Below are 144,179 nucleotides of genomic sequence, written 5' to 3'. Positions count from 1 at the left end.
GGAACGACTCAATAGGTCATATATTGTCAATGAGTAGTATATTTACCTCTGTCCCTCTGAGGAACGACTCGATGGAACATATCTTATCACTTACTAGTATACTTACCTGTGACCCGCTGAGGAACGACTCGATAGGACATAAATTGTCACTGACTAGTATAATTACATCTGAACCACTGAGGGAGAACTCGATAGGACGTACATTGTCACAGACTAGTATACTTATTTCTGACCCGCTGTGGAAACACCCGATAGGACATACCTTGTCATTGACTAGTATACTTACCTCTGACCCACTGAGGGTGAACACGATAAGACATACATTATCACTGAGTAATATACCTACCTCTGACCCACTGAGGGAGGACTCGATAAGACGTAAATCGTCACTGACTAGTATACTTACCTCTGACACGCTGAGGAACGACTTGATAGGACATACCTAGTCACTCTCTTGTATACTTAACTGTAACACTCTGAGGAACGACTCGATAGGTCATATATTGTCATTGACTAGTATACTTACCTCTTTACCGCTGAGGAAGAACTCGAAAGGACATACCTTGTCATTGACTAGTATACTTACCTCTCACCCACTGAGGGAGAACTCGATAAGACATATATTGTCACTGAGTGGTGTACTTACCTCTGACCCAGGAAGGGAGGACTCGATAGAACGTACCTTGTCACTGATTAATATACTTTTCTCTGATCCAATGAGGGAGGACTCGATAAGACATACCTTGTCACTGACTAGGAAACTTACCTTTTACACGCTGGGGAACGACTTGATAGGACATACCTAGTCACTCACTTGTATACTTACCTCTGAAACGCTATGGAACGACTCGACAGGTCATACCTTGTCACTGAGTAGAATAATTATCTATGGCCCACTGAGAGAGAAATCGATAGAACAACCTTATAACTGACTAGGAAACTTACCTTTGACACGCTGAGGAACGACAGGATAAGACATACATTGTCATTTTATAGTATACTTATCAATCACAGGCTTAGGAACAACTCGATAGAACGTACCTTGTCAAAGATTATTATACTTATCTCTTACCCACTGAGGGAGGACTCGATAGGACATGTCAAGTCATTGAGTAGCATACTTATCTCTGACCCACTCAAGGACGACTCGATAGGTTATACCTTGTCATTGACTAGTATACTTACCACTGATTCACTGAGGGAGAACTCGATGAGACATACATTGTCACTGAGTGGTATACTTACCTCTGACCCACTAAGGGAAGACTGGATATAACGTACCTTGTCACTGACTAGTATACTTACCTCTTTTCCGCTGAGGAAGAACTCGATAGGACATACCTTGTCTTTGACTAGTTTACTTACCTCTGACCCACTGAGGAACGACTCGATAGGTCATACCTTGGCACTGAGTATCATACGTATCTCTAACCAACTGAGGGGGGACTCGATAGAACATACCTTGTCTTTGACTAGTTTACTTACCTCTGACACACCGAGGAACGACTCGATAGGTCATACCTTGGCACCGATTAGTATACTTACCTCTGAACCACTGAGGGAGGACTCGATAGAACAAACCTTGTAACTGACTAGGAAACTTACCTTTGACACGCTGAGGAACGACTCGATAGGATGTATATTGTCATTGAGTAGTATACTTACCTCTGACCCGCTGAGGAACGACTTGGTTAGGACATAAATTGTCACTTACTAGTATACTTACCTCTGAACCACTGAGGGAGAACTTGATAGGACGTACATTGTCACTGACTAGTATACCTATTCCTGACCCGCTGTGGAATAACTCGATAGGACATACCTTGTCATTGACTAGTATACTTAACTCTGACCCACTGAGGGAGAACTCGATATAACAAACCTTGTCACTGACTAGTATACTTACCTCTGAACCACTGAGGGTGAACTGGATAAGACATAAATTGTCACTGAATAATATACCTACCACTGACCCACCAAGGGAGGACTCGATAGAATTTACCTTGTCACTGACTAGTATACTTATCTCTGACTCACTGAGGGAGAACTCGATAGGATACACATTGTCACTTACTACTATACTAACCTCTGACCCACTGAGGGAGGACTCGATATAACAACCCTTGTCACTGACTAGTATACTTACCTCTGACCCGCTGAGGAACGACTCGATAGGACATACATTGTCACTGACTAGTATACCTTTCTTTGCCACACTCAGGGAGCACTCGATAGGACATAAATTGTCACTGATTAGTATACTTACCTCTGAACCACTGAGGGAGAACTGTATAAAACATTCATTGTCACTGAGTAGTATTATTACCTCTGACCCACAGAGGGAGGACTCCATGGAACATACCTTCTCAGTGACTATTATACTGATCTCTGACCCACAGAGGGAAAACTAAATAAGACATGCCTTGTCACTGACAAGTATACTTATCTCTGAATCACTGAGGGAGGAATCGATGGTCACACATTGTCACTGACTAATATACATACCTTTGACCCACTGACAGAGGACTCAATAAAATATACCTTGTCACTGAGTAGCATAGTTATCTCTGACCCACTGAGGGATGACTCTATAGAACATATCTTGTCACTGAGTAGCATACTTATCTCTGACCAACAGAGGGAGAACTCGATAAGACATACCTTCTCATTGACTAGTATACTTACCTCTGTTTCGCTGAGGAAGAACTCGATAGGTTATACCTTCTCATTGAGTTGTATACTTACATCTGACCAACTGAGGAAGAACTCGATAAGACATACATTGTCATTGAATGGTATACTTATCTCTCCCACGCCTGGAACGACTCGATAAAACGTACCTTATCACTGACTAGTATACTTACCTCTTAACCACTGAGGGTGAACTCTATAAAACATACATTGTCACTGACTAGTATACATACCTCTGACACACTGAGGGAAGACTCGATAAAACATACATCGTCACCGACTAGTATTCTTACCTCTGACACGCTGAGGAACGACTTGATGGGACATAAGTTGTCATTGAGTATCATACTTACCTCTGACCCACTGAGAGAGAACTCGATAAGACATACATTGTCACTGAGTGGTATACTTATTTCTGACCCAGGAAGGGAGGCCTCGATAGAACGTACCTTGTCACTGATTAATATACTTTTCTCTGATCCAATGAGGGAGGACTCGATAGGACATACCTTGTCACTGAATAGGAAACTTACATTTGACACGCTGAGGAACGACTTGATAGGACATACCTTGTCACTGAGTAGCATACTTATCTCTAACGCACTGAGAGAGCACTCGATAGAACATACCTTGTCTTTAACTAGTTTACTTACCTCTGACCCACTGAGGAACGACTCGATAGGACGTATATTTTCATTGACGAGTATACTTACCTCTCACCTGCTGAGGAACTACTCGATAGAACATACCTTGTCACTAATTAGGAAACTTATTTCTCACACGCTGAGGAATGACTCGATAGGATGTACATTGTCATTGAGTAGTATATTTACCTCTGACCCACTGAGGAACGACTCGATACGACTTACATTGTCTCTGAGTAGTATACTTACCTCTGACACGCTGTGGGAGAACTCGATATAACAAACCTTGTCACTGACTAGTAAACTTACCTCTGACCCACTGAGGGTGAACTGGATAAGACATAAATTGTCACTGAAAAATATATATACCACTGACCCAGCAAGGCAGGACTCGATAGAACTTACCTTGTCACTGACTAGTATATTTATCTCTGACTCACTGAGGGAGAACTCAATAGGATACACATTTTCACTGACTATTATACTAACCTCTGACCCACTGAGGGAGGACTCGATATAACAACCCTTGTCACTGACTACTATACTTATCTCTGACCCGCTGTGGAACGACTCGATAGGACATACATTGTCACTGACTAGTATACCTTTCTTTGGCACACTCAGGAAGCACTCGATAGGGCATAAATTTTCACTGACTAGTATACTTACCTCTGAACCACTGAGGGAAAACTCTATAAAACATACAATGTCACTGAGTAGTATCATTACCTCTGACCCACAGAGGGAGGACTCCATGGAACATACCTTCTCACTGACTATTATACTAATCTCTGACCCACAGAGGGAAAACTAAATAAGACTTGCCTTGTCACTGACAAGTATACTTATCTCTGAACCACTGAGGGAGGAATCGATAGGACATATATACTCATTGACTAGTATACTTACCTCGACACACTGGGGGAGGACTCGATAGGTCATACATTGTCACTGACTAATATACATACCTTTCACCCACTGACGGAGGACTCAATAAAATATACCTTATCACTGAGTAGCATACTTAACTCTGACCAACAGAGGGAGATCTCGGTAAGACATACCTTGTCATTGACTTGTATACTTACATCTGACCAACTGAGGGAGAACTCGATAGGACATACATTGTCACTGACTAGTATACTAACCTCTGACCCACTGAGGTAGGACTCGATAGGACATATCTTGTAACTGAATAGCATACTTTTCTCTGATCCAATGAGGTAGGACTCGATAGGACGTACATTGTCACTGACTAGTATACTTACTTCTGACACACTCAGGAACAACTCGATAGGACATACATTGTTACTAATTAGTATACTTACCTCTGACCCTCTGATGGAGGACTCTATAAAACATACCTTGTCACTGACTAGTATACTCACAACTGACACGCTGATTAAAGACTCGATAGTACATACTATGTCACTGACTAGTATACTAACCTCTGACCTACTGAGGGAGGACTCGATATAACAACCCTTGTCACTGACTAGTATACTTATCTCTGAACCACTGAGGGAGGACTCGATAGGACATATATACTCATTGACTAGTATACTTACCTCTGACACACTGAGGGAGGACTCGATAGGTCATACATTGTCACTGACTAATATACATACCTTTGACCCACTGACGGAGGACTCAATAAAATATACCTTATCACTGAGTAGCATACTTATCTCTGACCCACTGAGGGAGGACTTGGTAGAACAAACCTTGTCATTCACTAGTATACTTATCTCTGACCAACAAAGGGAGAACTCGGGTCAGACATACCTTGTCACTGACTAGTATACTTACCTCTGACCCACTGAGGTAGGACTCGATAGGACATATCTTGTCACTGAATAGCATACTTTTCTCTGATCCAATGAGGTGGGACTCGATAAGACGTACATTGTCACTGACTAGTATACTTACTTCTGACACACTCAGGAACAATTTGATAGGACATACATTGTTACTAATTAGTACACTTACCTCTGACACACTGAGTGATGTCTCGTTAGAACATACCTTGTCACAGAGTAGTATACTTACCTCTGCCCCTCTGATGGAGGACTCTATAAAACATACCTTGTCACAGAGTAGTATACTTACCTCTGAAACGCTGATGGAGGACTAGATAGGACATATCTTTTAACTGTGTAGCATACTTTTCTCTGACCCACTGAGGGAGAATTCGATAGGACATACCTTATCACTGAGAAGCATACTTACCTCTGAACCACTGAGGGAGGGCTCGATAACAAAATATATTGTCACCTACTAGTATACTTACCTGTGACACGCTGAGGAACGACTCGATAGGACATTCATTGTCACTGACTTGTATACTTACCTCTGACCCACTAAGGAAGAACACGAAAAGATGTACATTGTCGATGAATAGTATTCTTTTCTCTGTTCTGCTGAGAAACGATTCGATAGGACATACCTTGTCACTGAGTATCATACTTACCTCTAACCCACTGAGGGAGAACTCGATAAGACATATATTGTCACTGAGTGGTATACTTACCTCTGACCCAGGAAGGGAGGACTCGATAGAACGTACCTTGTCACTGATTAATATACTTTTCTCTTATCCAATGAGGAGGACTCGATAGGACATACCTTGTCACTGACTAGGAAACTTTCTTTTGACACGTTGGGGAACGACTTGATAGGACATACCTAGTCACTCACTTGTATACTTACCTCTGAAACGCTGAGGAACGACTCGATAGGACATACCTTGTCACTGAGTATCATACTTACCTCTGACCCACTGAGAGAGAACTCGATAAGACATATATTGTCACTGAGTGGTATACTTACCTCTGACCGAGGAAGGGAGGACTCGATAGAACGTACCTTGTCACTGACTAGTATACTTACCTATGACCCACTGAGGGAGGACTCGATAGAACAAACCTTGTCACTGACTAGTATACTAACCTCTGACACGCTGAGGAACGACTCGATAGGACATACATTGTCATTGAATAGTATACTTATCTCTCCCACGCTTAGAACGACTCGATGGAATGTACCTAGTCAAAGATTATTATACTTATCTCTGACCCACTGAGGGACGACTCGATATGTTATACCTTGTCATTGACTAGTATACTTACCTCTGACCCACTGAGGGAAGACTCGATAGAACGTACCTTGTCACTGAGTAGTATACTTACCTCTGACCCGCTGAGGAACGACTCGATAGGACATACATTGTCACTGACTAGTATACTTATCTAGGACCATCTGAGGAACGACTCAATACGGCCAAACAATGTCACTGACTAGTATACTCACCTCTAATCCAGTGAGGAACGACTCGATAGGACATAAATTGTCACTGACTAGTATACTTATCTTTGAACTACTGAGGGAGGACTCGATAGGACATACATTGTCACTGACTAGTATACCTTTCTTTGACCCATTAATGGAGGACTCGATCGGATGTACATTGTCACTGACTAGTATACTTATCTATGACCAGCTGAGGAACGACTCGATAGGACATACCTGGTCACTGATTAGCATACTTATCTCTGACACACACTGAGGGAGGACTCCATAGGACGTATATTGTCATTGACTAGTATATTTATCTCTGACCCACAGAGGGAAAACTTGATAAGACATGCCTTGTCACTGACTAATATACTTACCTCTGAACCACTGAGGGAGGACTCGATAGGACATTCATGTCATTGTCTACTATACTTTCCTCTGACTCACTGCGGGAGGACTCGATAGGTCATACATTGTCACTGAGTAGTATACTTACCTCTGACCCACTGAGGGAGGACTCGATAGAACATTCATTGTCATTGACTAGTATACTTACCTCTGACCCACTGAGGGACAACTCGATAAGACATACATTGTCACTGAGTGGTATACTTACCTCTGACGTACTGAAGGAGGACTCGATAGAATGTACTTTGTCATTTACTAGTATACTTATCTCTGACCCTCAGAGGGAGAACTCGATAAGACATACCATGTCACTGACTAGTATACTTACCTCTGAACCACTGAGGGAGGACTCGATAGCACATACATTGTCACTGACTTGTATACTTACCTCTTTCCCGCTGAAGAAGAACTCGATAGGACATACCTTGTCATTGACTAGTATACTTACCTCTGACCCACTGAGAGACAACTCGATAAGACATACATTGTCACTGAGTGGTATACTTACCTCTGACGCACTGAAGGAGGGTTTGATAGAATGTACTTTGTCATTGACTAGTATACTTATCTCTGACCCTCAGAGGGAGAACTCGATAAGACATACCATGTCACTGACTAGTATACTTACCTCTGAACCACTGAGGGAGGACTCGATAGGACATACATTGTCACTGACTTGTATACTTACCTCATTCCCGCTGAAGAAGAACTCAATAGGACATACCTTGTCATTGACTAGTATACTTACTTCTGACCCACTGAGAGACAACTCGATAAGACATACATTGTCACTGAGTGGTATACTCACCTCTGACCCACTAAAGGAGGACTCGATAGAACGTACATTGCAACTGACTTGTATTCTTACATCTGACCCACTGAAGGAGGACTCGATAGATCAAACCTTGTCACTGACTAGTATACTTACCTCTGACCTGCTGAAGAACGACTCGATAGGACATACCTTGTTACTGACTAGTTTTCTTCTCTCAGACCCTCTGAGAAACGACTCGATTGGACATATTTTGTCAATGACTAGTATACTTAACACTGACCCGCTGAGGAACGACTCGATAGTTCATACCTTGTCACTGAGTAGCATACTTATCTCTAACCCACTGAGGGAGGAATCGATAGAACAAACCTTGTCACTGACTAGTATACTTATTCCTGACCCGCTGTGGAACAACTCGATAGGACATACCTTGTCATTGACTAGTATACTTAACTCTGACCCACTGAGGGAGAACTCGATATAACAAACCTTGTCACTGACTAGTATACTTACCTCTAACCCACTGAGGGTGAACTGGATATGACATAAATTGTCACTGAATAATATACTTATCACTGACCCACCAAGGGAGGACTCGAAAGAACTTACCTTGTCATTGACTAGTATACTTACCTCTGACCCATTGAGGGAGAACTCGATAAGACATACATTGCCACTGAGTGGTATACTTTCCTCTGACCCACTAAGGGAAGACTCGATATAACGTACCTTTTCACTGACTGGTATACTTATCTCTGAACCACTGAGGGAGGACTCGATAGGACATACATCGTCACTGACTAGTATACTTACCTCTGACACGCTGAGGAACGACTCGATGGGACAAACCTTGTCACTGAGTATCATACTTACCTCTGACCCACTGATGGAGAACTCGATAAGACATATATTGTCACTGAGTGGTATACTTACCTCTGACCCAGGAAGGGAGGACTCGATAGAACGTACCTTGTCACTGATTAATATACTTTTCTCTGATCCAATGAGGGAGGACTCGATAGGACATACCTTGTCACTGACTAGGAAACTTACCTTTGACACGCTGGGGAACGACTTGATAGGACATACCTAGTCACTCACTTGTATACTTACCTGTGAAACGCTGCGGAACGACTCGATAGGTCATACCTTGTTACTGAGTAGAATAACTATCTATGGCCCACTGAGAGAGAAATCGATAGAACAAACCTTATCACTGACTAGGAAACTTACCTTTGACACGCTGAGGAACGACTGGATAGGACATACATTGTCATTTTATAGTATACTTATCACTCACAGGCTTAGGAACGACTCGATAGAACGTACCTTGTCAAAGATTATTATACTTATCTATCACCCACTGAGGGAGGACTCAATAGGACATGTCTTGTCATTGAGTAGCATACTTATCTCTGACCCACTGAGGGACGACTCGATAGGTTATTCCTTGTCATTGACTAGTATACTTACCTCTGACCCACTGAAGGAGGACTCGATAGTACAAACCTTGTCACTGACTAGGAAACTTACCTTTGACACGCTGAGGAACGACTCGATAGGATGTACATTGTCATTGAGTAGTATACTTACCTCTGACCCGCTGATGAACGACTTGATAGGACATAAATTGTCCTGACTAGTATACTTACCTCTGAACCACTGAGGGAGAACTTGATAGGACGTACATTGTCACTGACTAGTATACTTATTCCTGACCCGCTGTGGAATAACTCGATAGGACATACCTTGTCATTGAGTAGTATATTTACCTCTGACCCACTGAGGAAGAACTCGATAAGACATACATTGTCACTGACTAGTATACTTATTCCTGACCCGCTGTGGAACAACTCGATAGGACATACCTTGTCATTGACTAGTATACTTAACTCTCACTTACTGAGGGAGAACACGATATAACAAATCTTGTCACTGACTAGGATACTTACCTCTGACCCACTGAGGGTGAACTGGATAAGACATAAATTGTCACTGAATAATATACCTACCACTGACCCACCAAGGGAGGACTCGATAGAACTTACCTTGTCACTGACTAGTATACTTATCTCTGACTCAGTGAGGGAGAACTCGATAGGATACACATTGTCACTGAATACTATACTAACCTCTGACCCACTGAGGGAGTACTCGATATAACAACCCTTGTCACTGACTTACCTCTTTTCCGCTGAGGAAGAACTCGATAGGACATACCTTGTCTTTGACTAGTTTACTTAGCTCTGACCCACTGAGTAACGTCTCGATAGGTCATACCTTGGCACTGAGTAGCATACTTATCTCTAACCCACTGAGGGAGGACTCGATAGAAAATACCTTGTCATTGACTAGTTTACTTACCTCTGACCCACTGAGGGAGAACTCGATAGGATACATATTGTCACTGACTACTATACTAACCTCTGACCCACTGAGGGAGGACTCGATATAACAACCTTTGTCACTGACTAGTATACTTACCTCTGACCCGCTGAGGAACGACTCGATAGGACCTACATTGTCACTGACTAGTATACCTTTCTTTGACACACTCAGGGAGCACTCGATAGGATATACATTGTCACTGACTAGTATACTTATCTAGGACCATCTGAGGAACGACTCGATAGGGCCAAACATTGTCACTGACTAGTATACTTACCTCTGACCCGATGAGGAACGACTGGATAGAACATATTATGTCACATACTAGTATTCTTTCCTCTAACCCAGTGAGGAACGACTCGATAGGACATAAATTGTCACTGACTAGTATACTTACCTTTGAACCACTGAGGGAGGACTCGATAGGACATACATTGTCACTGACTAGTATACCTTTCTTTGACCCACTGAGGGAGGACTCGATCGGATGTACATTGTCACTGACTAGTATACTTATCTATGACCAGCTGAGGAACGACTCGATAGGAGATACCTTGTCACTGATTAGCATACTTATCTCTGACACACACTGAGGGAGGACTCCATAGGACGTACATTGTCACTGACTAGTATATTTATCTCTGACCCACAGAGGGAAAACTTGATATGAAATGCCTTGTCACTGAGTAGTATACTTACCTCTGACCCACTGAGGGAGGACTCGAAAGGACATTCATTGTCATTGACTAGTATACTTACATCTGACCCACTGAGGGACAACTCGATAAGACATACATTGTCACTGAATGGTATACTTACCTCTGACGTACTGAAGGAGGACTCGATAGAATGTACTTTGTCATTGACTAGTATACTTACCTCTTTCCCGCTGAAGAAGAACTCGATAGGACATACCTTGTCATTGACTAGTATACTTACCTCTGACCCACTGAGGGACAACTCGATAAGACATACATTGTCACTGAGTGGTATACTTACCTCTGACGCACTGAAGGAGGATTTGATAGAATGTTCTTTGTCATTGACTAGTATACTTATCTCTGACCCTCAGAGGGAGAACTTGATAAGACATACCATGTCACTGACTAGTATACTTACCTCTGAACCACTGAGGGAAAACTCGATAGGACATACATTGTCACTGACTTGTATACTTACCTCTTTCCCGCTGAAGAAAAACTCGATAGGACATACCTTGTCATTGACTAGTATACTTACCTCTGACCCACTGAGGGACAACTCGATAAGACATACATTGTCACTGAGTGGTATACTTATCTCTGACCCACTAAGGGAGGACTCGATAGAACGTACATTGTAACTGACTTGTATTCTTTCATCTGACCCACTGAGGGAGGACTCGATAGATCAACCCTTGTCACTGACTAGTATACTTACCTCTGACCCGCTGAAGAACTACTCGATAGGACATACTTTGTTACTGACTAGTATTCTTCTCTCAGACCCTCTGAGAAACGACTCGATTGGACATATTTTGTCAATGACTAGTATACTTAACACTGACCCGCTGAGGAACGACTCGATAGTTCATACCTTGTCACTGAGTAGCATACTTATCTCTGACCTACTGAGGGAGGACTCGATAGACATACCTTGTCACTGAGTAGCATACTTATCTCTGACCCACTGAGTTAAGGTCAAGTTGCTGCAGTCTTTCAGCGATTGAATCTTCAAACGAGGAAACCTCAAATAAAATCTAGTTGGTGTTAACTTCAATATTGGTCTTTTCAAAAGGTTTAACAGCTTCTCTGTAACAGGAAAAAAAATACACAAAGTTCTGTGTATGAGTAGAAATTACACCAGCCTACTATGTAGCAGGAAAAAAATACACAAAGTTCTGTGTATCAGTAGAAAGTACACCAGCTTCTATGTAACAGGAAAAAAAATACACAAAGTTCTGTGTATCAGTAGAAAGCACACCAGCTTCTGTGTATCAGGAAAAAATACGCAAGGTTATGTGTATCAGTAGAAAGCACACCAGCTTCTGTGTATTAGGAAAAAATACCCAAGGTTCCATGTATCAAGAACAAATACAGAAGTTTTTGTGTGTAAATAAAAAGTACTGAAACCAAAAATATTATAGTATGTATTCTGACTGGTATAAGATCATATCAGACTAGACTCATAATTATCAAAATTTATCAACAAATGTTATCCACACTGAAGACCAGTTTGTTTATAATCAGTTTTGAAATATCAAAGATTATAATCTTTGGTAAGTCATTAAATTCCTGTTTTTTACCTACTCTTTTTTAAAAACAACACAACTTTGAATCAAAAGACATCGTGACCACAATATTAGTGTAATAAGCCCTCGGGCTAAGAACGTAGTTAACTAGATATTTTAAAAAAATATATTTCAGACGAGTGTCACAATGTTGGGCGAAGATGTTTAAAGCAAAGTACGGATGTATTGATTTAAAACTGTAAGAGTCAATATAACAGTCCTATTTTAATTAATATAGTTCCTCACGTGCGACCAATTACGTCGAAGATAATGCATTCTTCACTTCAGTGCCTTATTGTCTGATATACTGTTATATCAGATCAAGATAGTTTGTGTACTGTTATATCAGATCAAGATAGTTTGTGTACTGTTATATCAGATCAAGATACTTTGTGTACTGTTATATCAGATCAAGATAGTTTGTGTACTGTTATATCAGATCAAGATACTTTGTGTACTGTTATATCAGATCAAGATAGTTTGTGTACTGTTATATCAGATCAAGATAATTTGTGTACTGTTATATCAGATAAAGATATTTTGTGTACTGTTATATCAGATCAAGATACTTTGTGTACTGTTATATCAGATCAAGATAGTTTGTGTACTGTTATATCAGATCAAGATAATTTGTGTACTGTTATATCAGATAAAGATACTTTGTGTACTGTTATATCAGATCAAGATACTTTGTGTACTGTTATATCAGATCAAGATACTTTGTTAGCAAGAGAGTAAATTACCTGTATAAACGAACAGAGACTCACTGTTGGTTTGTTTTTCGTGTGTAACAACCAGGACGTTTGAGAACCTTCCAAGGAAACTCTTTATGAGAGATTTCACATTATTACAACATGTAAAAAATAATAAATTTATTTGTATAAAGTTTAATTGATTAAACTATCATTTGAAATACGAATAGGACAAAGGAAAACCGTGCAGTGTAAAGGCTGTAACAAGGTATTTGAAATATAAAGAAAAACGTTACAATGAGTTTAACTGGTGAATCATGTTTGTATCACATTAATAGTAAATTGTTTAAATGGTGAAACCTATGCAAACCGAAGAATTCGTAGATCGTTTAAAAGGTGAAACTTGTATAATGTTTGACCATTGTTTAATTTGGTCAATGTCTGTAATGTTTAATAGAAAAGTAAACATACAACCAACAAGTGTTTGGTTTTTCTGTAGAAACACCCCAACAACTTCTTTAAGTTTAGATTATTAAACATTTCGATCACTTATTTCCTATTTCATCAGTCATATTTCAACTTTAAGTCACATGGTTCATGTTTCTTTTCTTGTAGGTCTCTACTTAATAACGTAGAAGACTTTTGATTCTGAACCTAGTGATGGGAAGAGAAGTCTACCAACATGTGTTAAACACTAGACAACCTAATTCAGTGGTAGTTGTTAAGTTGGAAACTTGAATAGTAATCAAAACGTTTTATTCTACCATCAATTTTACAAACGTTCTCCTTCTTACCAGACATTAACAAAACTTTGAGAAAACACAACAGTCTCTCAGAATATATGAGAAATTGTTCACTACCTGATACTTATCAGAGCTGGAACGAGAGAATGTTTGGTATTATCTAATTATAGACTTGAGTGTCTGATATTCACTCCCTCAAAGTCTCAATGTTAACACCACGCGCTGTGGTTACAACATCAAACTTACATCGAAGTGAATTTAGTTGACGGATTGGTTCTCACCGAAACAGGCGGTACTACCAACTTTTATTGTTTCCTGTTTGACAACGAAAACACATTTCCCACGTTGTATAGTAATATAATAACAACAGGCAGACTGATCTAACACTACTTACATGGTTTTAGTCAAGTGAAAAACATTGTTGTGATATGAAAAACAAATACTTCAATATTCTAGGTATGACAAATACTAAAATAATATTACATATTTCTAGTATAAAACAAATACTTTAATATTCTAAATGAAGTTATTTTCCCTCGAAAAACTGCAAAAAACGCATCCATTTATTGAAATTGTAAAATACATTTTTATCTACTTGTTTTGCTTGTTTAATTATATTAATAGAGAAATTTACATTCTATCAAACACCATACCTATACATTAATTCACTTTCCATCAAACACCACACCTATACATTAATTCACTTTCCATCAAACACCACACCTATACATTAATTCACTTTCCATCAAACACCACACCTATACATTAATTCACTTTCCATCAAACACCATACCTATACATTAATTCACTTTCTATCAAGCACTATACCTATACAGTAATTACAAACACTATACCTATATAGTAATTACAAACACTATACCTATACAGTAATTACAAACACTATATCTATACAGTAATTACAAAAACTATACCTATACAGTAATTTTCTTTCTATCAAACAGTTCCAAATATAATTATTATTATTCACACTATTAATGTTCTGCATATAGTTATTATTGGTCGCATTGGCGATATTCCATTTTTGTTTACTGTTGTTACGCTGTCAATGTTCTAAATATAATTATTATTATTCACACTATTAATGTTCTGCATATAGTTATTATTGGTCGCATTGTCGATATTCCATTTTTGTTTACTGTTGTTACGCTGTCAATGTTCTAAATATAATTATTATTATTATTCACACTATTAATGTTCTGCATATAGTTATTATTGGTCGCATTGTCGATATTCCATTTTTGTTTACTGTTGTTACGCTGTCAATGTTCTAAATATAATTATTATTATTCACACTATTAATGTTCTGCATATAGTTATTATTGGTCGCATTGTCGATATTCCATTTTTTGTTTACTGTTGTTACGCTGTCAATGTTCTAAATATAATTATTATTATTATTCACACTATTAATGTTCTGCATATAGTTATTATTGGTCGCATTGTCGATATTCCATTTTTGTTTACTGTTGTTACGCTGTCAATGTTCTAAATATAATTATTATTATTCACACTATTAATGTTCTGTATATAGTTATTATTGGTCGCATTGTCGATATTCCATTTTTGTTTACTGTTGTTACGCTGTCAATGTTCTAAATATAATTGTTATCTTATTTTCTGTTAAATAGGATGAAATGTTTTACGAACATAGTTTTGACATCATGTAAGCTTTTTAAGAAGCTCCGGTGAGGTTATAATATATTAGGAAAATATCCGAATTTATCTAAATGTAATATATGTTTCAAAGTTAATGTCTTGTTTATCAGAAATATACGTTTTTCTTTTAAATATATTGAGGCGTCTAGTTTAGTGTAAATTATTAAGGAGGTAATAGAAAGGGACCTATCTTCACTTCGTAAGCTAGGACTGAAATTCACAGCTCTTACTGGATAACCAACTACCAGTACGTTCACACTGCTCAAGTTACCTTCTTCAAACAATGTGATATCTTAACTCTGTCTACCACAGATATTGAAATCGGGGTTTCTAGTGTTATAAGCCTTCCAGCTTATGGTTGAACCACTGTGGTTGCGAGAGGCGTATGTGAAAATATATTTGGCGTTCATATATATATACATATAGCAGTGTCGCTAGTTAGCTTTGACTTCAAAAACGTTCATTTGTTTCGGTATGTGTGTGGGAAACGTTAGTTAATATTTACACGTGTAATAGAAACGTTATTGAGTTTGTAAAGTGTAATATACCGAAATTTGTTTGGTTCTTGAACTTTTCTTGGTACTGGCATACCTAACAGAAATATTCATTGGCTCATTAATTTGCGAGTATCATGCACATCGACCAATGGTAGTACGGAGAGTTTGTGTAAAAGAAGAAAAGACAGAAGGTAATTTTGACGTAAGAATTCCATGTACTCGGAGATATATGAATAAAATCAAACTGAATACTTCCTTCTCGAGCTCGTGGAGGTTGCTATTCGCTGATGCACGTGGCTCTACTTGTTTCAAGAGGTATTTATTGGGTAGTTATGAAACGTAACTTTATTTATCTAAAACTAATTTTTCCTGATATATACTGAAATTTTCAGTCACTTCTATGAGTAAAGGGAACAAATTCTTTTCATTGTAATTTTTTTTAGTTTAAATAAAGAGAAACGTGAACTTTTAGATGAAGAAAACTATTTAAATATATTCAAATATGCTTCAATTTCCACAGATGTACAGATACATTACCTAAAGATCATTTCTAACGTAACATTTTATCTTATAGTAACAACACCGTGGTCTTAGTCTACCTCGTCCCTCGACTCCCATTCGTTGGATTTATTCCTTCCACAGACCGCAAGCCGTACGAGCGTTCAGTGTTGAAGCCATCTGCTTCATGAAACCGGCTTTTATTTATCTTGAATTTAGAAACGTGAACAGAACTCCAATAACTTAGTGTACGTGTAATGCGGAGCTTAAAAATGAAATAGAAGCCAGCATCCCCTTTTGTGTGATTTAACTACAGAACTAGTCTTTGGTGTAAGACATTTAGGTATCTCGTGCACGTAACTCGTAAAAGGAGGCTAACAGGGGTGGAATTTTATAATTTAGAATGAAACCTCTTATAACACTATAACCATTTAAGATGTTTTCCTTATCTGAAACTCCGATGACGATGCACTTAGGACCTCTGACTTAATTAAGTTATTAACATATTAGGAGCAGAACCTCAATAGGGACTTTATTATACAATAAATATTCCTATTTTTACTTTGTTTTTTCTATTGTATTTGATTGTTTTTATTGTATGTCAATATTATATTTGAAAATACGTGTATTTAATGTTTTTATTTTCAGGTGTCTTTTCTCTAAATTCGGTATTTTATAGTTTTATGACGGGAAAATGTGTCACTTCAATCAGTTAATAATACGGAAAATGTGTCACCTCAATCAGTTAGTAATTCAGTAAGTGACTAATTAACTACGAACCAACAGCACTTGAAATGTTATCAAAACTAATTTCTTCTAGTTATAAGTTGGATGCCAAATTATTAAGTATTTTTGTTTCTTTGAGGTTTCATAATTACCAATGTTTTTGCTTTTCAAAGAATAAATCGTTGAAGTAAGAGCAGATCGATGAGTTCTTTGAAGTAAGAGCAGACCGATGAGTGCTTTGAAGTAAGAGCAGACCGATGAGTGCTTTGAAGTAATAGCAGACCGATGAGTGCTTTGAAGAAAGAACAGATCGATGAGTGCTTTGAAGTAATAGCAGACCGATGAGTTCTTTGAAGTAATAGCAGATCGATGAGTTATTTGAAGTAAGAGCAGATTGATGAGTTATTTGAAGTAAAAGCAAACCGATGAATTCTTTGAAGTAAGAGCAGACCGATGAGTTCTTTCTTCTCGTGAAAATATAAAATAAATTCTAGCACTGAAATTCTGTTACGTCTTGTCTCGACTTTTATTGCACCTAATATGTCCCAAGTAAATATTATTCAAGATGCCTACACGATATTTAAAGTTACCACAAGGGGACTCATTCAAGATGGATTTCATATATCTATTTCACCTCCAGGTTGTTACTATGGATGGTTTTATTCACAAGAATAAACTACTTTGAGCTCAATGATAAAGGGCATGCCAAGGTCATATGGATATAGTCTATTGAATTAGCTATACGTTCAGAGACCTTTGTCGTCGGAAAATACAACTGTATGTTTTAATAATTATCTTCTTTATTCTAGGTGTTTATCTTCTCTATTAATAATTCCAGATACCCATTCTTGAGGAGAGTTGCATTGATGTATTCTTCTTACGTATTCTTAGGGTTTTTGTTATTACAAATATTATTTGTGCTGAAACTATGATTCATGTCTTTACACAGCTGGAGTAGATTTATTTACAATAAACCCTCCTGTGTTTTGTGTGAGTACCTTAGTAACCATCGCCTGAGGAAAGTTTGTTATATATTTTTTTTTTCTTTTTCAATTGTAAGTTGTTTTTTCAGATGGTTCTTGAATTTTTGGATATTATCTGTTGAGCGTAGCCATTTTAAGAAAGTATCTTCAATGCACCTGGGCCACATCTTGTGGCATATAGTGTCTCTTTGAAAGGTGTTAACTTCGAAATGGTCATTGCAGAAGTTACAGGTGTCATTGATATGTTCATCATAAAACCACCATGTTGTTGATGGTTATTTAACAAGAACGGTGTGTTAATACAAAAGGATCTTTGTCTTGTTTATTTTTATCAAGTTCCTGATGTCAGAGACATTTCCTTTGTTGATAAAGGTGTTGTGTTGTGTTGTGTTGTCATTTTTGACAGTAGAATCTTTTATGCAAACCACTGGATACATCATGACAGGTCAGTATCTGATTGTAGTTCCATTGATCCATTACTTTACCTCTTTTACAAACATCTCCTGTCACCTCAGGACAAACACTCCAAAAGGTTTAAAAAACATCAGTCTCTTGAAATATTTGAGGATTGAAGTTTGTTTTTTTAAACTGCTACACAACCAAGTATTCTGTTCTTGTTGAGTCGTCTTGATACTGTACATCTGGAGCATAAGTCCAACGTCTTCATTGAGTTCACCAAGACAAGGCTCCGGCGAAGAAAATGAATTTTCATTCAAACCCTCACTCTCGAGGACTTTCAACTTTATGTTCACCGATAAATTCTACACTACCAGTGTCTCCCAAATCCAACACAGACATTTTATTCGTTTCCTTTAAGGACATTGCAATGTTATTTAAACCGAAATTTTTTATTTTATTTTAAGGACAACCATGGACCATGTTATCTAAAATTTCTATTGTATCCATTCACAAAAAAAGTAGAATCCTTTTAAGTACTGCTTAACACCTACTAATCAATGTGTGTTGTATCTGTCTTTCAGTTCAGAGCCAAACGACCAAACTCACACAAAGAGCCTTCGACTAATCCTCCATTCGCCTTACGTTGACCAGAAGAACATCAATATTGAACATTGAACCACCATCTGTCAACAAAGTCCCATCAGACTTTACAGACAAGAAGAACTTATACACAACCAAGGCTACAATATCACACATTACTGAGGGTCACAGACAACCAAGACTACAATATCACGAATCACCAAGTGTCACTGACAATCTAGACTACAATATCACACCTACCGTGAGTCACAGACAAACAAAGATCCAACATCACACATTACTGAGTGTCACAGAAAACCCTCTATCACAAAGCCGAGAAACAGAGACACGGATTGCGAAGGAAAACAGAACAATCCAGACCGAAGGCCAACCTGACGACCAGATAGCCCCAGTAACCCTATGCCCAAGAGCTTCTTTTGTTTTGATGGTAATCGTCTCACGAAGGTCTTCCTTGTCTCTCCATAATTTTATCTCTAAAGACGACATCGACTCCAAACACAACCATATTCTTATTTCTACCTCTAAAAACGACATTGACTCCAAATGCAACCAAGTTTTTTCAACCTTGTCCTCGAACTTTTACCCATACAGCTTATTTTAAAACGTCATCAAGTTAATATCAGTAAATCTTATCACGTTTATTTGTCATTTTTTGCTCTTCCTTACAATATGTTACCGGCACTGTTTGTGCTAGCCCTGAAAGTGGGTTTTTTTCGGGGTACTCCCCCACTTACATTGAACCTTTGATCCTTTGATCCTAACCCTAAAAAGAAGAGTTCCCCAAAATCGTTTAGGTCATTGCCACGAAGTGTGAATTATTAATCACTATTCATCGACACCAAGTTTTTCACTTCTCAAACAACAGCAGGCTGAATTATCTGACCTAATCATAATGTCTATCTTTCAGTCGAGAGATCAAACATTCTGTTATTTAAGTTTAAAAACTTTCACCAAGTCATGTTGTACAAGGAACTGGTTACTATCGTTTAAGCCTTGGTTTGGTCTACAATGTCAACCTATCTAGCTTCACAACACCTAAACTGGTTACCATCGGTTTCAGCCTTGGTCTGTACTACATTTTCAACCTACCCAACTTCACAACACCTAAACTGGTTACCATCATTTCAGCCTTGGTCTGTACTACATTTTCAACCTACCCAACTTCACAACAACTAAACTGGTTACCATCGTTTCAGACTTAGTCTGTACTATATTGTCAACTTATACAATTTCATCACACCTAAACTGGTTGCCATCGTTTCAGCCTTGGTCAAGTCTACGTTGTCAACCTATCCAACTTCACCACAACAAAACTGGTTGCCATCGTTTCAGCCTCGGTCGTGTCTACATTGTCAACATCACCAACTTCACCACACCTAAACTTTTTACCATCGTTTCAGCCTTGGTTTGGTCTACGTTGTCAACCTATCAAACTTCATCATACTAAACTTTTTTACCATCGTTTCAGCCTTGGTCTATACCACATTATTAATCTAACCATCTTTAATACACCTAAACTGGTTACCATAGTTTCAGCCTTAGTTTGTGCAACGTTGTAAACCTATCTATCTTCACCACATCTAAACTGGTTGCCATCGTTACAGCCTTTGTCTCTACTACATTGTGAACATATCCAACTTCACCACACCTAATCTGGTTACCATCGTTACAGCCTTTGTCTCTACTACATTGTCAATATATCCAACTTCATAACACCTAAACAGGTTGTAATCGTTTAAGCCTTTTTATGGTCTACGTTGCAACCGATCCAACTTTATAACACCAAAACTGGTTGCCAACCTTTTCAGCCTTAGTCTGGTATACATTGCTAACTTATCCAACTTCACCCCCCTAAACTGTTTACCATCGTTTCAGCCTTGATCTGTTCTACGTGTCAATCTATCTAACTTCACTACACCTAAACTGGTTGCCATCGTTTCAGTCTTGGTCTGTACTACATTGTCAACCTATCTAACTTCACCACAACTAAACTGGGTGCCATCGTTTCAGCCTTGGTCTGTACAACCTTGTCAACATACCTAACTTCACCACACCTAAACTGGTTACCATCGTTTCAGCCTTGGTATGGTCTACATTGTCATCCTATCCAACTTCACCACACCAAAACTGGTTGATATCGTTTCAGCCTTGGGATTTTCTAGGTTGTCAACCAACCCAACTTCAACACACCTACAGTGGTTGCCGTCGTTTTAGCCTTGATCTGGTTTACATTGTCAACTTATCCAACATCTTCACACCTAAACTGATTTCCATCGTATCAGCCTTGTTAAAGTCTACGTTGGAAACATATCCAAGTTCATAACACCTAAACTGGTTACCATTGTTTTACACTTGGTCTGTATTACATTGTCAACCTCTGTATCTTCACCACACCTAAATTGTTTACCATCGTTTCAGTCTTTGTCTATACTACATTATCAGCCTATCCAACTTCACCCCACCTAAACTGGTTGCCATCGTTTCAGCCTTGGTTTGGTTTACATTGTCAACCTATCCAACTTGGAAACACCTAAACAGGTTATTATGGTTTCAGTCTTCGTCTGTACTACGTTATCAACCAATCCAACTTCACCACACCAAAACTGGTTGCCATTGTTTAATCGCTGGTCTGCTCTCCTTTATCAACCTATCCAACTTCACCACACCTAAACTGATTACAATCGTTTAATCCTTGGTCTAGCCTACGTTGTCAACCTTTCCAATTTAACCACATCTAAACTGGTTGCCGCCATTTCAGCTTTGTTCTGGACTACAATGTCAACCTATCAAACTTCATCACACCTAATCTGGTTACCATAGTTTCAGCCTTGGTTTGTACAACGTTGTAAACCTATCTATCTTCACCACACCTAAACTGGTTGCCATCGTTACAGCCTTTGTCTCTACTACATTGTGATTATATCCAACTTCACCACACCTAATCTGGTTACCATCGTTACAGCCTTTGTCTCTACTACATTGTCAACATATCCAACTTCATAACACCTAAACAGGTTGTAATCGTTTAAGTCTTTTTATGGTCTACGTTGCAACCGATCCAACTTCATAACACCAAAACTGGTTGCCAACCTTTTCAGCCTTAGTCTGGTATACATTGCTAACTTATCCAACTTCACCCCCCTAAACTGTTTACCATCGTTTCAGCCTTGATCTGTTCTACGTGTCAATCTATCTAACTTCACTACACCTAAACTGGTTGCCATCGTTTCAGTCTTGGTCTGTACTACATTGTCAACCTATCTAACTTCACCACAACTAAACTGGGTGCCATCGTTTCAGCCTTGGTCTGTACAACCTTGTCAACATACCTAACTTCACCACATCTAAACTGGTTACCATCGTTTCAGCCTTGGTATGGTCTACATTGTCATCCTATCCAACTTCACCACACCAAAACTGGTTGATATCGTTTCAGCCTTGGGATTTTCTAGGTTATCAACCAACCCAACTTCAACACACCTACAGTGGTTGCCGTCGTTTTAGCCTTGATCTGGTTTACATTGTCAACCTATCCAACATCTTCACACCTAAACTGATTTCCATCGTATCAGCCTTGTTAAGGTCTACGTTGGAAACATATCCAAGTTCATAACATCTAAACTGGTTACCATTGTTTCACACTTGGTCTGTATTACATTGTCAACCTCTGTATCTTCACCACACCTAAATTGTTTACCATCGTTTCAGTCTTTGTCTATACTACATTATCAGCCTATCCAACTTCACTCCACCTAAACTGGTTGCCATCGTTTCAGCCTTGGTTTGGTTTACATTGTCAACCTATCCAACTTGGAAACACCTAAACTGGTTTCATGGTTTCAGTCTTCGTCTGTACTACGTTATCAACCAATCCAACTTCACCACACCAAAACTGGTTGCCATTGTTTAATCTCTGGTCTGCTCTCCTTTATCAACCTATCCAACTTCACCACACCTAAACTGATTACAATCGTTTAATCCTTGGTCTAGTCTACGTTGTCAACCTTTCCAATTTAACCACATCTAAACTGGTTGCCGCCATTTCAGCTTTGTTCTGGACTACAATGTCAACCTATCAAACTTCATCACACCTAATCTGGTTGCCATGGTTTCAGCCTTGGTCTGGTCTACGTTGTAAACCTATCCAACGTCATCACACCTAAACTGGTTGCCATAGTTTCAGTCTTGGTGTGGTTTACATTATCAACCTGTCCATCTTGAAAACACCTAAACTGGTTACCATCGTTTCAACCTTGGTCTGGTCTACGATTTGAATATTTCCAACTTCACCACACCTAAACTGTTTACCATCGTTTCATCTTTGGTCTAGTCTACGTTGTCAAACTTTCCAACTTAACCACACCTAATCTGGTTGCCATGGTTTCAGCCTTGGTCTGGTATACGTCTTGAACATATCCAACTTTACCACACCTAAACTTGATACCATCGTTCATCCTTGGTCTGGTCTCCTTTGTCAACCTATCCAATTTCACCAAACTTAAACTGATTACAATCGATTTATCCTTGGTCTAGTCTATGTTGTCAACCTCTCCAACTTAACCACACCTAAACTGGTTGCAATCGTTAAAGCCTTGGTCTGGTCTACGTTGTCAACCAATCCAATATTACCAAACCTAAACTGGTTGCCATCGTTTGAGTCTTAGTCTGTATTACGTTATCAACCTATGTATCTTTACCACACCTAAACTGGATATCGTTGATTCAGCCTTGGTCTGATCTACGTTGTCAACCAATCCAACTTCATCCGACCTAAACTGGTTGAAATCGTTTGAGTCTTGGTTTGGTCTACGTAGTCAATCTCTCCAACTTAACAACACTTAAATTGGTTGCCGTCGTTTCAGCCTTTGTCTGGTTTACAATGTCAACCTGTCCAACTTCATCACACATAATCATGTTGCCATCGTTTTAGCCTTGGTCTGGCCTACGTTTTAAACATATCCAACTTCACCACACCTTAACTGTTTACCATCGTTTCAGCCTTCGTCTATACAACATAATCAACCTATCCAACTTCATTCCACCTAATCTGGTTGCCATCGTTTTATGCTTTGTCTGGTCTACATTTTCAACCTATCTAGCTTCACCTCTCCTAAGCTGTTTATCATCGTTTCAGCCTTGGTCTGATCTACGTTGTCAACCATTCCAATTTTACCACATCTAACGTGGTTGCCATCGTGTCAGTTTTGGTCTGGTCTAAATTGTCAACCTATCCAACTTCAACACACCTAAAATGTTTACAATCGTTTCAGCCTTCGATTGCGTTGCATACCTATCCAACGTCACCACACCTAAACTGGTTGCCATCGTTTAAGCCTTGTACTCGTCTCCTTTCTCAACCTATCCAACTTAACAACACATAAACTGTTTACCATCGTTTCAGCTTTGGTCTGTAGTGCGTTGTCAAACCATCCAATATTAACACACCGTAACTGGTACCGTCGTTTCAGCTTTGGTCTGTTCTAAATTGTCAACCTATGCACTTCACCACACCTAAACTAATTACCATCGTTCTATCCATGGTGTAGTCTACGTTGTAAATGTCTCCAACTTAATCATACCTAAACTGGTTGCCGTCGTTTCAGCTTTGGTTTAATCTACGTTGTCGAGCTATCGAACCTCAGCACACCTAAACTGGTTTCCTTTGTTTCAGCCTTGATCTGGACTACATTTTTAACCTATCCAACTTCACCCCTCCTTAACTGTTTGCAATCGTTTCAGCCATGGTTTACGTTGCAAACCTATCCAACTTTACCCCACCTAAAATGGTTCCATCGTTTCAATTCTTGGTCTGGTCTACATTGTTAACCTATCCATCTTCATCACACCTAAACTGGTTACCATCGTTTGAGTCTTCCTTTGTATTACATTATCAACCAATCCAACTTCACCACACAAAAACTGGTTGCCATTGTTTAATCTCTGGTCTGCTCTCCTTTGTCAACCTATCCAACTTCACCACACCTAAACTGATTACAATCGTTTAATCCTTGGTTTGGTCTACGTTGTCAATCTGTGCAACTTCATCATACCTAAACCTGGTTACCATCGTTTTAGCCTTGGTTTGGTCTATATTTTCAACCTATCCAACTTCACCCCTCCTCAACTGATTACCATCGTTTTAACCTTGGTCTAGTCTACGTTGTCAATCTCACCAACTTAACCACACATAAACTGGATGCCATCGTTTCAGCCTTGGTCTGGTGTACGTTATCAACATATCCAACTTCACTACACCTAAACTGGTTGATATCGTTCCAGCCTTGGGATTTTCTAGGTTGTCAACCTACCCAACTTCAACACACCTACAGTGGTTGCCGTCGTTTTAGCCTTGATCTGGTTTATATTGTCAACCTATCCAACATCTTCACACCTAAACTGATTTCCATCGTATTAGCCTTGTTAAAGTCTACGTTGGAAACATATCCAAATTCATAACACCTAAACTGGTTACCATCGTTTCAGTCTTTGTCTATACTACATTATCAACCTATCCAACTACACCCCACCTAAACTGGTTGCCATCGTTTCAGTCTTGGTTTGGTTTACATTGTCAACCTATCCAACTTGGAAACACCTAAACTGGTTATCATGGTTTCAGTCTTCGTCTGTACTACGTTATCAACCAATCCAACTTCACCACACAAAAACTTGTTGCCATTGTTTAATCTCTGGACTGCTCTCCTTTGTCAACCTATCCAACTTCACCACACCTAAACTGATTACAATCGTTTAATCCTTGGTTTGGTCTACGTTGTCAATCTGTGCAACTTCATCATACCTAAACCTGGTTACCATCGTTTTAGCCTTGGTTTGGTCTATATTTTCAACCTATCCAACTTCACCCCTCCTAAACTGATTACCATCGTTTTAACCTTGGTCTAATCTACGTTGTCAATCTCACCAACTTAACCACACCTAAACTGGATGCCATCGTTTCAGCCTTGGTCTGGTGTACGTTATCAACATATCCAACTTCACTACACCTAAACTGGTTGATATCGTTCCAGCCTTGGGATTTTCTAGGTTGTCAACCTACCCAACTTCAACACACCTACAGTGGTTGCCGTCGTTTTAGCCTTTATCTGGTTTACATTGTCAACCTATCCAACATCTTCACACCTAAACTGATTTCCATCGTATCAGCCTTGTTAAAGTCTACGTTGGAAACATATCCAAATTCATAACACCTAAACTGGTTACCATCGTTTCAGTCTTTGTCTATACTACATTATCAACCTAACCAACTACACCCCACCTAAACTGGTTGCCATCGTTTCAGTCTTGGTTTGGTTTACATTGTCAACCTATCCAACTTGGAAACACCTAAACTGGTTATCATGGTTTCAGTCTTCGTCTGTACTACGTTATCAACCAATCCAACTTCACAACACAAAAACTGGTTGCCATTGTTTAATCTCTGGTCTGCTCTCCTTTGTCAACCTATCCAACTTCACCACACCTAAACTGATTACAATCGTTTAATCTTTGGTTTGGTCTACGTTGTCAATCTGTGCAACTTCATCATACCTAAACCTGGTTACCATCGTTTTAGCCTTGGTCTGGTCTATATTTTCAACCTATCCAACTTCACCCCTCCTAAACTGATTACCATCGTTTTAACCTTGGTCTAGTCTACGTTGTCAATCTCACCAACTTCACCACACCTAAACTGGTTTCCATCGTTTCAGCCTTGTTCTGGTGTACGTTTTGATCCTACCCTACTTCACCACTCCTAAACTGCTTACCATCGTTTTAGCCTTGTTCTGGTCTACATTTTCAACTTGCCCAACTTCATCACACCTTCCGTTTCCCTCTATTCACGCCTCTAACCAATTCCTTGAATTATCTTTTGCTGTGTTCGATGTTCATTGAACAACCATAGTAACAAACACGTTCAAATAACACCCATCTCCAACACCAAACATATCATGTTTTCAGTAATCCGTCCTTAGCCTAAGCATTATTTTGTACTGACTCAGTTTATAGTTGAAAATAATTTTATGAGTAGGGTGGAGATAAACTATTGTTTCTGAGTATCTTTCAGTCTCCTTTGATACTTGAGAACTTAAACCATAAAAACTACCAAGTTCATTCGTACCATATTTTGTTGCTTAAACAACTTGTCTCGTTGAAACGAGAACTATCACTGAACACTACTTCTCGACTACCTTGTCGATCTGACAAGCGAGTTACTTCCTTACTCTCGTGTCGTTCACATACGAGGTATTCCTATAAACTAGCCCTTAAATAGCCAGTATCGTTGAAACGTGAGCTACCTCTTTTCATTAGACATTATCCTGTTTAAAGCTCATTTAATGATTTTTATGGATGTCCTGCAACATTATTTTATATTACATAAAATATGAATCAGATAATGGCGCCTCCCAGTGGCACAAAAAGGAACAAACAGATAACTCATCTTCCTAATACGCCAATTAATATCTTTCTAGTCTTCAAGTGAAAAGACACTACAAGCGTCAGCAAAACAAATTCTTTGTCTAATCTCTAACTGGAATAATTTACATGAAGAAAAAGAAAATATTGAGTGGTTATTTAAACTCTTTATCATTCTATCGTTTTCAGAACAACTTTATGCTTTTACTGCCGTGAGAGAACCATCATATATAATAGGGTCTCAGCTGTGCTCCCATTGGGCTCCGAATAAAAACAAAAGTCAATATACACGTCCGAAATAAATAAGGAACATAGCTACCGTTTCTGTTATCGATTGTTAAGAATGATCCAGTGAAACAAACTTGTACTTTAATCAAATCACGTGAGTTTGTGCTATTGTTATGTCAATTGAACTTTTTCTTTGTTATTGATATGGTCTCGTGAAATGGAGTCGTATAGAAAAGTAAATTTAAGAGTTTTTATTTTTTAAAATGCATAAGAAGTTGTTTTGTATTTAAAGAAGTCCCTTTGTGCCGAAACTTTAAACAAAGAAAAAACAAATTATTCGTACCAGTTTTTTTTTTGTTTGGACTGTAAGTACAGTAAACTTTATAGATTATTTTGTTGTCAAAAATTAGAATAAAAACTAGAAATGACTAAACACGACAATAATCTTTTTATAACTTACTCTGGTGGGAGTTAAAACAAACAATAATACAACCATTAATTGTTCCTTAGTTCAGAATAGCACTGTTCGGTAAATAAAGGATATGAGATTGTGGAATGTGGAACAAAACGAGCAATGTAAACATTAGGAAATTTGAAGAAGTCCCATCTTAGCTTTTTTTGGTATCTCCACTTCCAGACTCGTCCATTACCAGTAAACAATCACCACTGTTTTCTTCCTTTTAAACTGTCAACATTTTCACCACATAATTTCTAGTTGTACCAGAAACACAATAACATTTTTATCATTAACGAATCAGTGTTTAAAATGTCCGTTTGTTTTTCACTACTACGTTATTTTCGTTCTTTTTTGAGTCTGATTTTTATGTGCAAGAAGAATAAAACAAAAAGTAGTAGTCGAGTGTGAAAAGTTTGAGAAAGACTGCAGTGAGGATATTTTACAGCACAGTACCTTGTAAGTGAGATATCTTACAGCACAGTTACCCTGTAAGTGACAAAAACAAGTACGATGAACGAGAACACTAATAAATAAATTGAACACTTAACCTAAACACTGACAATAAACCGTGTCTGACTAATAATGTTAATAAATAATATATAATAAATATAAATATTATTCCAGATAGTGGAATCAGGAAATAGAACCAGAGAAAAAAACTCCAAAAAAACAGTATTTAAAAATATCTTTCAATATTAATAACAATAATAATTTCATCAATAATTCACTAAATGTATCTTCCACTAACTATATCGTGACCCTTTCTCACAATGAAGCTTTTGGCAGTGTATTTATTCAGTGAGTAGGTCACGAGATTACACCGTATGGATCATAAATTTGCATATTCTCTTGCTACGTTAATACGAGTACCTGTACGTCATCGCTAGGAACGCTGATATCTGTTTCATCCTACATATATATGCACTCAAAATGCAAGTGATTAACTACAAAGTGATTTAGCGTTTTAGCTCAACTAATATTTCATAGATAAACAAATCGATAGAAGGAAATAGCAAGTAAACGACAAATATAATAATTAAGACAAACAAAACCAAATTTGGCAACTCACATCTTTTGTGTGATTTTAAATGTACAATGATATCTGGAAGTTGAGATTATTCCAAGTAATGTTTTAAATGTTTAACTCATTCTTTACTTTCTGGAAATTACTTAAACTTTATTTTCTTATGAGAAACTGTTTAATTAACTCTTTACCTCGGGCTTTTCACGATTATCCAGAGAAAAGCAAAGCGTTAATTAAAGAAAGTTGTCTCTTTACCGGAGATAGAAATATATAATTTCTATTTTGTGAATAGTCTAGTGTATTTTTTAGAAATGCACTTAAACTTCTTAAACCTCAAAATAGCTAAAAAACATTTTAATTTGGCCGAAAAACAGAATAAAAATAAGATAAAATTGCTTAAACTCGCCTCCACATCATAGATGGAATGCTGTTACACAAAAGTTACCCATAAAAAACCTAACCCTAATTTTTCAAAATTTCTGGACTAAACAAATACTGATATGTTTTATGGAAATTTCTCTAAGTCTAATCGTTTTAAACTACTGTTGTGTATTGGAGAGTGACGACCAACATACAAAAATTACCGAAAAGGGTTAGATCCTTTGTACTACACAATGGTTTGAAAAAGTTCTATAATTACATGTACTGGGTGTGCCAAAAGAACAGTTAATACCTAATTTATTCATTATTCAAATTCTATACCATTAACGACCATATATACCTAACTTTCACTATAACATCAAAGCCTATTCTTTACTGAAATATGTATAACTGACATTATAAATGTGTTTCTGGAACTCTTAGAACATAATGTTTAATATCTATGAGTCTTCAGGCTTCCAGAACACTCTCTGAACACTCTCCGCAGGTAGAACACTCTCTTCTAGAACACTCTCTGCAGGTAGAACACTCTCTGCAGGTAGAACACTCTCTTCTAGAACACTCTTTGCAGGTAGAACACTATCTGCAGGTAGAACACTCTCTGCAAATAGAACACTCTCTGCAGGTAGAACACTTTCTGCAGGTAGAACACTCTCTGCAGGTAGAACACTTTCTGCAGGTAGAACACTCTCTGCAGGTAGAACACTCTCTGCAGGTAGAACACTCTCTGCAGGTAGAACACTCTCTGCAGGTAGATATGCATTTGTAATCTTATATGTTGACTTTTAGGTGAAAAAAAGGTGTTGTGGTTGCAGCAAAGTGTGGATACAGACAGCACCTTGTGTGTGTAGAGTAGCTTATATAAATACTAGTGTACCAGACAGCACCTTGTGTATGTAGAGTAACTTATATAAATACTAGTATAGCAGACAGCACCTTGTGTATGTAGAGTAACTTATATAAATACTAGTGTAGCAGACAGCAGTTGGTGTTTGTAGAGTATCTTATATAAATACTAGTATAGCAGACAGCACCTTGTGTTTGTAGAGTATCTTATATAAATACTAGTATAGGAGACAGCACCTTGTGTATGTAGAGTAACTTATATAAATACTAGTGTAGCAGACAGCAGTTGGTGTTTGTAGAGTATCTTATATAAATACTAGTATAGCAGACAGCACCTTGTGTTTGTAGAGTATCTTATATAAATACTAGTATAGGAGACAGCACCTTGTGTATGTAGAGTAACTTATATAAATACTAGTATAGCAGATAGCAGTTGGTGTTTGTAGAGTATCTTATATAAAACTAGTGTAGCAGACAGCACCTTGTGTTTGTAGAGTATCTTATATAAATACTAGTGTACCAGACAGCACCTTGTGTATGTAGAGTAACTTATATAAATACTAGTGTACCAGACAGCATCTTGTGTGTGTAGAGTAGCTTATATAAATACTAGTGTACCAGACAGCACCTTGTGTATGTAGAGTAACTTATATAAATACTAGTATAGCAGACAGCACCTTGTGTATGTAGAGTAACATATATAAATACTAGTAAAGCAGACAGCACCTTGTGTATGTAGAGTAACTTATATAAATACTAGTAAAGCAGACAGCAGTTGGTGTGTGTAGAGTAACTTATATAAATACTAGTTTAGCAGACAGCACCTTGTGTATGTAGAGTAACTTATATAAATACTAGTGTACCATACAGCACCTTGTGTGTGTAGAGTAGCTTATATAAATACTAGTATAGCAGACAGCAGTTGATGTATGTAGAGTAGCTTATATAAATACTAGAATAGCAGACAGCAGTTGATGTGTGTAGAGTAGCTTATATAAATACTAGTATAGCAGACAGCAGTTGGTGTGTGTAGAGTAGCTTATATAAATACTAGTATAGCAGACAACACCATGTGTATGTAGAGTAACTTATATAAATACTAGTGTACCAGACAGCACCTTGTGTATGTAGAGTAACTTATATAAATACTAGTATAGCAGACAGCACCTTGAGTGTGTAGAGTAACTTATATAAATACTAGTGTACCAGACAGCACCTTGTGTGTGTAGAGTAGCTTATATAAATACTAGTATAGCAGACAGCACCTTGTGTATGTAGAGTAACTTATATAAATACTAGTATAGCAGACAGCACCTTGTGTGTGTAGAGTAACTTATATAAATACTAGTTTAGCAGACAGCACATTGTGTATGTAGAGTAACTTATATAAATACTAGTGTACCAGACAGCACCTTGTGTATGTAGAGTAACTTATATAAATACTAGTATAGCAGACAGCACCTTGTGTGTGTAGAGTAACTTATATAAATACTAGTTTAGCAGACAGCACATTGTGTATGTAGAGTAACTTATATAAATACTAGTGTACCAGACAGCACCTTGTGTGTGTAGAGTAGCTTATATAAATACTAGTATAGCAGACAGCACCTTGTGTATGTAGAGTAACTTATATAAATACTAGTAAAGCAGACAGCACCTTGTGTATGTAGAGTAACTTATATAAATACTAGTATAGCAGACAGCAGTTGGTGTGTGTAGAGTAACTTATATAAATACTAGTATAGCAGACAACACCTTGTGTATGTAGAGTAACTTATATAAATACTAGTGTACCAGACAGCACCTTGTGTATGTAGAGTAACTTATATAAATACTAGTATAGCAGACAGCACCTTGTGTGTGTAGAGTAACTTATATAAATACTAGTTTAGCAGACAGCACATTGTGTATGTAGAGTAACTTATATAAATACTAGTATAGCAGACAGCAGTTGGTGTGTGTAGAGTAACTTATATAAATACTAGTTTAGCAGACAGCACCTTGTGTATGTAGAGTAACTTATATAAATACTAGTGTACCATACAGCACCTTGTGTGTGTAGAGTAGCTTATATAAATACTAGTATAGCAGACAGCAGTTGGTGTATGTAGAGTAGCTTATATAAATACTAGAATAGCAGACAGCAGTTGATGTGTGTAGAGTAGCTTATATAAATACTAGTATAGCAGACAGCAGTTGGTGTGTGTAGAGTAGCTTATATAAATACTAGTATAGCAGGCAGCAGTTGGTGTGTGTAGAGTAGATTATAAATACTAGTATATCAGACAGCAGTTGGTGTGTGTAGAGTAGCTTATATAAATACTAGTATAGCAGCCAGCAGTTGGTGTATGTAGAGTAGCTTATATAAATACTAGTATATAAATACTAGAATAGCAGACAGCAGTTGGTGTGTGTAGAGTAGCTTATATAAATACTAGTATAGCAGACAGCAGTTGGTGTGTGTAGAGTAGCTTATATAAATACTAGTATAGCAGACAGCAGTTGGTGTGTGTAGAGTAGCAAAAATAAATACTAGTATAGCAGACAGCAGTTGGTGTGTGTAGAGTAGCTTATATAAATACTAGTATAGCAGACAGCAGTTGGTGTATGTAGAGTAACTTATATAAATACTAGTCCACCAGAGAGCACCTTCTGCATGTAGAGTAACTTATATAAATACTTACCAGACAGCACCTTGTGTATGTAGAGTAACTTATATAAATACTAGTGTATCAGACAGTACCTTGTATTTGTAGAGTAACTTATATAAATACTAGTGTACCAGACAGCACCTTGTGTATGTAGAGTAACTTATATAAATACTAGTGTACCAGACAGCACCTTGTGTATGTAGAACAACTTATATAAATACTAGTGTACCAGACAGCACCTTGTGTGTGTAGAGTAGCTTATATAAATACTAGTATAGCAGACAGCACCTTGTGTATGTAGAGTAACTTATATAAATACTAGTAAAGCAGACAGCACCTTGTGTATGTAGAGTAACATATATAAATACTAGTATAGCAGACAGCAGTTGGTGTGTGTAGAGTAACTTATATAAATACTAGTATAGCAGACAACACCTTGTGTATGTAGAGTAACTTATATAAATACTAGTGTACCAGACAGCACCTTGTGTATGTAGAGTAACTTATATAAATACTAGTATAGCAGACAGCACCTTGAGTGTGTAGAGTAACTTATATAAATACTAGTTTAGCAGACAGCACATTGTGTATGTAGAGTAACTTATATAAATACTAGTGTACCAGACAGCACCTTGTGTGTGTAGAGTAGCTTATATAAATACTAGTATAGCAGACAGCACCTTGTGTATGTAGAGTAACTTATATAAATACTAGTAAAGCAGACAGCACCTTGTGTATGTAGAGTAACTTATATAAATACTAGTATAGCAGACAGCACCTTGTGTGTGTAGAGTAACTTATATAAATACTAGTTTAGCAGACAGCACATTGTGTATGTAGAGTAACTTATATAAATACTAGTATAAAGCAGACAGCAGTTGGTGTGTGTAGAGTAACTTATATAAATACTAGTATAGCAGACAACACCTTGTGTATGTAGAGTAACTTATATAAATACTAGTGTACCAGACAGCACCTTGTGTATGTAGAGTAACTTATATAAATACTAGTATAGCAGACAGCACCTTGTGTGTGTAGAGTAACTTATATAAATACTAGTTTAGCAGACAGCACATTGTGTATGTAGAGTAACTTATATAAATACTAGTATAGCAGACAGCAGTTGGTGTGTGTAGAGTAACTTATATAAATACTAGTTTAGCAGACAGCACCTTGTGTATGTAGAGTAACTTATATAAATACTAGTGTACCATACAGCACCTTGTGTGTGTAGAGTAGCTTATATAAATACTAGTATAGCAGACAGCAGTTGGTGTATGTAGAGTAGCTTATATAAATACTAGAATAGCAGACAGCAGTTGATGTGTGTAGAGTAGCTTATATAAATACTAGTATAGCAGACAGCAGTTGGTGTGTGTAGAGTAGCTTATATAAATACTAGTATAGCAGGCAGCAGTTGGTGTGTGTAGAGTAGATTATAAATACTAGTATATCAGACAGCAGTTGGTGTGTGTAGAGTAGCTTATATAAATACTAGTATAGCAGACAGCAGTTGGTGTATGTAGAGTAGCTTATATAAATACTAGTATATAAATACTAGAATAGCAGACAGCAGTTGGTGTGTGTAGAGTAGCTTATATAAATACTAGTATAGCAGACAGCAGTTGGTGTGTGTGCGCAGAGTAGCTTATATAAATACTAGTATAGCAGACAGCAGTTGGTGTGTGTAGAGTAGCAAAAATAAATACTAGTATAGCAGACAGCAGTTGGTGTGTGTAGAGTAGCTTATATAAATACTAGTATAGCAGACAGCAGTTGGTGTATGTAGAGTAACTTATATAAATACTAGTCCACCAGAGAGCACCTTCTGCATGTAGAGTAACTTATATAAATACTTACCAGACAGCACCTTGTGTATGTAGAGTAACTTATATAAATACTAGTGTATCAGACAGTACCTTGTATTTGTAGAGTAACTTATATAAATACTAGTGTACCAGACAGCACCTTGTGTATGTAGAGTAACTTATATAAATACTAGTGTACCAGACAGCACCTTGTGTGTGTAGAGTAGCTTATATAAATACTAGTATAGCAGACAGCACCTTGTGTATGTAGAGTAACTTATATAAATACTAGTAAAGCAGACAGCAGTTGGTGTGTGTAGAGTAACTTATATAAATACTAATGTACCAGACAGCACATTGTGTATGTAGAATAACTTATATAAATACTAGTGTACCAGAGAGCACCTTGTGTGTGTAGAGTAACTTATATAAATAGTAGTGTAGCAGACAGCACCTTGTGTTTGTAGAGTAACTTCTATAAATACTAGTATAGCAGATAGCACCTTGTGTTTGTAGAGTAACTTATATAAATACTAGTATAACAGACAGCAGTTGGTGTTTGTAGAGTATCTTATATAAATACTAGTATAACAGACAGCACCTTGTGTTTGTAGAGTATCTTATATAAATACTAGTATAACAGACAGCAGTTGGTGTTTGTAGAGTATCTTATATAAATACTAGTATAGCAGACAGCACCTTGTGTTTGTAGAGTATCTTATATAAATACTAGTATAGGAGACAGCACCTTGTGTATGTAGAGTAACTTATATAAATACTAGTATAGCAGATAGCAGTTGGTGTTTGTAGAGTATCTTATATAAAACTAGTGTAGCAGACAGCAATTGGTGTATGTGATTAATGAAGTATAAAGGTGTTTTTGTTTAATCAAGTGTTAAGGCGTTGTGTTTTTTAACGGAATATAAATATGCCGTATTTTTCATTAAGTATAAAGGTTTTGTGTTGGTTTATCAAGTATAAGCGTGTTGTGTGTTTTTTGATCAAGTATATCTAACCAAAGTTGTTATTAACACACCACGAAACAGTACTTTCTTAGAGGGATTTTCTATGAAGAAAACATCATCAATGAAGGTTTCGGTTTCAGTTCTGACGTGAAATGATTCGTACTTTTAAGCTGTAGGGTTAATTACTGTATATCATATTCAAAGACTAGACTGGCATTAATTAGAAATAAATTTAAAAATATTTAATTTTAACCAATGTTCTCTCGTGAAGATTAATTACTTGTGGTTGTTCTTTTTTTTTTGCCCAGAACCAGTTTTAGATGAGATATTTAACGTAGTTTCTTAATTCACAGTTGTTCTTGTTTCACTTTGATTTCGTACGGTGTTTGTATTGATTCTTTCACGGTCACAACAACATATTTTTCACTTAGTAACAGAACAGCTGAAGTTAATGAATCACTAGTTTCGTCACTACTTAAATTACTGTCTTTGTGTCTTAAAAATCTGATGTAAATGTAAACCAGCAGTATATACTCCACACACCTAGATACATTTTACAATCCATTTTCAATTTGACATCTTACAAGATGTACGTTGATTTAGTACAGCCGAAAAGCAAGTTACTTATTTGACTTTTTTTTCCAAGAAACAACAAAACTTGTAACAGCTTATGAGGTATTTTTCAATTTCTCGCCACAGTTGTCAATAAAAAAAAAAAAAAGAGAGAGAGAAAGGTCAGGACGAAACTAAAGGCGATAGGTGCTTTCAAAACCACGCATGCGTGAACTAAGGGTGCTTCTTCATCAGAGTGCAGCGCAGGCGGTTAAAAGTTGCTGAACTAAAGGACAGCGAGGTGGCCGACTGGAGCGGTCGTAGTCTCATAAAAGCAAAGAGCGTCTAAACGCACATTTGTCGCGAAGACGAACGGTCTGTTCGCAGTCGAACTTAATATCCGATGTTTGTACGATATCGAACATTGCGGTGTTGATATTTGTACGATGATACAAAGACAGTGGTTCTGATTCACGTTTTTATTGAAGTTTGCGACAAGTTCAGTAAACCAGTTGTTTTACTTAAACGTTCCAAGAACACGATGGTCGGAAGGGCGACATGCACAGGTCTAGTACTCTTTGTAGGACTTGGGGTAGTGTTTGCAGAAGGTAAGTACGTTCGTCTTGAACAAATGACTTAGATAAAGAAATAGTTTATTAATACAATTGAAAATGCACTAGTAAATATCAAATACATTAACTAATCATGTTACACATGTATTGATAGAGGATATGCAACATTACCTAATCATCTTACACATGTATAGATAGAGGATATGTAACATTATCTAATCATGTTACACATATATAGATTACACGGATCTAAAATTAACTAATCATGTTGTACATATATAGATTGCAGATATCTATATATCTGATTTTCGATCGATGATTTCTTTAGCAATAAACGAATTTTTATGACGAAAATATGTACAATAAATACACAGAATCAATCACCACCTGTTTATCTACCAATCAGAAAGTTTAAAAACAATGTGAATATTGAATGTTTTAAGTAATTAGTTACAATTATCCGAGTATTATAATATATCAGTGTGAAGATTTGTGTTAGAACTGCCTGAAATAACCCGGGTCAATAAACAACCCAAAGATGCTTCCTATACATCAATAAATATTCCAGGAAGTAAGTTTTGATGTGTGGAGAAATAACAGAAAATAGAGAGTTACAACATTTACAACTATCAGTTGATACAACATTTACAAATATCAGTTGATACAACATTTACAAATATCAGTTGATACAACATTTACAACGATCAGTTGATAAAGAATACAAATTCACAATGAAAATGACACCAGCTGCAACTTAATAAAACTCGAGCAGTGTTAAAGTAACTCACCTAAACCTGGAACGTTAGTCGAACGTCGTGATATATTATTGGGATTACTGCCGAAACTGTTGTTAACAAAATTGGATACTCAGCTGATGAAACACACAAAAACATAAGCCAAAAACTTCGAACACGTCAAAAAAGTTTTTTCATTGTTTAGTTTTCCAAGAAAGAGTCTGCTTTGAGGGTTGATGGTTTTAAATATATAAATGGTATTTGAAACCATCGGTACTTGGTGAAACTTCCTGATTACAGAATTGAGGCGATTGTACGTTTCACAGATGTATCATTTACTTACGACAACAGTTAAGTCTTTATTGGCGACACACCACGAATAAACGATGTATTTATGAAACTTACAATTATGTTAAAAACAACTTTATCTGATATAACCATCCCCTCAATACCTGCATACATTTTCGTCCTATATTGTATATTTTACTATGAAAAAATATTCCATTTGTTCATCAAGGTCATAAATAAGTCGTTTCGAACCACTTTTTGTTGGGTTTACCAGAACGTGTAGCACGGAAAACGAGCGGTATCGGTCACATTTCCTACCTTGGAAGGACTGGCTTAATATATGCTTTGCTTATTATGTTGTCTTTTTAGATATATTCAGCAACAGTGAGAACTCCTTCCCCAGGGACGGCAACTATACACAATCTGATACTTTGTTGTTAAAACAGTGATCTCCATTATCAGACAGAGAATCAACACTTCACACCTACTGGGAGAGAGTGAATAATAGTTTAAATATTTTGTTTGTTTTTGGAATTTCGCACAAAGCTACTCGAGGGCTATCTGTGCTAGCCGTCCCTAATTTAGCAGTGTAAGACTAGAGGGAAGGCAGCTAGTCATCACCACCCACCGCCAACTCTTGGGCTACTCTTTTACCAACGAATAGTGGGATTGACCGTCACATTATAACGCCCCCACGGCTGGGAGGGCGAGCATGTTTGGCGCGACTCGGGCGCGAACCCGCGAACCTCAGATTACGAAGCGCATGCCTTAATGCGCTAGGCCATGCCGGGCCCACGAGTTTAAATATAATCAGACTCCAAAAACCTAGATGTTCATATAAAATGCCAGTTATCCCAGAATTTAGTGTTAGAATTTGGGAGTATAAAATAATTCGGTTAAGCCTAATTTTAGTTTTGAGTATAAAATAACTCGGTTAAGCCTAACTTTAGTTTTGAGAATTTGCGAGCATAAAATAAGTCGGTTAAGCCTAACTTTAGTTTTGAGAATTTGCGAGCATAAAATAAGTCGGTTCAGCCCAACTGTAGTTTTGAGTATTTGTGAACATAAAATAACTCGCGTAAGCCTAACTTTACTTTTGATTATTTGTGAGCATAAAATAACTCGGCTAAGGCTAACTTTACTTTTGAGTATGTGAGATTAAAATAACTCGGTTAAGACTAACTTTACTTTTGAGTATTTGTGAGATTAAAATAACTCGATTAAGTCTAACTTTAGTTTTGAGTATTTGCGAGCATAAAATAACTCGGTTAAAATTAACTTTAGTTTTGAGTATTTGTGAGTATAAAATAACTCGGTTAAAATTAATTTTAGTTTTGAGTATTTGTGAGTATAAAATAACTCGATTAAGCTTAACTTCAGTTTTGAGAATTTTTTAGTGTAAGGTAATTCGGTTAAGTCCAACTTTATTTTTGAGTATTTGTGAGTATAAAATAACTCGGTTAAGTCTAACTTTAGTTTGAGTATTTGCGAGCATAAGATAACTCGGTTAAGCCTAACTTTACTTTTGAGTATTTGTGAATGTAGAATAAGTCGGTTAAGCCTAACTTTAGGTTTGAGTATTTGTGACATCTTCCTATGGTAAGCCTACTTATACTGTGATGTTAAAATAGTAATTCATTATTTTGTAAACAGAGTTAAAACCAAACTTATAAAACATTCTATATTTTTTAATGAAGTAACTAGATATTGTTCTAATGGAACTGTGTAAAACCGATGTTTATATGTATTCTACATTCATTTATACAAGTTCTGTATATACATATTCTTGTATGCCTTACTAAGATAGTAACAACATAATATTCAGATACACTGTACAAAGCAAAAAAAAAAAATTATAATTATCTACAATATTACAAATTGTAAAAATGTTATACAAAGTATAACATCGAATGGATGGCAACAGAAAAGCAGTTTCATTTACGGCAAAAAAATGTTTCCTCTTCAACTGCTACAACAATATATCTTCAAAGGTAGCCTGAACTTTATGGTGCTGTATAGTGTTGTAACAATACAAATTGACTACTTACTCGTAATTGTTTCAAAAGCTACAACAAAACATTTTCAGTGGTTACATAATCTTTATTTATGTAGTTCTAGCCGAAATAAGACTGTAAGAATGTTTTAAAATTATGGAGTTTATTACGTTGTCACAGACAGTGACAATAAGAGTGTCTTAGAATTGTGGTGTTTATTATATTATATTGTCACAGGCAGTGTTTTTCAAGAATGTTTTAGAACTGTGGTGTTTATAATATTATACTCTGACAGATAGTGGCTATAAGAATGTTTTAGAACTGTAGTGTTTATCATATTATATTCTCATACTAGTGACTGTAAGAATGTTTTAGAACTGTGGTGTTTATAATATTATACTCTGACAGATAGTGGCTATAAGAATGTTTTAGAACTGTAGTGTTTATTATATTATATTCTCATACTAGTGACTGTAAGAATGTTTTCGAACTATGGAGTTTATTATATTATAATATCACAGACAGTGACTGTATGAATGTTTTAGAATTGTGGTGTTTATTAAATTATATTGTCACACTAGTGACAGTAAGGATGTTTTAGAACTAAGGTATTTATTATATTATATTGTCTCAGACAGTGTCTGTAAGAATGTTTTAGTAATGTTGTGTTTATTATATTACACTGTGAGAAACAGTGACTGTAAGAAAGTTTTTATACTATGGTATTTATTATATTATATTCTCACAGACACTGACTGTATAAATGTTTTATAACTATTGTGTTTATTATATTATATTGTCACAGGCAGTGACTCTAAGAATGTTTCAGGACTATTGTGTTTATTATATTATATTGTCACAGGCAGTGACTCTAAGAATGTTTTAAAACTGTGATGTTTATTATACTATAATGGCACAGACAGTGACTGTAAGAAAGTTTTAGAACTGTGGTGTTTATTATATTATATTGTCTCAGACAGTGACTGTAAGAATGTTTTAGTAGTATTGTGTTTATTATATTATGTTGAGAAAGAGAGTGACTGTAAGAAAGCTTTTAAATTATGTGTTTATTATATTATACTGTGAGAGACAGTGACAGTGAGAAAGTTTTAAACTACGGTGTTTATTTTTTTATATTGTGACAGACAGTGACTGTAATAATGTCATAAACCTATTGTAAACAGATTTCTTGTAAGTGATATATTAGATTTTTCTAAACTTTTTTAATTGAAGATATAAACGTCTGAGAATATGTTTCCCCACTTGAATTGTTTCAAACAAAATAGTTGTGGTTTTATATTTCACACACCCCTTTTTTGTACGTAGTTGTTTGGTGTTTTTTTTATTCTGACTACTTCCGGTTTCAATAAATACCACTTCCTGATGACAGTTACTTCAGATTTCTTTGGATTCATTGTACGTAATGCATCTTGTACAAAATATTAATACTCTTGTCAGTGTGTTTTCTTATAGTAAAGCCACACGGGGCTATCTGCTGAGCTCACCGAGGGAATCGAACCCCTGATTTTAGCGTTGTAAATTCGTAGACATACCGCTGTACTAACGGGGAAACTCTTATCAGAAATTTCTGCTTTACTTATAATTACCACGAGAGTATTTCGTTAACAATTTGTAATTTTACTCATTCAGGATTTCTTCTTCCTGGAACTTTCAGCTGTAAACAATTTTTGCATAAAAGTCATAAGAGACTCGTAACTCTTAAGTATTTATAGGTGTTTGTGATCATAAGCACGCTCGTAGGAACTATCAGTTTCCACCACTGTATTAACATACACGTGGGTAATCAGTTTCATTCGTAGCACGTGGCAAGCTTTGATCACTAGTCTAGTTTCCAAGCAATACACGTAGGCTGGGTCCTTGCTGTTTATTTTCTATCCATCAAGTTGTTTCGTGAATTTCTGAAGTATGTTTAGTAGATTATAGATAGCAGGTAACAATTATATGAATTCCTGTATGTTGCTCTAATTTTGTCACTAAACGTGTTTCCGGAAAATTATAAGACAATGAGAATGCTCGTGTGCGTAACGTATTTATTCCTCACAAAGGTTTACTGTTTCTTATAATTATGTAAAGGTGTGGTAGGTAACATGTAACTAATTTTATTAAGACACACAGTGTCATGTAAACAAATCAACCTGCAGGGTACACTGTGTGTTATTAACCGTGGTAGGTAACATGTAACTAATTTTATTAAGACACACAGTGTCATGTAAACAAACCAACCTGCAGGGTACACTGTGTGTTATTAACCGTGGTAGGTAACATGTAACTAATTTTATTAAGACACACAGTTTCATGTAAACAAACCAACCTGCAGGGTACACTGTGTGTTATTAACCGATGTGATGGTTTAGTGATATTCCAAATTCTATATCTCGAACTGTGATAATCCCAATTACAACATATCATCAGCGGATGTTATCTATTAGATCGTTGCTTCACCTGCCAAATTTTGAAGCAAACCATTAAGAAATACACAAAATATTAAATCACAAAATATGTTTGGATTTTCTTCCTTTTTTTTTTTCAAATTGTCATTGCGAGAATGGAAACTTTATTTGATAGAAATATATATTTTACTGTCATGGGTTTTTATTTGAAATTTCGTACGCTGATATATCTTTAAAATCTGCACTGACGAGTTTCATTTGGTGTAAATATATGAAACATGTAAACTCACTCAGCAAAATCCTCTCAAGTTTAATATACTCAGCAAGTCACAAGAGTTATTGGTCTAACACATTTACTACAGCTCCACCTAGTAGTAAAGGTGAGTGGTTTTAGGTTTTGTTATTCGGATTAATGACGATTGAGCAGCAAAAATATAGAATGAAAGCACGTGCAGATACATAAATATTGGTTAGGCCTAGCAAATTATATTAGCAATATCTAGCCCAAGTTTTCTCGAGAAGTATACCTTCAGTCCTTTGTTGGCCGCTCTATGTTTCACATCTAAGATGTTTTTGATTAGATTTATATAACAGTAAGGCGGGTTTAGTTACTTTGTAGACTCGCTAGTCGGACTTATTAGCATGTTAATTTAATATAGATCCAATTGGTGTCATTGTATGTATATAGTTCCTCGATGTACAACAGTAAGTTTCAAAGTTACAGTGTTAAAATGTGTAGCACCAACACACCAGCTAGCCCAAAGTGGCTTTTCTCTCAAACGTATACTTGTATTGGTTAACGTTCAGAAAAACTTCGTTAATCATAATAAAACGCAAGCGATCTATTAGTTTCCTTATTTAAATAGTTTCTCCTTGACTTACCCAAAGTAGAGAGAAAGATTTAGATCAATATTTTCAGGCCCTAGTGTTACGTCTTGTAGGACGGGGGAAGGCAGTGAACGAACAAAACGTTTCTTCGTAGGTGACAAATGACCAGAGAAATTCTGTCCTGCTTCCGATGTCTTCTCTTGTTGAGTGGAAAAATAATGAGATACATTTCGCTGAATAGTTTCTTTCTTTTCTGTTTTCATACATAGATTTTTCTGCGTTTTTTTTTTATCAATTTTCGTGCTATTGAATGCTTCGCGCTTGCAGGTTTTATTAAAAATACTGATGTGAGCAGTTTACGCAAGGAAAAAAAAATACAGGATGAAAAACAAAACAAAGAAAGGACTTCAGTCATAAATAACAAATGTTCTACGTATATTTTCACTACAATTCCTTTAGAATAGAAATGATATCGTTTCTTGAAAATCTCAGAGATTTTTTTCTTAATATAAACATATGATAAAATATTGGATTGGCTTCTGGTTTACGTAATAGCTTTTTCCAATGTTAATCAAACTTACACCTCATTGAAGTAAGACTTTAACATTTGTATAGGGACAGGAAAACTACACAGCTGATCTATTTCAAACTTAGTTTTGAACATTTTGTTTGTTTTTGAATTTCGCGCAAAGCTACACGAGTGTTATCTGCGCTAGCCGTCCATAATTTAGCAGTGTAAGACCAGAGGGAAAGCAGCTAGTCATCACCACCACTGCCAACTCGTGGACTACTCTTTTACCAACGAATAGTGGAATTGACCGTCATATTATAATGGCTGAAAGGACGAGCATGATTGGTGCGACAGAGATTCGAACCCGTGACCCTCAGATTACGAGTCGGACACCTTAACCCACCTGGCCATGGCGGGCCTTTTTTTAACATTACTTACCAATAAACAATGGTTACATTTATGGTACTTGCCTTTGTTAAATTATTTTATATTTAGTGTGTAGTATCAACAGTATAGCAAATTTTGCTTTGCCCTATACATAAATACGTGCACTATGGAGAGGTTGGTTATGTTCATACAGTGTGTTATATCCTGCGACACGATGTTACGTTCTCCTTTCTAGCAAATATTTTGTCTTTTTGTAATAACTTTAGACTGGGATATTTGAATCTGAAAACTCGAACGTCCTTAAGTTGCATGTGAAATACACAAGTTGGATTGTGACATCTGTTTTTACTAGAGTTTGTATGGACACTATTGAATCAGTGACTACATATGCAGTTTTGTGTTATCTGAAGATGACTCCTGCAGAGTCAAATAGAATTCCTTTAAAACAAAGTTTCATCATTGCACAAAACCTTTCGTTATTTGTCTTGCAAAGATTTTACCAGAGACCACTCACTCTCTCCTGGTATTATCTGAAACATACCGATGTTGTCTTCTCGGCCAAAAGAAGGGATGTTCTCTGTACTTTTGCAGGCAGAAGAAACGACATCTGATACAAAAATAAAAACTGGAGATAAATCTGATGAAAACATCTTAACTTCCTATATAACTAAAGAAAGTGTAAAAATGAATTATTTTCTCACATATCACATATGTATACAACGAAGTGTAGCTGGCAATTAACACTGTCCGTATCACCGTATTTAGCTAATCGTAGCTATAATTAATAGGTTATATGTTAGAAAGGTACGCGTGTCTATCAGTCTGTAAATGTCTCATTAGATTGGTTAACATCAGCTAAGTATTACAACGTTTTAAGAGGGATATTCAGGCTTAGCTGACTTAGTCTTACCATATAGCCGGACACAGAAGGCTTATTTTACTCGCCTTGTTCTGGCTTCCGATCCAAATTATTTAGTATATTAAGTTTTATGATAGCCTTTGCTTCTGAAATGATAAATTACCTAGTTTTATATGTTTTTATTCAGTAGATGCTGCTCTCAATACCTACGGTTGATATCTGATAGCCACAAGATCAATGTACGTATTAAGTTAGTTAGATAAGAATTCTCAGGATGACAGATATGTGTTTCTGGGTTGATACTTCAACTCTACATTTTCTAGTCCATCTCATCGTAAGCTGTTAAACAGACGTAATTCTAATTCTGCCATCCAAACCATCTCAGTCACTAGCCATCATCACCATCCTGGTCACTAACCATTAACACCATCCCCATCACTAGCCATCATCACCATTCTGGTCACTAACCATCAACACCATCCCGGTCACTAGCCATCATCACCATTCTGGTCATTAACCATTAACACCATCCCGGTCACTAGCTATCATCACCATCCTGGTCACTAACCATCAACACCATCTCAGTCACTAGCCATCATCACCATTCTGGTCACTAACCATCAACACCATCCCGGTCATTAGCCATCATCACCATACTGGTCACTAACCATTAACACCATCCCGGTCACTGGCCATCATCACCATCCTGGTCACTAACCATCAACATCATCTCGGTCACTAGCCATTATCACTATCCTGGTCACTAACCATTAACACCATCCCAGCCACTAACCATCAACACCATTCCGGTCACTAGCCATCAACACCATCCCAGTCACTAGCCATCATCACCATCCTGGTCACCAGCTATCATCACCATCCTGGTCACTAACCATAAACACCATCCCCATCACTAGTCATCATCACCATCCTGGTCACTAACCATTAACACCATCCCAGTCACTTACCATCAACAATATCCCCATCACTAGCCATCGTCACTATTCTGGTCACTAACCATCAATACACAAGATGTAGCTACGCCACGTGAAACATACAAGACACGTGAGCTTCTGGAGGTCTGTATGTATAAGGTTTACAATAATTGACATCGCAAGCTAATACCACCTTTTATTATTAATTTCTGTCCTTTCCCAAAGAAGAAGACAGGTGTATTATTATGTTATATTATTATTGTCGTATCGTTCAACTTGTCGAGTCAAATAAGATAGTCAAACTTTATTGATACTTTCAACTTTATTTAGTGGACCTCTCAATAAGAAACTATATTATTGTTTATTTGCACTGTATAAAAATGTACACGAAACACTAATAATATTTGATATTTTTGTGACAATTTATTCATAAGATCAGTAAGTAAAACGAAGTCCTCCTAGTAGTTAGGGGTTTGATCCCTCATGACTGATAGTCTATTGCGTAGTTTTGTGCTATCACAAACGGTTCAAAATATTATTCTTCACTTTAGAAGACACATTATTGTTCTCACTTATGTGTCGTTTCTATATATATATACACACTAGTATCAGGTTTATTTGTATTTCTATATATATATACACACTAGTATCAGGTTTATTTGTATATATATATATACACTAGTATCATGTTTATTTGTATTTCTATATATATATATACACTAGTATCAGGTTTATTTGTATTTCTATATATATATACAAACTAGTATCAGGTTTATTTGTGTTTCTATATATATATACACACTAGTATCAGGTTTATTTGTATATATATATATATACACTAGTATCATGTTTATTTGTATTTTTATATATATATACACACTAGTATCAGGTTTATTTGTATTTCTATATATATATACAAACTAGTATCAGGTTTATTTGTGTTTCTGTATATATATACACAGTAGTATCAGGTTTATTTGTATTTCCATATATATATATACACTAGTATTAGATTTATTTGTATTTCTATATATATATACAAACTAGTATCAGGTTTATTTGTGTTTCTGTATATATATACACAGTAGTATCAGGTTTATTTGTATTTCCATATATATATATACACTAGTATTAGATTTATTTGTATTTCTACCATAATATGATTTCAGATTTCATCATTCTGATTGAGTTTGATGAAGATGCTGTCAGCATACGTTCACTGTGGCCAATAAAACTTGACTTACGTTTGTGTTAATGTACTTACGTTGTATCATTGAACAACACTTCATGGGGAACTGTTTCTTAAGTCCATAATCTAAACATACGATGATTGGTTTGTGAATTCTTATAATCTAAACTTATATTAAATTGTTTGTTAAATCCATAATCTAAACCTACAATGATTGGTTTGAGAATTCTTATAATCTAAACTTATATTAAATTGTTTGTTAAATCCATAATCTAAACATACGATGATTGGTTTTTACTCAACAATCTAAACTTAAAACGATTTGTTTGTTATCCCTATAATCTAAACTTAAAACGATTTGTTTGTTATCCCTATAATCTAAACTTAAAACGATTTGTTTGTTATCCCTATAATCTAAACTTAAAACGATTTGTTTGTTATCCCTATAATCTAAACATAAAACGATTTGTTTGTTATCCCTATAATCTAAACTTACTATGAATGGTTTATGAACTCTATTATCTAAACTTACATTGACTAGATTATTAACCCAATAATATATATTTTTAATAACTGGTTTATTAACCCTATAATCTACACTTACAATAACTGGTTTGTTAAGCCTATAATCTACACTTACAATAACTGGCTTATTAACCCTTTAATCTACACTTAGAATAACAGGTTTGTTAACCCTGTCATCTACACTTACAATAACTGGCTTATTAACCCTATAATCTACACTTACAATAACTGGTTTGTTAAGCCTATAATCTACATTTACAATAACTGGTTTGTTAAGCCTATAATCTACACTTACAATAACTGGTTTGTTAAAATGATTAGTTATGTATCTGTAACTTAAGATCTGGAACTTACTTATCCTAAAAACTGTTTCCAACAAACAGGTCTGTCTTTCTTCTTCGCCTATGACAGTTGTTTGTTAGGGTTATAACAAACATATATAACAAAGTTTATATTTTTTCCTTTCCGACACCAATTTAGTGGAGTAGCTAGCTGACAGTACCATGAAACTGTTCAAACTTCTCAGTTAGCACTTGAATTTCTACAAGACTATGAAACAGGCGTTTCACAAACTGTAATCTGTTTGAAAAACAGAAATTGTTTTAGTAACTTCACAGCATTTTAAAAACGTGTGTAACAAAACCAATTCCATTAGTATAACATGACTGTTTTGTTATATATTGTTTATATGACTAATCCCATGGAAACTGTACCAATATCCCTGTCTGTACTAGTGTAAAAACTCTACCAATATCCTAGTCTGTAGTAATAAAAGCTGAACCAATACGCTAGTCTGTAGTAATGAAAACTCTACCAATATTCCAGTCTGAACTCAAGAAAACTGTAACAGTACCCAGTCTTTCTTCTGATAACTCGGCTGTATTCATCAATGTTGTATTCTGTAAACGGAAACAAAACCTTCATTTTATTTTCGAGTTGACTCTATTTTGATGTGTTTAGAAACGTAAAATTCTCTGCATACAAAACGGTCAGACTTCCTATCAGATACTTTGGTCCATATTACTACTGTGCCTTTGATACCGGAAACAAGCAAGTAAACAGACTATCAAACAGTAATATTGTGTACCATTAGAGCCTTATTTTGTTTAATTTATAACACATACAACTAAATATAGTTGAGTACATTAATGTTTACAAACGTATCTTCAGTGGCACTCGTCTCTTCCGGCTAACTGGAATACAAAAAATATCAATGCAAACATATTATGTTATGCTATATTATTTCATCGTTTTATGTCTTTCGACTGTTTCTAAATCTCCTAGCTATCAGCTGTGGACAGCAGCCTGATATTAAACCACTCGCAATTAGTCATAGATGTGTATAATAAATGTGTAACAATTTACACTTACACTTCCTTAGCAGTGAAAACGTGTTACCTGAAGACACATTTAAACAGTAAAAATATGTTACTTTTTCTACCAAAAAAGATGTGAAATCTGAACAACTGGTCACTAAACCTACACTACTAGCTACTAAACCTAACCTGCTGGTTACCAAAACCTACACTACTAGCAACTAAACCTAACCTACTGGTCACTAAACCTACACCACTAGCTACTAAACCTAACCTACTGGTTGCTAAACCTACACTACTAGCTACTAAACCTAACCTACTGGTTACTAAACCTACACTACTAGCTACTAAACCTAACCTACTGGTTACTAAACCTACACTACTAGCTACTAAACCTAACCTACTGGTTGCTAAACCTACACTACTGGCTACTAAACCTAACCTGCTGGTTGCTAAACCTACATTACTGGCTGCTAAACCTAACCTGCTGGTTACTAAACCTACACTACTAGCTAAACTAAACCTGGTTGCTAACCTGCTGGTTACTAAACCTGCTGGTTGCTGGCTACACTACTAGGCTACTAACCTAACCTGGTGGTTGCTAAACCTACACTACTAGCTACTAAACCTAACCTACTGGTTACTAAACCTACACTACTAGCTACTAAATCTAACCTACTAGTCACTCAATCTACACTACTAGCTACTAAACCTAACTTACTGGTCACTAAACCTACACTACTAGCTACTAAACCTAACCTACTTACTGGTTACTAAACCTAAAATCCTGGCTATTAAACGTAAAATACTGGCTACTAAACCTAAAATAATGCTTACTAAACCTAAACTACTAGCTAGTAAACCTAAACTACTAACTATTAAACCTAAACTACTGCTTAATAAACTACTAGCTATTAAACCTAAACTACTGACTACTCAGCCTAAACTACTGCTTACTAAACTACTAGCTATTAAACCGAAACTACTGCTTACTAAACTACTAGCTATTAAACCTAAACTACTGACTACTCAGCCTAAACTACTGCTTACAAAACTTAAACGATTAGCTATTAAACCTAAAGTGCTGGCTATTAAACCATATGAACTGGATAACTAATATCTGTATCTACGTTTACTTTATCCTTTTTGTCGCTTCATACGATTGACCATTAAGTGTAGAATACATATCAGTAATCAAGCTCTCTGACCGCTTCCCCAAAACATATAATCCGATTAATATAAGTTGGATGGTATTATTTCAGCTATAACTTCCAATTACTTGCACCAACAGTCTTTTATCTGCCTCTACTGCTGTGCTATCTAATGTAATCGGCATTATGTCTGTCAGAACTTTCCGATCTTCAACTTAAACCGCGTGTCCATGAAATGTCGGTTGTTCTTTGACCCTTGATTCTCAAAGAGTGGTTACCTCCTGCCAGACGGTTATCAGTATCACTCAGGTCTTCCTCGGTTTGAGTTGTCTCGTTATGAAGAGCAAATGTTAAAATATAAATATACATAACGACAATACATACAAGCAGTTTGGCTCCAAGGGGTAGCGGCTCAAGGTCTCTATACTTTTGACGTTAAAATTTCAGGTTTGATTCCCGTGGTTGGCACAGCACAATAAGCCCACTGTAAATTTCCACTTAACAACAAAGAATCTAATATTAGGTCGGAATCACATTAATTAAAAAAAAATGTGTTTGTTTCAGAACAAAGCTGTGTCCACCGTAGGGAATCGAACCTCGGGTTTTAGAGTTGGACAGTCCGTAAACTTAACGATGCTTCACCAGGGGACACGAAAATATGAATTAATAGCTACACGTTTTGATGCTCCGATCAATACGATTGAAGGTACAGGGTCGACGATATTTGTATTTCTTGAATTATCTCCGGGATAAACTGAATATCTCAGGGTAATAACAATTCAGCATAACCGTCTAGACAACTAAGTCTCAGGTTGTTTCAAGTAATGTAAACGATGGGAAATATCACGATGATATGATCACAAACACTGCAAATTTATCAAGTTGGAAATAATGATCACCTAGTTTTAATTTTGTCTTAAGTACTGGTATTACGAATATAAACCATTCTTTACTATCAGACTGCAGTCACGGGTAATTGTAGGCTACGTTTGACGTTTTCGATGACAAAAGCTTGCAGTGTGTAGAAGTCTACATTTAGAGTAAAGTTGGTAATGGTACAGAAATAGATTTTCAGTGATGAAAAAATTCTCTTTGTAACAGATATATTCTATCTATTCCGATCAGTTACTTGTCTGGGTTTTATTTGTCTCCAGGTATTTATATTTCTATCAGATAAAATAACAAAACAAACAATCCTGGTTGAATCTATTTTTTGTTTTTGTTTTGTTTCTTTAAATATCATTCCACATTGTTAGTACGTGTGTATCAACTCCTTGTGGGCCTGTATCAGGTTTGTATTATCTAATTCATTTGTCTAATAAATTAATTACAGATTCACATGTAAGTATCCCTATACTGTGTCACTAGTTCATTAGTATCCTATATATTGTGTCACTTCATCCTTGATGTCCTTTTATTGTGTTGATACTTCATTATTATCCCTGTACTGTGTCACTACTTCATTAGTGTCCTATATACTGTCATTCACCATCCTTTATTGTGCCACAACTTTATTAATATCCATATATTATGTCACCACTTCATTAATATTCTCTATATTTTGTCATTAATCCACCCCTCTACTGGGTCACTACTTCATTAACACCCCCTACATTGTGTCATTCATCCCCCTATATTGTGTCATTACTTCATTAATACCCCTCACATTGTGTCATTACTTCATTAATACCCCTCACATTGTGTCATTCATCTCCCTATATTGTGTCACTACTTCATTAATACCCCTCTATACTGTGTCATTATTTCACTGATATCCCCTGTACTATATTATAGTTTAAGCACTGTTTGAATTTGATAGTCTGTTCAATATCAATATTTAACATCTTTATTTGGAAGCATGTAGTGTTGTGTTCACGTGAAAGTTAAAGATTGAGATGTAGAAATATCACAGTTTTTCACTCTGATCCTGAAACATGTTAAGTTCATCTTGATGATGAGAAACGCACTTCAGGTTAATCTGAAGATGACCCAGGAAGGTCAAAACGTTGTTCTCTGCTTTATTAGTAAAGGCGTTAATACCCATACCAGCCAGTTTTAGATACATATTAAGTTCTATCCAAGAAAGATATTCCGCAATTCGATGGAGATTGTTTTATTATATTAAACGGGTCTGACATGTCTAGAAATATATGGTGTTAGTACTATAACAATAATTTTGACCAATCAGGTGCCAGAAGTAAAAGCTATCGGTAAAACCTAATTATGTTGCTAATGTTTACCCGATGAAGTACTTAAAATACACTTTTACTTGCTAACTATGGTAAACAACCAAATTTCAATGCATCTCAGTGTGAGCGTAGTTGTAGAGGTTAATTTTATATATATGTGATACAGTGAAGAGCAAATGATATAGTAAGTTCCATATAAGACGTTCTGTCCTTTAGATAGAGACAAGTTGAGACGAACTGTCGTGAATGTATAATGATGCTAGAAACTGAATGTACACATTAAAAATCGAAACATGTTTCATTAAATGTTCATGTCCGAGTGAAGTCTAAAACAGTGTTTGATAAACGGTTATGTTTCTCCACAAAACACCGCTGTTTAGAGAGTATATTTCTCGTGAGAGTAACATTGGAACTGACCACCCGACAAGTAAGCGATACGTTTACGGACTTGTAATGCTGAGACAAGGGTAATGTATTAAAAGAACAACCATTACATCTTTACATAAGCCTCAACATAAAACACCTGTAAATATTAATGTGTTTTACAGTTTACCAACGTTCGACTACATGAGGTTTTTATAAAACATCTCAAACTACTTAATTATTGGGATAATATTGTGCAAGAAAAGTTTGCCAGGAGAACAGGCGACGAAGGTTATAATCCTTTATCGACCAGTGACAAAGTGATACTTTGTCAACCTGTGTAAGTGTTTGGACAAAATGATCCTTTAAAGAACAGTATAAGTGCCGAGATGAAGTGGCCCTTTATCAATCTGTGTAAGTGTTTGGACGAAATGATCCTTTAAAGAACAGTGTAAGTACTGAGATGAAGTGGCCCTTTATCATTCTGTGTAAGTGTTTGTACGAAATGATCCTTTAAAGAACAGTGTAAGTACTGAGATGAAGTGGCCCTTTGTCAACCTGTGTAAGTGTTTGGACGAAATGATCCTTTAAAGAACAGTGTAAGTACTGAGATGAAGTGGCCCTTTGTCAACCTGTGTGTTTGGACAAAATGATCCTTTAAAGAACAGTGTAAGTGCCGAGATGAAGTGGCCCTTTATCAATCTGTGTAAGTGTTTGTACGAAATGATCCTTTAAAGAACAGTGTAAGTACTGAGATGAAGTGGCCCTTTATCATTCTGTGTGTTTGGACCATAAGATGTTCTTCCTCCAGTTACTAAAACACAGATCATCAGTAATTATGAGTGTCATGCATGACCAGCGTGTCGTGACGTCGTTATTGCTTTCATTATTATTGGATAAATCGAAAGAAAGAGAACAAGTTTGTAATTTTTATTGTTTGCAAAAGAAAAGACATATTTTGAAGTAGTACAAATCAATAATATCAGCTCTCTTGTAAAATGATAGCGTCATCTCAGAGAAGACAATGACTCCTCATTGTTATAAGATAACACTGAACAGACTTAAACAAAGTACTAGTGTTACTTTATAGAAAAGAAACAATGATTTCTTTTTAATTCATTCACTTGTGAGTCACGTTCGTCACAGAAGTTGACTACAGTGTGTTACCCACACTATATGTCTTCTATTCATCTTGTGCACTCTGATATCTTAACTTTCGCTATCTTTTCTTGTTGTATTATTCTATATAGTTGTAAGATAATCTTTTGTTTGTTTTAATACTCTTTTGATATATTATTTTACTCGAAATTCTTCAAATGTTTCCAACTTTGCTTTTCATATTTTTTTTATTGTCTCTGCGCCATATAATCGTATTGACCATCCGTAACATGTGACTGTCCATATTTAGTTAAATTTGTTATGTTAGAATTTGTAAAATAATATTAAATGTAGTTTTTGTAGCTCAGTGTCAAATATATATATAAAGGCTTATTAGGCTAAAAGATGGGTTTAGATACCCTTGATATATTGTTAAAAACCGAAACTAAAACTTATCTCTGCTACACATGAGCCATCTATTATGAATAACTGTCTAAGGAAAATAAATTTAAATTTATTATTCTTTCTAATTCTCCTACGTTTACTATTTTCTATTTCAGTTTCTGTTTTTCAACTTCGGTATTCAGTCCTTCTCCACTTTCTTGTGTAATTATATTTACAATTTGTAAACGAATGGTGATAACTCATACTTACGTCTCACTGCTGCCATCTGTTGTCACTACAGGTAATATCTGAAGCCCTTGCCATCCAAGCCGATGAACTCGAGACATTTTATCAATTGCCTCCTTATAGCAACAAAATAATGCCTGTATGCATTAATATTACAATATAACTTTATGGTAACACAATAATGAAACTTTATGCAAAGTTAATGGGCCATTGTATTCCAAGACATTTCTTAGAGCAATATTATACAAACTCACTATAGTAAAATAATAAAACCTGGTTAGAGTAAAATAATACAGCCTGAACAGAGTAAAGTAACAAAACGTGGTTATAATAAGATATAAAAACCTGATTAGAGTAAAATCATGTTATGTTTAATGAGACAGCAATAACATCATATACAATAACATGTTATATACTAACATCTTGTATAATAACATCTTATATAATAGCATGTTATATAATAATATATACTAACATTTTATATAATAACATGTTGTATAATAATATCTTATATAATAACATGTTATACAATAACATCTTATATAATAACATGTTATATAATGATATCTTATATAAAACTTGTATTCTAATCATTTTAAGTAACAACAATTAACTGTTGAAACAATGCATTCTAATCGTTATAAGTAACAACAATTAACTGTTGAAACAATGTATTCCAATCGTTATAAGTAACAACAATTAACTGTTGAAACAATGTATTCTAATCGTTATAAGTAACTACAATTAACTGTTGAAACTATGTATTCAAATTGTTATAAATAACAACAATTAACTGTTGAAACTATGTATTGAAATCGTTATAAGTAACAACAATTAACTGTTGAAACTATGTTTTCAAATCTTTATAAGTAACTACAATTAACTGTTGAAACAATGCATTCTAATCGTTATAAGTAACAACAATTAACTGTTGAAACTATGTATTCAAATCGTTATGAGTAACAACAATTAACTGTTGAAACAATGTATTCAAATCGTTATAAGTAACAACAATTAACTGTTGAAACAATGTATTCTAATCGTTATATAAGTTGAAACAATGTATTCTAATCGTTATAAGTAACTACAATTAACTGTTGAAACAATGCATTCTAATCGTTATAATTAACAACAATTAACTGTTGAAACTATGTATTCAAATCGTTATAAGTAACAACAATTAACTGTTAAAACAATGTATTCTAATCGTTATAAGTAACAACAGTTAACTGTTTAAACAATATATACTCTTCAGAAAAAGAAACTCAAAAGGCAAAATATGAGACAAATTGTTAACAAGTTTATTCCGGATAGTTCTGTATGACATGTGTGAAACTTTGCACATTCACTGTTGAACATCCAAAGTCTGCAAAGGCGAAGTCCACGCTCACTAGGTGAAGTTTAACGTCACTCAACGTGAATAACGAGTATACCCCTCGTGAGCATCAATAACTGCTTGGCATCTCCTGCCCATGGAAGCGATGAGATGACGAATCACATCCTGTGGAATGGCTGTCCACTGAGCCTGCAAAGCTGCTGCAAGCTGAGGTAGAGTTTGCGGTTGAGGTTGTCGCCGTCACAGACGTCGGTCCAACTCGTCTCAAAGATGTTCGATGGGATTTAAATCTGATGATCTGGAGGGCCAGGGAAGAACGTTGATGTTGTGGTGTCTCAGGAAGACAGTGGTGAGTCGGGCTCTGTGCGGATGGGCGTTGTCATGTTGAAAAACGTCGTTGACGTTCACCATGATGGGTTGCACATGGGGCCTAAGAATCTCGTCGACGGTTGCGTACGGTCTGATCGGAAATCCTACGCAGCCCTGGTATGGTTGAGGCAGTAGACGTCGCAGTGGTGGTCTATCCCGAAGGTGACGTAACCGGATGTTGCGATCTTGTGCGGGCGTGGTCACACGAGGTCTTTCAGATCGTGGAGGTCGCGAGTTGATCCATATTGTTGATGATGATTCAATAGCCTTGTGGTGGTGCTTGGGTGGACATTCACAGCTCTGGCAACATCTGATCGAGATTCGCCTGCTTCCAAGCGACCAATGGCGTTGTTGCGTTGTGCTTCAGTCAGTCTTGGCGTAACTGTATTGCGTGTCGGTGGCTTAATTGATATAAGTAACAACAGATAACTGTTAAAACAATATATTCTAATCGATATAAATAACAACAGCTAACTGTTAAAACAATATATTTTAATTGTTATGAGTGAGAACATAAGAGCTCTTCAGAGAATGAAAATGATATTTATACGTTAAACTATAAAAATGACACTATGAACACTTAGCGGAGGTTATCACAACTACACAAATATTCTATGAGTTTCTCCAATAAAATAGACAAGGAGAGAGGTGAAGGATTTGAATTTATTGAAGTCGGACGTAGAAAACAATAACCATATCATATACTACAACAATACAGGTTTATAATGAAATGTATTTTACATCATTGAAACACAGACCGAAGTTCGATTTTAATTAAACATTGAATTTCAGGGTAGAGTCTTAGTTCCAGAGTTTCCGTCAGCTGTGAAAGCTGGCTATTATCTTTCGTAAAGTATTTTCAGGAAATGGTTTTGACTTTTTTTCTTCTTTTTTATAAATAAAACTTATGTGTCGTATATCAGCTTATTTGAAGAAATGTAACTTAAAATCCATTTCCCCTGAAATGGTCTATGGATTTAACCCATGAACGTTTGATAAACGGAATTCTTAAAACGTATAAAAAAAGGAAGTCATTCCCGGGAGTGAACTAGAAGAAACAAGTAGAATATTCTTCAATATTTGTTCTTCCACATAAGCGTTGAAGTCTTTTTAAGTGCTGGCTGAGTTCGTTTCTTGTGCAATGGAAAAATATTGCTTGTATAGATACGGCTTTTAACGAAATGAACTAAAAAAAAAGTAGCTTTCATAACCAATGGTGTATAATAGACAATAATTCTGCTTAGTTTTAAGACACGTGGTCATTTTTGTGATGGACGGGCAAGTCACTTTCCTGGTGAGTGTTGGTGTACAATATATGTCACTAATGCATGTGATTATCTGTTTTACAATATAGTGGAAAATAGGTTAATTACAATATAAATAGATCAGTGACTCCTACAAAGAAACATTTTAAACCAATGCTTTGATTACGGTGGTGACATACTCAAAACATAATGCTCTTATAAAAAAATTAGATCTATCGTAACAATATTAGGACGAGGTCTAATTAGGTACATGTGGAGGTAGAGAGAGGTGAGAGCTGACACTTCCTTTAATCTTGGGAAGCGATGAATTGTACATAAATATATCAACAGTTCTAACTCTATCAATATTTATTGTAAATATATTGTTGTTTCCTTAGATGTCTATAAAACAATATCAATCCAAACAATTACATGCACTGTAAAACTATATAAAACAAAACAATTACATACACTGTGAAACAACATAAATCAAAACCATTACATTCACTATAAAATAATATAAATTAAAACAATTACATGCACTGTGAAACAATATAAATCAAAACCATTACATTCACTATAAAATAATATAAATTAAAACAATTACATACACTGTGAAACAACATAAATCAAAACCATTACATTCACTGTGAAACAATATAAATCAAAACAATTACATACACTGTGAAACAACATAAATCAAAACCATTACATCACTATAAAATAATATAAATTAAAACAATTACATACACTGTGAAACAACATAAATCAAAACCATTACATTCACTATAAAACAATATAAACCAAAACAATTACATGTATTGTAAAACTATATAAAACAAAACAATTAGATGCACTGTGAAAAATATAAACCAAAACAATTACATGCACTGTGAAACATTATAAATCAAAACCATTACTTACACTGTGAAACAATATAAATCAAAACCATTGTTCTTTAATGCATGTAATAGTTTTGATTTATATTCTTGTATAGTGCATGCTATAGTTTTTATTTATATTGTTTTATAGTACGTGCATTGGTTTTCATTTATCTTACTTTATTGTGCATATAATGGTTTTGATTATATATTGTATTATAGTGCATGTAACGGTTTTTATTATATTGTTTCTCAGTGCATGTAATGCCTTTGATTTTGTTGTTTTAATATGCACATAATGGTTTTGATTTATATTGTTTCATAGTTCATGTAATGACTTTGATCTATATTGTTCTATAGTACACTTAATGGTTTTGATTTATATTGTTTTATAGGGCATGTATACTGTCTGATAGTGCATGCACTATAGAACAATATAAATGAAAACCATTACATAAACTATGAAACAATATAAATCAAAACCATTACACGAACTGTAATACAATATAAATGAAAGCCATTATATGTACAATAAAACAATACAAATCAACACCATTACATGCACTATAGAACAATATAAACCAAAGAGACTCAAAAGTCACAACTATTTGTTGTCACCATTAAAACACGTAATGGTTATATCACCCAAAGCTCCTGGGGATATTCCATCTATCACTCGGGATATTCTATCTATCACTGGGACTATTCCATCTCTTCATAGGGATATTCCCTCTATCACTGATGATAGTCCATCTATCAATGGGGGTATTCTAACTGTGACTAGGGATATTCAAAGTATCATCAGAGATTTTTCAAACAGATCCAGTTGGAGATTTCAGGCTCGCCAGTAAAATCAGTTTTGGGTCACGAGTTGAAGACCTGATCCTGCATCATCTCAACTCCTACCGGTTTTAGGTTTAATGTTATCATTAATACATATATTTACATTATAAGCAGCAGGTTATTGACTGATTTAGTTCAGTTACCACACGTGTATTTTTAATAGTTACGAATACTAATTTCTGTGGGAATATACAGAGGGGATAAATCTTCTGTTTAGAAACAGCTTTGAAAAGTTTTTATTTTGTTGTAAAGTTAAGCAAAAAGCTGCACAATGGGCTCTCTGTGTTCTGCCCGACACAAGTATCGAAACCCGGTTTCTTGTGTTCTACGTCTGTAGACATATTACTGTACCACTTGGGGCTAACAACTCTGAAATCCATATTCTTAAATCCTTTCGCTCTTATGGGGTAAATAAACGTTTTTCATTTTTACATTGTATTTAACTCACATTCTTGTGCTACAGAGGTTTTATATATTTCTTATCACCTTTTGATGGTAATTACATTTCGATTATTGTTTTTCCCCGTAGCACTGAACTCTGTTTCGATTGAACAATACGACAAAGTGTCTGTGTTTGTTGTCAAGCGCACGTTCCGATGCTATACCTTGGATAATTTCTTTCTTCTGTAACAGTTCTACTGGAGAGTCATTCGAATTACAATGATAAAATTCGGTATCCGTGGAGTTAACTGACGAAATAATCTATTCTTACCAATATAAGTAACAATGGTTAACTGTTGAAACAATGTATTCTAATCGTTATAAGTAACAACAATTAACTGTTGAAACAATGTATTCTAATCGTTATAAGTAACAATGGTTAACTGTTGAAACAATGTATTCTAATTGTTATAAGTAACAACAATTTACTGTTGAAACAATGTATTCTAATCGATATAAGTAAAAACAGTTAACTGATAATACAAATCCTATGGGTGCTTCAGATCTATCACTTTCTGTACACATGATAATATAGATATTATTATTATTATTATAAAATATTAAAGGGTAAGGTGTTTACTACAAATTTAATAAATACTTCAATGAATTAAAAGTTTCGAAACATTTCTACTTCTCTCATACTGACTTATCATGACATGTAGTCCATGCATTAATGTTTTGTTCATACAGACAGTGTTATCTTATATAAACTCTATTAAAGCTGAACTAGTGTTTCACAAGTGGACGAAGTTTATTCCGGTGTTTTCAAACATGTTGATTTTATCACGTAGTCAGAGAGAAAAGTGTGACACCTCATAGCATTTATTTCCAAAGAAACACAACATTAAATAGAATCACGGGACAACAACCAAAACTTTTTTATTTCCGAAGAGACACAACATTAAATAGGGTCACAGGGCAACAAACAAACAATTTTATTTCCGAAGAGACACAACATTAAATAGGGTCACAGGGCAACAAACAAATACATTTTATTTGCGAAGAGACACAACATTAAATAGGATTACGGGACAACAACCAAACACGTTTTATGTCCGAAGAGACACAACATTAAATAGGATCACAAGACAACAACCAAACAACAACGGCTGTGATTTTAGAACTTATTTTAATCTGTCAGTGGTTAACGTTCAACATCATATTTACTAAACTACTCTCTTACACGACAAAAATACTTTGTTTAATCATTTCTATTGTCGTATTTAGAAGATCCATTAATTATAACGTGTGATAAAACTGTATTTATATATCTATATTATAATGTATCTGATACTTTTCTCTGGTATCTTCACAGCTGTTGACATGAATTACACAGCGAGTTTTAATTTTAGGTATATATTTTTGATTTTTTTAACTAAACATTGAACAAATGTTTACATATCAAATCAAAGTTTGTTTGTTTATTTTATATAAAGAACCTAAAAAATCTATCTCATATCGGCCTTTTATTTTAAACTCATTTTATTTTCGAATTGAGTTATTTAAATGTACTTGAGACACAATTTGTTTCACTTTCCTTAATTATTTTCTAAAACAATAAACAATCATCATCTTAATCATGCCGCTCTTCTGTTCCACCTCTGAATAAAATATCTCACGAATGATTCCGAGCCTATACCTCTCCTCTTCAGGGACTGACAGTTTTATCCTGAATGGTAAAGAACCATATTTCGAAACCGTCCAATTTTTTGGGTTTCGGATTTTTGGGCTGAATTAATTTTTAACATACACGTTTTTCTGTTATAATGACTGTTTATTTGATAAGTGGACCGAACACTATGTTCCACGAGCTTCAGCGTCGTCAAGATAAAGAGTCCACCATAAATGTAATTCAGCTGATATAATTTCCTCTGTGGCTGAAATCACACGACGTAATATTTCAAATAAGTTATTTCATCGTTAACACATGCTCAAAATAAACGAAGATAAGACAAGTAACATACACGAGATGAGACTATGTATGGAATAACACGATAAAAAACAAGAGAAGGGTTACCAAGTAATCATAGAAACAAGGAAACTAAGTACTAGTTACAAAACAAGGAAACTAACTACTAGTTACAAAACAAGGAAACTAAGTACTAGTTACAAAACAAGGAAACTAACTACTAGTTACAAAACAAGGAAACTAAGTACTAGTTACAAAACAAGGAAACTAACTACTAGTTACAAAACAAGGAAACTAACTACTAGTTACAAAACAAGGAAACTAAGTACTAGTTACAAAACAAGGAAACTAACTACTAGTTACAAAACAAGGAAACTAACTACTAGTTACAAAACAAGGAAACTAAGTACTAGTTACAAAACAAGGAAACTAACTACTAGTTACAAAACAAGGAAACTAACTACTAGTTACAAAACAAGGAAACTAACTACTAGTTACAAAACAAGGAAACTAACTACTAGTTACAAAACAAGGAAACTAACTACTAGTTACAAAACAAGGAAACTAAGTACTAGTTACAAAACAAGGAAACTAACTACTCGTTACAAACAATATTCCTACGAAAGTACACGGTGTAAATAGTTTATTTACTAGAACTACACACGAATTATGAGTGAGATGTATGTGTTCATCCGTGTATATGTTCGTTTAAAAATAGTTCAGTAACATGAACTTGTTTATCTAACTACAAATGTTTTACTGGGTCTGGGTCGTTACGATTGTAACAGTACTGAATTTTTCTTTATATTTGTTCGTTTTTCTGTAGCTGCAGGTTCCATATATGTTATCATACCAGTATGTTGAATTATATATTCAGTATATACCAGTATGTTGTATATTTCTATAGGACTTTAGAACCCGTCACGTATTATCGCTGTGGGATTAACGTTTCGTATTTCTCCACTAACAAATCACTGTCTGTATACGGTTATTACAAACTGGCCGACTCCAGTAAAGCTGTGTATGTACATTATATTTGAGACAGATAGATTACTTTATAACACTGCTTTAAGTTCACGTTAGTGTGTGTCTTTAATAAATCAGATCTCGAGATTTGGGCGTTCTGATTGAGTCCAGGTCCTTTTATTTGTTAGCATCGCAAAATATTCATAGTAACGTTAAATAAACATCCTAGGAAGGACCCTCTATTATGGTACTTAAAATACACGAACTCAGACAGATCTAAAGACACTGATCATTCGCCACTCGCCCAACGCAGAATAAGGGGGAGGGGAGGTGTGTCTGTATAAAGTTGTATTGTCTTCCAGTAGGTACGACTTTATTAAATTGGACTCATTTATGGATCAGTAAATGGAACTTCATGAATTGAGAGAATTGTTAAGTGAGGTGGCTGTTCTGATAGGGTAGATTGGAGCTCGTGAAGATTGAAATCAGTCCATTGGAAAAAGCACACAATTTAGAGTAATATATATTTTTTTGTAACATTAAGATACAATAGACTACTTTCTTTGCTATTCATATTTTCTGATAAGGATACCCATTCTTTTTCCTCCAGAATATAACCTGTGAATATAAGTTTTTAGTGTTATGGAAATGGATATGCAAACCCATTATGTGCGTTGAGAAGTCATAAATCTGAAGGAAAGGTCTCTATATAAATACAGTGAGACAAAAAGTTGTGAATGTTGTACAAAATGAACCATAAAGTTTGATGGTGTTTAACTTCCCATAAATGGGTTTTTAAAGAATAAATCAAGTGTTAGGGTTAACACAACAGTAATGTAACAACAAATAAACTTCACATGCGCAAAGTAAGAGGTTTAAAACATATACATAGGCATAGTTAATAGTTACCATATATATAGTTAATAGTTACCATACATAGTTAACAGTTACCATATATAGTGAATAGTAACCACAGGCATAGTTAACAGTTACCATATACATAGTTAATAGTTACTACATATAGTTAATAGTTACCATAGGCATTGTTAATAGTTACCATATACATAGTTAATAGTTACCATATACATAGTTAATAGTTAGCATATATAGTTAATACTTACCATATATAATTAATAGTTACCATATACATAATTAATAGTTGGCAAAGAGACAATCAAGATTTACCATATGAATAGTTAATAATTACCATATACATAGTTAATAGCTGCCACATATATATAGTTAATAGTTGGTATATAGACAATCAATAATTACCATATACATAGTTAATAGTTACCGTATACTTAGTTAGTAGCTACCACATATATAGTTAATAGTTTGCATAAAGACAATCAATAGTTACCATATGTATAATTAATAGTTAGCATATATACAATCAATACTTACCATACTCAAAGTTAATAGTTACCATGAATATAGTTAATAGTTAGCATATTTATACTTAACAGTTACGATATATATATATACGTAGTAAACAGTTATTATATGCACAGTTAAATGATACCATATATATTCTTAATAGCCAGCACACATGTAGTTCATAGTTACCATATACATAGTTAATAGTTACCATATATATAGTTCACAGTTACCTTAAATATATAGTTAATAGTTGGCATATACACAATCAATAGATGCCATATGTATAGTTATTACTTTGCATATATACAATCAATATTACATTTACATAGATACCATATACATAATTAGTAGTCACTATATATATATATATAATTAATGGATGGCATATAGACAGTCAATAGGTACCTGTGCATACTTAATAGTTACCATATGCAAAGTTAATAGTTACCACATACACAGTTACTATCTACCATATACATAGTTTGTAGTTACCACATATGTAATTAATACTTAGCCTGTATACAATCAATAGTCACCATATGCATATTTAATAGTTACCATATACATAGTTAATAGTTACCATATCCACAGTTAATAATTACCATATGTAGTTAACAATTAGCATATGCATAGTTAATAGCCACCATATATATATATATAGTTTATAGCTAGCATATATATATAGTCGATAGCTACCATATATACATATGGTTTATAGTCAGCACATATACAGTTACTAGTTACCAGATATGTAGTTAATAGTTGGCATATAGACAATGAATAGTTACCATAAGTATAGTTAATACTTAGCATATATACAATCAATAATTATCATATACATAGATAATAGTTACCATATGAATAGATAATAATTACCATATACATACTTAATAGCTATCATATATAGGTAATCGTTACCATATACATAGTTACTAGTTTGGCATATATATATATAGTTTATAGTTTGCATACAGATAATGAATAGGTACCTAATACATAGTTTATAGTTAGCATACATATAGTTCAAAGTTACCATTTATATATAGTTAATAGTTACCATATATATATATATATAATTAATAGATGGCATATATACAGTCAACAGGTACCTGATACATACTTAATAGTTACCATATGCAAAGTTAATAGTCACCATATATATAGTTACTATCTACCATATACATAGTTTATAGTTACCACATACATAGTTAATAGTTAACATGTATACAAATCAATAGTTATCATATACGTAGTTTATAGTTACCACACATAGTTTAATAGTTACCATAAGCACAGTTAATAGTTACAACATAAACATATAATTATAGTTAGTATATGCATAGTTAACAGTTACCATACATATATCGTTAATAGTTAGAATATACATAGTTAATAGTTACATACATATATATGTATTTAATAGTTGGCCTTTTGGACAATCAATAGGTACCTAATACATACTTACTAGTTACTATATGCATAGGTAATAGCTACCATATATATATATATATATATATAGTTGGTATATATATTGTTAATACTTACCATGTATACCGTTTATATTTACCATATTCGTAGTTAATAGTTATTATATATATATAGTTAATAGTTGGTATATATATATTGTTAATACTTACCATGTATACCGTTTATATTTACCATATACCTAGTTAATAGTTATTATATATATATAGTTAAGAGTTTGCATACAGATAATGAATAGATACCTAATACATAGTTTATTGTTAGAATACATATCGTTAACAGTTACCATACGTATATAGTTAATAGATGGCATTTATACAATCAAAAGTCAGTAGTCAGTATATGCACAGCTAATAGTTACCATTCACATAATTAATAGTTACCACATATATATAGTTAATAGTTACCACATGCATAGTTAATAGTTGGCATATATACAATCACTAATTACAATATGCACACTTAATAGTTACCATATATACAGTTAATGGTTGGCATATAGACAATCAATAGGTACCTAATACATTGTTAATAGTTACCATGTATATATTAATAGTTGGCATATAGACAATCAATAGACACCTAATACATAGTTTATAGCTACGTTATACATAATTCCTAGTTATATATACCTTAATAGTTACCATAGACATAATTCATAGTTACCATTTATATAGTTAATAATTACCATATACATCGTTAACAATCACCATAGACGTAACTCCACATATGTATGATGTTACTACAACACGCAAGCTAAAATAGGAATCGTATTCTCAAAACTGTTTGTATGGGTATTAAAATTTGAATAATAATAAAGTCAGGAAGAACGTAATTATGAAAGAAACCCAGCAACTTGACACCCCTGTAAAGAATATAAATTATTGTCACCTCAAGGTTTACATGTTGAAGAAACAGAACATGCTGTATCATATTAACATGATAAGCGTACTGAATTCCATATGTTATCAATATTCTACTGTATATAAATACACAACAAAGTGTTTGTAACATCAGATGTTTCAAGAAATAAATAAATGAAATCAGGTATCTTGAGACGACTGGTGAGGGTATGAAACCTTTTACCAGAGTAGACAACAATGTTACAACCTTCATAGGTGATACTCAGGTTCGAAGGTTGCTCTCAGCTTTATTATACTATAAGTTTTAATACCGTCTCGAGATACATTGTTACTTCAAATGGTTTTCTCGTCATCACGAATAACTCATATTAATAAATTTTGCGGTACTTTTCTATTGAAACTAACAATAAAGTATAGTATCTGGATTGTTGTACATCTCTCTCTATACTCATACTATGGTGACACACGTTGTTGTATTTCTATTTTTATAGTCATACCATGGTGACACACTTTATTATATTCTTATTTTTATAGTCATACTATGATGACACACTTTATTGTATTTCTATTTTTATAGCCATACTGTGGTGACACACGTTGTTGCATTTCTACTTTTATAGTCATACTATGGTGACACACTTTATTGTATTTCTACTTTTATAGTCATACTATGGTGACACACTTTATTGTATTTCTACTTTTATAGTCATACGGTGGTGACATGCTTTGTTGTATTTCTATTTTTATAGCCATACTATGGTGACACACGTTGTTGCATTTCTACTTTTATAGTCATACTATGGTGACACACTTTATTGTATTTCTACTTTTATAGTCATACGGTGGTGACATGCTTTGTTGTATTTCTATTTTTATAGCCATACTATGGTGACACACGTTGTTGTATTTCTATTTTTATAGCCATACTATGGTGACACACGTTGTTGCATTTCTACTTTTATAGTCATACTATGGTGACACACTATTGTATTTCTACTTTTATAGTCATACTATGGTGACACACTTTATTGTATTTCTACTTTTATAGTCATACTATGGTGACACACTTTATTGTATTTCTACTTTTATAGTCATACTATGGTGACACTTTATTGTATTTCTACTTTTATAGTTATACTGTGGTGACACACTTACTTTCTTATATTTCTATTTTGATAGTCATACTATGGTGACACACTTTTTTGTATTTCTATTGTTATAGTCGTACAATGGTGACATACCTATTTGAATTAATATATGCATTGTTTCATAAACACTTTTTAAATTAATATCTCTTGTTATAACAGATTACTAAGAAGATCTCCGATCCTTCACATCGGACTAAAGTTATTCGATATAATACTAGATAACCTTTTAGCAGAATATGTTTGATGTTTGTCGTGGTTATTCACAAACCTCCCTAATACAATAATACTTTGTTAAGGCCTACTTAACATTTGTGTTCTATTTGATTTCCAACTCATCATTTGTGTTTTCAGAAATCTAAACACGCACGTGTGCACAGTAGTCTTACATCGAGAGTAGTTCATGGTATTCAAGTCGTTAGAGTTGGTGGTGAAAATAGCATGTAACAAATTAGATCTCAGTGGTTCTGAATAAGAAAGTATCCGTGTAAGCGATTCTCTGTTGGAGCGTGCCGCAAGAAATGAAACTAATATATTCTCTCTTAAGTTGATGGCAGGACGTATTATACATTAATTCGTTACCAGAGGGCGATGCGGTGCTCTTGACACCGTTTTTTGTTTTTTCTCATGCTGAGAATGTGACGCAGCCGCGTCTGATGAAAGTATTGAAACTGGAATAATGAAATATATATTTCTCGTTTATATTGTCAATATTATACCCAGCTAAGATAATTTGACTTCTCAACAGTGCTATAGATATTAAAATAGAATTCAGTAAATTACTAAAATTAATATAAAAATGAGCGTATTAATGGCATGGAAATTGTAGAAGGCAGTCACACACATTTATATAGTTATATAGAATTCCTATATAAAACAATGAATATATATGTATATAAAGATGTTAGGGTGCGTCTCATAAAGTCATTTTTCTAACATCATGAGTAGCAGTTGATTATTGTTTTACTAATAATTCTTTATAAAAATCTTTTAGTAAACGGATTTCAGATCACTAAGTGAAACTTGGGCCCGGCATGGCCAAGCGTGTTAAGGTGTGCGACTCGTAATCCGAGGGTCGCGGGTTTGCATCCCCGTCGCGCCAAACATGCTTGCCCTCCCAGCCGTGGGGGCATTATAAAGTGACGGTCAATCCCACTATTCGTTGGTAAAAGAGTAGCCCAAGAGTTGGCGGTGGGTGGTGATGACTAGCTGCCTTTCCTCTAGTTTTACACTACTAAATTAGGGACGGCTCGGTGCAGTGGGCTAACAACCTACTCACTTAAATACTTGTTGAAGAATCCGCAAGCGATTGCGGCCCTATGTTCCTAGATGGAATCTAATGGTGATAACTAACTAAGTAAAACTTACGTTTCTTATTTTTTCTGCCTGAACGGTAGAGGATTTACTTAAATAATTGTTAATTGATCGTTAATTATGTGAATTCAGACTGTGTAATAAGTAAAATGATGTTTTGTTTGATACACGTACGATTAAGAATGTTTTTAGCTTTCTAGAGTAAAGCCTAAAGCCTAATCTGATTTCAGATTAGTTGTTTTATATCACAGCACCAGAAACTGCCTCCTAGCTTTTTGCCGCATCTGAAATTACAAACCGTTGAAATTTTTAACCCAGCAATATAGTATCAAACTCCCAATTTTTCACTTAAAATGAAATTCCTTAGAATAGTTTCATATTTTCTTAACTTTCCACCTAAAACTAAATGTAATACCCTTGACTTCATTTCAAAATTAGGTTCGTACCTTCTCATGTCGGTTGTTCTCTTAACTATTTTTCTCGTGTAATGTTGTGTATTATAGACACAAGCAAGACGTCGAGACAGCAAACTCTTACTGGATGAAGGATACAAATGCTGTGAACTAAATGTTTTGAAACACGAACAGTAAAACAATATTATTATATGGTGTAAACGTATAGAAATTTACTCACTACACTGCTATACTTGAGTACGAACACTACACTACACATTAATAATACGCACTGGTTACTGTTGTTTTGTTTTCCTTCTTTTACAGACAACAAAGAACGGAGGTATGTTTTCATTACTTATTGTTACATCAGCCATGTTTGACATTCTGTGTTCATAAAACTGAATGGTCTTTGTTTTATTTGAATGTTTCTCTTGATCTATACGAACACAACTGGTATTTGTTGTTATCTCGATTGTTGTGTGTCTGGTCATTTTTACCATCTAACTTGATCGATCAGTGATGACGAGAAAACCCACTTGTAGAGAAAAAGATATATGTAAAAACGGCTGGTATTGGTTGAAATTTTTTTTTCTCAGCCCAAACCAGCCTTTCATACATATATATTTTAACTTGATCGATGTTTACTCTGTTGATAATTCTAATATGATCGATGGTGTTCTATGTATCTGGAGGTAGGTTTAGTATCGTGTTCTATGTATCTGGAGGTAGGTTTAGTGCTGTGTTCTATGTATCTGGAGGTAGGTTTAGTATCGTGTTCTATGTATCTGGAGGTAGGTTTAGTATCGTGTTCTATGTGTCTGGAGGTAGGTTTAGTGCTGTGTTCTATGTATCTGGAGGTAGGTTTAGTATCGTGTTCTATGTGTCTGGAGGTAGGTTTAGTGCTGTGTTCTATGTATTTGGAGGTAGGTTTAGTGCTGTGTTCTATGTATCTGGAGGTAGGTTTAGTATCGTGTTCTATGTATCTGGAGGTAGGTTTAGTATCGTGTTCTATGTATCTGGAGGTAGGTTTAGTATCGTGTTCTATGTGTCTGGAGGTAGGTTTAGTATCGTGTTCTATGTGTCTGGAGGTAGGTTTAGTATCGTGTTCTATGTATCTGGAGGTAGGTTTAGTATCGTGTTCTATGTGTCTGGAGGTAGGTTTAGTGCTGTTCTATGTATCTGGAGGTAGGTTTAGTATCGTGTTCTATGTATCTGGAGGTAGGTTTAGTATCGTGTTCTATGTATCTGGAGGTAGGTTTAGTATCGTGTTCTATGTGTCTGGAGGTAGGTTTAGTATCGTGTTCTATGTATCTGGAGGTAGGTTTAGTATCGTGTTCTATGTCTCTGGAGGTGGTTTAGTATCGTGTTCCATGTGTCTGGAGGTAGGTTTAGTATCGTGTTCCATGTGTCTGGAGGTAGGTTTAGTATCGTGTTCTATGTATCTGGAGGTAGGTTTAGTATCGTGTTCTATTTGTCTGGAGGTAGGTTTAGTGCTGTGTTCTATGTGTCTGGAGGTAGGTTTAGTATCGTGTTCTATGTGTCTGGAGGTAGGTTTAGTATCGTGTTCTATGTATCTGGAGGTAGGTTTAGTATCGTGTTCTATGTGTCTGGAGGTAGGTTTAGTATCGTGTTCTATGTGTCTGGAGGTAGGTTTAGTATCGTGTTCTATGTATCTGGAGGTAGGTTTAGTATCGTGTTCTATGTGTCTGGAGGTAGGTTTAGTATCGTGTTCTATGTGTCTGGAGGTAGGTTTAGTATCGTGTTCTATGTATCTGGAGGTAGGTTTAGTATCGTGTTCTATGTGTCTGGAGGTAGGTTTAGTATCGTGTTCTATGTGTCTGGAGGTAGGTTTAGTATCGTGTTCTATGTATCTGGAGGTAGGTTTAGTATCGTGTTCTATGTGTCTGGAGGTAGGTTTAGTATCGTGTTCTATGTGTCTGGAGGTAGGTTTAGTATCGTGTTCTATGTATCTGGAGGTAGGTTTAGTATCGTGTTCTATGTGTCTGGAGGTAGGTTTAGTATCGTGTTCTATGTATCTGGAGGTAGGTTTAGTATCGTGTTCTATGTATCTGGAGGTAGGTTTAGTATCGTGTTCTATGTATCTGGAGGTAGGTTTAGTATCGTGTTCTATTTGTCTGGAGGTAGGTTTAGTGCTGTGTTCTATGTGTCTGGAGGTAGGTTTAGTATCGTGTTCTATGTGTCTGGAGGTAGGTTTAGTATCGTGTTCTATGTGTCTGGAGGTAGGTTTAGTATCGTGTTCTATGTGTCTGGAGGTAGGTTTAGATCGTGTTCTATGTATCTGGAGGTAGGTTTAGTGCTGTGTTCTATGTATCTGGAGGTATGGATGTTGGTTTAGTATGAAGTTTACCAAAGAGAACAAAGTTCATCAGTCCTTATAAAACCATCCAGCTAATGTACATCGTATCGAGATTTAAGTGGTTCCTTCTATAATGAGGTGGGAAACACTAATTGCTGACACTGTTAGTGTCCATAATTCAGAATAAAAGTGAACCTGCATTGTAATGTTTAGCACACGATACCTCAAGAGTAATTACACACTACACAGCCTCAAGAGACATCGACTACTTGATAGAAGGAAAGTGACGTCTGTAAAAGTGAAGTGACAGAAGTGAACGGGCGTTCTGAGTTAATCTTGAAACAAATTTTTGAACTTCTGAAGCAGCTGGAAAACAAACCCGAGAAATACGCAACCGTAGCATGACTGGTTTGTTTTCTACCTATACTGAACGTTAATGATTAGAAAATTTTGAAATGTGTGGAAAGCATTAGAACATTAAACTAAATGTTATGCTTTAGTCTCTTTGGTTAGGCAAACATCCTTAAGGCGTTTGTGTTGTAACCAAGAGAAATATAGTTAAAGATGAATTGTCTTAAAGGTAACACTGGTGTGATTACGAAATAAGATCATTTTAAGGTGCGAGGACTTATTTTCAAACTATATGTAGCAATGATCTTACTTGTGTCTACTGTTGTTGACTGTTTTACAGTAATGACAATGTGTGTCATTGACATGTCAGTTGGATATAATCATCCTTGGTATTAACAATTACACCTATCGTCAGTATTAACGTGTAAAGCAGCCTTAAGTGTTAACACTAATATTTTAGGACTAAAAATCGTGTTGCGAAAGCTATGGTGGGCACAGCACGTACAACCCATTACATGATTTTACCTTTGACAACAACTAAACCAAAACCGAATAGTTTATTGCATTTTTAGATAAATATTTTTTAGTTTATTTTGACTTCAATTGTTAATGTTCTTTATTAGCATATTTCGTTTGTTATTAGAAGCGAGTTTCAATAATGGAGAAACATACGCCAGCCTAATCTATTCTTTGATTCGCTACTTCTGTTCCACGAGAACAGTTTCGCTCAATTCACGGCTCATCAGTGCTACTTGGAAGAGAGACGTGGGCGGTGTAACGTTTAGACTTTGTTTAGTTTGGATGTGTCGTAGCGCTTTAGCTGTTACTGATAGTCTAAAATGCTTTAAATGTACCTATAAATCAAACAATCTGTTTACGTTCTTCCAGTGTATGAGACCTACTTTGTTTATATACTTTACAGATCTGAAAACCAATAATAAGTCGTGAATTCCATAAGACTAGTCTGGTACAGAGCCAGTAGATATCCAGTCACCTTTTCATTACTGAAATTCATATTTACGTTTTAATGACGAAACAGTTTGGTTGGTGGTAAGCGCAAAGCTGCACAATGGGTTGGTTATCTGTGCTTCGATTACCTCGACAATAGAAACCTGTTTCTTTAGAGTAGTAAGCCTATAGCTAAGGGCGACTTATCGAAAAGATATTCACGAATGCATACATTTGTATTATCATAAAGTCTGTCGAACAGTACGATATAATTGCTTGTGATAGCATGGCAAATGTCATACAAACACTTACATTATTTAGGTCATTAGTGGTGAGTGAATGCCTATACATCTACAGTGTTTTTGGTCATTAGTGGCGAGTGAGGGGCTATACGTCTAGTGTTTTAGGTCATTAGTGGTGAGTGAGAGCCTTTACATCTACACTGTTTTTGGTCATTAGTGGTGAGTGGGGGCTATACATCTACAGTGTTTTATGGCATTAGTGGTGAGTGAGGGGCTGTAGATATACAGTGTTTTAGGTCATTAGTGGTGAGTGAGAGCCTTTACATCTACATTGTTTTAGGTCATTAGTGGTGAGTGAGAGCCTTTACATCTACACTGTTTTAGGTCATTAGTTGTGAGTGAGAGGCTATACATCTACAGTGTTTTAAATCATTAGTGGTGAGAGAGGGGCTATACATCTAAATTTTTTTTTGGTCATTAGTGGTGAGTGAAGGGCTATACATCTACAGTGTTTTAAATCATTAGTGGTGAGTGAGGGGCTATACATCTAAATTTTTTTTTGGTCATTAGTGGTGAGTGAAGGGCTAAACATCAACAGTGTTTTAGGTCATTACTAGTGAATGAGAGCCTTTATATCTACAGTGTTTTTGGTCATTAGTGGTGAGTGAGGGGCTATACATGTACAGTGTTTTAGGTCATTAGTGGTGAGTGAGAGCCTTTACATCTGCAGTGTTTCAGGTCATTAGTGGTGAGTGAGGGGCTATACATCTACAGTGTTTTAGGTCATTAGTGGTGAGTGAGAGCCTTTACATCTACACTGTTTTAGGTCATTAGTGGTGAGTGAGGGTCTATACATCTACAGTGTTTTAGGTTATTAGTGGTGAGTGAGAGCCTTTACACATCTACACTGTTTTAGGTCATTAGTGGTGAGTGAGAGCCTTTACATCTACAGTGTTTTAGGTCATTAGTGGTGAGTGAGGGGCTATACATCTACAGTGTTTTAGGTCATTAGTGGTGAGTGAGGGGCTATACATGTACAGTGTTTTTGGTCATTAGTGGTGAGTGAGAGCCTTTACATCTGCAGTGTTTCAGGTCATTAGTGGTGAGTGAGGGGCTATACATCTACAGTGTTTTAGGTCATTAGTGGTGAGTGAGAGCCTTTACATCTACACTGTTTTAGGTCATTAGTGGTGAGTGAGGGTCTATACATCTACAGTGTTTTAGGTCATTAGTGGTGAGTGAGAGCCTTTACATCTACACTGTTTTAGGTCATTAGTGGAGAGTGAGAGACTTTACATTTACAGTGTTTTTGATAATTAGTGGTGAGTGAGGGGTTATACATCTACAGTGTTTTAGGTCATTAGTGGTGAGTGAGAGCCTTTACATCTACAGTGTTTTTGGTCATTAGTGGTGAATGAGAGCCTTTACATCTACAGTGTTTTTGGTCATTAGTGGTGAGTGAGGGGCTATACATCTACACTGTTTTTGGTCATTAGTGGTGAGTGAGAGCCTTTACATCTGCAGTGTTTCAGGTCATTAGTGGTGAGTGAGGGGCTATACATCTACAGTGTTTTAGGTCATTAGTGGTGAGTGAGAGCCTTTACATCTACACTGTTTTAGGTCATTAGTGGTGAGTGAGGGTCTATACATCTACAGTGTTTTAGGTCATTAGTGGTGAGTGAGAGCCTTTACACATCTACACTGTTTTAGGTCATTAGTGGTGAGTGAGGGGCTATACATCTACAGTGTTTTAGGTCATTAGTGGTGAGTGAGGGGCTATACATCTACAGTGTTTTAGGTCATTAGTGGTGAGTGAGAGCCTTTACATCTACACTGTTTTAGGTCATTAGTGGTGAGTGAGAGTCTATACATCTACAGTGTTTTTGGTCATTAGTGGTGAGTGAGGGGCTATACATCTACAGTGTTTTAGGTCATTACTGGTGAGTGAGAGCCTTTACATCTACAGTGTTTTAGGTTATTAGTGGTGAGTGAGGGGCTATACATCTACAGTGTTTTAGGTCATTAGTGGTGAGTGAGGGGTTATACATCTACAGTGTTTAAGGTCATTAGTGGAGAGTGAGAGACTTTACATCTACAGTGTTTTTGATAATTAGTGGTGAGTGAGGGGCTATACATCTACAGTGTTTTAGGTCATTAGTGGTGAGTGAGAGCCTTTACATCTACAGTGTTTTTGGTCATTAGTGGTGAATGAGAGCCTTTACATCTAAAGTGTTTTTGGTCATTAGTGGTGAGTGAGGGGCTATACATCTACAGTGTTTTAGGTCATTAGTGGTGAGTGAGAGCCTTTACATCTACAGTGTTTCAGGTCATTAGTGGTGAGTGAGGGGCTATACATCTACAGTGTTTTAGGTCATTAGTGGTGAGTGAGAACCTTTACATCTACACTGTTTTAGGTCATTAGTGGTGAGTGAGGGTCTATACATCTACAGTGTTTTAGGTCATTAGTGGTGAGTGAGAGCCTTTACACATCTACACTGTTTTAGGTCATTAGTGGTGAGTGAGAGGCTATACATCTACAGTGTTTTAGGTCATTAGTGGTGAGTGAGAGCCTTTACATCTACACTGTTTTAGGTCATTAGTGGTGAGTGAGGGTCTATACATCTACAGTGTTTTAGGTCATTAGTGGTGAGTGAGAGTCTTTACATCTACACTGTTTTAGGTCATTAGTGGTGAGTGAGGGGCTATAGATCTACAGTGTTTTAGGTCATTAGTGGTGAGTGAGGGGCTATACATCTACAGTGTTTTAGGTCATTAGTGGTGAGTGAGAGCCTTTATATCTACACTGTTTTAGGTCATTAGTGGTGGGTGAGGAGCTATACATCTACAGTGTTTTAGGTCATTAGTGGTGAGTGAGAGCCTTTATATCTACACTGTTTTAGGTCATTAGTGGTGAGTGAGGGGCTATACATCTACAGTGTTTTAGGTCATTAGTGGTGAGTGAGGGGCTATACATCTACAGTGTTTTAGGTCATTAGTGGTGAGTGAGGAGTTATACATCTACAGTGTTTTAGGTCATTAGTGGTGAGTGAGGGGCTATACATCTACAGTGTTTTAGGTCATTAGTGGTGAGTGAGAGGCTGTACATCTACAGTGTTTTAGGTCATTAGTGGTGAGTGAGAGCCTTTACATCTACAGTGTTTTTGGTCATTAGTGGTGAGTGAGAAGCTATACATCTACAGTGGTGAGTGAGGCCTTACATCTACACTGTTTTAGGTCTATACATCTACAGTGTTTTAGGTCATTAGTGGTGAGTGAAGGGCTATACATCTACAGTGTTTTAGGTCATTAGTGGTGTGTGAGGGGGGCTATACATCTACAGTGTTTTAGGTCATTAGTGGTGAGTGAGGGCTATACATCTACAGTGTTTTAGGTCATTAGTGGTGAGTGAGGGGCTATACATCTACAGTGTTTTAGGTCATTAGTGGTGAATGAGAGCCTTTACATCTACAGTGTTTTTGGTCATTAGTGGTGAGTGAGGGGCTATACATCTACAGTGTTTTAGGTCATTAGTGGTGAGAGAGAGCCTTTGCATCTGCAGTGTTTTTTTATGGTCATTAGTGGTGAGTGAGGGTGTTTTTGGTCTATACATCTACAGTGTTTTGGTCATTAGTGGTGAGTGAGGGGCTATACATGTACAGTGTTTTAGGTCATTTGTGGTGAGTGAGGGGCTATACATCTACAGTGTTTTAGGTTATTAGTGGTGAATGAGAGCCTTTACATCTACAGTGTTTTTGGTCTTTAGTGGTGAGTGAGGGGCTATACATCTACAGTGTTTTAGGTCATTAGTGGTGAGTGAGAGCCTTTACATCTACAGTGTTTTAGGTCATTAGTGGTGAGTGAGGGTCGATACATGTACACTGTTTTAGTTCATTAGTGGTGAGTGAGAGACTTCACATCTACACTGTTTTTGGTCATTAGTGGTGAGTGAGGGGCTATACATCTACAGTGTTTTAGGTCATTAGTGGTGAATGAGAGCCTTTACATCTACAGTGTTTTTGGTCATTAGTTGTGAGTGAGAGGCTATACATCTACAGTGTTTTAGGTCATTAGTGGTGAGTGAAGGGCTATAAATCTACAGTGTTATAGGTCATTAGTGGTGAATGAGAGCCTTTACATCTACAGTGTTTTTGGTCATTAGTGGTGAGTGAAGGGCTATACATCTACAGTGTTTTTGGTCATTAGTGGTGAGTGAGAGCCTTTACATCTACACAGTTTTAGGTCATTAGTGGTGAGTGAGAGCCTTTACATCTACACTGTTTTAGGTCATTAGTGGTGAGTGAGGGGCTATACATCTACAGTGTTTTAGGTCATTAGTGGTGAGTGAGAGCCTTTACATCTACAGTGTTTCAGGTCATTAGTGGTGAGTGAGGGGCTATACATCTACAGTGTTTTAGGTCATTAGTGGTGTGTGAGAGCCTTTACATCTACATTGTTTTAGGTCATTAGTGGTGAGTGAGGGTCTATACATCTACAGTGTTTTAGGTTATTAGTGGTGAGTGAGGGGCTATACATCTACAGTGTTTTAGGTCATTAGTGGTGAATGAGAGCCTTTACATCTGCAGTGTTTTTGGTCATTAGTGGCGAGTGAGGGGCTATACATCTACAGTGTTTTAGGTCATTAGTGGTGAGTGAGAGGCTATACATCTACAGAGTTTTAGGTCATTAGTGGTGAGTGAGAGCCTTTACATCTACACTATTTTAGGTCATTAGTGGTGAGTGAGGGGCTATACATCTACAGTGTTTTAGGTCATTAGTGGTGAGTGAGAGCCTTTACATCTACACTGTTTTAGGTCATTAGTGGTGAGTGAGGGCTATACATCTACAGAGTTTTAGGCCATTAGTGGTGAGTGAGGGGCTATACATCTACAGTGTTTTAGTTCATTCGTGATGAGTGAGGGGCTATACATCTACAGTGTTTTAGGTCATTAGTGGTGAGTGAGAGCCTTTACATCTACACTATTTTAGGTCATTAGTGGTGAGTGAGGGGCTATACATCTACAGTGTTTTAGGTCATTAGTGGTGAATGAGAGCCTTTACATCTACAGTGTTTTTGGTCATTAGTGGTGAGTGAGGGGCTATACATCTACAGTGTTTTTGGTCATTAGTGGTGAGTGAGGGGCTATACATCTACAGTGTTTTAGGTCATTAGTGTTGAGTGAGAGCCTTTACATCTACAGTGTTTTTGGTCATTAGTGGTGAATGAGAGCCTTTACATCTGCAGTGTTTTTGGTTATTAGTGGTGAGTGAGGGGCTATACATCTACAGCATTTTAGGTCATTAGTGGTGACTGAGAGCCTTTACATCTACAGTGTTTCAGGTCATTAGTGGTGAGTGAGGGGCTATACATCTACAGTGTTTTAGGTCATTAGTGGTGAGTGAGAGCCTTTACATCTACACTGTTTTAGGTCATTAGTGGTGAGTGAGGGTCTATACATCTACAGTGTTTTAGGTCATTAGTGGTGAGTGAGAGCCTTTACATCTACACTGTTTTAGGTCATTAGTGGTGAGTGAGGGGCTATACATCTACAGTGTTTTAGGTCATTAGTGGTGAGTGAGGGCCTTTACATCTACACTATATTAGGTCATTAGTGGAGAGTGAGGGGCTATACATCTACAGTGTTTTAGGTCATTAGTGGTGAGTGAGGAGCTATACATCAACAGTGTTTTAGGTCATTAGTGGTGAGTGAGAGCCTTTACATCTACACTGTTTTAGGTCATTAGTGGTGAGTGAGGGCTATACATCTACAGTGTTTTAGGTCATTAGTGGTGAGTGAGGGGCTATACATCTACAGTGTTTTAGTTCATTCGTGATGAGTGAGGGGCTATACATCTACAGTGTTTTAGTTCATTACTAGTGAATGAGAGCCTTTATATCTACAGTGTTTTTGGTCATTAGTGGTGAGTGAGGGGCTATACATCTACAGTGTTTTAGGTCATTAGTGGTGAGTGAGAGCCTTTACATCTACAGTGTTTTAGGTCATTAGTGGTGAGTGAGGGGCTATACATCTACAGTGTTTTAGGTCATTAGTGGTGAGTGAGAGCCTTTACATCTACACTGTTTTAGGTCATTAGTGGTGAGTGAGGGTCTATACATCTACAGTGTTTTAGGTCATTAGTGGTGAGTGAGAGCCTTTACACATCTACACTGTTTTAGGTCATTAGTGGTGAGTGAGAGCCTTTACATCTACAGTGTTTTAGGTCATTAGTGGTGAGTGAGGGGCTATACATCTACAGTGTTTTAGGTCATTAGTGGTGAGTGAGGGGCTATACATGTACAGTGTTTTTGGTCATTAGTGGTGAGTGAGAGCCTTTACATCTGCAGTGTTTCAGGTCATTAGTGGTGAGTGAGGGGCTATACATCTACAGTGTTTTAGGTCATTAGTGGTGAGTGAGAGCCTTTACATCTACACTGTTTTAGGTCATTAGTGGTGAGTGAGGGTCTATACATCTACAGTGTTTTAGGTCATTAGTGGTGAGTGAGAGCCTTTACATCTACACTGTTTTAGGTCATTAGTGGAGAGTGAGAGACTTTACATTTACAGTGTTTTTGATAATTAGTGGTGAGTGAGGGGTTATACATCTACAGTGTTTTAGGTCATTAGTGGTGAGTGAGAGCCTTTACATCTACAGTGTTTTTGGTCATTAGTGGTGAATGAGAGCCTTTACATCTACAGTGTTTTTGGTCATTAGTGGTGAGTGAGGGGCTATACATCTACACTGTTTTTGGTCATTAGTGGTGAGTGAGAGCCTTTACATCTGCAGTGTTTCAGGTCATTAGTGGTGAGTGAGGGGCTATACATCTACAGTGTTTTAGGTCATTAGTGGTGAGTGAGAGCCTTTACATCTACACTGTTTTAGGTCATTAGTGGTGAGTGAGGGTCTATACATCTACAGTGTTTTAGGTCATTAGTGGTGAGTGAGAGCCTTTACACATCTACACTGTTTTAGGTCATTAGTGGTGAGTGAGGGGCTATACATCTACAGTGTTTTAGGTCATTAGTGGTGAGTGAGGGGCTATACATCTACAGTGTTTTAGGTCATTAGTGGTGAGTGAGAGCCTTTACATCTACACTGTTTTAGGTCATTAGTGGTGAGTGAGAGTCTATACATCTACAGTGTTTTAGGTCATTAGTGGTGAGTGAGGGGCTATACATCTACAGTGTTTTAGGTCATTAGTGGTGAGTGAGAGCCTTTACATCTACAGTGTTTTAGGTTATTAGTGGTGAGTGAGGGGCTATACATCTACAGTGTTTTAGGTCATTAGTGGTGAGTGAGGGGTTATACATCTACAGTGTTTTAGGTCATTAGTGGAGAGTGAGAGACTTTACATCTACAGTGTTTTTGATAATTAGTGGTGAGTGAGGGGCTATACATCTACAGTGTTTTAGGTCATTAGTGGTGAGTGAGAGCCTTTACATCTACAGTGTTTTTGGTCATTAGTGGTGAATGAGAGCCTTTACATCTACAGTGTTTTTGGTCATTAGTGGTGAGTGAGGGGCTATACATCTACAGTGTTTTAGGTCATTAGTGGTGAGTGAGAGCCTTTACATCTACAGTGTTTCAGGTCATTAGTGGTGAGTGAGAGGCTATAATCTACAGTGTTTTAGGTCATTAGTGGTGAGTGAGAACCTTTACATCTACACTGTTTTAGGTCATTAGTGGTGAGTGAGGGTCTATACATCTACAGTGTTTTAGGTCATTAGTGGTGAGTGAGAGCCTTTACATCTACACTGTTTTAGGTCATTAGTGGTGAGTGAGAGGCTATACATCTACAGTGTTTTAGGTCATTAGTGGTGAGTGAGAGCCTTTACATCTACACTGTTTTAGGTCATTAGTGGTGAGTGAGGGTCTATACATCTACAGTGTTTTAGGTCATTAGTGGTGAGTGAGAGTCTTTACATCTACACTGTTTTAGGTCATTAGTGGTGAGTGAGGGGCTATACATCTACAGTGTTTTAGGTCATTAGTGGTGAGTGAGGGACTATACATCTACAGTGTTTTAGGTCATTAGTGGTGAGTGAGAGCCTTTACATCTACACTGTTTTAGGTCATTAGTGGTGAGTGAGGAGCTATACATCTACAGTGTTTTAGGTCATTAGTGGTGAGTGAGAGCCTTTACATCTACACTGTTTTAGGTCATTAGTGGTGAGTGAGGGGCTATACATCTACAGTGTTTTAGGTCATTAGTGGTGAGTGAGGGGCTATACATCTACAGTGTTTTAGGTCATTAGTGGTGAGTGAGGAGCTATACATCTACAGTGTTTTAGGTCATTAGTGTTGAATGAGGGGCTATACATCTACAGTGTTTTAGGTCATTAGTGGTGAGTGAGGGGCTATACATCTACAGTGTTTTAAGTCATTAGTGGTGAGAGAGAGCCTTTACATCTGCAGTGTTTTTGGTCATTAGTGGTGAGTGAGGGGCTATACATCTACAGTGTATTATGTCATTAGTGGTGAGTGAAGGGCTATACATCTACAGTGTTTTTGGTCATTAGTGGTGTGTGAGGGGCTATACATCTTCAGTGTTTTTGGTCATTAGTGGTGAGTGAGGGGCTATACATCTACAGTGTTTTAGGTCATTAGTGGTGATTGAGGGGCTATACATCTACAGTGTTTTAGGTCATTAGTGGTGAATGAGAGCCTTTACATCTACAGTGTTTTTGGTCATTAGTGGTGAGTGAGGGGCTATACATCTACAGTGTTTTTGGTCATTAGTGGTGAAAGAGAGCCTTTGCATCTGCAGTGTTTTTGGTCATTAGTGGTGAGTGAGGGGCTATACATCTACAGTGTTTTTGGTCATTAGTGGTGAGTGAGGGGCTATACATCTACAGTGTTTTAGGTCATTAGTGGTGAGTGAGGGGCTATACATCTACAGTGTTTTAGGTCATTAGTGGTGAGTGAGAGCCTTTACATCTACAGTGTTTTTGGTCATTAGTGGTGAGTGAGGGGCTATACATCTACAGTGTTTTAGGTCATTAGTGGTGAGTGAGAGCCTTTACATCTACAGTGTTTTAGGTCATTAGTGGTGAGTGAGGGTCGATACATGTACACTGTTTTAGTTCATTAGTGGTGAGTGAGAGACTTCACATCTACACTGTTTTTGGTCATTAGTGGTGAGTGAGGGGCTATACATCTACAGTGTTTTAGGTCATTAGTGGTGAGTGAGAGCCTTTACATCTACAGTGTTTTTGGTCATTAGTGGTGAGTGAGAGGCTATACATCTACAGTGTTTTAGGTCATTAGTGGTGAGTGAGGGGCTATACATCTACAGTGTTTTAGGTCATTAGTGGTGAGTGAGAGCCTTTACATCTACAGTGTTTTTGGTCATTAGTGGTGAGTGAGGGGCTATACATCTACAGTGTTTTAGGTCATTAGTGGTGAGTGAGAGCCTTTACATCTACAGTGTTTTAGGTCATTAGTGGTGAGTGAGAGCCTTTACATCTACACTGTTTTAGGTCATTAGTGGTGAGTGAGGGGCTATACATCTACAGTGTTTTAGGTCATTAGTGGTGAGTGAGAGCCTTTACATCTACAGTGTTTCAGGTCATTAGTGGTGAGTGAGGGGCTATACATCTACAGTGTTTTAGGTCATTAGTGGTGTGTGAGAGCCTTTACATCTACATTGTTTTAGGTCATTAGTGGTGAGTGAGGGTCTATACATCTACAGTGTTTTAGGTTATTAGTGGTGAGTGAGGGGCTATACATCTACAGTGTTTTAGGTCATTAGTGGTGAATGAGAGCCTTTACATCTGCAGTGTTTTTCGTCATTAGTGGCGAGTGAGGGGCTATACATCTACAGTGTTTTAGGTCATTAGTGGTGAGTGAGAGGCTATACATCTACAGTGTTTTAGGTCATTAGTGGTGAGTGAGAGCCTTTACATCTACACTGTTTTAGGTCATTAGTGGTGAGTGAGGGGCTATACATCTACAGTGTTTTAGGTCATTAGTGGTGAGTGAGAGCCTTTACATCTACACTGTTTTAGGTCATTAGTGGTGAGTGAGGGCTATACATCTACAGAGTTTTAGGTCATTAGTGGTGAGTGAGGGGCTATACATCTACAGTGTTTTAGTTCATTAGTGGTGAGTGAGGGGCTATACATCTACAGTGTTTTAGGTCATTAGTGGTGAGTGAGAGCCTTTACATCTACACTGTTTTAGGTCATTAGTGGTGAGTGAGGGGCTATACATCTACAGTGTTTTAGGTCATTAGTGGTGAGTGAGAGCCTTTACATCTACAGTGTTTTTGGTCATTAGTGGTGAGTGAGGGGCTATACATCTACAGTGTTTTTGGTCATTAGTGGTGAATGAGAGCCTTTACATCTACAGTGTTTTTGGTCATTAGTGGTGAGTGAGGGGCTATACATCTACAGTGTTTTAGGTCATTAGTGTTGAGTGAGAGCCTTTACATCTACCGTGTTTTTGGTCATTAGTGGTGAATGAGAGCCTTTACATCTGCAGTGTTTTTGGTTATTAGTGGTGAGTGAGGGGCTATACATCTACAGCATTTTAGGTCATTAGTGGTGACTGAGAGCCTTTACATCTACAGTGTTTCAGGTCATTAGTGGTGAGTGAGGGGCTATACATCTACAGTGTTTTAGGTCATTAGTGGTGAGTGAGAGCCTTTACATCTACACTGTTTTAGGTCATTAGTGGTGAGTGAGGGTCTATACATCTACAGTGTTTTAGGTCATTAGTGGTGAGTGAGAGCCTTTACATCTACACTGTTTTAGGTCATTAGTGGTGAGTGAGGGGCTATACATCTACAGTGTTTTAGGTCATTAGTGGTGAGTGAGGGCCTTTACATCTACACTATATTAGGTCGTTAGTGGAGAGTGAGGGGCTATACATCTACAGTGTTTTAGGTCATTAGTGGTGAGTGAGGAGCTATACATCAACAGTGTTTTAGGTCATTAGTGGTGAGTGAGAGCCTTTACATCTACACTGTTTTAGGTCATTAGTGGTGAGTGAGGGCTATACATCTACAGAGTTTTAGGCCATTAGTGGTGAGTGAGGGGCTATACATCTACAGTGTTTTAGTTCATTCGTGATGAGTGAGGGGCTATACATCTACAGTGTTTTAGGTCATTTGTGGTGAGTGAGAGCCTTTACATCTACACTATTTTAGGTCATTAGTGGTGAGTGAGGGGCTATACATCTACAGTGTTTTAGGTCATTAGTGGTGAATGAGAGCCTTTACATCTACAGTGTTTTAGGTCATTAGTGGTGAGTGAGGAGCTATACATCAACAGTGTTTTAGGTCATTAGTGGTGAGTGAGAGCCTTTACATCTACACTGTTTTAGATCATTAGTGGTGAGTGAGGGGCTATACATCTACAGTGTCTTAGGTCATTAGTGGTGAATGAGAGCTTTTACATCTACAGTGTTTTTGGTCATTAGTGGTGAGGAAGATGCTATACATCTACAGTGTTTTAGGTCATTTGTGGTGAGTGAGAGCCTTTACATCTACATTGTTTAAGATCATTAGTGGTGAGTAAGATGCTATACATCTACAGTGTTTTAGGTCATTTGTGGTGAGTGAGAGCCTTTACATCTACATTGTTTAAGATCATTAGTGGTGAGTGAGGGGCTATACATCTACACTGTTTTAGGTCATTACTAGTGAATGAGGTTTAAAAAAGAAGCGTAGAATCCAAAATGCAGTTACTTTAGTGTTTGTAAGAAATCAGAAAATTCAAAATAGGTACTAACGTGGAATTTGAATGTTGTTAGTTTTGAAACAACGAAACAGTTTGTTGTCAGTAAGTCGAATAAAAACAAGAAATCGTCATTTTACTAAATACTCCTTAATTAGGTGTTTAAATCATATTTAAAGAAAACTGTTTTGGGTCATTGTTTCTATGAAACAAACACTCACATGGACAAATGGAAATCCTTTCTCGAGTATTTATTTTTAACCCAAAGACTAATATTCTAAGCTGATCTATACTGTCACGTGACTACGTGTCTAATGGGTCACTTTGTCACGTGAGTGTATATCCCAACTGTTACTTATTAAGCCTGGTAATAAATTGTACCCTAGTTGTTTCTTTTTATGACACTCCTAATTTCAAGCTAATTAACATCCATTTAACAAATGGTTATTACCTAAGGCACTTTATAACAGCAGATTAACCACACATGTTCGTTATGAGATACCTTGGAACAGACAAAAAGCAAAATCAACCAAATCAAAAAAACACGAAACCATATACTGCTGTATACCATATATTCCTGACATCAGCAAACAAATAACCAACATTTGGCAAAAATTAGTAACAAAATATGACATTCCAGTTAATACCAAATTTATTCAAAATCCAGGCACAAAACTGAGGTCTATACTGTGTAAAAACTACACTGACAAACACCACACCAATATTATTTATAAAATACAATGTGATAACTGCCACGACTTCTATATTGGAGAAACAAGTAAAAAAATGGAAACCAGATTCAAAGAACATAAAAAGTCACCTTCACACGTGTTCGAACACTGCAAGTCAAATAAACACAACATAACCATAGAAAACATTCAAATACTAAATAAAGAAACAAACATAAACACACGCAAAATTAAAGAAGCCTTACTTATACAACAACATAAACCCAAAATAAACCAATATAAAGGAACGCCTTTATACCTATATTAATATAATAAAATAAATAAAATTATATATTCAAACATCTAATACCGCCCTCTACATTTCGACACACAGTTACACAACCCCTTTTAAACATGTGGTCAGCTTCCGGTCAGTTACCTCTTTTTTTTGTGAACCTGACGATGACCGAAGAAGGTCGAAACGTTGTTCGCTCTTCTATGTAAAATATTTTCTCAACCCAAACGAGCCTTTTTTGCATATAGAAATACAAACAAGTTCAATATGGCCAAAGTGTTTCACCACTGTTTATGTACAATATGGCCAGAGTTTCTTGTCACTGTCTATACACAATATGGCCAGAGTTTCTCACCACTGTCTATACACAATGTGGCCAGAGTTTATCACCACTGTCTATACAATATAGCCACAGTGTGTTATCATTGTCTATACAATATGGCCAGAGTGTTTCACCACTGTCTATACAATATAGCCACAGTGTGTCACCACTGTCTACACAATATAGCCACAGTGTGTCACCACTGTCTATACAATATAGCCACAGTGTGTCACCACCGTCAATACAATATAACCAGAGTGTGTCACAGCTGTCTATACAATATAGTCATAGTGTGTCACAACTGTCTATACAATATAGTCAGAGTGTGTCACCGCTGTCTATACAATATAGCCAGAGTGTGTCACCGCTGTCTCTACAATATAGCCACAGTGTGTCACCACTATCTATATAATATGGCCAGAGTGTTTCACCACTGTCTATACAATATAGCCACAGTGTGTCACCACAGTCCATACAATATAACCAGAGTGTGTCATCGCTGTCTATACAATATAGCCATAGAGTGTCACAACTGTCTATACAATATAGTCAGAGTGTGTCACCGCTGTCTATACAATATAGCCAGTGTGTGTCACCGCTGTCTCTACAATATAGCCACAGTGTGTCACCACTATCTATACAATATAGCCACAGTGTGTCACCACTGTCTACACAACATAGCCACAGTGTCTCACCACTGTCTACACAATATGGTCAGAGTGTGTCACCGCTGTCTATACAATATAGCCACAGTGTGTCACCACCGTCAATACAATATAACCAGAGTGTGTCACCGCTGTCTATACAAGATAGCCACAGTGTGTCACAACTGTCTATACAATATAGCCACAGTGTGTCACCACCGTCAATACAATATAACCAGAGTGTGTCACCGCTGTCTATACAATATAGCCATAGTGTGTCACAACTGTCTATACAATATAGTCAGAGTGTGTCACCGCTGTCTATACAATATAGCCAGAGTGTGTCACAGCTGTCTCTACAATATAGCCACAGTGTGTCACCACAGTCTATACAATATAACCAGAGTGTGTCACCACTGTCTATACAATATAGCCATAGTGTGTCACAACTGTTTATACAATATAGTCAGAGTGTGTCACCGCTGTTTATACAATATAGCCAGTGTGTGTCACCGCTGTCTCTACAATATAGCCACAGTGTGTCACCACTATCTATCCAATATAGCCACAGTGTGTCACCACTGTCTACACAATATAGCCACAGTGTGTCACCGCTGTCTATACAATATAGACATAGTGTGTCTCAACTGTTTATACAATATAGCCACAGTGTGTCACCACTGTCTACACAATATAGGCAGAGTGTGTCACCACTGTCTATACAATATAGCCACAGTGTGTCACCACTGTGTACACAATATGGTCAGAATGTGTCACCGCTGTCTATACAATATTGCCAGAGTGTGTCACCGCTGTCTATACAATATAGCCACAGTGTGTCACCACTGTCTATACAATATAGCAACAGTGTGTCACCACCGTCAATACAATATAACCAGAGTGTGTCACCGCTGTCTATACAATATAGCCACAATGTGTCACCACTGTCTACACAATATAGCCACAGTGTGTCACCACCGTCAATACAATATAACCAGAGTGTGTCACCGCTGTCTATACAATATAGCCACAATGTGTCACCACTGTCTACACAATATAGTCATATGTGTCACCACTGTCTGTCACCACTGTCACAACTGTCTATACAATATAGCCATGGTGTGTGTCACCACTGTCTATTCAATATAGCCATAGTGTGTCACACTGTCTATACAATATAGCTGTCATGTCATACATATAGTCAGAGTGTGTCACCGCTGTCTATACAATATAGCCAGAGTGTGTCACCGCTGTCTATACAAGATAGCCACAGTGTGTCACCACTGTCTATACAATATAGCCACAGTGTGTCACCACCGTCAATACAATATAACCAGAGTGTGTCACCACTGTCCATGCAATATAGCAACTGTCTGCACAATATAGCCAGTGTGTGTCACCGCTGTCTCACAATATAGCAATATTGCCAGGCCAGTGTGTCACCGCTGTCACCAATATAGCCACAGTGTGTCAGTGTGTGTGCCACTGTCTATACAATATAGCCACAGTGTGTCACCACCGTCAATACAATATAACCAGAGTGTGTCACCGCTGTCTATACAATATAGCCACAATGTGTCACCACTGTCTACACAATATAGTCACAGTGTGTCACCACTGTCTATACAATATAGCCAGTGTGTGTCACCGCTGTCTCTACAATATAGCCACAGTGTGTCACCACTATCTATACAATATAGCCACAGTGTGTCACCACTGTCTACACAATATAGCCACAGTGTGTCACCACTGTCTACACAATATGGTCAGAGTGTGTCACCGCTGTCTATACAATATAGCCACAGTGTGTCACCACCGTCAATACAATATAACCAGAGTGTGTCACCGCTGTCTATACAAGATAGCCACAGTGTGTCACAACTGTCTATACAATATAGCCACAGTGTGTCACCACCGTCAATACAATATAACCAGAGTGTGTCACCGCTGTCTATACAATATAGCCATAGTGTGTCACAACTGTCTATACAATATAGTCAGAGTGTGTCACCGCTGTCTATGCAATATAGCCAGAGTGTGTCACAGCTGTCTCTACAATATAGCCACAGTGTGTCACCACTATCTATACAATATGGCCAGAGTGTTTCACCACTGTCTATACAATATAGCCACAGTGTGTCACCACAGTCTATACAATATAACCAGAGTGTGCCACCACTGTCTATACAATATAGCCATAGTGTGTCACAACTGTCTATACAATATAGTCAGAGTGTGTCACCGCTGTCTCTACAATATAGCCACAACTATCTATACAATATAGCCACAGTGTGTCACCACTGTCTACACAATATAGCCACAGTGTGTCACCGCTGTCTATACAATATAGCCATAGTGTGTCTCAACTGTTTATACAATATAGCCACAGTGTGTCACCACTGTCTGCACAATATAGCCACAGTGTGTGTCATACACTGTAGCCACAGTGTGTCACCACTGTGCACACAATATGGTCAGAATGTGTCACCGCTGTCTATACAATATTGCAATATGTCACCGCTGTCATACAATATGGTCAGTGTGTCACCGCTGTCTATGCAATATAGCCAGTGTGTCACTGTCTCTACAATATAGCCTGTCACCACTATCTATACAATATGGGCAGAGTGTGTCACCACTGTCTATCTATAGCAATATGTCACCACAGTCCACCAGGTGTGTGTCTGTCACCACTGTGTGTCACAACTGTCTGCTACAATATGGTCAGGATGTGTCACCGCTGTCTCTACAATATTGCCAGGTGTGTGTCACCGCTGTCTATGTCAATATAGCCACGGTGTGCTGTCACCACTGTCTGTCATACAATATAGCCACAGTGTGTCACCACCGTCAATACAATATAACCAGAGTGTGTCACCGCTGTCTATACAATATAGCCACAATGTGTCACCACTGTCTACACAATATAGTCACAGTGTGTCACCACTGTCTATACAATATAGCCATAGTGTGTCACCACTGTCTATTCAATATAGCCATAGTGTGTCACAACTGTGTATACAATATAGTCAGAGTGTGTCACCGCTGGCTATACAATATAGCCAGAGTGTGTCACCGCTGTCTATACAAGATAGCCAAAGTGTGTCACAACTGTCTATACAATATAGCCACAGTGTGTCACCACTGTCTATACAATATAGCAATAGTGTGTCACCACTGTCTATACAATATAGCCAGAGTGTGTCACCACTGTCTGTACAATATAGCCACAGTGTGTCACCACTGTCTTTACAATATAGCCACAGTGTGTCACCACTGTCTATACAATATAGCCACAGTGTGTCACCACTGTCTACACAATATAGCCAGAGTGTGTCACCACTGTCTTTACAATATCCTACTCGTGAAATACTTGATTTCCCTCTTCTGTCGTTCCTTCCACATCGCTAAGTTCATGCTAGACGTGTTCAAGTTTAAGAGGCAAAACCTGTACAATAAATGTCAGAATGTCGTCTTTCTTAAGTCGCGCCAGCTAACGAGAAAAATCCTGGTTATATCAAAACTTTATTGGTTGAGTGAGTGTGTACATGTTGAACAGAAATATTTCATACACGAGATACATTACCTGTCACTCTCTGGTTTATAAGGCAAATGTATTTTTCTAATATAATGCGTTGCGGATGCCCATCTTACCATAGAATTGTTTGTAATATAACCTAATAGACAACACAGAAAATAGTTATCACCATAGTAACACAGAAATCTATTATCACAATAGCAATACCGGAATCACCATAGCAACCAACAGCTCAGGTTTCTATAAAACATATGTCCAATATTCTTTGCTAGATTTAAGTAAAAGAATGTACGAAGATTTGATTTTTTTTTCTCAAAATAAAAATGAAATTCCTGATAACATATAAGAGTAAATTTGATACGTGTCTACTTAGTGTTAAAACATTTATTTAATGTGATGTCTTCATAGTTACTAGTGCTTGTTGTGATGTTTGGTCGGAAAGCATAAGGTTTTTCTGAACATCTATAATTCAACCTTGAGGAAAATTAACATAAAATATATTTAAATAAATCAAATTTTATTTTCAACCATTCTCTCGTTGTTGTGAAATCACGTGTTCAAGCAATTTAGCTTTAAACTTCGAAATTTCTGTCTTTGGTTCTTTTATTGTTGGTTCCAAAGCTTACCACGGGAATCGTCGTAACTTAAATTTATTGAATACTGTATTTATTTACATTATCTTATACAATATTTGCTGTAAAACTTAGACATCAGTTTATGAAGGTGGCGCTGCCAGTATATACGTTTCATTACATACAATTATAGAACGAACGCAACATGAATCATGTTAGTATTTCTGTCCCTGCTCTGAAAAGGATCTCAAATTTGATCTTTAATTTAGTCTCATTAAATTATTATGTTAATCATTCTTTAAGGCATAGCTATCAGTTGTGGGATTGTGGGAAATTTTGATCGATATTTTAATTTCAAAAAAAGTCGTTAAAAATCGACTTCAGAGAGAATTACAATAATGTGAAAATTCTAAACACTAGTGAGAACATTCAAATGAAACATGTTGGATATTGTTAGTTGTTCTACGATTGTTTAGAGATATTATAGATTTACAAAATAATAATATCCTAGTGACAGAGCGGGCTTACGACGCTTAACAACAAACAAATATGATACTTTTTCTGTTAGCCCTGATGAAGCCGCAATTCTGAAGTGCTGGCTCAAATAAAACCGTTTTTATATTAAATCATTATTCAGAGATTAAATATTGTTCGTTTTACGACTTTATGGCTAAAACTGTTTCTATATTTGGTGGATGTTGTTTAGTTTGTGCAAGAAAACTTTACATTACAGATAGATGACTTTGAAACTTGCTTTTTTATCACCCTGTTTATTTTCGTTCGCTGAGTCCACCTAGGGGGTTCGAACCATGAGTTTTAGTGTTGTAACCTCTCGATTACCTTTAAACCAACAATAAACCATTTATAACCTCACTAACCCTTGGAGCAGGAGAGGGAGGGGTGGGGAGAAATATAATACTTCCATAAAAATCAGTCATATAGTGACGTAGTGATGGCCACTATGACCGTTGAATCATGTCGTGACGTAGTGATGGCCACTATGACAGTTGAATCATGTCGTGACGTAGTGATGGCCACTGTGACCGTTGAATCATGTGTTGACGTAGTGATGGCCACTATGTACGCTGAATCATGTGTTGACGTACTGATGGCCACTATGGCCGTCAAATCATTTGGTGACTTATTAATGACCACTATGAACGTCAAATCATTTGGTGACTTATTGATGGTTACTATGACCGTTGAATCATGTACTGACGTAGTGATGGCCAATGACCGTCAAATTATGTCGTGACGTAGTGATGGCCACTATGACCGTCAAATCATGAGAACTTCTTGTAAGAACTTTGTGATATTTCCGTCATGATTCTTTCCTACAAGTTTAGAAACAAATGAACAAGTTAAGGATTCTATTTACAAGCAAAATATTTGCAGTAAAAGCGCAAATCGTTGTTTGTCCAACACTTCTTTTAGTAGATTACTTGATGCCAAACTTTAAGTACAGGTTTTCTTGTTACAGTCTTTCTAATCACAATAGACTGCTTTCTTTGATGGTTCTAAGTTAATTAGGTTTAGCTCTAACATTTTTTTCCCCAATCTATAAGAGGTTTCAGCCACGTTCGGTTTTTCGGGTAAACGATTTTGTAGCTAGAGTAATTATTGTACATGTTCGTAAGCCAAAGGAAAAAAAAAACAAACAAACATGAAATATGAAAGCTGTCATATTGATGTCATAAGTTTTTAGGTTAGACAAAATACGTTTAGCTTATTACATTATAGCCAATAACATTTCACCATTCGTGAACATAAGTAACATTTACTGAAACAAAGAATTACTGAAAAATATAGATTTAAAGTTGTCGGTTTCTTAGGTTTCTGACTTTTAAAAAGATATGTCCGAGTACTATCATTACTAATGCACTTTCCTCCCAGTAACACTACGATATGTCTGCGGACTTACAACGCCAGAAACCTAGTTTCGATACCCGTGGTTGGCAGAGCACTGATAGCCTCTTGTGTAGATTTATGCTTAATTTTAAACAAACAAATTGATACACTGTAGCGACATCTAAATATAAACATTTTTATTGTACCACAATACAGAAGACCTCATATTACATCCACAGTTCTTTCCAAAGATATATATATATCCAATATGGGGAATAGTTTAATAAGCCTCCCACGTGACACGAAGAGCACGTGCTTTCCTATAACGTTTCCTGGTGATGACTCTAATTTTTATTGAGAACCAACCAATCAATTTTTGCTGATCTTTCATTTCTTTCGCACGAAAAAATTAAAGGTTTTACAAGAATACTAAATCCGATAATGAACTTTTGGTACGTTTATTACAGTTTCCAATACTGTTAATTTGTCTGATATGTATGGTAATAAACCAAGCTAAAGGAAAACAGCGTTGACAATATGGCACGTTAGACACAGAAAATATATTTTAAAGATTTAATGAGACATTTCCTAATGAATTAAAGTAATATATTCTAGTGCTCAAAAAACTCTTCCCCTCAGTGTCACAGCAGTATGTCGGCGGATTCATACCGCTGGAAACCAGGTGTCGTGGGGGGCAGAGCACAGATATCCCAGTGGGTATCTTTGTAGTTAATTGCAAACAACACCAGGATATCCTAGTGTTTATAAAAAAAACAAACAATATTTTAATGAATTAAAACAGTATATTCTAGTCTTTAAAAACAAATATAAAATAAAAATAGTCTTTTTATTATCTGTTGATATTCTAAATGACTGAAAACTCCGCATTGTACGAAATGAAAACAGTATTTTGTAAGAAGTGAAGTATCAGTATAAATATTCAGAAATAAATGTTATAATTTAAAATAAGTCTTATCATCTCTTCCACTAGATGAACTCCTAGAAAGATCAATATTTATATTCACTACGTCTTACGATTTTCAAAGATAAATTAATCCCGCCATAATGCTGCTTATTAATTCATAAGTTTAAGCAATGACTACAGTTTAATTTAATAGATTTAAAGCTTTTACACACAGCCATAGTTTATTTGATTAAGTTAATCTTTTAAGTTTTAACCACCGAAAACTGAAGCTGCAGAAGTAAAGGAACAAATAGACTTAGGAATTCTGATGAACAACAAACAAACTCATTGGAAATGTACAAGGTTTATCTTGGTTTCAAACGAAACTTTTTGGGTCTATATCTGAGCTTCCAGAAATCACTGAAGTCTATTCTAATAACCGTTAACAAGCTATGTTTCATCGTGTTTCTGGGTCCCTATGTCTTTGTGAAAATACATTAGAGGAAAAACGTACTATTTAATTACGCCACTTTAAACAACATTCGCAAGTTTGAGTTTGGTAAACCTGTTTACCACCTGTAAATGATTTACATTTGGGTTTCCTCTGTTACCATCGTCTTATATTTCTCAAGATTTATTCTCAGTTTACAGTATTATCGACCACCCACAATGAAACCTTTCTTTCTCTTCCTCACATACAACTGTATTTATCATCATTTCCGATAACCCTCATCCTTTCGGTACTAATAATTACCACACTTAATAGAAAGTATACAATGTATCTGACATCACAGACAGTTATCGTGTACCTATCTTATCATTAACTGATCAGTTCTCCGCCAGTCCTAACTGCTACTTCAAATGTTATTGTGTTCATATTTTAACACTAACTGATCAGTTCTCCGCCAGTCCTAACTGCTACTTTAACCGTTATTGTGTTCCTATTTTAACACCAACTGATCAGTTCTCTGTAACTGCTGCTTCCAGATTCCATGTATTCTTCATAGCTTTGAAATCTGTTTAATCTATCCGAATCTGGAGCAAGAATTATTTGAATTTTCATAGTTAACGTTGTACAGTTGCTCTTCAAGGTCTATGAAGCGTGCGTCAAATATCTTTTAGCACTTCAAGGCTCTTTCACTTAGCATCAAAAACCAAATTTGATCTCTTGGGTAGTCTGACATGTTTTAAAATAAAGTTATCTTCTCACAGGTTATTCTTGATATTTGTATGTTTCTTTGAAGGATTATTGTTATCTAAACCTTTTAGGGTTGACTTAGTTGTTTTTGTCACAACAACAGAGCTATTAAAGGCCACTGGATTTGGTAAGAGAGTAGCGATCTACACCTGTACCACAACTGATGGCTGTTAGTGACACGATCAGGTTGGTAGCTCGGGCTATACAGTGAGGTGTTAGGCTACGCATCAGATACTTGGCTCACAAAGAGTATATTGGGTTACCTCTGTGCGAGAAACGTAAAGAGCGTGAATACTTTCGGAATGAACCCTCCCTGTATCAGAAACCCCTCTGTTAAATATAAATAAAATCTACTGATAGAATAAACAAATATCGTATCCACTGCAACTGTCGATAACGTACGAACTTTTTTATATTAGATGCCTTTACTATTTTGTATACGTATATATCGTAAGTACTTTAATTTATGGCTTCATTATAGTATGAAGAACAAACATTATAGTATTTTATTCGCGTTCTAAATACTCATCCAAACGAAACTGGTAATCTCGACACATGGTCTCTTCTTGTTCTTAGCCTCACAACAGTTTGAGATTTGTTTTATTAAGACATACCAGTTGTTGTTTTACAGAAGTGTTAAACGTTTGAAACAGGAACAAAACATTAACTACTTTTTTAGTTTAGAATCGTCCAATAAACTGTAGTGTAAGTCGTCCAATAAACTGTAGTGTAAGTCATCCAATAAACTGTAGTGTAAGTCGTCCAATAAACTGTAGTGTAAGTCGTCCAATAAACTGTAGTGTAAGTCATCCAATAAACTGTAGTGTAAGTCATCCAATAAACTGTAGTGTAAGTCATCCAATAAACTGTAGTGTAAGTCATCCAATAAACTGTAGTGTAAGTCGTCCAATAAACTGTAGTGTAAGTCGTCCAATAAACTGTAGTGTAAGTCATCCAATAAACTGTAGTGTAAGTCGTCCAATAAACTGTAGTGTAAGTCGTCCAATAAACTGTTGTGTAAGTCGTCCAATAAACTGTAGTGTAAGTCGTCCAATAAACTGTAGTGTAAGTCATCCAATAAACTGTAGTGTAAGTCATCCAATAAACTGTAGTGTAAGTCGTCCAATAAACTGTAGTGTAAGTCATCTAATAAACTGTAGTGTAAGTCATCCAATAAACTGTAGTGTAAGTCATCCAATAAACTGTAGTGTAAGTCACCCAATAAACTGTAGTGTAAGTCACCCAATAAACTGTAGTGTAAGTCATCCAATAAACTGTAGTGTAAGTCGTCCAATAAACTGTAGTGTAAGTCATCTAATAAACTGTAGTGTAAGTCATCCAATAAACTGTAGTGTAAGTCATCCAATAAACTGTAGTGTAAGTCACCCAATAAACTGTAGTGTAAGTCACCCAATAAACTGTAGTGTAAGTCATCTAATAAACTGTAGTGTAAGTCGTCCAATAAACTGTAATATAAGTCGTCCAATAAACTATAGTTGTCTTTATATCGTTAGATCGTTATATTCGGCAGTTTATTTAATAACATTCTATATGAAGACTGATTCTCATTCGATAAACGACGTTTATCAGTTTAATACTGTTTAACTTGTTCGGCTCAATATTTACCAGGTAGTATAACATAAGTGATCGGACAGTATCTGCAAAGCCCTAAGAACATCTTCTGCTTGCCAAATCTCTGAGTAATAAACAACTCAACAGCGATTCTGGGTCATGACTAAAACTTGTTAGCCGGTAGACGGTTCACCTTAGAGTAATGGCCTCATGGCCTTTTAAGGAATTTCGTATTCACTTAACGACTGGCCTGTCCTCGTTTGGTAAGATAAATATGAAATATTTAAGCCCCAAAAAGCCAAGTCACTTACACTTCATTTGTTTGTTTTTGTAGAATTCTGTCAAGGAAACAGAAGTGTAATTAAAGATTTATTTAAGGATAATACAAATAATTATTCTATAAGAATTTATTTTTATTTTAGTTAAACAATATGAAAAACACGACTAGAGCTACAGTGAAAATAAAAGAAACAAATAAACTTACACATTAATATGGTAGTTTTAAGGATTTGTTAAATTTATTTTCGATATATATTATTTTCTGTCATAAAAAAATAGCATAAGTTGAGAAGGCATTCTGTGATTTAACTAAAGTTTGATAATATTATTACTTCGGGAACAGAGGAAAGAATTAGTGACAAGAAAAACCAAAACCAATAAGTGATGACGAGAAACCCACTTGAAGTAAACATGAATTCTAAAGACCACTGGTATGGGGTATTAAAACTTTAATTAAAATAAAGTAAGGAACAGCATTTCGACCTTTTTTAGGTTATCTTCAGGTTAACAAAGATAAAAAATTGGAATATTTCTTTTTGTTAACCTGAAGATGATCTAAGAATGTCAAACCGTTCTTCCTTACTTTTATTTTAATTAAAGTTTTAAAACTCCTACCAACCATTTTGAGAATACAAAAGCCAAAAAGATAGATAGAAAACTGATGATTAATGATATAAATAAAAATATTAAAACTTAACAGATAGAAACATTGTAGGCTGGGTTACCATATCCATATAAACCATGGGAGCCATGTAATCTAATTTTATTCAAATAAATAAATGTTGCTTTAAAAGTAACATTTCGCACGTTGTGAACACAGATAGATGTACTTAAGTACAGCTAGGAAAGCAGAGAACAGGTAGAGTGTTGTCATAACGACAGCAGACTAATACTTTGTTATTTATGTATTTTTATAGCGTAAATATGTGGACAAAATGAAGATAATAAACAAAACCCAATTATTTGTGTTTGTTTCTAATTTTCCATAAAAGCATTGAAACAGTGACACAAGTTGACAATATTGGAATATGACGTAACAGTTGTAAATCACATTAAAATAGGGTTAGGTTTTAATACATCTGTAGCACGTCACTCAGATGTTTTATTAATAGGTTACTTTCGCTTCCAAACACTGCAAACAACTAATCGAAGACTGAAAATTGCACTTCAAATTTATTTTTTAAAATTTGTTAAGTGTTTTTTTTTCGTGATACTTCTGTTTCATTGCATACATTTATGTAACGAACTTACTGATACGAAGAAAACGAAATCCCGCCATATTTTAGTATTACTTAAAGTGGCGACATCTGTATTTTTTCAAGATAATCGAGTTTAAAATTGCTGGAACTTGAAAACTTTTTCACATAAACTTTTATGTTCTAACAGAGGTTTTTTCAGCTTCAAAACACAAAAGTTTGTTCATTCGAAGTAGTGAGTTTCCTTGACGGCACAAACACAACACTCATATATCTTTGTTTGATAACTAACACAAATTAGCTTAACAATATAACCCATGTTGTTATATTAACCAAAGTAAAAGAAATCAATAGGGTCTTTGGTGTAACAATAATGCATACACAGAAAACCCGCCCGCAATGGTTCAGCAAGTTTAGGTACCAGTGTTGGGCAGAGCAAGTATAGCCCATTGTGGTGCTTAACTACAAACAAAGAGATATTTTCAGACTAAATATTATATATTTATTTTTTTCTGGCTAAAAACAGGTACAAGTTTGTTTTTGATTTATTTTGAAATGTACAATCACTAAACACATAATTGCTGAGAAACATCATTGTAAAATAGCTATAAAATGTATGGATTACTTTTTGAAACGGTTGTGTTTAAAACTTTGTTCATGGTTGCATCAATTTCGCATCAGCTGACCATCGTTTGTGTAAAATAAAACCAGAACAACGTGATACGGAAAATTATTCGTTATTCTTTACAAAATATTTTCATTAGGACTTCCACGTTAAAGTTACCATGGTTACAGCGTACTTTGTTCGAAACGTTAAATATATTCATGATACGTTATTTCCAAAGTTTCTCATTTGAGAATCTTGAATTTCGAAATTTAAATCGCGTCTTAAGCAACCTTTCAGTGAGATTAGGTACTTGTTAGATCTCGTGTCTTGCTGTAATTACTTATCCATAATATTATGTAAACAAACATTTAAAAGGCACTTTAAACAAGAGTGCCTTCATTGTCAAGCGTATGTAGATGTCATGGGGGAAAACAAAACTCCTAATGTTAACATGGCGAACACCGATGGACCTGAGAAACCTTTCGCTGAACCTTTATACAAAATGTAGTCTAAATATTCCTCTTAATTGAGTTTAATTCGTGTCAGAAACATAAAACTTGAGTTCATTTAGCTATAGCAACGACATTTGTAATATTTAACAAGGCGTGGTGTTTACCTTGTCTGGGATCATTCTAAAACCTGAGTTTAATTAAATCTTATAAAATAAAAGACAAAGGTCAATTTGTGACACTTATTTAAAGAATATCTTGAGCAGTAGTTTAATGGCTGTTTTTTCATGTTTGTGTAATTTTTGAGAATTAACCAACAACCGACATCTCTAGATGATTCTTAATTTCAGTATTCATAACAAGAAAAATATTCACTGTTGTAAACAAAGGCCCTTCAGACGTCGTCAGTTCTTGAAAACAAGGATTCTTTAAACGTCGTCAACTTGGGAAAACACTTCAATATGAATATTCTTGTTTGCTTTAGAGCAACGCCATATGGAGCTATCTGGTGTGTCCACATCGAAGAATGAAACCCCGAATTAGAGCGTTTTAAGTCTATAAACCTACTGCTATCCAACATGAAGAAATGAATATTCTTAAATCTCAAAATTAGTTAAGTACAGCCGAGGCTTAAAATGTTCAAACATGAAGAAGAGAAGCTAATAGAAACACAAGTATTAAATGTTATTTTTAAATAAAAGATAAACTCTGTTGAAAATTAGTTAATAATCTGATATTTAACCTTAATCTGAATAGACCAAAGTTGTTACACATACCTTTAGTCCTTTTCTAATGACTAATGTTTAAACAAATACCACTTCTTTACACATGACGTAATAATTGACATAATTATCTGTATGTGTAAATAATGTGTAATGAATTGGAGTTATTATTTTATATTTTTGTCTTGGAGAAACTAAAGTTACACGTTTAGTTTATATAACATTCTTCCAGTTCCAATAGAAGATTAAATCAAGTCATCAGCAGGTCGAAGGACAAGATTATTAATGAAGATCGAACCATTTTTCTAAAGGCAACAGCTTAAGTCCCGTAATTCGATTACAGTATCGCTTCAAAATATTGGCAGCCAGCGCGTATAGACTTCTTAAACTTGCAAGAATGTTTCCCAATTACCCGTTAACGCTGAAATAACAAAGCACCTGAATATAAAAACACATCCAGAAGTATATCATGTGATTGTCTACGAAACTAAACTACAATCAGAGAAGAATCCTTTGGAAACTACTGACAAATAAGTAAAGATCCCAGCTATTCTTCCATTCAGACCCGAGGTCTTGAAAGACAAGTGTAGTGACAATCGGATATTATCACACACACACACACAATTCATTCACGAACGAAGTGTAAGTAAAGCTGTAGATATACAAAAGAAACGAGGAGTATTTTAAAAGTATATCCAAGGATTATTACGGTGTTTCGTGAACCCATTTGTTTATATAAGCTGTTGTTGTTGTTTTGAATTAAGCACAAAGCTACACAATGGGCTATCTGTGCTCTGCCCACCAGGGGTATCGAAACCCGGTTTTTAGCGTTGTAAGTCCGAAGACATACTGCTGAGCCACTGGGGGCCTTTATATAAGCATGTGTTAGTAAGGGGGAAGTCTAGAAAAGGTAGGATTCCATTGAGAAGGTAGAGAAACGTAATGACATAAGAATTTCCTATCACTTAATATGCATTTTTTTATATATATAGTTATTATACTTTACAAAATAAATTACATTAAAAGCTTTGTCAACCAATCATATCGTGATAATTCATATCTTTATAAAATAAGAAAGTTTGAAATCCAGGCATTCAACTCAAATATTCAACATTCCTCCAGACAGCAAGTTTCCACCCATGCCTACAACGAGACTGTCAGGTGATTAATATGAGACATCTGGCGTATAATTTTACTAGTATTTTCTCGTATACTCGTAATTAGAGAAGTTAGATGTAAAACAAAAGTCTATAGACACACTCCAAAGACATGGCCACACGGTTTAATGAGGTTCACAGAGACGTTGGAACAGCACGATCTAATTAAAACTAGGTGGTTTATATTCTTCTCTCCGGAATTTTCATCTGTAGTGCTGTAGTTTTTACTTTATTAATTACCATACATTTATGAATCTCAAGTTATTAGAAGGTCCTCATTAGGATCCATATTTTGAGACCCAAACTTCATTTGTCAGTCTAGCTATAGTGATTCGTCTCAATCCCAATATTTTGATAGTACAAATAAGAAAGTATTTTTTAATCGATTTTTGTAAAAAAAAATATTCTGACATTCAGCTGTGAAGAAACTGCCTGTGTCGTCTAATTAGGTTGAACTTTACATTCTTGGAGGCCAGGCATGGCCACGTGGGTTAAGGCGCTCGACTCGTAATTTGAGCGCGGGTTTGAATCCCCGTTGCGCCAAACATGTTCGCCCTTTCAGTCGGGGGGTATGTGATAATATGACAGTCAATCCCACTATTTGTTGGTAAAAGAGTAGCCCAAGAGTTGGCGGTAGGTGGTGATGATTAGCTGCCTTGTCTCTAGTTTTACACTGCTAAATTAGGGACGGGTAGCGCAAATAGCCCTCGTGTAGTTTTGCGCGAAATTCTAAAACAAAAAAACAAAACAAATACGTACTTCGACTAAAATATCAATTATTTTAATTCCAACGTATCTGAGTTTTCTGTTTGTATAACAACTTGGCAAACAGCGATTTGAAAGCGTATTGAAATATGTTTATGTTCGAAGAACGTTTGTTTGTTTGAGCTTCACGCGAAGCTACACGAGGGATACCTGAGAGAAAACAGTTAGTCATCACTACCCGCTGCCAACTCTTGGTCTACTCTTTTACCAACGAATAATTGGATTGACCGTCACTTCATAACGCCCTCCCGGAGCCGAAAAACGAACATGTTTTGTGAGACGTGGATTCGAACCCGCCACACTTAAAGTGCGAGATAATCGCCCTAACCACGTGCCAATGCGGCCTTCTCGGAGAAAGTAACATTGTATTTCGAAAGAGCATTGGTTTGTCTTATTGTAGGATATTCTACCAGACTACACGATCACGTTTTCTGTAAAACAGTTGTTTGCTATTGTATTAGCAGAGAATATGTATAAATTAGAAAATTCGTTGAAAACACCATGGGACAAAATGTGCTTTAGGATCCAATTTGATATTTCAGTTTATCAACAAGAAAAACAAAACATCCACCCTGAGTAGAAAAGAAACATTAAAAACTGTAGTAAGACTCAGGTTATGAAACTGTTTTCAGTCTTAGGTGAATTTCAGAACACCTTTTATCAGACAGCTTCGATTCATTGTTTTCACATGCCATTCGTAACAGTTTTTTTTTTTGTTAACACAAGTATAAAACCATCTGGTGGGTAAATAATGAAAACTAATTTCTCTCTACTTCTAAAATAAACCTACTCTTCACTTATTTCATTAGTTGACCCGGCATGGCCAGGTGGTTAAATCACTGGACTCTTCATCTGAGGGTCGCGGGTCCGAATCCCTGTCAAACCAAACGTACTCGCTCATTCAGACGTGGGGGTGTTATAATGTGACGGTCAATCCACTATTCGTTGATAAAAGAGAGCCCAAGAGTTGGCGGTGGGTGGTGACGACTAGCTGCCTTCCTTCTAGTCTTACACTGCTAAATTAAGAACGGCTAGCGCAGATAGTTTTCATGTAGCTTTCCACGAAATTCAAAACAAACGATTTCATTAGTCTTCACACAATTCTTTAATCACTGCCGTTTTAGTAAAACCTACGTAGAAAAATAGAAAGTTATCGTGAAGCAAAGTGTGTGAGCACTTTGAAAGAGCCTTAAATAGCAGTCTCAATCCTATTCACTGCATTCTAGAGAGTAGAAAACAGTGTGGACATTAACATAAATTTAACCCTTTCGACTGAACGAAGGATACATTATAATTGACAGTAATAAACGTTTATTTTTCTTTGTGCTTTACGGCCAATTAGGTAATATACGTGTTAAAATATCAAACGCATATTCACTTGTTAACATTTATTTCTCACTTCAAACTGGTTAAACTGACTCAAGAAAGTTAGTAATAACAGACCTTTAGTAGTCTAATTTAAACATTAGGCCTAATATATAGAAGTAGCATAAAGCTTAGCTGAAAGAGTAATTGGTTAATTTTATCTTGCTTTTGGCTAGTACCTAATGTCATAAAACTTCTCAATCAAAATAACTTACATTTTGTAAAAAAATTACAATCATTTCCTTACAAAAATTAGATTTCAAAATTGTAATTGCGATACCCTAATTTTCTTGCAAGTTGCGATAAAAAACCCAAACCTTGGCGACTGGAACGCCACTACTCAAATGCCACTTCTTATGGACGATTCACCACGAGATTCCCTTTTCTCAGTTTGCAAAAAGAAAATAAAACTACGATTTCGAATACATGAAATATTTTCTAAAACATATCACAGTTACCACGCCCATATTTTATTTACGGTGAAGCTTGAAGTTCTACGCAACACTACAACCATAACAGCTTATACTCGTTAGCTCAAATATTTTGAAAAATGTTTTCAATATGGTTCCATATTTCAAGTATTTAAATAGTTTGATTTTGTTTGTAACTTTCTCAGTTAAAATTATTATAGGCTTAGAAAGTACCATATTTATATTTAAAAGGTAACGTCATATTAATAGTCATCCTATAATAACAATATTAGTAATAGCAATAATTGGAAATACGCATTGAAAACAACATTAATAATCTGACAGTAATAATTATAGATAATATTTATCATACATATGTACCCCGAAAATATATTGATACTTTGATCTTAAGCACAAAGCTTCACAATGGGTTATCTGTGACCTGTCCACCTCAAGTATCGAAACTCGATTTCCAGCAGTACAAGTCCGCAGACATACCAATGTGCCACTAGAGGTTATCTTGACAGTAATAATTAGAAATATGTATTAATAAAGCATACGTTTCCAAAATCATATAGATTCACATCCCTAGAGATCAGGTTTTGATACCAGTGGTGGACAGAGCATAGATACACAAAGTGTTTCTTTGAGGCTTAGTTTCAAACAAGTAGCCTGCTACTACAGGGGTAAGTCTACGGCTTTAAAATGCTAAAATCAGGGGTTCGATTCCCCTCGGTAGATGTTACTGGTATTAAAGACTGTAACCTGACGTACATGTTACAAGTATTGTAACCTGTAACAGACGTTACAGATGTTTTTTTTCTTCTTCAGTCAGCTACGACGTCTCCTGCTCCAGTAAATCCATGAAAGTTGTTGTTAACTTAGATGATTCCGAATCTGTAGTTTATCTTGACAAGCTACGAGGATATCCAGGTAAGGCTAATATCATTACTTAGTAACTAATTCTTCAGGCTAGATCTTGTTGCTTAGCGATCAAGTTTCCAGATAAATTGAAGTTGTAAACTACCTCATCCCGAGTAAAACATATTTATACAAATTAGCTGTAACTAATATATATACATATTATAGAAATTAAATAATCATATCTAAATGAAGTTAAATGAATAAACAAAATCATGATGAAGGACTGTGATAAAAACAGCAAATACCAACCTCTGATTAATTATATTATAATCATTGAAATTTTTAAGCCATAGACCAAAACACATTAACATCATGAAATAAAATACGCTGCATATTTTTTTTTAAAAGGACCCTAGGATACAAGCAATAACGTGGGATTATAAAATGTATTCTAGTTTTGGAGGTGATTAAAAAAGTAGGACCTACATTGCGATGGGGATACACCGTCTATCAGTTTTAACCTCCAATTCACTAGTCTTACATAAGAAAATCAGAAATTAGGAGAGCGACATGTGGGTGCTCAAGCCCACAACATCCCACATCTATATCACCCTTCACTGCCTGCAGACAATTGTGGGAAGGTGACTTCTCTCCCAAATTGAAATAAGAAAGAAAAAAACAAGACGAAAAAAAATAAAAATGTAAAATAAGGTCATAGCATTTGAGGGTAACTTATATAAACTTACCTTGTGAAGTTATCGTTCCTTCTCCCAATATGGTAGAAGCACTAATTAACACGACATCAGTAAAGTGATAATTTACTGTGACTGTCGTGCTATAATATGCGATTTAAGATGTACATCCGCATAAAGTAGTGCCAAGTTCTTAGATGGCCTAATTTTTAACTAAAAATAATTATTAGTAATTTTAATAGAATTTCTCAGGTATTATTTTCTTTGTATTTATTTAATATATTTTTGTATTTATTACAGAATAATTTAATAATTTTATCTAAATTTGTTTTATTAAATCCATTAGCAATTAATTTTCGTATCAGTATATCAACACTATTAATAAAATATTGTAATTTATCACAAATTTTACAACATCTTAATAACAGTGAAGTTATCATGTTTATAATAGATGGGAATAACCATTACTATGTAAGGAGGGTAAGTATGGGTATAGCTTATATATTGTTACGTAGAGACATGTCTTTATATTTGGTAGTTCTATCATAGTAGTTTTGATTCTCAGTTCCTGGATATATTTTAACATTTGTGTCTGGTGCATTTGTTAATATAGTTTCCTTTCTTAATTCCCGGATATATTTTAACAGTTGTGTCTGGTGTATTTGTTGATATAGTTTCCTTTCTTAGTTCCCGGACATATTTTAACAGTTGTGTCTGGTATTGGTATAAAAATTGTTCACCCACCGAAAATAAAGGTAGAAATTCTGTTTTCCATCTCTTGCAGTATTGTGTATTTCTCTTGGTAGGAATTAATGAGTTTATGCCTTTTAATTTACATATTACCATTTTTTAAACGTCATTTGTAGAGCCTAACCTATGGAACTCATTGATGTGATAAATAAGAAATATAATTGTAAATAAACATATATTTCTGTTTATTATTATGCGTGTTCAAAAGTTAGTAAATAAATCCTATTATTTTTTTAGTGTCTCACAACTTGTAAAGTTGCCACAAAAATTATTGTTGTACATTTGGTAAAATTTTAAACGAAGAATAGAAGTTTATAAAATTCCCGAGAGAATACTGAGACAGGTTTTGTAAACACATCCTTTTAATCTTTATAATTCACTATTTTTAGTGTCTCGTTTAATGCAACATGTCTTACAGAGTTACTTTATAAACCCTAACCGAGTTAGGGATTTTTATATTTTGTAAACTGACTATAAAATCATTATTTTAAAACAAAATATATTCTTAAGATCAAAATAAAAATAAAATATGATACTCAGTTCAAAGCCTGTTCTTGGTTATAATAGTCGGTTCTGTAATAAAAACCAGAAGGTGGTTATATTGATTGATAATATATCGTTGTCATGGTTTGCAGTCCACATAGTCACCTGAGATTAATTATATACCTTCCTAAATTTTGATTACCATGTTTTAATTACTTTATATTTTGTGTGTCGACGGATAGTTTGCTGCTAGTTTCATAGAAAGTTTGAGAAGTTTTGGTTTTTTTGTGTAGTGGTGGAGATCGAGATTCGATCCTTGGTCATCTAGTGTGATAGATTGCGTGTTTGATAGTACATCTGGAGACGTTTGTTTTTGGTTTTTGAATTTCGTGCAAAGCTACACGAGGGCTATCTGCGCTAGCCGTCTGTATTTAGCAGTGTAAGACTAGAGAGAAGGCAGCTAGTCATCACCACCCACCGCCAACTCTTGGGCTACTCTTTTAGCACTGAATAGTGGGATTGACGGACACATATAACGCCCCCACGTCTGAAAGGGCGGGCAGGGTCACGGATCGAATCCCCGTCGCACCAAACATGCTCGCCCGTGGGGGTGTTATTAAATAAGGGTCAATCCCACTATTCGTTGGTAAAAGAGTAGCCCAAGAGTTGACTGTGGGTGATGATGACTAGCTGCCTTCTCTCAAGTCTTACACTACTAAATTAGGGATGACTAGCACAGCTAGCCCTAGAGTAGCTTTGCGCGCGAAATGCAAAACAAAACAAAATTCTCCGGGTCCTGTAATTTCTGAAATAATCGTAAGTAATAGCCAGTTTCCTTACGTAGTTATATAGTTTACTTCTCAAATAAACTCATGATTTCTGTGTAAGGGAACATTCTAGAACATTTTATATTTAATGTAAAAAGAAATATTTGAAAATAAAACGCAAATATTTTTTCAAACTGATCATATAAGATGTTTAATTGTTAAACATACCCGAGTCCTAAACTTGTATCTCTGTTCGCTAGGGTTATCAGGTAAGTACACCTAACGCTTAATGAGGTATTTAATTTAAAAAGCTTTCTGTTTCTCAGAGAAGCTTACAAACATTACTAATATTTATTGGTGTGTCTCAGTTAATATTTTCCAGCCTTGCCTAATAAATTGTATAATAGCAAACGGAATGAAGCTTATGTTTTACTTATCGAATGGTTCTTGAGTAACATTGTATTAAAATAAAAGGTTTAACTTACTTGTAGACCAGAGAATGATGTGGGAACATTTAGTTCAATATATCAGTTTGCAGGTTAAAGTACAAAAGAAAAAAGAACTTATACTAGAAACACGATGTAAAACTGTAATGAATGTTGTAATCGATCAACTTTTAACGGAAGAAACAACCGTAGCAGCAGATGAAGTGATTCACAGCAACTCATTATAGTGTTTCCTGGAGTCTTCATCCCTAGGGCTGTTACGTTCTTATCAAATAAAACTACCAAACTCAGAAACTAAGATTCTAAACCTTTTGAAATGACATTTATTTAGGTAATTTATTGATCTAATCGTAGAAATCATTCAAGCCAATTATCAAACCACAATTCTATCCAAGTAATGACATAAAATTCTGTTACAACGGTGATCTCAACACCTGTTTTGGATCGTATGAATTCCTCAGGGCAAGAAACCTGAAATTATAGTTTTAATACATGGTGATATATAATACTTGTGTAAAAGATACAAGATAAAAAGAAATCTGGTTATATTACTGGAATTTTCTAAAGCATTTCATAAGATTTTTCTTAGGGTTATACAAATTGAATTAATCGATTTTCAATTTCCAAGCATCAAGACGTAAATATAAAAACAATTATATGTGGTTTTTGAGAAAACAGTCTGTTGTACCTATTAATTTAAAAATAGATACAGTCTGTTGTACCTAGTAATTTCTAACGATGGTAATTATCTGTGAATTATATGTTATGTTATTCTTTACAGTATAAATAATTTATTTAATCTCTTGTATTGCATTACATAATGTTAGTATAGAATGCACACAGTTTCATGGTTCATTATTAATGTAAACTGTTCTATAAACGGAAAATCCACCAATTTCCTTCAAGACTTAGGTAGAGTATACGCATGCTCAGTTTCATCAAGACCATTACGTCTCTTAACAACAAAATTAATGTTATTAACGGTACGAAATGTCTTTAAAACTGAATTAAGATAAAAATTCGATACATACTTTTGGGTATTCATTCCTTACATCTGTAGACACTGAAATAAAGTAAATGAATAATTTGTTTATCGCTGGAGTTAAAAAAAACAACTCCAAAAACTAATTCATCTCATTGCAATCAAATAAACTATAACAAAGATTTCTCTCTCTGTTTTTCACTTAATAGACATTCAAACCTATCATTAACAACTGGAATATAGCAGAGCAAAGTGTATTTTTTGGTTATTTCTAGTTTCTTGTTGTTCAGTTCAAATAATGATTTTGTGTTTAGAATAATTTGGATTCAAGAGTGGTTTCAAGAGAGTCATAACATGATTTATAAAATAACATCGACAGATAAACCAGAGGTCAACAGAACGAAATAATTCGAATTTAGAGGTACAAAATATATATATAATGTTGTAGATACGCTTTCACGTGATATCACCACAAAATAAATATAATGTTGCAATTAAACTTCAACGTGATATCACCATAAAATAGATATAACGTTGAAATTACACTTTCAAGTTATATCATTACAAAATAAATATAATGCTGTAGTTACACTTTACAGTGATTTCCCCACTAAATAAATATAATGTAGTAGTTAAACTTTCACTTGACATCACAATAAAAATATATAACGTTGTAGTTACACGTTCACGTGATATCACCACAAAATAAATATAATGTTGTAATTACTTTTTGAGGTGATATCACCACAAAATAAATATAGTGTTGTGTATATTATCAAGTGATATCACCACGAACTTAATATAATTTTGTAGATAAACTGTCACGTGATATTACCACAAAATAAATGTAATTTTGTAGTGACACTTTCACGTGATATCACCATAAAATAAAGGTGCTGCAGTGACACTTTTATGTGATATTACCACAAAATGAATATAATGTTGTAGTTACACTTTCACGTGATATCACCAAAAAGAAAATATAACGTTGCAGTTACACTTTCACGTGATATCACTACAAAATAAATATAATGTTGTAGATGCACTTTCATGTGATATCTCCACAAAATAAATATAATGCTGTGGTTACACTTTAAAGTAATATCACCACAAAATAAATATAATGTTGTGTATGTTTTCAAGTGATATCACCACAAACTGAATATAATTTTGTAGATACACTTTCACGTGATATCACCACGAAATAAATATAATTTTGTAGATACACTTTCTCGCGATATTACCCCAAAATAAACATAATGTTGTAGATACTCTTTCACGTGATATCACCACGAAATAAATATAATTTTGTAGATACACTTTCTCGTGATATTACCCCAAAATAAACATAATGTTGTAGATACTCTTTCACGTGATATCACCACGAAATAAATATAATTTTGTAGATACACTTTCTCGTGATATTACCCCAAAATAAACATAATGTTGTAGATACTCTTTCACGTGATATCACCACGAAATAAATATAATTTTGTAGATACACTTTCTCGTGATATCACCACAAAATAAACATAATGTTGTAGATAATCTTTCACGTGATATCACCACAAAATAAATATAATGTTGTAGATACACATAATGAGACTATATACAACACTGTGGGTTAAGGACGCTGGAGTATCTTAACCTATCATTAACCAGTACTTCACTTGTTTATGAATTATAAAATCTAAATTAGTAAACTGTATTTATTGATGCCAATTAAGCTTAACTCATTTTAATTACGAAGCAAGGAAAAGTATTAAAATTGAGGGCAGTGTGTGTGTGTGTTTGTATGGACAAACGAGACCATAATGAAAAACTAATCCTTGGTGACCAGGTGGCGCTATGTTTGCTGAATGCACGCAGCCCAAGGGAGACAAAGGTGAGTCAAATTTTCTCATATTCAACATGGCTGCCTGCTATCTTCTATTACATTTCTGAACATTACACAAATGATTTGAAGCATATGCAATAAACCCAAGTGATCATTCAGTGACATGTCGCCAAGTTAGATATAGCCCATCGTAAGCATACATTATGTACAGAGGTAGAGGGCTATTCCTGTGTCCCATGACGTAATTAATACAGCTAACAAGAATTGTTTTTTCTACAACGAATGACATGTATTTTATCAATAAGTGAATACACCTAAGAACTTTGTAGCTGTTATGGTTTGTGTTATTTCTAAACCTAAACTTGTTATTATATAATGCTTTCTAAGCGAACTCATCATTTATTATACTAAAATGTTTGAAATTTTTCGATCATTATTATTTAATATTATTTACTTTTATGTGTTTAAATACTCTACTGTGGAGTAGAAAATAAAACACAATCGTATGTGATAAAATATGACAATACTTTACTGTGGAGTAGAAAATAGAACACAATCGTATGTGGTAAAATATGACAATACTCTACTGTGGAGTAGAAAACAGAACACAATCGTATGTGGTAAAATATGACAATATTCTACTGTGGAGTAAAAACAGAACACAATCGTATGTGGTAAAATATGACAATACTCTACTGTGGAGTAGAAAACAGAACACAATCGTATGTGGTACAATATGACAATACTCTACTGTGGAGTAGAAAACACAACACAATCGTATGTGGTAAAATATGACAATACTATACTGTGGAGTAGAAAACAGAACACAATCGTATGTGCTAAAATATGACATAATCCTAGTATCCGTCGTATAGGTACTGATAACAAATATGGTGTCGAAATGTAATAAAATATTAGTATGTTATTCTGTAAACATGATTGTGGTATTTCTGAAAACCCTACAGTTTACCAAGTATTTTAGGATGATACAAGCAAGAGGTGACGTTACCACTGAGAGAGCAGAATTTACGGAATCTCACAGATCAGTTCTGAAAACAATTAACCCTTGTCTAGTCTGAAAATTAAAACTGGAGGAATGTATTGTCACGTTTATATATAACGTCTTACGAGTCGTTTTTATCAGTTTAAACTTGGATAAGCAGCATAAATTTCAAAGAACTGAAGTAATAGATATTATCTGATATTAATTAACTACATATACCCCTCAGATAGTCCAGTATTTACTACATATACTCAAAATATAGACTGATATTAACTCTATATATGCATCAGTTAAACTGGTATTAACTACATATACCCATAAGATATACGATTAACTACTATGCATCAGTTAAGTTGGTATTAACTACAGTATATGTATTAGATCGGATGACATCAACGACATGTACCTACATAGATAGGCTGGTATTTATGGATAAGTTATAATACATATTCTGTAACTCAAGATTCCTGTTTTTCTGGACATGTACCTACATAGATAGGCTGGTATTTATGGATAAGTTATAATACACCTTCTGTAACTCAAGATTCCTGTTTTTCTGGACATGTACCTACATAGATAGGCTGGTATTTATAGATAAGTTATAATACACCTTCTGTAACTCAATATTCCTGTTTTTCTGGACATGTACCTACATAAATAGGCTGGTATTTATAGATAAGTTATAATACACCTTCTGTAACTCAAGATTCCTGTTTTTCTGGACATGTACCTACATAAATAGGCTGGTATTTATGGATAAGTTATAATACACCTTCTGTAACTCAAGATTCCTGTTTTTCTGGACATGTACCTACATAGATAGACTGGTATTTATGGATGTAATAAGTTATAATACACCTTCTGTAACTCAAGATTCCTGTTTTTCTGGACTTCTAGTGCTGTCTTTCTATTGATGAATACCAACTCTTAATTCGTATCTACAGTTTAGTTACTTCTTAGGAAAAACTAGAACATAGACACTGCCATTAGTCAGACCTGCTGTTCTATTACTGGTCTTTACAAGTTTTTCTATATCAATGTGTATTTCTATAATAATGTGTTTCTATATCAGTGTGTTTTCTATATCAATTTGGTATTTCTATATCAATGTGTATTTCTATAATAATGTGTTTCTATATCAGTGTGTGTTTCTATATCAATGTGTATTTCTATAATAATGTGTTTCTATATCAGTGTGTGTTTCTATATCAATTTGTATTTCTATATCAATGTGTATTTCTATATAAATGTTGTATTTCTATATCAATATGAATTTCTATATCAATTCAACCTAATCTCTTCTCTTTCTTCAGAATGCAAGGCGGACATCAGCGGTGGACGAGCAACCTTCCTTCTTCCGTTAGACAATATCTACGCCTGCGGCACGATAAGAGTTCTCAATAAGATAACGGTAAGTGTTCTATTTGTCAGGAAAGACACGCGATATTACACATTTAAATTAAATTTAGATAAACTTTGTGATACAGATTGATTGGTGGATGTAAAAGTCAGTGTATCGTTTATCATATACGTAAAGAAACCAAACACCAGATATTGTTTTTTAGCAAACTAACATACACGCGTTATATTTACGGTAAGACAAATAAACTACATTACAATCTATACAGAAAGACTAACAGACGTGCAGAATACAAACTGACATATCTGTGACGTCATATGTACTAAGCCTGACGTATAAACGTAAGTACGGTCCAGTAAGGTCCATATAATGCAAACTGTCATACCACGAGGGAAAATATTTCAGTAGTTACCAATATTTTAACGAATTCCAACAATCTGATGATCAGAGGTGGTCATAGTCGAAGAAAATCATGTTGTTCATTGTCCACATTGGATATGATGATCATGCTCAAATAAATTCGTACTGTTCGTTGTTCAAGTCTGACATGACGGTGAGGCTCAAAGCAAGTCAAACTGTTTATTGTAAACAATGAATATAACATAACATAGCGTTTAGGGACAACATGAGACTTGTTGGTCCATCTCGGTTATCCTATCTTCTAAGCCAAATAAACAAAAAAGAACAAAGCCAGCCATTCATATATTTATCAATATTTCTTTTTAGCTCACTCAAATGTACTGCCTCCATAACATCCAAGTTCATACCATTCAATAGACCAACCACTCTATTTGAAAAATAACATTGTCTTAGTTGAAGACGGCTTCTAAATCTACATCTGTGTGTCCTAGTTCTATAATTGTCACTGTTAAGTATGAAACATATGAATACATCAACATTATGAATTCCATTTACAATCTTAAACATCTCAATCAGATCCCTCTAACGCTTTCTTTTTTAAGAGTAAACAATTTTAAGAATCGTAGTCTTTCTTCATATAACAACCCCTCTATCCCAGACACCATTTTAGTAACCCTCTTCTGATTCCTTTCCAACAATTCAATGTCTTTCGTGGGATAAGGAGCCAACACTTAACACAATACTTCAAATGCGGCCTAACCAGTGATCTATACAATAAAAGTATAATCTCTTTAGACTTGTATTCAGTACATATATAGGTACAACCTGAAATCCTATTTGCCCTACTACTACTAGCAAGTACAAAATGCTTGGATGGCTTAAGATACTAATAAGCAATTACACCAAGATCCTTTTATTTCGTGACGCAATTAAGATTATTACCATCCAAATTATATTCATAAAACAAATTATGATAACCCACACGCAATATCGAGCATTTATATTAATTAAAACCCATCTGCCGTTCATTAGGACAACTCACTAAGTGATCAAAATGCTTTTATAAATCAGCAGTTTAAGACCCATCTGCCGTTTATTAGGACAACTCACTAAGTGATCAAAATTCTTTTATAACTCAGCAGTTTAAAACCCATCCGCCGTTTATTAGAACAACTCACTAAGTGATCAAAATTCTTTTATAACTCAGCAGCATTGTCATAACAACTTGCAACACACAAGATCTTGATATCATGTGAAACTTTAGTATTTTTGGACAAATTCTTCTTCTATGCGATAAATGTAAATAAAAAAGATCAGTGGTCCTAAGACACAGACAGCCCTGAGGTACCTCACTTATAACATTAATTTAGTTTGGCTGAACTTCATTTATAATAACTCACTGCTTTCTTCCATCAAGCTACTCTTACATCCAATTAATTAAGTTATCCCTCACATCTATAGAAATAAGTTTTTACATCATTTTTGTGGCACTTTGTCCAATGCTTTTTTGACAATCCAGATATGTCAATCAAATCTACATCCTTATCTTTATTTACACATGCAGTAACATTATCAAATCAAGCCTAAAGATTTGTAAGCCAAGATTTTATTTTAGTGAAACCACATTGACCATCTGATGACGTTCTAAACTTTGTTAAATGATTTTAAAAAGCACTTTTTATCAGACTTTACAAAACTTTTTCCACAAGTGGCATAAGACTAGTAGGCCTATAATTACTGGGACAAGTTCTATTACGTCCTTTCAAAATTTGAGTGACACTAGCTAATTTTCAATCTGTTGGAACTTGCCTTCTATTGGAAAACTTACAGAAAATTGTGGCAAGAAGCTCACATCCTTGACTTCCATTACAATATTATCTGGTCCAGGAGTCCTATCATTCTTTAAACTACCAAATTTTATTTTAAGATCAGAATTTATGGTATTTCCTTGTTCAACTTTGTTTTCATCTATCAGTTATTCAAGATTACGAATACTGCTTAAGTCTTCATTAGTAAAAACGGAAGAAAAGTCATAATTTAATAAACTAGTCATTTCATAATCATCACATACAAGCTTTCTCTCAACTCAGGGGTCCTACACTCATCCTAACATTTTGGTTATCCCTAATGTACTTATATCCTTACATAGTAATTACATCCTAGCATTTAGTCCTATGACCTACTCAAAATTTCATCTGCACAGTTATTTCTTGGAAGTATCCATAACACAATTAATTCATTACCTTTTTCAGCACATTGCGCTTATTGACTCTAATTTTCTCTTCCTTACATCGTTAGCCCTATGCACACAATAAATACACCATTGTTGCCAAACCCCTTTTTTATATCGCTTGCTTTATCAGTTACACCTTTCACCTGTGCACCAGGATAGCATAGTCTAATTCTTTTCTCCCTATTTATCCTACAGACTATTCTATCCACGTGCAAAACCAATGAATTACCTTAAACTATAACCTCTTTAAATTCATAATCCATATCCTTCTCTATTCCTTTTTCTTTCTCCCCATGAAATAGTTCTTCGTCCATACATGCTAAAGACTAAAATCTGTGGCTCAACAGAATAGGATCACAACAATTAAGTTCGCTATTTTAACTCTAATACTGCCCTTTATAACCTCCTGAATGTCATTCATAGCCTTAGCTGATGTCTTTTTGCATGTAAAACTCAAGCTCATCTTGAAATCCTGCCATCATTTCCAACAGTTTATAATTCTCTTTATCTATTTCTTCAACTTTAGTTAGAATAGCCTCCAAGTTCAGTTAAGATAACCTCCAGGTTTAGTTAGGGTTACCTACAACTTTAGTTAAGATAACCCCCAATATTAGTTAGTTTGTCCTCCACCAGCCTGCAAACTCCACAAATAAATTGAGCATCCTCGCCACCAGCTTCCGTAAAAGGACATAATACTCTGGTTCCCAGTTTATTAGGTACAATAGGTGCAATGAATGAGTTTTATTTGTAAATTAAAATAAACATTAAAAATCCTCAATAACACAAGAATATAATTTTCTAACGTCTTCTCGAATAATACCTCCAATCATGTCAGAATAAATTGTACTACTTATTGTACATATTGGATATAATGGTCATGGTCATAGAAAATCGTAATGTATATTATCCACATTGAATATGACGGTCAGGGTCAGGGAACATCGTACTGTATATTGTACACATTAGATATGATGGTCAGGGTTAGAGAAAACATACTGCCAGAGTTAGAAAGAAAAACGCACTTTTTGCTGTCTATCTCGGACAGGGCAACAATCCAGTTATAGAGACGTCGGTAAACAACAGTTTAATCACGACCCAGAGGCTAAAACCCAAGAAAGCTGGATAGAAGTTTGTAGAATATTCCTCGTGAAATGTCTGCTACTGTTACAGGTCAAGTTGTTCCTCAGTATAACTAGATGAAACCACTGTTCACTAGAGTAAAATTTTACAGTAGAGTTGCTTCTACTGTCACACTCTTGTGATTTATGAAACATCTACGAGTCAGGATAAGTTTTGGGTGTGTCTGCCATGAGAACAGATTGACTGTTACTCTTACTTAACACAATTCTCGTGTCTTTAAAAGATATCCACATTATCAGAAGAAACACGGAAGATCCTATTTTTCCAGTCCAAGTCACAATAAGATGACTCGAAGATCAGACAATTGTCTATCTCTCAGCGATAAACCAATTATCGAGTACCAACCCTATTGAATAGTCATAATCCATTCTTGGTTGTTCCCTATAAAGTGTCCTAAACTACCAATTTCTACGGAATCCTCACTCTTTGCAGAAGAGGGATAATGTCCTACAATCCCCTTATTTCAGAAGAGGGATAATGTCCCACAATCCCCTTATTTCAGAAGAGGGATAACGTCTCACAATTCCCTTATTTCAGAAGAGGGGTAACGTCTCACAATCCCCTTATTTTAGAAGAGGGATAACGTCCCACAATCCCCTTATTTCAGAATTGGGATAACGTCTCATAATCCCCTTATTTCAGCTGTTGTAAATACGTCTAACCGTCTTTTGTCTTAAGTATTACAAAGGGCAGATTCTTTAAATACTAACAATAGCCTTTTACCCATTATTTAAATTATTTTGTTTTCCAAATGAAGCTATATTTTTTATGGAGTTGTTAGATACTTACTTAATGAAAGATTGTGTATATAGATTATCAGAATAAATAAATGGAACAATAACCAAAGGCAACTCTCTCTGAATTTCACAAACAAGTGTACTAAACTGACTTCAGACGTATTAGGCTTACGAATTTGGTTAGAGTGAATATTGTACCAAGAAAGTTTTTCAATTCTTCTTTACTTGTTAGGAACATAGCTGATTATATTATTGTTTGAAGATCTACTAATGTCCAAAGACAACTTGAAGTTAGTAAGATAAATCATGGAAGCTGATTTGTAATTCTGTTGATTATTTCTGTTTGTTTCTCAACAGGGAGATAAGATATTCTACCACCGAATTATCGTTGAGTATCCTGAAGACCGTAAAGAAGTGATTTTAGTGAAATGTGTTATTCCTGGTGAGCCACGGGGAGATATACTTCAAAACAGAACCAGAAGAAATGTATTGCCTGAAAACTTCTCTGAACCAGAGTAAGATAACAGTCACTGAAAAGTTGAAAACAAAAGTTAGTTACTTTATTCCATATATCTCGGACACAGGTTAACCCATATATCTCGAACACAAGTTAACCCTTATTCTGAGGTACAGCTCTGTTTCGTAACTGGAGATCCAAGTTCGAATCCGTGCTGTAATGCAACACATTTCTTGCACTTTAAAAACTACATGTTTTATAAGAGTAACAGTCAGTCCTTTAGTGTGGATGCTGAGGGGCAGGGTTCTGTAACTGGGTTTCTTTTCTCTGGTCAATAGATAAAATTAGAAAAAGAATATCTTTGCTATAAATACAAACTACAAATATGACCACAAGGTGTCGTGAAGGAAATAAAACAACTCCTTCTGAATTAAAAATTTTTACTTATTAATATTCTTACAGTTTACCAGTAACGTAACATATCGCAGGAACGTCATATGACAAAATAAACCTAATTTAATCAGAATATTCGCAAGAAGAACTTAACAGGAACGTTAAACTTCATGAGGGTACCCTGCTTTCTATGTGGGTGTTCTATTTGACAACACGTAGAAGAAATTAACAGGAACGTTAAACTTCATGAGGGCGTCCTGCTTTCTATGTGGGTGTTCTATTTGACATCACGTAGAAGAACTTAACAGGAACGTTAAACTTCATGAGGGCATCCTGCTTTCTATGTGGGTGTTCTATTTGACAACACGTAGAAGAACTTAACAGGAACGTTAAACTTCATGAGGGCATCCTGCTTTCTATGTGGGTGTTCTATTTGACGTGGAAGAACTTAACAGGAACGTTAAACTTCATGAGGGCGTCCTGCTTTCTATGTGGGTGTTCTATTTGACAACACGTAGAAGAACTTAACAGGAACGTTAAACTTCAAACATATCAGTGTAACAATACTAATAACCTCTCAGTGTAACAATGATACTAGCTGATGAATATAACAATGATACTAACCTATCAATATAACAACGATAAAGTTTCTTCTAAATTAGTAAAATAAATGAGGGGTTAAAGCCTCTCATTTCATAACCCATACATATTGATGAGTTCTGGCATTGTGCGCAAAACCTAATAGGCAGTAATATTTAATGTTAACTATTGTCAATAACTGATGGGCCAAATCAAGTAAAATCCGTTATAACTTCAAGAATATCTGTCCATCTTCCGAATGATTAGGGATTTCTCTTTTGCCCCAGTACCCTCCCAATATGCATAGTGGCATAGCTGCGGGCGTACACCACTAGAAACAGGGTTTCGATATCCGTGGTTGGCAGAACATAGTTAGCCCATTATATAACTTTATGATTAACTTCAAACCCACAAAGTGATATATATCTCTATATTTGGTATTAAGTTTGTTTTTTATTAGGTACTAAGCTCTGTAAAGGAATATTTCTACTCTGCCCACCACGAGTATCGACACTTGGTTTCTAGCAGTGTAAGCCCGCAGACATTCCACTGTGTAACTGGGTTACTTTTTTACTAAGTATACATTCACAGGTATTTAAAACGTCTTAGACTTACCAAAATACAGTATCTGTAATTAATAGTTGTGTTTATTTATCTTAATTTTAGTTGTGTTTATTTAGGTTAATTTTAGTTGTGTTTATTTATGTTAATTAATAGTTGTGTTTATTTATCTTAATTTTAGTTGTGTTTATTTATGTTAATTGATAGTTATGTTTATTTATGTTAATTAATAGTTGTGTTTATTTATGTTAATTTTAGTTGTGTTTATTTATGTTAAATAATAGTTGTGTTTATTTATGTTAATTAATAGTTGTGTTTATTTATGTTAATTACTGCTTACGTTTATTTATGTTTTTATAAAATGATCCACTGGCTCTTGTTTCTTTTGTTACGTATTTCAAGTATCATGACTTTATTGGCAATTATTTCAACTATTCTGGTTTTATTGTTTATTTCTGGATTTTGACCGGACAGTTTCCTAAGTACCTTTGGTATATTCCCTGTAGATATATTAACATCACCGACTACATAGTGGCAAGAACACCAGTTCCGTTTCTAAATGTGGCTCTCCGACAAGACGGACAAAGGTTAGACACAACAATAAACGTGGAACCTGGGACGCCGCTCGAAATGTTGATTTATCTAGACGAAAAAAGTACAGGTTAGTTACTGTGGTGATAAATGACAGGCGGGTTTTATGTAATAATAATGAAATGCAAGTTGACTGTTACAAAAATAACGTATGGGGTGGGTGGGCTGTTGCGTAAATATAACACGAGAATATTTCTATGGCAGTAAAATATGGGTGTTTCTCACATACTAGTTACTATGGCAATAGGTTTTTAACTACATTTCTGAACATCACATAAGAAATATATATCGCAAACAATTTTTACAACGTTATACGACATACGCGTTTATTGACAATATTATGTTCTGAACCAATTTTCCTATTTTAAGTTTCTCCGATGTATTTTATAATGTCATCTTCGAGCTTTAGTTTTAGCTTATCAGAATGTCTGCTAAGGTTAACTACATATCTTTAGAACCTATCTATTTGTACCTGAACATTCTATTTCTCGTTACTTTGTCGTGTTGTATATTATCTGCTTAAACCACCATATTTCAAATACTTCCACTTGTCTTGTTTCATTAAGCACAATCCGTTTCTCTGTCTCTTGAAACAGGACAAGCCATACGTAACATTTTAATGGCTTCAAGAGAGCCACTTTCTCTCTGTGTGTCTCTGCATACAAGATAATGATTTAATTAGTTTGGTAATTACATAAATACATGGTCACTACAACTCATGTCTTGGAAATGATTACTAGCAATACGAATTAGATTTCCTAATAATATGTCATAAACTATGTCTCGTCAGAAACGAGTATATGCTGTGATATATATATATAGATAAATATAAAAGATAATTTGTATAATTACTTTCTACAACTATTACTATATATTTTATGCACTTAACCAAAAAAGCGCACTTAATAATTACAGGGAATCTGATAGCTTCGAATAAAATTGGACAGTATGGACAAACTTACGTCATCAATATGTTATGTTGAAGTCGATTAAAGTATTAAAGGGAAACAGCGTAAATCAATAACGTTCAGTGTTAAGATGAATCACGCAAGTTGAAAATATACCAACGATAAATTCGGGGTTCGATCCCCGCAGTGGACACAGCAGATAGTCCAATGTGGTTTTCCTCTAAAATAAACAAACTTTTTCTGATGTAAGAAAAATATGTTTGTGGATTATATAATACGTTTCTCAACTCACAACATGATTGTTTATAAACACGAATGATTCTTCTTGTAGTGATAACTCTTACTTCCTAGAGGCTTAGACTTTTAGAATCCGAGTCTCGATTCCCGAGACGTATACTGAGTAGTAAGCCTAAGTGTGCAGTTTGGCGCTAAAACAACCATATTTGTGTATCATAATAAAAGTTCATCCACCATCACTCTTTCATTCAGTTTATTAAAAGGTGTTAGACAATATACTACTGTTTAAGAGACTGGCTACTAAGTAATTGTTTATTATGTTTATTATGAAGCCAAATGCGATCCATTGACCAACAAACCGGACTTTGGATCTGATGTTACTAGATTCGCATTTACTGCTGCCCAAATTATCACACTTCGCACTTTTGGGCCGTTAGATCGTTATAAAAGTGACTGTTAATTCCCACTAGTCGATTAGAGTAGCTCTAACTTCAAAGTTGTTAATATCTTTAACAAACAGCATATCTAATGATTGTACCAAAATGTTTCCGAACAGAGGAACATGAAAATAATTTTCAATTGATTCAGATGCTTAGAAAAATAAACAAAATAACAAACTAGGCTTAGAGTTAATTAATCAATAGCAACCCACTCTGAATTCGAAAAGCCCGAAGTATAAACGTAACATAGATTTACAGCGCATGCGTATATGATGTCTCAGGTGAAGGTAAGTTGTCTTGTATTTTAAAATAAAGGTTTATAAATGAAGGTTTTCCGATTAGAGTCTTCGATTTTAAATTTAAGTTCCAGCCAGAATTATGTGGCTGTTATCAGTGCTGTATTTGTTAACGCATAAGTGTCGTCAGTTGTTGTTTTTTTTAGTAACGTAAAATGAATTGTAGAACTAGAGGTCGCTGTTGTCCAGTTTCGTGTTCTGCTGTTTGTTTTTTGAACACTTTCAAATCGATATCCAGATATAAGTTATCATTTTGTCTCAGCCATCATTTCATTAACATAAGAATATGATTTTAAAAAATTCAGAAAAAGAATCACTGAATCAAGTTGTGACGTAAAACATCTTCATGAAATTTAAATCAGGGCAATTAATGTTCTAAATACAACATTTCTCAAGGGTGGTAGTGGTGGGATACATGGATCAGATATTGTGACCGTGATTTCAGGCCTCATTTCAGACAAATAATGAAGTAGTTATAAAATAAATATCTCATTATAACCTAATGTATAACACTATCCTCTCAGGATCTCAAGATGTTATATTTTAAGAAGTTTATTGTTCACTTTCGAAATATTCATTTTTTTAATATTTCATTATTTGGTTGATAAGAGGCCAGAAATCACGGTTGTTAATCCAACTGGAACATGTGTTTAGGTGGTTTCTTGATATTATACTTGTAGTCGGAAGGTTATGACGGGTCCTGATGTTGTGTTATTGGGTAAGTAAATTTAACCACAGATGTTTGAGTCTACTAAGGTTAACGATGAGAACCTATCTTTTAGTAGTGGATTAAGTCGCGATGGAATGGTGTTAGTTTCAGGATTCTAGTGTACAATAAACATAAGAACAGTATAGTAAACAAGTGACCATAAGGACTGTAGTGTAAACAAGTGTACATAAATACTGTAATCTAACCAAGCGAACATAAATACTGTAGTGTAAACAAGTGAACATAAATACTGTAGTGTAAACAAGTGTACATAAATACTGTAGTTTAAACAAGTGTACATAAATACTGTAGTGTAACCAAGTGAACATAAGCACTGTAGTGTAAACAAGTGTACATAAATACTGTAATCTAACCAAGCGAACATAAATACTGTAGTGTAACCAAGTGAACATAAGCACTGTAGTGTAAACAAGTTAACATGAGGACTATAGTGTAACCAAGTGAACACAAGGACTGAAGTGTAACCAAGAGAACATAAAGACTGTAGTGTAACCAAGAGAACTTAAGAATGTAATGAGAACAAGTGAAAATAAGGACTGTAATGTTACCAGGTGAACATAAATACTGTAGTGTAACCAAGAGAACAGAAGGACTGTAGTGTAAAAAGTGAACAAAAGGACTATAGTTTAACCAAGAGAACAGAAGGACTGTAGTGTAAAAAGTGAACAAAAGGACTATAGTTTAACCAAGTTAACATAAGGACTGTAATATAACAAAGTGAACATAAGGACTGTAGTGTAAGCAAGTGACCATAAGGACTGTAGTGTAACAAAATCAACATAAGGACTGAAGTTAACCAAGTAAACATAAGGACTGTAACGAAAACAATTGAACATAAGGACTGTAATGTAACCATGTGAACATAAGGAATGTAGTGTAACCAAGTGAACATAAGAATTGTAATGTAACCAAGTAGACATATGAACTGTAATGTAACCACTTGAATATATTTTTCACAGTGCCAAGTGTTTCAGTCTACCAAGGTTTATGATGGGTTCCTATGTGTTTGTACTAGTTTAAGTCGCGATGGAATAGTGTTTATTTCAGGATTCTAGTGTACAGTGAACATAAGGATTGTAGTATAACCAAGTGAACATTAGGACTGTAGTGTAACCAAGTGAACATAAGGACTATATTATAACAAAGAGAACATTAAGACTGTAGTTTAAGAAAATGAACCTAAGGACTGTAGTGTAACCAAGAAAACATAAGGACCGTAACGAAAATAATTGAACATAAAGTTTGTTTGTTTGTTTGTGTTTTTGAATTTCGCACAAAGCTACTCCAGGGCTATATGTGCTAGCCGTTCCTAATTTAGCAGTGTAAGACTAGAGGGAAGACAGCTAGTCATCACCACCTACCGCCAACTCTTGAGCTACTCTTTCACCAACGAATAGTGGGATTGACCGTCACATATAACGCTCCCACGGCTGAAAGGGCGGGCATGTTTGGCGTGACTGGGATGCAAACCTGCGACCCTCACACGCCTTAACTCGCTTGGCCATGCCGGGCCCTGAACATAAAGACTGTAAAGTAATCAAGTGAACATAAGGACTGTAATGAAATCAAAGGGACTATAAGGAGTGTAGTGTAACAAAGACGACATAAGGACTTTAATGTAACAAAGTACACATAAGGACTGTAGTGTAACCAAGTGAACATAATGACTCTAATGTAATCAAGTGAACATACGGACTGTAATGGAGCCAAGTGAACATAAAGACTGTAATGTAATCAAGTGAACATAAGGACTCTAGTGTAACCAAGTGAACATAAGGACTATAGTGTAACCAAGTTAATGTAATGAAAACAAGTGAACATAATGACTCTAGTGCAATCAAGTGAACTCTAGTAAGGACTGCAATGAAAGCAAGTGAACATAAGGACTGTAATGTAACCAAGTAAACATAAAGACTGTAGTGTAACCAAGTGACCCGAAGGACTGTAGTGTAACCACGTGAACATAAGGGCTGTAATGTAACAAAGTAAACTTAAGGACTGTAATGTAAACAAGTGGACATAAGGGCAGTAGTGTAACCCAGTGAACATAAGGGCTGTAATGTAACCCAGTGAACATAAGGGCTGTAATGTAACCCAGTGAACATAAGGACTGTAATGTAAACAAGTGGACATAAGGGCTGTAGTGTAACCCAGTGAACATAAGGGCTGTAGTGTAACCACGTGAACATAAGGGCTGTAGTGTAACCCAGTGAACATAAGGGCTGTAATGTAACCCAGTGAACATAAGGACTGTAATGTAAACAAGTGAATATAAGGGCTGTAGTGTAACCAAGTGAACATAAGGACTGTAATGTAACCAAATAAAAATAAATACTGTATTGTATCCATACATAAAGTATAATGTAACCACGTAAACATGTTTCTGACAGTGCCAAGGGTTTTCAAATAGTTGTCTTATCTCCAGATGAAGAAAATATAATATAAATATAGTGTTTCTAAGTTCGAGTGTTTTATTTTTCCATATCAAGTTTGTACTTAATTTTCTTCTGTCATTTGGTTTCTTCTTTACTACCATACTTCAATTTCTCTGCTAGGGTTTACGATAATCTTTATGACTTATTTTAGTGTCTCAAAGTATATTGAGTCCCATGTGTTGTTTTTGTTCTCTGACATTCAGTTGTCTGTTAAAGTTTTGAGTTTGTTTCGTACATTGTCACCATACATCAAAATGAATTATTTGTTGTTTGGTATGATTGAGCTAAGAAAGTAAAAAAGACGAGAAAAACGAATGAGAAATCATTTTAGGGCTATAAAACATTGAGTTATGTGAATCGACTTATATTTCTACCTTTTTATTCCATTCGAGGAGTGATTAATTAGAAATAATAATTCTAAATTAACAAAGTTTCATTTCTTAAGTAATTTTGGTATTTCAACGATAAAATAAAATTGCGTTTTTTGGCAATGATTGTTTCTATTAGTTGTTTGAACCGAATAGTTTCGGTAACCTACTTACCAACATCATTTTTCCCGGGTTACTTATAAACACTTTATGTTTCGTTGTGCTATATAACGTTATTTTATCCATTCTCAATACAAACGATGAGCCTGTTCAGAAGATTGTATTTTGATGTTATAGGATGGATAGAAACTTTTGTTTGTTTGTTTTCATACAGACACCTATGGAATTCTTGCTAGTTACTTGAAAGTCACGGACAACACCAGTAAACAAGAAGAGGTTATTGTTATGAACGGGTAAGCCTGGTGAAATTCTGTTAGAATACTCTTTCATACACCATGTCGTGGTTAATGTGAGACTGTGTACTGGTAGATACATATGTTCGCTGCATACTGGTATATACGTTCACTCCGTTATGGCAGACACGTTCACAACGTACTGGTTAATACGTTCACTACGTACTGGTTAATATGTTCACTATATTCTGGTTAATACGTTCACTACGTACTGGTTAATATGTTCACTACGTACTGGTTAATACGTTCACTACGTACTGGTTAATATGTTCACTATATTCTGGTTAATACGTTCACTACGTACTGGTTACTATGTTCACTATATTCTGGTTAATATGTTCACTATATTCTGGTTAATACGTTCACTACGTACTGGTTAGTATGTTCACTATATTCTGGTTAATACGTACACTACGTACTGGTTAATATGTTCACTATATTCTGGTTCACACGTTCACTACGTACTGGTTAATACGTTCACTACGTACTGGTTAATATGTTCACTATATTATGGTTAATACGTTCACTACGTACTGGTTAATATGTTCACTACGTACTGGTTAATATGCTCACTATATTCTGGTTAATACGTTCACTACGTACTGGTTAATATGTTCACTATATTTTGGTTAATACGTTCACTACGTACTGGTTAATATGTTCACTATATTCTGGTTCATACGTTCACTACGTACTGGTTGTTTCAACAAATTTCTAAATCTTGTGACTTTTATATCATTCCTGTTTTTATCTTATTTGATATTACCGTGATTAACACTTTGTGTCAAAGTATTACAAACATTTACTTATTAAATTTCTTTTATGTCCTCTCATCGGAACAAAGGGATAGCTTATCATTAACGTAATGTTTATAGAAAAAGAAATGTATTCAGTATAGCAAAACTAAATATTTGTAATAAATTGTATTTTTAATGTATGGAATGTAATCACGTCCACTGTCTGTACCATGTATTTTTAATGTATGAATATAAACACATTCACTGTCTGTTTAACAAATATAGTGAGGGATGAATTGGATAATATGGTGCTATCTTTCTTCATTCTTTTTAATTAAACATTATCTAGTGAAACCATGAATCTTAATATACATTTATTTTATATTTCTACTCCAACAGATGTTCCATTGATTCTTATATATTCGGTAACTTTGACTCGCCTGACAATGGGAACACTCTGTCGGCCAAGTTCAGGGCGTTCAAGTTTCCTCACTCCAATTATGTCCTGTTTGTTGGCACTGTCAATGTTTGTCTTAAACAATGTCAAGGGGTAAGAATACGTTTTATGTCCTGTCTGTCATTGTGTGTCTTAATGTCATGGGGTTTTAAGAACACTTTTTATGTCCTGTCTGTCATTTTGGATCCTAAAGAATGTAAAGAGGTGAGAACACTTCCTTTATGCTGTTCGTATTATAACTATTCCAAGTGTAGTGCCTTAAAAATATGGAGAGACACTGTACATGTAATTTTATATTTATTTCATGAGTGGGATTATGATAGAAAACAATAATACTCAGGTAATTTACGTTTAAAAACTTATTATTTAAGGCTTAATATATACAGAGATGCCAACCATTACGATTTGAGCATAATCATTACGATTTTGGTGTATACATTACTACTATACGCTCATACAGACAAATATTTCGACTTGTTCCAACTCCCAAATTATTATATATTATATAGACCTACACAATAAAGTGATAAATTGTTTCCCCAGGACTTGAAATGGGTGAAAAGAAAATTTTTAATGATACAAATAAATTTTGATAATAAATAAAAGACATAGTCCAAATGGCTACTTGCGATAATCGTGTTTGTGCTTGAAATAATAAAAAAATATTTGTATCTCCGACGTCTACCAATAGTTTGAGTGCGATGTTTCTCCATACTGGGTACGTGGAGGACTCCATAGTTACGTCACCAGTGCTTGTCAGCCAATCAGCGCTCGCGTAGATGGGTATTTCTCGTTTTCTAAGCGGCATAGAAACACCAATGCGATCGTTCTAAAGTGGAAAAAACGAGGCCTCGTTCACCAGATTGTCTTGTTTCTGGCAAATCTGAAAGAACTAAAACTGTGAAAGGGTTCTGTCTACAATCATTACGCTCAGTCATTTGAAGTAGTTGGCATCTCTGTATATATTGTAAAACATGGATTGATATACAACTGTAATAGTATGTTAATTTAGACTTCACAATTTTATAAACGACGGAGTTGAATGCATCAATAAACTAAATTAGGTTTAACATTAATTTTATAAATAAAAATACCAATGGAAAAAACTGACCACAGTACTTTGTCAATCTAGTATCCTGTAAAAATACGTTTTCACCATGGTTTTAACTGATCAAAGTACTTTGTCAATCTAGTGTCCTGTAAAAGTACGTTTTCACCACGGTTTTAACTGACCAATGTACTTTGTCAATCTAGTATCCTGTAAAAGTACGTTTTCACCATGGTTCTATATGTTGCCTTCTGTTATTTGTAATATTTGTGGAATAAGGTATGATGTGACGTCTTATTACACCGATACAAGTCATCATTGGTAAGCTGAGAATTTCTACTTTTGTAATAAATAGTTACTTCTAATTAAACGGAGCTACGCACTGTCATCAGACAAAAAATTAAACGACCAGTTCAAATCGTGGTTTAATATGTAAGCCTAGCTAGGAATGCAACATGCCATAAAAATCTATAATGATTAGAAAATTTGGTTGTCTTGTAATGTTATAAAACCAAACCTATAAAGATTACAAAAAAGTCACTCATAATTATGGTGTATTGTTATGTCATAAAACGAAATTTATAAAGATTAGAAAACAGTCACTCATAATTCTGGTGTCTTGTAACGTCATAAAAACCTATAAAGATTAAAAACAGTCACTCATTATTCTGGTGTCTTCTAATGTCATAAAACCAAACTTTTAAATATTAGAAAACAGTCACTCATAATTCTGGTAGCTTTTAATGTCATATAACTTAACGAATAAAAATTAGAAAACAGTCACTCATTATTGTGCTGTTTTGTAATGTCATAAAACTAAACTTATAAGGATTAAGAACAGTCACGTATCATCCTGTAGCATGTAATGCCATAAAATCATACTTTTAAAAGTACCTAAATGACTCTATCTTGTGATTAGAAAACAACACTGACAATACTGTTAATTATATGCTCTCAGTAATCTTAAAGCTAAAATATATTTTATGAAATTAAACGCTTGTACAACAAATATTCCTATGTTACAGGATGTATGAGTCTGTTAGATGTATAATTCAGAATTTTACAAACACGTTTTCCACGAACAAAAATTTTTTGAAGATCGAAAAAAACTTTTTATTTAAGTGCGCAACGAATTGCAATATTTTTAGAAACTCTTTTGTGTAGAAAACGTTTTTATTTTACTAAATGAAATCCTTACTAAGACTGTTATTTTACTAAATGAAATCCTTACAAAGACTGTTATTTTACTAAATGAAATCCTTAGAAGGACTGTTATTTGTTTCCATGCAATTTTTTGTGCGTTTTCTGCTCTTTTAACAATTAGAAATAATTTTCGTTTTTAGAAAACACAAAAATAAAGTTTGTGATGGTTTTGTTTCCAACTAACCTGACGTCGAGATTGGTATAAAAAAAATAGTAGAAACTTGTCTTTTCACATTCAAGAAAATTACATTAAAGGAACTAGCAATTAGAATTCATCTTTAGTATACGAACTACATTGACACGCGCTCCTAAACCAAAAAGTGATTTATAATTGGTTGAGAAATACGACTGATATATAATGTACTTACATATTATTCCGTTCGTTGGTTTGCTGAACTTATCTTATTTAATGGCAGTGATTACGAGTTCTACAGCAGAAGCAGTGGAAGAAATAGATGATTCTTCCTCTAAGGTTAATGATTTTAATGCTTGAAAAAGTTCTCTCCTTTTATTCTCGTATTCTTCAAATCACAAATAATTCACGAAATAAAAACCCGTCCTAATTATTTTAACATCTAATTAAAGATTATTTTTTATGGGAACTGTTCAGGTTCCTTGTGGAAACGATCACTTTGGTTTTGGAAGAAAGAAAAGAGAAATTCCTGGAGAGCTACCTTCAGACCCAAACAAGATGTTTGATGTAGAAATGACGGCATTTTTAAAAGTGGGATACGACAAAAATGCCTTTTCTGGGATTAAAGGTTTGTGTTTCTTTTTCCATTTTATGTTAGAAGTGACATTAAAAAGGAGAACATTATTTCTGGAAACAACGATAAATGTTTTAAAAATATTATTACTTTCAAAGACGAATGTCCTTGTTCGTTTTGTCAGATTATTCCAGGTTTTCCCGAGTGGTAACATGCTCGACTTTCCTTTCGTATTCTGTATCAAATATTACACTTAAGCCTGCTTCACTGCATCATCAGAACAGAAACTGATTCGTTAGGGCTAACTTGTGAAATAATACGTATATAACTATTTTGTTTGGTGAATAAGCTAGTTACCTTTCTGAAAGACAAGGATTAATGAATTAAGATACGCCATGATTTATCATAGAGGGGGGGAAGGGGTGAGTCTAGCAAACTGCTTTTGATTCGCCTAATTGTAATATCTTCTATTTACAGCTGTACCAGGGTATAAAATGTTACAGTCAATATTGCTAGAAGCTAACAGTCCATAACAGTCCTCTTAAAAATGTGGTTAAATATAAACTTATAACATTATTTGTGGCTTTCATTGTCCCTAATAAGAACTATCTGGCGATCAATTTTAATCCATGTTAACTTCAGTTAAAGTATAAAGAAAACTATCAAACCATGTTTTTTTTTTAACTTTCGTTAGAATATAAGAGAACCAACTGAAGAATGTTGAAGCTGTCTGGTACCAACACATGAGCTAGCTATTCGTAGCAACTAAATAGCATGATATTTATCGGTTGGCTAACGATAAAACGTAATACAGTGTATATGATTGGATAATAATCTATTATTTGCTTCAGGAAGGACAAAAGGTAAGGAAGAGGACCGTTTGGAGGACCAGCTAGAAACAAACCAAGGTCCTTACGTAACATCTGGTTCAAAGAAGCTGCCATCTTTATCAGCCGCCATGTTCTTTGTTACAACAGTCACTCTATTGACACGCTAAGACATGGCTAAGTTGCATCATTTTTGGATATTTATTTGTTGTTGTTGTTTTTCTAATGTGTGTTTCATGTAATCTTGATGATAAGACTTTCTTCAGCCATGGTGATATTCAACTATAACCCGTTCCTGGTGGTGGTGGTGCTAAGGGTTCTCATTACAACTGTGAAGCTTTGCAGTGAAACCGTTATTCTAGGAAAAAAATACACATCCTAAGGTTGTGTCAGTTTCTGGAATTATTTTTTTCGGTGTTTTTTACAGGTGAAAGTAACAAACGGTAATCAAATAACCGTGAACAATAATCAGTCAGTGGTTGGATATGTAAAAGAGTTGTATTGTAGGATTATATACAGAACACATGGTATATTCTGATCATATACAGAACACATGGTATATTCTGATCATATACAGAACACATGGTATATTGTGACACAGTTTTGATACTTATACGGAAAAGATGAGGAACGTGTCATGCGCAGTTGTAACCATTACGTTATCCTGAGGAATCTAATACATATAAATAGAAATTAATGTTCTACGTAAAAAAAAAAAGTGTAACAGTACCAAAAAATAATAATAATAACTGATCGTATTTCTTAAAAAAAAATCTAATTATACACTTTGCCATTCCTCGTCTGATAATCTGACCGACGACTTTGTGTTTCACTATCATAAAAAAAACGTGGAATAAATACTTTCCCCCCGTCTAGGTAGCACCAGAGTTTTCACTAAATGTTATTTCCTACCATGTCTGTGCATTAATGCCACGATGTTTTCTGTCATGTAAATTTATACGAAGATGAAAGCGGTCATTGTTAATATGGAATAGTTTTGCTAATAAAACATTAGATGTAATTAACACTGAGAAATATAACCTTTGTGTTTAATGTTTACTATAAGAGATGGATCCTGAATATTGGATAAGAATAAGATAAACGCTATCCCTGATAACGTAAAGCCTCCCCATACCTTATATGTTTGTACAATGTAGAAGAATTCCGTCGACACTTCTTCTAACCCAACAATATATATCGGCTTCCACACTGGAAACATGACACATTATCTAACTTGTTTTTCTATTTTCTAGGAACTTAAAACAGTGTAACTGCTCTTACAAAGATTCAAATGCAGTTTCGCTTTTGTTAAAAAGGTGCGTTGGGTCTAAAAATTTGGTTTATGGTAAAAGGATATATTGCTGTTTAAAATTTTTGTTTTTGGTAGAAGGATGCTGTTTAAAAGTTTATTTTTTGGTAAAAGGGTGCGCTGTTGTTCAAAATTTTGATTTTTGTAAAAGAGTGCGCTGCTGTTTAAAAATTTGGTCTTTGGTAGAAGGATACATTGCTGTTTAAAAATTTGGTTTTTAATAACACGGTACATTACAGTTTAAAAATTTGGTTGTTGGCAAGAGGGTTTCAGAACATTAACTATTATGTCTTCATCCTAGAGAAATGTTGAATTTAGAGCTTATATCATACAAAAAAAGATACACAACACATATTTTTGAAATTAATAAACCTTGTAATTTGGAAACTTCAAAAATAAAGCTCAGTTGTTAAAATGAGTTTATGTGTGTTTTCATTTAGCTAAGCCACTTCGGGCTGTTCCCCACCGAGGGGAATCATACCCCTGATATGTAAATCTGTAGACTGTACCAGTGGGGTACGTTGTTAACATGAACCATACCTATTTTGTTCTCCACTCTAAACGAAATATTTCGAGTTTTGTCAGACAAACGCAATCAATTTTTTAAAGTACAGTAATTATTTCCACTTTCGATCGGAAGGTAGAAAAAGTGTAGATAATTTCCATTCATCTGTTCTTCACAAATACAACCACTGTACAATATTTACAGTTATCTGTTCTATACAAATACAAATATTGTACAATATTTACAGTTATCTGTTCTTCACAAATACAACCACTGTACAATATTTACAGTTATCTGTTCTTCACAAATACAACCACTGTACAATATTTACAGTTATCTGTTCTTCACAAATACAACCACTGTACAATATTTACAGTTATCTGTTCTTCACAAATACAACCACTGTACAATATTTACAGTTATCTGTTCTTCACAAATACAACCACTGTACAATATTTACAGTTATCTGTTGTACACAAATACAACGACTATGAATTGTTTGCAGTTATCTGTTCTATAAACACAACTCATCCAGATTATTTCTTGTTATCTGTTCTCAACAAATACAACCACTGCAGATTATTTCCAGTTCTCTATTCTACATAAATAAAACTACTCTAGATTATTTCCAGATATTTTTTCTATACAAATACAACCATCGTAAATTATTCATAGTTGTCTGTTGTGCACAAATACAACTACTATAGTTTATTTTCAGTTATCTGTTCTGCACAAGTTTAACAACTGTCGATTATTTCCAGTTATCTGTTCTTTACAAATACAAAAACTGTTGACTATTTGCAGCTATGTGTTCTTTACACAAACATCCAATGTAGATTATTTCCACTTAAATGTCCTACGCTAATACAACCATTGTAGATTATTTCCAGTTATCCGTTCCACACAAATACAACCACTGTATATTATTTACAGTCATCTGTTTTACACAAATATTAGATGTTATTTCCTATTATCTCTCATACACAACCACTGCAGATATTTTCCACTCATATGGATATTATTTCCAGTTATCTGTTCTACAGAAATATAACCAATGTAAATTATTCCCAGTTATTAGTTCTATACAAATACAACCATCTGTATACCAAGATATTACATCTTATATAATTTCTAAGATTTAATAACTGACAATTAAACATTCTTTAAACAATAAAACACAAATGTCACGAATATCCAACCGTGTTCATAATAAAAATGTCTTTTGTTGTTCTTACCAACTTAGTCAAAAGCTAAATACGATGTTTTTTATTTCATTTCTCACTGTAAGCTTAAGCCCGGCATGGCCAGGTTATTTAGGTATTCGACTCGTAATCCAAGGGTCGTGGGTTTCAATCCCAGTCGCACCAAAATTGCATGTCACTGCAGCCGTGGGGGCGTTATAATGTTCCGGTAGGTGGGTGGTGATGAGTAGCTGTCTTCCCTCTAATCTTTCACTGTTAAATTAGGGACGGCTAGTGGAGATAGCCCTTGTGTAGCTTTGCACGAAATTTAAAAAATACAAAAACATGTATAAGCTTAAAGATACGATATCTTATTAACTAAGATAATAAAACAGTTTTCGTATACTGTATTTAAATATTACAGTTTTTATAACAATAATACACTTCCAGAATAAAGTATTTTTATAAGCTTTTCTCCAGTCACGGCACCTAAACTGCTTACTGCCATTTAGATAGTTTTTAGGTGAACAAAAGTTAATATAGAAGATACGGGATAACAGAGAAATAAACATTTAAATAGATGTTTGACTTTCTTCGTTAATTTACTGGTTTTCACCGATATTTTAAACAAAATTATGACTTTTTTATACTTGCTGAAATCACTCGACGTGAACGTGTTTAGTGTCAAACGTTTACACGTACATTGGCAATGCTGGCCACATTTCTTGTAAGTCCTAACCAATAATTTATAATTTTATTAATTTAATTAATGACAAACAATTCTTAGTTTATTTTACTTTACAAAACAAGACGTTATTGGTGTGTCCTTTTTTTGGGGTCAAAAATAATTAAAACATTCAGATGGCGTACGGTGACTTGAAAGGTTCGAATCACGTACGCATCGAGCTAACTAGCGAACATTTATCAGACACGGTATCCGTGTGAATTAGATTACAGATTAGCTACTTTCACACAGCCAGTGGTCCTAGCTTATGGTATTGACTTCTTCAAAACACGTGTTATAATTCCACGTATTTTTATTTCTATACTCAGTAGCCCCGAGAGTATGAAATTCCATACAGGACTCTGTGAAATCCGACAAGAGACTCTAGTTTGTTCATTTAGTAACTTGATTCGACCATTCAAAATTACAAACTCGTTTCAGATATAAAAAAATATAGTTTTCCTCATAAAACTTCGTTTTGTGAGTACAAGAATATACTGTTAATAATTCGTTATTTTTTATGAAAAATAGATAAACGTAAAAGTTTTGTGATATGAGTGTGTATTTTTAATTTTTTAATTACAACTTCATATCTGTTTTTACAACCGTTTATGTTCATAGCTGTTAGCGTTATATTTCTAAATAAAATATTTTTAAATTATATGGCGATAGTTCTTTGATATTCTTATGATCACGTGCCACCCAATTTAGCTAAAATTAAACAAATAATTAGTTTTATAGCAAAGTTCTGTTCGGTTTTAGAATTTGATGCTGCAGATAAAGTTTATAGTTCAGGACCGGTACCGTAGATTTATTACGAATATTTCTTCCTTAGTAGAGATTGTTTACTGAGTTCAAGAGAATATATAAATAGATCTATATTTAATTAGCTTCCTTCGTTCTGTGAAGAATATCTTGCTGAGAATAAAGATAAAGAACATATGGAGAAACATATATCATTTGGTGAAACGACAGACAGGAACACATAAAGAAACACGCATCGTTTGGTGAGAGGACAGGCATGACACATGAAGAAACACATATCATTTGGTGAGAAGACAGGCATGACACATGAAGAAACACATATCATTTGGTGAAACGACAGACAGGAACACTTGGAGAAACACAGATCTTTTGTTGAGAAGACAGACACGAACACATGAAGAAACGCAGATCGTTTGGTGAGAAGAAAGACAGGAACATTTGGAGAAACACAGATCGTTTGTTAAGAAGACAGGCACGAAAACATGAAGAAACACAAATCGTTTGATGAGAAGACAGACATGACACATGAAGAAACATAGGGCATTTCATGAGAAGACAGACACGAACACATAGACAAACAGATATCACTTGATGAAAGATAGGCAGGAACATGTGGAGAAACATATTATTTGACGAGAGATAGACAGCTGTTAATTACATGACATTTGTTGCTTTAAACAATAGCTGTGAATTACATAGACAAACAGATATTTGGTGAGAAGACAGACACTAACATATGTATAAACACAGATCATTTGGTGAGTAAACAGAATCTTATGCTAACTTTTTGGCTCACCCTTTCTGTTAAATAACGTTATTCCTATCTTGACCATAATGCCAAAGTATAATATTTAGTCTTATATTTGTGTATTTGTAGTTAACCATAAAGTCACACACTATGTTACATAACATTGCAATTGACAAGACTTAATAGAGACAAACATTTTTTGTTATCAAAATATCATATAATTAACAGCTACCGTTTAAAACAACAAATGTCATGTAACTCAAGTCTTCTCTTCAGAGATAATTCCTCTGTACAAACTCGTCACATGAGAAGATATCGTCTCAGACATTGCAGCTTACCACGTTAATCTCCAACATTTCTTCTTATCAGGAGTCAGAAAGCTGAAGAAGAAATGTTTTTTTTTCTACTGTTATCCTTTGTTTTGTTTCATTTGTTTATATTCCCAAGAATGTAATGATGACGTACATCGTTCATGTGCATTTATTTTCTCTATTTTTTAACATATGTAGAGTAAACAAACTGAAAGAAGTGATAACGTAACTCACAACAATAAAAAGTTTGAAAATCGAGGTGAAACCCGATTTTGCTTATGTATATCTTAGAAATGAAAACCCACTGGAGAAGACTTAAATAATTCGTTCACTAGACTTTGTTTAATTAAATAAACACGTTTTTTCAGAATCCAAAATTGCCATTACGTCTCCAGATGTGTTTTATGCTTCTATCGGTTTGGATAGTTTAGGTTTTGTTTTCAAGCATCAAATTACAATATTGTCTGAATGCCTTATCCACCGCGTGGATTAAACCTTTAATGTGAGCGTTGTAAGCGTTTAAGTGTCACTGAGTCAATAGGGAACATAAATACTGGTATTTTTAACTGAGATTGGAACCTGTTATATTCGCCACAAACCCATTGTAACCATACTTTTCTTAACACTAATATGCTGCCAAAGTTACCATCACACAAACAATAATCTTGATATTCTTGTTCAATATGCTGCCAAAGTTACCATCACACAAACAATAATCTTGATATACTTGTTCAATATGCTGCCAAAGTTACCATCACACAAGCAATAATTTTAATATACTTGTTCAAAATCAAGAACATTACACAAATGGCTATCTGTACTGTCCTAATCACAGGTCTCAAACCCTAGTTTTTAGTGTTATAAGCCTTCAAACATACTGCTTGGTCACTGGAAAGCTACTCATTGGTTATATAAGACTATTTATTTTAAGATAATTATATTTAAATGATTAAATATTATTAACGTTAGAGACATCATTCAAAGGTGGAATGAACGAAAATATTCTAAATGTATTTGATAACACGTATAAGACAAAAAATATATATGGTCGTAAGCCTAATTAGTGAGGGTTATCCAGTTATATTTAAGTTAAATCTTCAGTGATTTGTGAACTTTTATTGTTTGTCGTTAAATTCCTGTGTTTGTGTATCGCCTGTTTTTCAATTTTCTTGCCAACATAAACGAGAGCTAATTAGTTTTGATATCATACACTCGGGAGAGCTGTTCAACACCACCGATATCATTTCTTTAGTAGCTCTTAACTGACAGATAGCGAAATAATACTGTCTCTCTTATAACGCACCCAAAATTGAAAAGCAATATTTTGCAGCAAGAGGACAAGAAAGTTGAGCTCTCGGACTCAAAGATCAAGCACTCTAGTCTCCAGGTGACGCCCGGCACAACTAGTAAAACAATGAGATCACTTTGTGATTCAAACTGTTTCGAGGCTTTTACCATATCGAACCAGATCAAGTGGTGCTTTGTGTTTCTGGCCATCTCCAACACTTGGCTTTGTTGTCCCATCAAACCTAATAACTCGTTTGTAACCATAACCATAGGGCTTGGTATAGCCTGGTGGTTAGGGCGCTAAACTCTTAATTTTAGAGGTACGGCTTGAATCCCCCTCGAAACTAACAAGCTCTCCATTTTAGTCGTCGAGGGGTTTTAGTGTTACGTTCAGTAGCACAAGAGTTGGTGGTGGGCGATGATGACTAGCTGACTTTCCACCGCTGAATTAAGGATGGCGAGTGCAGATAACTCTCGTGTTGCTTAACACGAAATTCAAGAAACAAACACACCATGACCATCGTGACTTAATACAACTATAACTGTAGTCAGCTATGATCAGACATTTAACACTGATGACAATATTACCAAAAGCCTGAAACATTGTACAACAAAAAGAAGGAAGAAAGTCTAATAACATACATAAAGTAAGAGATACAACAAATATACCTAAAGTAAAAGATACAAAATATATCTAATGTAAAAGATACAACAAATATACCTAAAGTAAAAGATACAAAAATATATCTAATGTAAAAGATACAACAAATATACCTGAAGTAAAAGATACAAAAATATATCTAATGTAAGAGATACAACAAATATACCTAAAGAGATACAACAAATATACCTAAAATAAGAGATACAACAAATATACCTAAAATAAGAGATACAACAAATATACCTAAAATAAGAGATACAACAAATATACCTAAAGAGATACAACAAATATACCTAAAATAAGAGATACAACAAATATACTTAAAGTAAGAGATACAACAAATATACCTAAAGTAAGAGATACAACAAATATACTTAAAGTAAGAGATACAACAAATATACAAGTACTGAACTTAGAATGTTCTACTTTTATAAATATTCATTAGCATGAAAGTTCTAATAGAACTTTACTATATTTTCTTTACACGAAGGATGTTTCTGTTCGATAGATATTTTTCAAAAATTCCTGAATTGTACAATACAGGAACCTAGGTTAACTTTAATAACAAAACACCTAGCTACAAAGCAGTGATATATGGAAGGTAACAGTTCATTTCAAGTGTTGGATATTACTTCCCATGGCTAACTAAATCCTGTATTTCCCTAGAGGGCGCTGCTTTCAGGTTTTCTCTGAAATGCTCTGGGAATATACAAAACATCATTCTTTATTCCGATAAAAAAAAGACTTACTTTAGTTTCAATCTCTTCTTGTCTCTTTGTAAAAGATGTACAAAAAAAAATAAACAGCGAAAACTAATACCATGAAAAGACCCGGATGTCGAATATTCAGCCACTCCCGGTCCAAACTGGAAAGAGATATCGATCATGTGTTCTTTATACACATTTTTAAATGAGCAGCACATTGTGTAAATAAAGTGAGTTTTCACATGAATAAATGAAAATAAAAAGAGAATTTAAGCCTAAACGAGTTAACATATATTTTTCAATCAATGACGCTATTTTGTAACTTATTCAACCTAACTAATCTCTCATTTATTCTAAAATCAATATTTTAATCAACAGTAAACAGACGACTGGTAACGTCTGCTTCGCTTAAACTCGAAATTTGTTTCACGATTTTCTCAATCACATAAAATGTTATTTGTTTGCGCCACGAATTTTACCAACCTAAAACAGTTACTTCTGCAACACTTCACCACGCGACGTTTCACCTCAAGCACTTCGATAATACTTCACAACACCAAGTTTCTCGTCAAGTACCTCTATAACAGTTTACATCAAGTTTCTCGTCAAGTACCTCTATAACAGTTCACAACATCAAGTTTCTCGTCAAATACCTCTATAATACTTTACAACACCAAGTTTCTCGTCAAGTACCTCTATAACAGTTCACAACATCAAGTTTCTCGTCAAGTACCTCTATAACAGTTCACAACATCAAGTTTCTCGTCAAGTACCTCTATAACAGTTCACAACATCAAGTTTCTCGTCAAGTACCTCTATAACAGTTCACATCAAGTTTCTCGTCAAGTACCTCTATAACAGTTCACATCAAGTTTCTCGTCAAGTACATCTATAACAGTTCACAACATCAAGTTTCTCGTCAAGTACCTCTATAACAGTTCACAACATCAAGTTTCTCGTCAAGTACCTCTATTACAGTTCACATCAAGTTTCTCGTCAAGTACCTCTATAACAGTTCACAACATCAAGTTTCTCGTCAAGTACCTCTATAACAGTTCACAACATCAAGTTTCTCGTCAAGTACCTCTATAACAGTTCACAACATCAAGTTTCTCGTCAAGTACCTCTATTACAGTTCACATCAAGTTTCTCGTCAAGTACCTCTATAACAGTTCACAACATCAAGTTTCTTGTGAGTACCACTATAACAGTTCACAACATCAAATTTCTTGTGAAGTACCTCTATAACAGTTCACATCAAGTTTCTCGTCAAGTACCTCTATAACAGCTCACATCAAGTTTCTCGTCAAGTACATCTATAACAGTTCACATCAAGTTTCTCGTCAAGTACCTCTATAACAGTTCACAACATCAATTTTCTCGTCAAATACCTCTATAACAGTTCACAACATCAAGTTTCTTGTGAAGTACCTCTATAGCAGTTCACAACATCAAATTTCTTGTGAGTATTACTATAACAGTTCACAACATCAAATTTCTTGTGAAGTACCTCTATAGCAGTTCACAACATCAAGTTTCTTGTGAGTACCACTATAGTAGTTCACAACATCAAGTTTCTTGTGAAGTACCTCTATAGCAGTTCACAACATCAAGTTTCTTGTGAAGTACCTCTATAGCAGATCACAACATCAAATTTCTTGTGAAGTACCTCTATAGCAGTTCACAACATCAAGTTTCTTGTGAAGTACCTCTATAGCAGTTCACAACATCAAGTTTCTTGTGAAGTACCTCTATAGCAGATCACAACATCAAATTTCTTGTGAAGTGCCTCTATAGCAGTTCACAACATCAAGTTTCTTGTGAAGTACCTCTATAGCAGTTCACAACATCAAGTTTCTTGTGAGTACCACTATAACAGTTCACAACATCAAGTTTCTTGTGAAGTACCTCTATAGCAGTTCACAACATCAAGTTTCTTGTCAAGTACCTCTATAGCAGTTCACAACATGAAGTTTCTTGTGAAGTACCACTATAACAGTTCACAACATCAAGTTTCTTGTGAGTACTACTATAACAGTTCACAACATCAAGTTTCTTGTGAGTACCACTATAATAGTTCACAACATCAAATTTCTTGTGAAGTACCTCTATAACATTTCACAATGTGACGTTTCTCGTAAAGCACCTTTTGCAGATTGTACGAATTGCGGGTTAGGTTTTTCCATAGAAACCCTAACTGTGCTAAAGTTGTTTTATCAGTATGGTATCAGTACAACAAACGTTCCATTACTCATCAGAAGTCACCTAAATAAACTGTTTGTATTGGTTCCTGGTTTTATTACTCGGATGCATGTCTAGGAACCGATGCTATATTACGTAAATGTATTAATCGGTTGATCAAAGAGGTTGATAAAAACGCTGAAAGGAATGCATAGAATTTCCCTCAACCGAGATAATGTTCGTGTACAAGTTAATTTGATGGAAGATAGAGAATCTTATTGTATTGCTTACATAAACAAATTAGCGAATTTTCTGTCATTCTGGATTAATCGCCACTATTGGTCCTCAGTGTATCAAAATTAACATTAAGACGTTGATTTCCGGTGGTCATATAAATGTCTATATCCGCCTGTATCTATGTACAACTGATTTCCGGTGGTCATATAAATGTCTATATCCGCCTGTATCTATGTACAACTCAGATGGTCGACAGCTCCAAGAAGGAACTCGTTCTAAGCTCTTCACAGCTTTAAGTGTCCTAATTCTGATTATTACGTTGTTCATCTTCATCACCAGAAAACCTAATAAACCCGTTAACTTGTTTGGTTTTTGAATTTCGCGCAAACCTACACGAGGGTTATTTGCGCTAGCCGTTTCTAATTTAGCAGTGTATAACTAGAAAAAAAGGCAGATAGTCATCATCACCTACCGCCAACTCTTGGGCTACTCTTTTACCTCTTTTACCAACGAATAGTGGGATTGACCAAACATTGTAACGCCCCACAGCTGAAAGAGCGAGTATGTTTGGTGTGGCTGGGATTCGAACCCGCGGCCATCAGATTACGGGTCGAGCGTTTTAACCCACCTATGTCGTTAACTTGTTCGTAAGCGATCTGATACCTTCAAGAGAAAACCTTTGAGTAACATATATCTTTACTTCGAACGTCATGATTAGGCACAATTAATAACACTATAATATATTAAAGGAAAATGGCTATATACTTTAGAAAACCTTTATTAATTACATGCCCATTGACCAAGTGATGTAATCAAAGAAAGTATCTGATATATCATTTCTGAGAATAATTACAGAATAAACAGTCCTTTTAATGTTTAAATTTTCAAACTATTTGACAGATATTTTAAAGATTTCAAGTTTTTAAAATGGATTGGACTGCAAAAACTATTCAGGGTCCAAAATAAAGTATTTCTTGTGAAGCCGTCATCCATTTTATATTTTCTACGTTATTATTTGAGAGTGGAACTATCAATATGTATTGGTGTTTGTAGGTCCTACTTTTTATATTTTGGGACTGTGACCACTCTTATGACTTATTTCATTGCTTGTAGATGTGACTGGAAATATTTTTAAGATTATAGTTTAGTAGTTTAGAGTAAAATACAGGTCGTTTTAAAATTTATATTTTCTTATTTACAGAAAAAAAATGAAAATATTTTAACGCGTTTATTCCGGGTTTTGGTAGGACATTAAATGTTTCCTGGGTTTCCACATTCCTATTGTTAGAGTAATTGGAAATAATTTAAAGTTTATGTTGTCTTAATTAGATGTGGTACTCTCAATCTTTTAGAGTCTATGTTGTCTTATTTAGATGTGGTACTATCAGTCTTTTAAGGTTTATGTTGTCTTACTTGGATGTGGTACTATCAACCTTTTAAAGTTTATGTTGTCTTATTTGGATGTGGTACTATAAATCTTTTAAAGTTTATGTTGTCTTATTTCGATGTGGTACTATCAATCTTTTAAAGTTTATGTTGTCTTATTTGGGTGTGGTACTATCAATCTTTTAAAGTTTATGTTGTCTTATTTGGATATGGTGCTATCAATCTTTTGAACTTTATGTTGTCTTATTTGGATATGATACTATCAACCTTATAAAGCTAACTTATTTTGGGGTGGTACTATTTATGACGACTACAATATCCTCTTCAATGCCTTACAAAACTAGAACTAATTCTCTCGCACAGAAGTGCGCAAACGTTTCAGGACAAAGTTAAAAAGTAGATTTCAAGCTGCTTCCAAACAACTATGGAAGGTAGATAAGGGGTAAAACACCAGTATTTTATTATTGTTAATACTAAATATCCCAGAAAGTCAGGGGGAGTGCTCAAGTTTATCAAACAGTTAATGTTTTGTGAACCCCTTTTGCTTTAATAACTGTTGACAGTCCCTCAGCCATAATTGTAACATATTTATTCAAAGTGTTGTCAGGTATTTTACTCCAAGTGTCTCTAATAAACCTCATAAAGTTTCTGCGCAGCAGGTTAGTAATCAGGGATTTGTGGAAGCCATTACATCATTTGATTGATCCTAGCAGATTTGTTTTTTTTTAGCTGAGTAATTTCTTCATAGGCTGAATGAGTGTTTGGGGTCATTATATTTTGTGTCAGAATCTTTTACCAACAATACAGAAAGTACTAGGTACACCATGATGAATAAGTATCTTTTACTAATCCAATATCTCACATCGTCTCAGTAGAAAAACACCCCCAAACTATCACACCTATGTATCTTTTACCTTTCTTTTTCTGGATGTACAACCTTCTCTTTGAACCAAATATTTCAAACTTGGATTCATATATCCACAACGCCCTTCTTCAATAATCAACAGTCTAGTTTTCGTACTTTTTAGAAAAGTTCATTTTCCTGACAATATTTGTATATCAAAGTAATTTTTTTAAACTGCTACACAACCAAATATTCCATTGTTGTTGAGTCTTCCTAATACTGTAGATCTGGACACATTCCTCTCATTCGATATATGGTTGTTTATCTTACGTAGTCTTCCTTCTGTCCCAACAGCTACATAAATAAAAGTACTTAACATCAGTTTTGTGCAATGTTTCTGTTCTACTAAAAAATTTTCTACATTGTTTTGGTCCGTGGCATGACAACAAAACTTAATGTACGGTGTTAAACATTGTTTTTTAATAATGTTTATTTGTGAAGTACAATGAAATTGATTTCTTCTATCATATACCGGTAGTATATGTTATTTCCTTGTTAGCTTCTTTCTATGTAGTTAAGACACTACATGGAGTACCGTGACAGTTATATCAGACCCTAAATTTGATCAGTATGTTCACTCAAGCAGAATCCTTTTGACATGGTCTTGGTACAAGTATACAGAAATATCTAAAGAATAATAAGTTTTCTCAGTGAAATATTACCATAGTGTTGGAGTTTACATTCTGTGATGACATGGAAGAAGTAGACCATTATATAGGCAGAATGACAAAATATTCTCTTGTCTTAACACATTTGTACAGTACTGTAGAGACACGTTTAGATTCTACTAATCTACACTGGACTTCTTCACAGTAGCTACAAGTAGCTGAATGACCACCAAGCACTCTACCTTGTTACTACGACCAACCACAACATACGTCGCTGACAAAGTAATCTCTTTGTTTAATTAGATTTTTTTCCGCCGAGAGCGGGCAATAAAACACATGCTTTCATTAAAAATGGAATAATTCTTACACAAACAACTGTAGAATCAAGTATTAACACTACTGTGTTCAGAACAGGGAC

General features: G+C 35.2%; 1 protein-coding gene across 2 annotated transcripts; it reads left to right on the top strand.

The window, feature by feature from the left end:
• Nucleotides 1–36,884: 36,884 nt before the first annotated feature.
• On the top strand, nucleotides 36,885–131,977 carry LOC143238139 (uncharacterized). 2 transcript variants are annotated; one of them, XM_076478106.1, is made up of 9 exons: nucleotides 36,885–37,219; nucleotides 104,041–104,142; nucleotides 112,347–112,444; nucleotides 117,221–117,378; nucleotides 119,360–119,514; nucleotides 125,193–125,271; nucleotides 126,408–126,558; nucleotides 129,327–129,477; nucleotides 130,275–131,977. In XM_076478106.1, exons 1-9 carry the CDS (start codon nucleotides 37,153–37,155, stop codon nucleotides 130,418–130,420), a joined length of 1,107 nt encoding a protein of 368 aa, XP_076334221.1. In that variant the 5' UTR covers nucleotides 36,885–37,152; the 3' UTR covers nucleotides 130,421–131,977. The 2 variants fall into 2 exon arrangements, with proteins under 2 accessions (XP_076334221.1, XP_076334222.1); XM_076478107.1 differs by lacking the exons at nucleotides 36,885–37,219; nucleotides 104,041–104,142 and adding an exon at nucleotides 110,027–110,078.
• Nucleotides 131,978–144,179: the final 12,202 nt, after the last annotated feature.

The sequence above is a fragment of the Tachypleus tridentatus genome, chromosome 13, assembly GCF_004210375.1.
Source record: "Tachypleus tridentatus isolate NWPU-2018 chromosome 13, ASM421037v1, whole genome shotgun sequence".
NCBI classification, from domain to species: Eukaryota; Metazoa; Arthropoda; class Merostomata; order Xiphosura; family Limulidae; genus Tachypleus; species Tachypleus tridentatus.
The sequence above is the reverse complement of the archived record's forward strand: the minus strand, read 5'-3'. Positions and strand labels throughout refer to the sequence as shown.

What these genes read in the sequence shown, in the direction of transcription:
- LOC143238139 (XM_076478106.1), top strand. Translation starts at nt 37,153, where the DNA reads ATGGTCGGAAGGGCGACATGCACAGGTCTAGTACTCTTTGTAGGACTT. An exon ending in CAAGCTACGAGGATATCCAG is followed by an intron (nt 104,143 to 112,346) that starts GTAAGGCTAATA and finishes CTCTTTCTTCAG; the next exon opens with AATGCAAGGCGGACATCAGC. An exon ending in GAAAACTTCTCTGAACCAGA is followed by an intron (nt 117,379 to 119,359) that starts GTAAGATAACAG and finishes TATTCCCTGTAG; the next exon opens with ATATATTAACATCACCGACT.